The sequence below is a fragment of the Rhinopithecus roxellana genome, chromosome 17 (assembly GCF_007565055.1).
Source record: "Rhinopithecus roxellana isolate Shanxi Qingling chromosome 17, ASM756505v1, whole genome shotgun sequence".
Taxonomy (NCBI): Eukaryota; Metazoa; Chordata; class Mammalia; order Primates; family Cercopithecidae; genus Rhinopithecus; species Rhinopithecus roxellana.
This window is the reverse complement of record NC_044565.1, coordinates 3,824,797-3,965,267: the sequence shown is the minus strand read 5'-3', so window position 1 is coordinate 3,965,267 and position 140,471 is coordinate 3,824,797. Positions and strand designations below refer to the sequence as shown.

General features: G+C 43.9%; 3 protein-coding genes and 1 long non-coding RNA gene across 5 annotated transcripts; 2 read left to right on the top strand and 2 right to left on the bottom strand.

Annotated features, from left to right (window-relative positions):
• Nucleotides 1–8,696: 8,696 nt before the first annotated feature.
• Nucleotides 8,697–62,992, top strand: NT5DC4 (5'-nucleotidase domain containing 4). The gene is given in 25 exon segments (XM_010376356.2): nucleotides 8,697–8,756; nucleotides 10,979–11,075; nucleotides 13,840–13,972; nucleotides 18,156–18,364; nucleotides 38,646–38,727; nucleotides 40,664–40,835; nucleotides 50,176–50,370; nucleotides 53,183–53,271; nucleotides 53,543–53,616; nucleotides 53,711–53,828; nucleotides 53,906–54,001; nucleotides 54,223–54,314; nucleotides 54,438–54,495; nucleotides 54,845–54,938; nucleotides 55,199–55,249; nucleotides 55,500–55,583; nucleotides 55,878–55,916; nucleotides 56,566–56,673; nucleotides 56,958–57,024; nucleotides 57,165–57,274; nucleotides 57,276–57,333; nucleotides 58,019–58,070; nucleotides 58,446–58,506; nucleotides 61,374–61,451; nucleotides 62,834–62,992. Coding segments are annotated over 25 exon segments (2,436 nt in total).
• A 6,412-nt stretch (nucleotides 62,993–69,404) lies between these two features.
• CKAP2L (cytoskeleton associated protein 2 like) lies at nucleotides 69,405–97,746 on the bottom strand. Its single transcript, XM_010376346.2, has 9 exons — nucleotides 97,631–97,746; nucleotides 95,578–95,644; nucleotides 93,770–93,821; nucleotides 89,256–90,445; nucleotides 85,471–85,678; nucleotides 77,807–77,962; nucleotides 74,202–74,265; nucleotides 72,315–72,504; nucleotides 69,405–70,589 (listed from the first exon to the last, which is right to left on the bottom strand). Exons 1-9 carry the CDS (start codon nucleotides 97,665–97,667, stop codon nucleotides 70,364–70,366), a joined length of 2,190 nt encoding a protein of 729 aa, XP_010374648.2. The 5' UTR covers nucleotides 97,668–97,746; the 3' UTR covers nucleotides 69,405–70,363.
• Nucleotides 97,747–97,944: 198 nt separating this feature from the next.
• On the top strand, nucleotides 97,945–107,408 carry LOC115894164. 2 transcript variants are annotated; one of them, XR_004054191.1, is made up of 3 exons: nucleotides 97,945–97,993; nucleotides 103,837–103,933; nucleotides 107,270–107,408. It is a non-coding gene; the product is annotated as an uncharacterized LOC115894164 (long non-coding RNA). The 2 variants fall into 2 exon arrangements; XR_004054190.1 differs by lacking the exon at nucleotides 97,945–97,993 and adding an exon at nucleotides 99,390–99,475.
• On the bottom strand, nucleotides 106,943–117,591 carry IL1A (interleukin 1 alpha). The gene is made up of 7 exons (XM_010376347.2): nucleotides 116,641–117,591; nucleotides 115,919–115,973; nucleotides 114,913–114,961; nucleotides 113,810–114,032; nucleotides 111,996–112,166; nucleotides 110,486–110,610; nucleotides 106,943–108,302 (listed from the first exon to the last, which is right to left on the bottom strand). Exons 2-7 carry the CDS (start codon nucleotides 115,963–115,965, stop codon nucleotides 108,102–108,104), a joined length of 816 nt encoding a protein of 271 aa, XP_010374649.2. The 5' UTR covers nucleotides 115,966–115,973; nucleotides 116,641–117,591; the 3' UTR covers nucleotides 106,943–108,101.
• Between the last annotated feature and the right edge of the window lie 22,880 nt (nucleotides 117,592–140,471).

Genomic DNA, 140,471 nt, shown 5'->3' with positions numbered 1-140,471 from the left:
AGACTCAGTCTCAAAAAACAAAAACAAACCAAAAAAAGAAAGTAGAGAATGAACATATCTTGCTTGCTTTCCTGTTTCTTAGTCTCATCCAAAGGAAACCACTGTCAATAGTTTGCAAACCTTCATAGGCGTTTTGTCTATGCATATGTGTATATATGCACACACACATACTTGCATGATCTTTCTGAGAGATGCAGCTGTTTATTTCTTAGTAAAGCCCCCATGTTGTCTAGAAATAAGTTTATTTCACAGAGTAAATATCAATGTTGAATCATCTGGTTAACCTCCTGTAGTCGCTGAGAACTAGATAGTCAGGTTGGTGCAAAAGTAATTGTGGTTCTTGCCATTGAAAGTCATGGCAAAAAAATTCAAAGTAATGGCAAAGACCACCATAACTTTTGCACCAACCTAAATAGATGTTACGCAATCATGCACGTGTTTACCTGAAAGTTACCATCAGTGTTACAAGCTGGAGCTAAACTTTGGGCCAAGCCAGTGCTTTCAACAAATCATTTCCTGATTGGGGGAAATAAAAGGATTTGTTCTCACTGTATACTGCTTTCACCTTCATGTAATATAAAGCTGCTTAAAGACCAAAGGTACAAAGTTAGACTCACTCATTAAAGCTGAGTTGTAGTGTTCTCTGTAAAAGCTAATGGTATGGGGATGCTTAGTCTGTGAAAACCCTTTCTCCACTGTAATGTTTGTGCGGGGTGTACAAAGCAAGTGTCTTAGTAACCAGTGGTTTTCTCTTGGCTCACACCAAAATCTTAATTTAGTGCTCCAAATTTTGATGAGGTTACTGAACTGATACCCCATGGTGTGAAAGTTGCTTCTATTTTTACGCTGTTCTCTGCCTTTCTCTTCACCTCTGCTTGAGAGAGATCTAAATTCTTCAAGCTTCCATTGTTTCGCCTGACATACAATGAAGTACTGTATTTGAAGAGCCCAGGAAGGCCAGCTAGCTGGAGATTGTGGAGGTGCTCAGACCAAACTTACTTTTGTGACAGAGTCTCACTCTGTTGCTCAGGCTGGAGTGCAGTGGCATGATCTCGGCTCACTGCAACCTCCGCCTCCCGCATTTAAGCGATCCTTATGCCTCAGCCTCCCGAGTAGCTGGGACTACAGGCACGTGCCACCATGCCCAGCTAATTTTTGTATTTTTAGTAGAAATGGGGTTTCGCCATTTTGGCTAGTCTGGTCTCAAACTCTTGACCTCATGATTTGCCTGCCTCGGCCTCCCAAAGTGCTGGGATTACAGACGTGAGCCACTGTGCCTGGCTATTAATAGATTTTTTTTTTTTTTTTTTTTTTTTTTTTGAGGCGGAGTCTCGCTCTGTCGCCCGGACTGGAGTGCAGTGGCCGGATCTCAGCTCACTGCAAGCTCCGCCTCCCGGGTTTACGCCATTCTCCTGCCTCAGCCTCCCGAGGAGCTGGGACTACAGGCGCCCGCCACCTCGCCCGGCTAGTTTTTGTATTTTTTTTAGTAGAGACGGGGTTTCACCGTGTTAGCCAGGATGGTCTCGATCTCCTGACCTCGTGATCCGCCCGTCTCGGCCTCCCAAAGTGCTGGGATTACAGGCTTGAGCCACCGCGCCCGGCCTATTAATAGATTTTTAAAACAACTACTAAAACAAAACATTAGAGCTGCTCATTGGCAGTTGTACTTACCTTTCTAATGATCAGGCTTTTGTGTAAACCCCTTTTGTTGCTGGATTTCTTAGTTTCTTCCTAACACACTGTGGTGCACTGGAGAATGATACTGCACTTATTAAAAGCAGCAAGATGCTTATTTTCTGGGAACTGCTGAAATGGTAGCAAGATCTCCCCTCCCAGGATATTATTGCGGAAGACCTAGATAGCAGGTCTCTACTTCCCATTCATTCTATTTCTAGAAGCAAGCAAATGTTCTCTAATTGCAGGCTTGGGATGAATGCCTCAGCAGTGTTTCCTGCTGTGCTAATTGGAAAAATATAATTTTCAACTGACTGTGTCCTCCTTTGCAAAATAATAGTTGGCATCCCAGTTGCCAGTGTGGTTCCTAATGTGAACTAGGACTTTTTAGCTTAGCACTGAGGATAATAGACCTTTGGAAATCCCGGGGAGAACTATGCTGTATACAAGGACCATTAGAGATCTCATGTCAGCCCATAAGAATAAGTGCCTATTGATCTCTTTTTCTAGGAGCCTTTATTGAATTAAATTTTAATTTAAAAATTTTGGGGGACCTTGTTCTGGGAATAATAATCGATATTGTCCATTAGTTGAACGGTCCTGTGATGGACCTTATGTGTACCTTATTGATTTGGAATGGAGGTTAATTTTCTTTTAGCGAAGATCTTGGCTTCTGGCAAGCTCTTCATCAGCCTAAATGTGGTTGGCCTTGCCAGCTTTTTGGAAAAACTGTCAGCTTGGGAATGGAGATTTGGTCAGAGTAACTTCTGTTTAGAATCTTTTTTTTCAGACTGGTTGTCTTGTTTCATGTAGAATTACTTTCTCACATAGAGAAAGGGTTTACATTTTGTTTTTTTTAAACTGAGATGGGGGTCTCACTCTTACGCAGGCTGGAATGCAGTGGTGCCATCTTGGGTCACCGCAGCCTCCGCCTCCCAGGCTTAAGTGATCCTCCCACCTCAGCCTCCCAAGTAGCTTGGTCCACAGGTGCACGTCACCATGCCCAGCTAATTTTTTGCATTTTTGGTGGAGACAGGGTTTCTCTGTGTTGCCCAGGTTCAGGTTGGTCTTGAACTCCTGAGCTCAAACAATAGGCTGGGATTACAGGTGTGAGCCACTGCACCTGGCAAGGCTTTAAATTCTAAGTTTCCACTGGTAGCAGAGATCCTAATGTCAGTTGATTAAGTTGAGTTGACTAACTCAGCCTACCTGAGTTTTGATTCCATCTCTACTACTTACAAGTTGCATGACATGGGATGTTGTTTAATCCCAGTACTCTTATCTAGGATTGGTGATGATAACAGTGCCTACGTCAGAGGATTTTCATTAGGATTAAATAAAATAATGCATGTAAATGTGTGTAGTGCCTGACTTCTTAAGCACTTCATAATGTTTATTAACTAACTGATCTCATTCTCCATATAAATATTGACATGGTAATATTCCACTTGATATTGATTCTCTAAGGTACCTTTTCCTGACTGTGGTGTGACAAGTAATTTTCCTTAACTGTAACTTCATTTCTTAAGTCTAAAATGAATTTAATTTTGGTGAATTTGCCTTTATACCCTGTGTTAATTAGGATTAGATTGAGTTGTGAGTGACAGAAAACTTCAATAACAAAGAAGAGAAAGTTTCTCTCCTACATAAAAGAAGCCCAGGCCTATCATGGTGGCTCCACGGTCATCAGGTTGGAAAGACAGACTCTTTCTATCTTGTTCCATCCTCAACATGTGGTTGCCACTTCAAGACCCAAGGACCCAGAGATGTCAGTTGTCTCATTGTTGGTGATGTTAAGGTGTTCACATCACTAATAGCAAGGAATTTGTATGCCTTAGTAAGATATATGTCCATGCCAGAGGGTGGCATATAAATCCCACTCTTGATTCCAATTTCTGCATCAGGATCCAGGCGGGAGACAGAAATCGGAGTTATTTTAACAGAGCATTTAATAAGAGTTGTTAGCTAGGTATACAGTGTTAACCAGGTAACTGAAGTGGCAAGAAACCAATGTTAAGGTGTCATGGAGGTAGCAACCACCGAGGCTGTAAGAGCAGAGAAGAGGCTGGAATGATTAAAACGTTAGAGACTTAGAGAGAACCCATGTGACGCTGAAACTCAGGCCCCTGAGGAAGGGTCACTCCCCGGCTGGAGCTGTTGTGTTGGCTTGGAAGGGTCCTATGGGCCTGGGTCCTGGCTGCTGAGGAGGGCAGGCAGGCGGCAGTTGGTGACTTGAAAATGTGCATGAAGGGGTTGGTTCGGTGAGAGCTGAAGAACCACACACAGCACCCACCTGCTGACATAGAAAGAACTGCAGGCCGGGCATGCTGGCTCATGCCTGTAATCCCAACACTTTGGGAGGCCGAGGTAGGAGGATCACTTGAGGTCAGGAGTTGGAGACCAGCCTAGTCAACATGGTGAAACCCTGTCTCTACTAAAAATACAAAATTAGCCGGGCATGGTGGTGGGTGCCTGTAATGCCAGCTACTCAGGAGGCTGAGGCAGGAGAATCGTTTGAACTCAGGAGTCTGAGATTACAGTGAGCCGAGATTGCGCCACTGCATTCCAACCTGGGTGACAGAGCAAGTCTCCATCTCAAACAAAAAAAAAAAAAAAAAAAAAAAAGGAAGGAACTGCTGCTATCAGAGTGAAGAAATGTGAGGTCATCCTTTGCGGGAACAGGAGGCAAGCAGGAGGAAGTTCCTTTTCCTCTCTCCAGCCTCCAGCAGAGCGAAACAGGGGAGCCCCTGGCAAGCAAATGTTGGAAGGTTCCCAGCCCAGCGTCACAGTAGAGCAGAGAGGGCGGGATTTGGAACTGAGATATGATCACTTCACAGCCCACAGAGGCGGTGTCTGCCAGTTTTCTCCATTGTGGAAGTGTCTTTTCCCCTTGGAATGAATGCATTCTCTGTGGGGGCGATGCTTTGGGAGTGTGTGAATGTCACGTGCTGCCACAGTCTTTCTGCCAGTGGCCTTAGTATACCTACTAAGGAATCTCACCTGAATCTATTATTATGAAGGTGATTGTAAAACTATTTTCTATTTTTCTCATTCCTGGTACATCTGTTAGTTGGCATTCTTTGGTAAAGAAGAGCTTTCCCTTCTCCCTCGTCCCCATCCCTGGGAAATGGGTTTTTAAAGTGGGTGGCCACATACCCAGCCAAAGTTGGAGTTCTGTCTATAAGGAGGGAGGGGAGAGCAAATACTGGTGTCCATGGCTAGCACTCTGTCACAGGGCTAAGCCTAGACAGTCTTACTACTGCAGTTGAATCCACGATTGACTTGAACCGTAAAAACTTAAAGTAAAAAGAAGGAATTAGTGCTTCACACATGGAAGGATGGGAAAAGATAACCTGAATTGACAGGTGGTGTCTGGTATTTCAGGACTGTCATGGGGGATTCACTGGGCCAGTGGTTCTCAACCTTGGCTGCTGACATAGTTTGGATGTTTGTCCCCTCCAAATCTCACGTGGAAATGTGATCCCCAAGGTTTGAGGCGGGGCCTAGTGGGAGATGTTTGCGTCATGGGGGCGGATCCCTTGTGAATGGGTGCCCCGCCCTTGGTAATGAGTTAGTTCTTCCTCTATTAGTTCAAGAGTTGGTTGTTAAAAAGGATATGGGGGCTGGGCGTGGTGGCTCATGCCTGTAATCCCAGCACTTTGGGAGGCCGAAGCAGTCGGATCACCTGAGGTCAGGAGTTTGAGACTATCCTGGCCAACATGATGAAACCCCATTTCTACTAAAAATACAAAAATTAACTAGGCATCATGGCCTGTGCCTGTAATCCCAGCTACTTGGGAGGCTGAGGCAGGAGAATTGTTAGAACTCAGGAGATGGAGGTTGCAGTGAGCCGAGATTGCGCCACTGCACTCTAGCTTGGGTGACAGAGCGAGACTCTGTATTAAAAAAAACCAAAACAAGAAAAGGCTGGGCGCAGTGACTGACACCTGTAATCCCAGCACTTTGGGAGGCTGAGGCAAGTGAATCATCTGAGGTCGGGAGTTTGAGACCAGCCTGATCAACATGGAGAAACCCCATCTCTATTAAAAATACAAAATTAGCCTGGCATGGTGGCATGTGCCTTTAATCCCAGCTACTTGGGAGGCTGAGGCAGGAGAATTGCTTGAACCCAGGAGGCAGAGATTGTGGTGAGCTGAGATTGTGCCATTGCTCTCCAGCCTGGGCAACAAGAGGGAAACTCCATCTCAAAAAAAAAAAAAAAAAAAAAAAAAAAAAAAAAAAGAATATGGGGGCTTGGTATGGTGGCTCATACCTGCAATTTCAGCCTTTTAAGAGGCTGAGGCAGGAGGATCGCTCAAGCCCAGGAGTTTGAGACCAGCCTGGGCAATATCATGAGAACTAATCTCTACAAAAATTAAAACAAACAAACAAAAAGGATCTGGGACCCCCTGCTCTCTCTCTTGCTCCCTTTCTCATCGTGTGACATGTCTGTTCCCTTTTGCCTTCCCCTATGAGTGAAAGCTTCCTGCAGCCTCACTAGAAGCCGAGCAGATGCTGGTGCCATGTTTGTACAGCCTGCAGAACTGTGATCCAAATAAACCTCTCTTCTTTATAAATTACCCAGCCTCAGGTATTCCTTTATAGCAATGCAAAGTGGACTAACATAACTGTGCACTGGACTTACCTGCGGGAACTTAGACCCGGGTGCCATCCAAGGGCATTGTGATTTGATTGGTATAGTTGTAGCCTGAGCACTGAGATTTTCGAAAGCTCTCTTGGACATTCCAGTATGCTTGCAGAGTTGAGAAACTTGAAACAGGCAGCCGAAATTGGCCACACGGGGTAAATCAGTGCACCCTGTTTCAATCCATTGGATAGAAATGAAGGGATTGAACCAGGAAGACTGGCATGTCTTGCTTTCAAATCAGCGCTTTCAAAAATCTGTCCATCGTTAGTGTTTGACCACATGACATATTTATAGATTGGATTGCTATTGCTCACCTTCAAAAAAAAAAAAAAGTGACTGTTCTCAAAATCCAATTTAACTCAGCTGGTCCGATCCAGGTAACCAGATTGAGAGTGCTTTTCATGACTTTAGTCACAAGCTCATTTGAGCTGTTTTAAAAATGGAAACGACTTTTTCTATCTTAAGCATGGAATGAAGGAGAGTATTCTGAAGCTGCGGAAGTGACAAGGGATGGTCTGAGTAGAAATGACAACAGTTGCTACTGTGCCTTGAACCTTGGCCACAGTCCCAGCATTGTGCCACATGCTTAATATAAAGTAGGTCTTTAAAACTTGTAAAAGTTGTGGAACATTTCACACATAGAAAAGGCATAAAGAATAATGACCGGGTGTGGTGGCTCACGCCTGTATTCTAGCACTTTGGGAGGCCAAGGCAGGTGGAGCACGAGGTCAGGGGTTCCAGACCAGCCTGGCTAACATGGTGAAACCCCATCTCTACTAAAAAATACAAAAATTAGCTGGGCGTGGTGGCAGGTGCCTGTAATCCCAGCTACTGTGGAGGCTGAGGCGGAAGAATTGCTTGAACCCAGGAGGCGGAGATTGCAGTGAGCCAAGATCACGCCACTGCACTCCAGCCTGGGCAACAAAGCAAAACTCCATCTCAAAAAAAAAAAAAAGAAAAGAAAAAAAAGAATAAAATAATGAACAGTTTGGTTCCCACCACACAGCTTAAGATTCCAGATCTAGGCCAGGCCAGCTGCGGTGGCTTATGTCTGTACTCCCAGCACTTTGGGAGGCTGAGGCAGATGGGTCATTTGAGGTTAGGAGTTCAAGACCAGCCTGGCCAACATGGTGAAACGCTGTCTCTACTAAAAATACAAAAAAATGAGCCAGGCGTGGTGGTGCTTGCCTGTAATCCCAGATACTCGGGAGGCTGAGGCACGAGAATCTCTTGAACCCGGGAAGCAGAGGTTGCGGTGAGCTGGGATCGGGCCATTGTACTTCAACCTGGGCAACAAGAGCGAAATTCTATCTCAAAAAAAAAAAAAAAAATTTCCAGGGCTTAGATTGGTTTTGACTGAATTTGGTGTTTATTATTTCTTTTTATTTTTATCACACACATGTATGTAGCTAAATATATAATATAAATATGTATATTATGTATAGATATATAATATATATATTAGTTATATACATAACTAAATAAAATATGACACTGTTTTGCACGTTTTAAGCCACATGTAAATGATCTCACACTATATGTATTGTTGTACAATTTACTTGTTTTTGCTTAGCATTGTAGTGAGATTCTTTTAATTCCAATTAAAGAGTACTTTCCTTAGCATTCTTATGTGGGGTTCTTTGGACACCTGTGTCAAGGTTTCTCTAAAACCTAAATCTAGGAGTAGAATTGTTGTATTATATTGTAATATAATACAGTAAGGCTGGGCGCAGTGGCTCATGCCTGTAATCCCAGCACTTTGGGAGGCTGTGGCAGGCAGATCACTTCAGCTCACAAGTTCAAGACCAGTCTGAGCAACGTGGCGAAATCCTGTCTCTACAAAAAAATACATAAAATTAGCCAGGTGTGGTGGTGCATGCCTGTAGTCCCAGCTACTTGGGGAGGCTGAGGTGGGAGGATGTCTTGAGCCTGGGAGGCAGAGGTTGCAGTGAGCCGAGATGGCACCACTGCACTCCAGCTTAGATGATAGAGCCAGACCCTGTTAAAAAAAAACAAAAACCCAAAACCTAGTATATATTATATGCGTATATAGTATATACTGTACTATAGTATGTGTTCATTTATAATCTTATCGGATATTGCCAAATAGGTCTGAAAATTGAACCAGTTTAAACTCTCATTAGCGGTGTGTAAGTTTCGGTTCTATGCCTTTACCAACACTTGGTATTGTCAGACTTAAAAGTTTTTGCCAAATACATTATTTCTAAATTCTCCCAACAATCCTGTGAGGTAGCCTCATTTCAGGCAAAGAAACTAAGTGTCAGATACTAAGCAACTTTTCCAGAGACACAGCAAATAATTAAAAGAGTTGGTTCTAACCTAGGTCTGCCAGATTCCAAAGCTTTTGAGCTGCATGAAGTCACTGGAACCTAGTAGAGCTTCTGAACCTGTAGCTGGAGAAGAGTATCACCAGGTATGAGAGAAGAGTCAAGGACCAGGAGTTAGGAAGGAGTAATAGGAACAGGGGAGAAAGCACATAAAGAAGTATGTAAGGCAAGAAATGCTGGCAATGGCCTGTCTGTGGCACCAGCCAGCAAGACTGGCACAAGAAAAGGATAACTGGCCGGGCACGGTGGCTCACGCCTGTAATCCCAGCAATTTGGGAGTCTGAGGTGGGTGGATCCCTTGAGGTCAGGAGTTCGACAACAGCCTGGCCAATATGATGAAACCCCATCTCTACTAAAAATACAAAAATTCACCGGGTGTGGTGGTGGGTGCCTGTAATCCCAGTTACTTGGGAGGCTGAACCCAAGAGGCGGAGGTAGCAGTGAGCTGAGATCACACCATTGCACTCCAGCTTGGGCGACAGAGCCAGACTCCGTCTAAAAAGAAAAGAAAAAAAAGAAAAGAAAAGGATAACTGTGACAACTAAAAAAAAATTTTAAAGAGATGGGGTCTCACTGTGTTGTCCAGGCTGCAGTGCAGTGGTGTAATCACAGCTTACTGCAGACTCCAACTCCTGGGCTCAAGCAACTCACCCATTTCAGCCTCCCAAGTAGCTGAGGCTACACGTGTGCCACGGTGCCTGGCTAACTGTGACAATTTAAGGATGGCCAGTTTCTTTGACACTCTTCCCACAGAGGTAGGGTCTATGTCCCCTCTCCTTAAAACGAGATGGGCTTTAACTGCTGTGATTCATAGAATTTGGTAGAAGCGACTGCCAGTTTCCAGGTTCAGGTCTTAAGAGTCTGGCAGCTTCCACTTCCTGTGTCTTGGAACACTTGCCCTGGGGAAAAGTAGCTTCCATAAAAGAAGCCTGACTACCCTGAGACTGCTGTGTTGTGAGGTAGTCTAAGCAGATTCATGGAGAGGAATCAAGATCTCTTTCCTCTTCTCTCCCCAGCCAACATCCTTGACAGAGCTGTGAGCCAACAGCCAGCCCCAGCCTGCCAGCTGTGTGAGCAAGCAGTCTTGGAAGGTGATTCCACAGCCCCAGCTGAAACAGTCCAGCTCATGCCATGTGAGCCGAGAAGAGCAGCCAAACTGAGCCCTTCTCAAATCCCTGATCCTCCAAATGTAGGCAAAATAAATTGCTGGTTTTAAGCCACTAAGTTTTGAGACAGATTGTTATGTAATGATAGATATCAGAGCTCTAGCTGAGGTAGATGCTGAAGGGAAGATGTTTTTATCATTCATGGATATCACAAAATATGTATATTTAATGCATTTCAAAATTTTAATTCTAACCAATACAATTCTTTGGAGTTTACTTTTCCTGTTATAGAAATAGTACATTATAAATCACCTACCTGCGAATCTCAATCTACTCTTGTTATTTTTCCATGTTCCATTCTAGTCTTTGCTTTAAGTGCATATTTAATTGGTAATTAAATATGTGATTATGGAATAGATATAATTTAGATTTCTTGTGTTATGTCATTTTTAGATGGTATTGGCCAATGGAAATCAGACAGTAATTAGGGTGGCACAAAATTAGTCATAACTTGCCTTAATTAATTTTTTGTTTATTTTTATTTTTTTTGAGACAGAGTTTCACTCTTGTCACCCAGGCTATAGTGCAGTGGTGTGATGTTGGCTCACTGCAACCTCTGCTTCCCAGGTTCAAGCAATTATCCTGCCTCCACCTCCCGAGTGGGTGGGGTGGTGCAAGTGCACCACCATGCCTGGCTACATTTTGTATTTTTAGTAGAGATGGGGTTTCAGCATGTTGGCCAGGCTGGTCTCGAACTCCTGACCTCAGGTGATCCCCCCTCCTCAGCCTCCCAAAGTGCTGGGATTACAGGCATGAGCCACCTCGCCTGGCCTGCCTTAATTTAACACTCATTTGCTGTCACTTATTTAAACTCTTTGCAATAACTCAATCTGGAAGTTTGGTCTTACAGACGAGAGGACTAAGGCATTGTAGAGGTAAAGAAGGCAATTCAAGGTCACACGGCCAGAACATTAGGGACTGTGCCATTACAGTGGTGGGGAAAGTGAAAGCAAAGCGGAGACAGTTTACCAGGTGCCCACACACAGAGAAAACTTCCAACCAGTAAGGTGGGAGCATTTCCAAATCTGAGATAAATGAGACTACTAGATGCCAGTTGGATTGCTCCTCCCAAGGAGAATCTGAGTGCATGGAAAATTATTTAAGGACCATTGAAACCCTTTTGGTGTGTGCTTTGGCAATAGCTCCTCCTGAAAAGCACGCAGCCGGCAGAAGATCTGGATACCAAAGAGACTGAGATTCTACGTGTGCTCAGAGAAGAGAGTCCCTGCCATGGATCCTGTGACCTGTGCTTCTAGGGTCTTCAAAGTCAATAAAAATGAGCAGGTGATTGAAGGAGAAGGAAAATAAAGCACAAGGGAGGTGATTTGGGGCTTTGTAGGAATGCCTCTGTTACACATTTCTAGGGTTTTATTGCTGGAACCTTGTGCTCTTGGTGCGATCTCCTAAGGTGAAGTGTTGGATTTAAAACAGTCTGATAGGCTGGGTGCGGTGATTCACGCCTGTAATCCCAGCACTTTGGGAGGCCGAGGTGGGCGGATCACCTGAGGTCAGGAGTTTGAGACCAGGTCAACGTGATAAACTCCATCTCTCCTGAAAATACAACAATCAGCTGGGCATGGTGGTGGGCACTTGTAATCCCAGGTACTTGGGAGGCTGAGGCAGAATTGCTTGAACCCAGGAGGCGGAGGCTGTGGTGAGCTGAGACTGCGCCACTGCACTCCAGCCTGAACAAAAACTCAGTCTCAAAAAATAAATTAAAATAAATAAAATAAAATAAAATAAAATAAAATAAAATAAAATAAACAAATAAATAAAACAGTCTGATAGTCCAGCCTGGTGGCGCAGGCCTATACTCCTAGTTACTTGGGAAGTGAGGAGGGAGGACTACTTGAGCCCGGGAGTTTGAGGTTGCAGTGAGCCGAGATCACACCACTGCACTCCAGCCTGGGTGACAGGGTGGAACCCTGTCTCAAAAAAAAAACAGACAAAACAAAACAAAACAAAACAAAACAAAACAGTCTGAGTTGCAAGCATCATTAAAATGGCATTGATATTGCTGCCATTTTCTGAGTGCCTGGCGTGCAATGCTGGCTTTCCCAGTGTAACCCATTGCCTGTAGCAGCTTGGTCTACCCTGACTGCTGAGGGAATCTCGAGGCATGCTGGTACCGTAACAGGCCAAGCCTTGGTTTGCCCCCTGCCTCTGTGAAAGAGAGGGCTCATCTTCTATCCTGATGGCTTCCACCCCACCTTGCAGAACTTTATGCCAAGCAGAGCAGATGTCACGGGTAGGAGCCACTGATCTACTTTATGGTGACACAAAACTGCTGGGACATGTGTTGAGAAACATATTCTGGAGAGCAGCAGAGGCTGTTGCAGGCATTGACTTTGCAAAGCCACTGGGCTGGTGCTAGGCGAGGCTAGGGCTTGCTTCATGGCTGGGTTCCTCCTGAGCAGCCCTCCTGTCACCCAGGGGCAACCAAGCATCTCAGGAAGGTAGTGACTATGGCAGACCAGCTTGCTTCATCGGGCCACTTTTTGCTGTAATAGCCACAATTATTTCCCAGAAAAAGCGCTTGTCACAGGAACCCTGTCACTTAGAGCTTTGTGAGTGCACTTCATTGAGGGACTGACCAGCACATGCAGCAAGAACTTGGCTTTGCCTGACAGAGGCAGATGATATTAGGAGCCTATTGATGACGTAGGAAGCAAAGCTTCTCGAATGACACCAGTATTTGGAGACTGCTTCCTTTTGTGTCCCTTTGGGAAGTTTGATGCAGTGGACACTTGTGGATATCCTGGCATCTGTTCCGCTTCCCTTTCCCCTTCCCAGCACGCTTAGACTTCCAGTGAGGGACTTCAGTGATTCCAGCTCTAAGCCCATCAAGGTGTGCCAATTCTATCTTCTGGGATGGGCATGTGAACAACTCTAGTCCATTCAGGGTGAATCTCAATCTCAGGACTTTTGCTGGGATTTTGGAGCAAACAACTTTCTGCTTTTTTTTTTTTTTTTTTTTTTTTTTTTTTTTTTTTTTTTTGAGATGGAGTCTCGCTCTGTCACCCAGGCTGGAGTGCAGTGGCGCAATCTCGGCTCACTGCAAGCTCCACCTCCCAGGTTCACGCCATTCTCCTGCCTTAGCCTCCAGAGTAGCTGGAATTACAGGCACCCACCACCACACCTGGCTAATTTTTTGTATTTTTAGTAGAGACGGGGTTTCACCATGTTAGCCAGGATGGTCTCCATCTCCTGACCTCATGGTCTGCCCGCCTCGTCCTCCCAAAGTGCTGGGATTACAGGCGTGAGCCACCACGCCTGGCTCTGCTGCTTTTAAAAGGAGAGCAGGCAGCCCCGGGTATTCCTCTGGAGAACACAGGAGTCCAGGCCTGTACCCAGGATGCCACTCCCATGGGGAAAACAGCACGGAGCCAAGGAAAGCAATGGGTCCTGGCAACATCACTGAGCTGTTGGATGAAGCCTTCCTGAGGACTTTTCTGTGATGTGGGCCTATACATTTCTTTTATTGTTTAAGCCAACTTGAGTTGTGCTTTTTGTTTCTTGAAACTGCAGCCATCCTAACTGGTACCCCTGGGATACCAGTCACTACTTCTCTCTGAGCTGTTGGATGGGCAGAGACAAAGCTCCAGCCCCTGGCATGGGGGAAACAACTTGGTAACCAAGGCTAGGCCCTTCTGAGAAGACAGAACTGAAATGCTGGCAGCCCTTGCTGTGGGCTCCTTGGAGAGTCCGCCCTGAGCTATACATCCCAGTAGTTGCTGGAAGAGGTCCCTTCCAGATGTGAGGGGGACCTAAATTCCCTGTCCTGAGGGAGTGTACCATCAGTCATGCCCGTTAGACATCACCGAGGCTTGAACAGTTAATTCCCTAGTGGGCTTTATTTAACTACTCTTGAAACAATGGAAGCCTAGATACCCTGTAAATAATCACAAAGATCCTGTCCTCCCATCCCCATTCTTTCTCCATCCTGACTTAGTAATACCAGCAGCTCAAATACTGCCCCACTTCCTGTTTTTGTTTTCTGTAGCTCCTTCCCGCCAGGTTTACCAGATGACCCTGGAGATAGGCTTCCGGGTCCTATCAGGCGCCCTTTCTCCTATCAGCCTCCGGCAGCTATGGACCTGCTGGCTCCACCCAGTGTACAACTGCCTGGCTCCAAGGTGGGGCTCTCCCTTGCCCCAGATTCTGCATGGGTCTGTCTTGTTTCATTGTCACCTGATAGCTCAAAAAGATTAACTGTCCTCTATAGTGGATTAAAAAAGAAAGAGGTGGGGAGAGCAAGAACATAAACTGATTTAAAAGTTAATACAAAACCGCAATAATGCAAATAGTTTGGTGCTACTAGTCCAAGAACAGACGCCAACTCATTGGAACAGAATAGAAAGGCCTGAAATACACCCAAGGATATATGATACATGGGAATTTACTGTGTGGTAAAAGTATATTTTAAATCACTGGGAAAAGGAAAGGTTCTCAACTGTGGGTGGTTTTGTCTCCCTGGGAGCACTTAGCAATGTCTGGAGACGTTTTTGGTTGTCACAACTGAGAGGCTGCAACTGGAATCCAATAGAGGTCAGAGGCGCTGCTAAACATCCGACAGTGCAAGAACAGCCTCCCACAACAAAGAATTATCCAGCCCAAAACGTCACCACAGTGTCACTGTGGTGAGGTCTTGGGATACATGGGATGGTGGAAACAATTGGCTAGCCATTTGGGAGAGGAAAACAAAGTTAGATTCTGAATCATACTACAACTTAAATAATTTCAAGTTAGGTAAAAACTAAATTCTAATAAGTGGAATCATTAATAAGATCCATAATAAGGTTTAGAAGAAAACACAGATAAGTTTATCCTTATAGTGTAAGGACTTTCCTAACCACACAAAGCACAACGTAAAGGAGGTACTCAGGGGTTTAACTCAATAATCACAAGCAAAACTACACAGACAATATAAAAGACTAATAAGAACTGCAGCATGTGAGACAAGGAATATGCAAAGAGCTCATAGAAATAAGAAGACAATAGACTTCAGAAGAAAAAATGGACAAAGAAAAGGTATGACAAGGAAGGTTATTAAAAACTAAGATGTATGGTCAGTAACCCATGAACAAGGTTCAGTTTTCTGCAGTAAGCAGAGAAAGGGAAGTTTCACCTACTAAACTGGCAAAGATGAAGAAAATGATAGAACCCCAACTGTATTAGGGAGGGCTGAAGAAAAGGGTACCCTCATGTATCGTTGGAGGGGTGGAAAGTTACAACATTTTGGAAAGCAGTTATCAAAATCATAAATAGTGCAGTGGCTCAAGCCTGTAATCTCAGCACTTTGGGAGGCCGAGGCGGGCGGATCACGAGGTCAAGAGATCCAGACCATCCTGGCTAACACAGTGAAACCCGTCTCTACTAAAAATACAAAAAATCAGCCAGGCATGGTGGCACATGCCTATAGTCCCAGCTACTCGGGAGGCTGAGGCAGGAGAATGGCGTGAACCTGGGAGGTGGAGCTTGCAGGGAGCCAAGATTGCGCCACTGCACTCCAGCCTGGGGGACAGAGCGAGACTCCGTCTCACAAAAAGAAAAAGAAAAAAGAAAAGAAAATAATCATGAAAGTGTGTAAAAAAAAGAAAAACCCTACAAGAATGCTCACTGTAGCACTGTTATAATAGAGAAAGACTAGAGAAAACCCAAATGCCCAATAACCAGTGGTCAGTTACACATTCATTCAATACAATTCCTTGTAGTCCTTAATGTAATAATAGTATAAAAGGATTACTTGCCTTGGAAAAATGTTTATTATTTATTCAGAGAGGAGAAAACAAATAATAAAATATTGTAGTCATATCATATTTTTGTAAAATAAAAACATACAGCTATGTTCACATAAGTAGAAAAAGGACCAGATGCCAAACAGTTGATAGGGCGATCTCTGGTTGGGGGGATTATGGACTATTTTTTCTGTATTTTCAAAAATTTCTAAAAGATATTGCATTGTGATAAGAAAAGAATGTTATGTGAAAATTTTAAAGCAAAGATGTATGGAGTACTAACGGGGTACAAGCTGCACTCCCTAGGCATCTGCAATCTTGGTTTCTGGTCTTTGGATCAAGCCCTTCCCCTCCTCTTCTGTGGCCTTGGTTTTATCACCTGTAAAATGGGGCTTGGATAATCTCAGACTCTCAAGAGCCTGTCATTCAAAGCTCCTGCTGTCGAAGGTTGGCGAGCCCCTTGAGAATTTTGTGCCAAAACGTTTGCTCATTCTTCTTACCCATGAATCGTCACAAGTGTGTTTCTTTTTGCTGTTGTTGTTTTTAAATTTGAGACGGAGTCTCACTCTGTTGCCCAGACTAGAATGCAATGGCACGATCTTGGCTCACTGCAATCTCCACCTCCTGGATTCAAGTGATTCTCCTGCCTCAGCCTCCCGAGTAGCTGGATTATAGACCCGTGCCACCACGCCCTGCTAATTTTTGTATTTTTAGTAGAGACAGGGTTTCACCATGTTGGCCAGGCTGGTCTTGAACTCCTGACCTCAGGTGATCTGCCCACCTCAGCCTCCCAAAGTGCTGGGATTACAGGCATGAGCCACCGCACCCGGCCAATAGTCACAATTTTCTGAGAAATGATTTACCCACAAAGAACTTACACACATGTCTCTTCTTTCATTGGACCTTTGCCCTAAAGCAAACACAAGATAAGGAGGTAAATGGGCCCATCTTAAGAGTTGAGCCAGCTGAAGCCCAGAAGAGGGACATCCCTTGGTTCTGGTGCTTTCCTGTTCACTTTAACTCAATTCTGCCGACCCCAGGGCCTTTGTATGGACGGGGAACCCAGAACTGCTTTATTATTAGGTCGCTGGAGAAAATGAGGGCAGACCTGAAAGGAGAAAGAACCTGCGAGCGACAGAAGCAAAAGTAGTTTTATCAAAGTAAAAGCTAATTACAAAAAGATATTTGGAGTTGCTGCTTGGACAGAAAAGTTCCCAAACTACTTGGAAAATGATGTTCTTGCTGCTGGTCGATCTTTAAGGGATAGCATTCAATTTACTCCAGGGCTGAGTTTGTTGATCTGCATTGAGGGCTGGGAAGTGGAAGTAGCTGTAGGATCTGACTCTTTCAGATGAAAAATCCAAGACTTTTATTTTGGACAGGGATTTTTCAAACCCTCCTTCTGCCTGTGCCACATTCTGCAAGATTCAAGGGGAAGAGAACAGAAGAAACAGGGTTCTAATAACTCCATCCATTCAAGCAGCTCATTGCTGTACCAGTAGTGTCCAGTAGGAACATAATATGAGCTCATACGTAACTGCAATTTCTCTAGAAGCCACATTTTGAAAAGAAACGGGCAGGCTGGGTGAGGTGGCTCATGCCTGTAATCCTAGCACTTTTGGAGGCTGAGGCGGGAGGATTGCTTGAGCCTAGGAGTTTGAGACCAGCCTGGGCAACATAGAGAGACCCCATCTCTACAGAAAAATTAGCTGGGTACAGTGGCATGCCTTTAGTCCTAGCTACTCAGGAGTTTGAGGTGGGAGGATCGCTTGAGTCCAGGAGGCGGAGGAGGTTGCAGCGAGCTGTGATCATGTCATTGCACTCCAGCCCGGGCGACAGAGTGAGACCCCGTCTCAGAAACAACAACAACAACAACAACAACAAACAGAAGGAATTAATTATTATTATTATTTGAGACGGAGTTTTGCTCTTGTTGCCCAAGCTGGAGTGTAATGGTGCCATCTCGGCTCACCGCAACCTCCGCCTCCCGGGTACAAGCGATTATCTTGCCTCAGCCTCCTGAGTAGCTGGGATCATAGGCATGTGCCACCACGCCCGGCTAATTTTGCATTTTTAGTAGAGATGGGGTTTCACCATGTTGGTCAGGCTGGTCTTTAACTCCTGACCTCAGGTGTTCCGCCTCCCTTGGTCTTCCAAAGTGTTGGGATTACAGGAGTGAGCCACTGTGCCTGGCCAGAATTAATTTTAATAATATGTGCTTTTACCTAATATATCAAAAATATTATTTCAACACATAAGCAACATAAAACTTATTGAGGGACTTGATATCAGTTTTTGATACCAGCCTTGAAATCTGGTGCATATTTTCCACTTAGAGCACATGTGAATTGGGACTAGCCATACCTCCCGGGCTTGTTAGCCACAGTGGTTAGTGCTTACCATAATGGACAGTGCAGCTTTAAGCCCGATGAGGTAGGCAGGGCTTATTTCCCCCTTTTACAGATGGAAAAAGAGGTTCAGAAACCTACAGGTGTTCCTTGGCTGAGCAGCAGGAACCCAGGCCCCAAGCCTTCCTGCTCCCCACAGGCGGCTTCTCCCATTCTCTCACTTCGCTCCACAGCCTGAAGCACAGTCCCGGCCTCCTTGCAGCTCACAGGCAGCTGGAGAGGCAGAACCAGCTTCAGCTCCAGTGTAATGACTACCGTGACTGCAGCAGAGCGGGGCTTCCATGCAGGGAGGGGGCCGTGAAGGCGGGAGGAGACAAGGCCAAGTTATCTCTCAGCGACGGAATGGCTTTGGCTGTGAGCTTCGTGTGGGCAGGGCTCCCCAGTAAGCTGGCAACAGATCCCCTGAGACTTTCCTGAGGAGCCACCTGCTAGCATTTTTTTCTTTTTCGTTTTAAGACAAGGTCTTGCTCTGTTACTAAGGCTGGGCTCAAGTCCACCTACCTCAGCTTCCAAGTAGTTGGGACTACAGGCGCACACCAGCACACCCTACTAATTTTTAATTTTTTTTTTTTTAAAGAGATGGGGTCTTACTATGTTGCCCAGGCTGGTCTCAAACTCCTGAGCTCAAGCAATCCTCCCACCTTGGCCTCCCAAATGGCTGGGATTACAGGTGTGAACCACCATGCCCCGCCTACCTGCCAGCTCTCTGTACCTTTAACTCATGGTGTTCATCTGCACACAGTCTTTCATGTTTCCATGAGCCTTGGCCCCTCCAGAGAGACTGAAAGTGCCTGGCAGAAAGAAGAGAAGGCATCCATTAAAATAACAATGGTAACATTCCTACAAATACGGTAGCAACGCATGTCTACCCAGGGCAAAGTGGTTCTCCCACTGACAATGCAGTATTTCTCCAGCATCCCTGGGAGGCAGATTGGATACGCATTATTTCCCATGTTGGGGGCCATTCTCCACTGCCCCCAGGCCCTGTGCTGGCCTTCTGGAGGAGCACTGACTGCCCTCATGCCAGGGTCCTGCTGTCCACTTGGGGTCTGCAGGCTGGTTTTCCCTTGGACATGGCCAACTCAGAGATTATTTGATGTGATCCATACATTTAGGTGCTTTTTCTAATAAAAGTTTTATTACAATAAAAGTAAATCTAGAAAAAGTTTTTTGAAAAGCAAATACTGGCCAATCACAAACTCTTGGCTCTATAGACAAACAGCTTGGGCATGGGTTATACACGCCCAAGGGACAGCTTGGCATGGGACAGCTTGGGCATGGGTTATACACGGAGCCTGTGCTGCTGAGCAAAGCCAGGGGGAGGGCTGAGAATGAAAAGACAACGTCATTGCCTGGCCCTGCCACTCAACATAGAGACTTCAAAGATGTCTCTATGGATATCACAAAGATCTAAATATGCTTTAGTTAATTTCAATGCTATAGCCAATTCTATCTAACAGTGTCAAACAGTATTAGTCAATGAATTAGATCTTTAAAGTGCTTTTCTGAATTGATGCACAATTTTACAGCATGACCTTGAGCCTGGATAAAATCCGTTCCCTGCCTTGAACGATGCTGTGATGATCAACTGTATTAGTTTAAAGGAAAGTGCTCTGTAAACCAGGAGGTTACAACAAATACATACAGGTTATTACGATTAATCATCCTCATTCATTTTTCTTTAACCCAGCTGCAACTGGTATTAATCTTTGTAGTTTTTGTGAGAATCTTCTCATCAAAAAGCTTCTGTAGTCTTTAAAAAATATATCTTTTCCCCTCAGGCCCTCAGTAACAGTTTTTGAGACAGGGTCTCTCTGTCGCCCAGGCTGGAGTGCAGTGGTACAATCTCAGCTCACTGCAACCTCTGCCTCCCTGGCTCAAGCAATCCTCCTGCCTTAGCCTCCCGGGTAGCTGGGACCACAGGCACGCAACACCATGTCTGGCTAACTTTTGTATTTTTTATAGAGATGGTGACTCACCATGTTGCCCAGGCTGGTCTCAGACTTATGGGCTTAAGTGATCCTGCCAGCTCACCCTCTGAAAGTGCTAGGATTATAAGCATGAGCCACCATGCCTGGCCAGCCTCTGCAGTCTTAAGTTTCCTACATAAAAAATATTTATTTTGCCCTCAGCCCAGAACCCATCTTCTCATTCTGGCACCTAAGAACCAGGAGCAGGCTGGAGCAGGAACTAAGTCACTGTGACCTTTCGCTCTTGACTGCTCCTTTTTTTACAGTCAGGGTATGTTTCCACACACGACTTTCCATGCCCTCTGCTCCCTAGGCCACCCTGCCTTTCACCCCAGGCCCAGTGATCAAGACAGGTGGGGACTGAGTTCATGGCTCCTGTCCTAGAGTGAAGAGGGAGTGAGTTAAGAGCAAAGGCCAGGGTCCCCACCGCCAGAGGAGAGTAGGGTCAGGCCAGAGCTCTCAGATTCTGCTGTGGGTGGGCTCTGACTGCACGGTGGGGGGCACTCGCCGGAGGCATCATCTGGAGGTGGAAAGTGGATCTGCTGACAGCCATCGTGGGTGTTCCGTCCTTGAGTCTGCTTTTCCTGATGTTACTCATCTGTTTGCCTGTCGGGATGAACATCAAATTCCAAAAACAAAATGAAGCCAGTGGCCAGCCCACACCCCTGTGCCTTCCTGATGAAGATGCCCTGAGCTAGGTGGTTGGCCCGCCTCAGTGTGATGAAGGTGAGCATGTTGTCACCCTTCTTTCCTCAGCCTGCCCAGGACCTTCAGGGAGAGCAGGCAGAGGAAGGCTACTTCACCCCCTCACCTGGACCTGGTCTCCTTTGATGCTGGCACAGAGGATGTGAGGAGTCTGATAGAGGCTGTCTGATTTTCTCTGGGGTCCTGAATATAAATGGACAACAATGGTGGTCATACTCTTCCATCATTCATTCATAAATACCCCCAAGCCTACACACACAAGTAATTGTAGCTGGGTGCACTGCTGCATACCTGTAGTCCCAGTTACTCTGGCGTCTGTAGTTTCAGTTACTCCGGAGGTTGAGGCAGGAGGATTGCTTGAGAACAGGAATTCACGTCCTAGATCCTGGGCAACATAGTGAGACCTCATGTGCACACACACACACAAATATAACCGACATATCAACTTTTCACTCAAAACCTCCTCTTCTATTTATGTTTTTCAACCAGGTCAGGCAAGGTGGCTCATGCCTGTAATGCCAGCAACTCAGGAAGCTAAGGCGGGAGGATGGCTTGAGGCTAGGACTTTGAGACCTGCCTAGACAACACAGCAAGATGCTGTTCCTAAAAAAAGTTTTAAAAATTACCCGGATATAGTGGTATGCACCTGTAGTCCCAGCTACTTGGGAGGCTGAGGTAGGAGGATCATTTGAGTCCAGGAGATTGAGGCTGCAGTGAACTTTGACCCTGCCACTGCACTCCAGCCTGGGCAACAGAGTGAGAACCTGTCTCTTAAAAAAAGAAAAGATACGCCAAATAAAAACTTAAAAAAAAGTCTGCAGTACTGACAGCCCACCAAATTAAGATTCTCAGCTGACGTTAGCAGACTACCAGTTCCTCACCACCTGCTTCTTCCAAAGGCTCTGCCTTTTGCCAGAATGCATATATTATTTTATCTTTTCTCTCATGTACACATTGTGATATATTTGTAGACATATTCCTTTTCTTTTAAAAATAATTATTTTAAACTTAAAAAATTTAAAGATAATACATGAATATGGTAAAAAAAAAAAAAAAAAAAAAAAAAAAAATTCAAACCGTAATGGAAAAATGTAAAATGAGAAGAAAAATTCCTCCTCCCCATGGCATTCTCATTTCTCAGGGACAGCCACGGTGAACAGATCAGTGAGTATCTTTCCTAACATTCACAATGTGTGATATGCTCGTTTGATGTCACCCCAATAAAACCGGGTGTCCATGCTCTTGCCTTAGCACAGTGACTGTGCAAAAGAAATACAAATCTGACCTCACGTTCGAACTAGTCTAGTTCTTTACTTAAGATCCCTGGAGGCCGGGCGCAGTGGCTCACACCTGTAATCCCAGCACTTTGGGAGGCTGAGGCGGGCGAATCACAAGGTCAGGAGATCGAGACCATCCTGGCTAACACGGTGAAACCCCGTCTCTACTAAAAAATACAAAAAATACGCTGGACGTGGTGGTGGGCGCCTGTAGTCCCAGCTACTGGGGAGGCTGAGACAGCAGAATTGGCGTGAACCCAGGAGGCGGAACTTGCAGTGAGCCGAGATCGCGCCACTGCGCTCCAGCCTGGGCAACAGAGCAAGACTCCGTCTCAAAAAAAAAAAAAAAAAAAAAAGCCGGGCGCGGTGGCTCAAGCCTGTAATCCCAGCACTTTGGGAGGCTGAGACAGGCGGATCACGAGGTCAGGAGTTCGAGACCATCCTGGCTAACACGGTGAAACCCTGTCTCTACTAAAAAATACAAAAAAAGCTAGCCGGGCGAGGTGGCTGGCGCCTGTAGTCCCAGCTACTTGGAAGGCTGAGGCAGGAGAATGGCTTAAACCCGGGAGGCGGAGCTTGCAGTGAGCTGAGATCCGGCCACTGCACTCCAGCCCAGGCGACAGAGCAAGACTCCATCTCAAAAAAAAAAAAAAAAGAAAGAAAAGGAAAAAAAAAATCCCTAGAGAGTGCTAAGGACAGAGGCGCACAACACACATATATGTGTCTCAGGATTTGCAGCTGTAAGCAACAGAAATCATTGTTTTCTGTTAGACAATACTGGTGCTCATAGAATCTCTGGATAACTCACAGCTAGGAGGCTCTGCAGACGAGACCAACCCCTAGAATCATGCGGCAGAGTTGGTATGGTTAGAATGTGACCACAGACATAGGCACTGGTGGCTGCAGCTTGCAACACCATGACACCCAATCTGCGTCCCGGTTGCTGGCTGCGTGGACTGCTCCAACTGCCACCCAGGAGACTGGAGATATTGCCACCACTGCCACCTCATGGACTGAGTGGGTTTTACAGAGTGCTTCATGTGACTAATTTCTTTTTCTTTCTTTTTTTGAGACAGGGTCTCTGCTCGCTGTAGCCTCAACCTCCCAGGCTCAGGCAATCCTCCCACCTCAGCCTCCCGAGTAGCTGGGTTCACAGGCACACACCACCACGCCCAGCTAATTTTTGTATTTTATTGTAGAGAAGGTTTCTCGCCGTGTTGCCCAGGATTTGATTGGTGGAGTGACGAGTCCCAACCCTCCCTGCAAGGAAAACTGAGGACGTGAGTCTCTGGCATTTTCAGCTTCTACTGTGAAGGGAATTCTGCCTTCTAGAGACGGGGTTCCTTTAACAGACAGAGGATCAGATGCTGGATGGCTCAAAGGAATGAAAATTGCCTTCTACAATACCACCCTGCAAAGCTTCTTAAAAACACTGTTTTTTTCTCTGACCCCCAAGTGTCTTCCTTTCTCTTTCTCTCAGGTACTCCCTCTCTCTTTGACTCTGCATTCTACCGTCTGCTTTTTTTACTGCCTTGTGGAGTTCCTTGATTCCTTAGGGGGTGGTAGGGAAACTGAATGCTTCCGCTTTAATAATTTTGTTCCTGCCACATATACATGTGAGAGGGCCTAAAATATGTGTGCAGTTTTTACACAAGGGATGTTGTACTCTGCCCAATGTCTGGCACCTTGCTTTGAACAGCATAGATCAGGGATCATTCCATTTTCATACAAACAGAGTGCTACCTTATTCTCTTAGATGGCTGAACAGTGAATGAACAGTGATTTATTCTTCTTCTTTTTTTTTTTTCCTGGAAGCATGCTAGACGACTCACCATGATTTATTTAGTACATCTTCCCCTGATTGACGTTAGGTTGTTGTCAGCGTTTAGTGACCAAAACAGTACTGCACCCCGATGCATATGTATTACTTGTCTGTGTTAAGTCGGGACGTTGCTTAGTCCAGCTGGAGGAGAATTCTAGCCTTTAACACTCCTGGGTGTGAAGTCACAGTGGGCTGGGTGGGCCTCCCAGGGCCTGCTTCCAGAGAAGTCTCCGTATGTCTTGTGGGTGGCTGTAGAACCTGGGAGTGAGGCTTGGCAGTAAATCTGCAGTGAGAAATGTCACAACCCAAACAGTAACTCATACACAGATCTTCACATGTCTCATTCCACAAGGATCAGCAGCTAGACCATTACCTGGAGCTACAGACCTGATGAAAGCCCCAGAAATGGCTAAGGCAGAGGAAGTGCCTGGGAGTTGTTTTTGGCAATTTGACACAATATCTTTTAGATATTTTTAAAGCCACTGAGCAATTCAAATCCTCATGTTTAGGGATAGATTCAAAGGCCAGTCTTTTCACTATTGGACTGGAATGATTTTTAGTCATCTCACCTCCCAGCATTTACTCCTTTTCCTGGATGCAGCAGCCCCATCTCCTTCCAGGGTGTCACCTGTTCAGGTCAGGTACCTCCTCAGGGGAAGCATCCCTCACCTACCAGGTTGCCAGGGCATGTGACTCTGTCTGGAACAACCACACCCTCTCTCCTGGACTTCACCTGCTGCGAGGAGTGAGGCTAGAACCAGAGAAACCTCGCTGATGCTGACTCATGCTGGAGGTTCCTGCAGAGTGAGCGTCAGAGCTCATGAGCTCATCTCCTTAGAAACCAGCATGCCTGAACTTGACCTCTGGCTTCTGCAGCCAGGCAGCAACAGTAACAACAGCAACTCCCTCCCCGCTCCTCAGGGCCCATTTCTGCCCAGCTTCTCCTGCCTTGGTCCATCGTAGTCTACACTCCTCCTGGGCCGTCCTCCCAGCCCCTCAACCATCCTGGCTTCCTGTTAGGCAGAGGTCCCCTTGACCCATCCCATACCTCCCTCACTTCCATGCTCACCTGGAAGCTGCAACCAGAGCCAGCTAAAGCTCTGCATCCCCCACCCCAAGTACACCTTCACTCTCCCTCCAAAGCCCTGTCTCACCTCAATGAGATGCCTCACTACGATTCTGGAACCATTTCATCCTAATTGGGATCAGTTTCTCCCCAGTCCTGTGACTTCTGCCTCTCGTCACCCTGAAGGCAGGCAGGAGAGCCCTGGTGTGGCAAAGCTGGGTGGGGAGCAAATGGGCACAGGAGAGAAGGGGGAAGGTGCGGGAGGATGAGTCACTGGCAGAGTGGGCAGGGGTGCTAAGGAAGGGAATGAGTGCATGGACCTGGGCTTGATGACTCAGCTACTGAACACCAAGATACTGCAATTTGAGAGTTCCAGAAAATTCTCCCTACTTAGTGCTAGCTATTTTACCAGCCTGGGTTAATACAGGATCTTTGGATCCCTTGAGAAAATGAAAATATTTAAACTGTGACCCCATTAAAATCCAGGCACTGTTATTTGGATTTGTTCATAACTAAGACCCAACAAAGACCAAGCAGTAAGAGGATGAGACACCGGCCTGTTGGCTCCAGAAGACGAAAAACAAATCAGAAAATCTGAATTTGAGGACTAGTTTCCCACTTACTACTGAGCCACCTTAAGCAAGGTGTTTGATTTTTCTAAACACCAATTCTCTCATTCATACCAGGTCTCTCCTGCTGTCTGGAGAATGGGTCAAAGTGGGTGAGGGAAGGAATGACCCAGAAGTGAGGCTGGAGGCGGCAGGAAAAGAGTGGAGTGCCAGCATCCCTGCTTCTCCCTGCGCTCCCCAGGCAGCCCCTACACACACCTCCCTGTCCCCAAAACCCCCAGCCATGTCTCCATGGAAATGAGGCAGGAGCACAGAGCAGGCTCTGAGGTGTGCATTGCTGTGCATCTGTAGTTGCTGTATAGAGTGAGAGCAAATCTGGCAACAAATTTGATAGTAGGTAAATAAATGAGGTGGTCCCAGGAGAGAACTGCTCATGCTCTGGAAGACTCATGTGACCAAAAAGGGCAAACAGGGTGTCCTAATTTTTTTTATTTTTATTTTTTTTGAGACAGAGTCTCCCTCTGTTGCCCAGGCTGGGGGCAATGGTGCAATCTCGGCTCACTGCAAGCTCTGGCTCTCAGGTTCAAGCAATTCTCCTGCCTCAGCCTCCAGAGTAGCTGGGATTACAGGCACGCGCCACCACGCCCAGCTAATTTTTGTACTTTTAGTAGAGATGGCGTTTCGCTATGTTGGTCACGCTAGTCTCGAACTCCTGACCTCACGTGATCCGCCACCTCGGCCTCCCTAGATGCTGGGATCACAGGCATGAGCCACCACACCCGGCCCACAGTGTTCTATTTAACAAGCAGTCTGGCCCAGCTGTCATTGGAAATCCACCTGGCTTCAGGTCAGCCCCATGCTGGGCCCTTCCTGAACTCTTTAGACCCTAGGCTGTTGCCAGTGGGGGTGGGGTGGTGCGGGAGGTGGGTGCTGGGTTTTGTTCACCTAGAAGTTTTCAAATGAAACCGTGTTCTGGACTCTGGAATGCCCGTGAGGCCTTCAGTAGACCCCACATCATCACCTCTCAGTGCCTGCCCTGACAGGAACTAGGACCCGTTGTGAATGTGAGGGGAGCATGGCCATGGGCTGGGCATGAGCAGCTGTCCCCAGGCTGTCACATTCAGAAGACACCTAAGCTTTGAGGATTTACTGGTTCTTTCCTCCTCCTGGAAGGCCTCCACTGGTTTTAAACAAATGATTGATGCATTTATTTATTTATTTATCTATTTATCTATTTTATTGATTGATTGATTGATTGAGACGGAGTCTTGCTCTGTAGTCGCCCAGGCTGGAGTGCAGTGGCTCCCTCTCAGCTCACTGAAACCTCCACTTTCTGGGTTCAAGCGATTTTCCTGCCTCAGCCTCCCAAGTAGCTGGGATTACAGGCACTTACCACCACGCCAGGATGACTTTTTTGTTTTGTTTTGTTTTTGAGACGGAGTCTCGCTCTGTCACCCAGGCTGGAGTACAGTGGTGCCATCTTGGCTCACTGCAGCCTTTGCCTCCCGGGCTCAAGCGATTCTCTTGCCTCAGCCTCCCCAGTAGCTGGGATTACAGGGTGTGCCACCACGCCCGGCTAAGTTTTGTAATTTTAGTATAGACGAGGTTTCACCATGTTGGCCAGGATGGTCTCAAACTCCTGACCTTAAGTGATCCACCCTTCGAAGATCCCTGCTCTCTCAGAATTTGTAATATAAACATAATGTTAATGAGAGGTACAAATTAGAGAACTTATTGAAGTCAAAAGAGTGAGATTTAAAAAATACAGTGCAGTTTTGGAAGTGGAGAAATTGGAATCCTTGTGCATTGCTGGGGGGAATGCATTTTAATTTTAATTTTTAATGTTTTTTAGAGACAAGGTCTCACCGTGGCCCAGGCTGAGTGCAGCGGAGCTTTCATAGCACACTGAAGCATTGAACTCCTGGGCACATGCGATCCTCTCACCTCATCGTTCCGAAGTGCTGAGATTACAGAGGTGAGCCTGACTGGGAATATACCATGGTATATAGCCTCTGTGGAAGACAGTCTGATAGTTCCCAAAAAGTTAAACATAGAGTCAACATATGATCCAACAATTCCTCGTTTAGGTCTATACCTCAAAGAATTGAAAGCAGGGATTCAAACAGATAGATAGCTATACACCCATGCTCATAGCAGCATTATTCACGAGGATCAAAAAGTGAAAACAACAGGAGAATAAATAAGCAAAATGTGTTGTAGTCATACAATGGAATATTATGCAGCCTTAAAAACAAAGAAAGTTGGCTGGGCGCGGTGGCTCATGCCTGTAATCCCAGCACTTTGGGAGGCTGAGGCGGGTGGATCACCTGAGGTCAAGAGTTCGAGACCAGCCTAGCTAACATGGTGAAACCCAGTCTCTACTAAAAAATACAGAAATTAGCTGGGCATAGTGGCGGGTACCTGTAATCCCAGCTAATCACTGGAACCGGAGAGGCGGAGGTTGTAGTGAGCTGAGATTGCGCCACTGTACTCCAGCCTGGGCAAAAAGAGGGAAACTCTATCTCAAAAAAACAAAACAAAAAAAAAAAAAAAAACAGGAAGGGAATTCTGATACATGCTATAACATGGGTGAACCTTGAAAACAATTACACTAAGTGAAATCAGCCAGACACAAAAGGAAAAATCCTGTATGATTCTATTTACATGAAGTACATAGGAAAATTCATAGAGAAAGAACACAGAATAGTGGCAACCAGAGCCTGAGGGGCAGGGGAAATGAGTTAGTGTCTAATGAGTACAGTTTCAGTATGGGAAGATGAGATGTTCTGGAGATGGATGGTAGTGACGGTTGCACAGCAGTGTGAATGTACTTAATGCCACTGAACCGTACACTTAAAAAGGGGTAAGGCCAGGCGCAGTGGCTCACGCCTGTAATCCCAGCACTTAGGGAGGCTGAGGTGGGTGGATCACGAGGTCAGGAGATGGAGACCATCCTGGCTAACACGGTGAAACCCTGTCTCTCCTAAAAATACAAAAATTAGCTGGACATGGTGGTGGGCACCTGTAGTCCCAGCTACTCAGGAGGCTGAGGCAGGAGAATGGCATGAACCTGGGAGGCGGAGCTTGCAGTGAGCCAAGATCGTGCCACTGCACTCCAGCCTGGGCAACAGAGTGAGACTCCCTCTCACAAAAAAAAAATACATAAATAAAGGGTTAAAAAGTGGCACATTTTATGTTGTGTATATTTCACCACAATAAATGACAAAAAAGTAACGAATGCACATAGTAAACTAATTCATTCAAAAAAGTGAATGTTTTCCAATTGACTTTCCCACCATGTTTCCCAGTCTTGCTTCTCAGAGTTACCCATTGTTAGCAGATGCTGGTGGATCCTCCAAGACATGTTATCTCTACACAAATAGAATCACACTGTCTACAAAACTGCAACTTTTGTTTTCACTTGCTAATATCACAACCATCTTTCCAATTCAGTACAGGAGCATCAACCTCATTCTTCAGAAAATTTCATTTTAGGATATTCCATAATTTAACCAGTTCTCTCTTGATGAACATTTCGGTAACTTCCAGATTTTTGCTCTGCAAACTATGCCACATTACATGTTTTTGTGCTGCATTACTTATCTTTTACATAGCTGTGGGAAGATATCTGTTAGGTAAATTCCCAGAAAAGGGGTTTCTGGATCAAAGGGCATGTGTGCTAAAAATGTTGGTAGATACTGCAAAATTGCCCCACAAAAATAATGTGTTATTTTTCATTCCCACCAATGGGCTAACTTGTTGGCCGTCCCTCTATCCCTCCCTCCCTCTCTTCGTCCCTTCTCTTCCTCCTTTTATTTCCTTCCTTCTACCTAACAAACAGACAAGTAAAAAGTACTTTTTTTGGCTGGGCACGGAGGCTCACGCCTGTAATCCCAGCACTTTGGGAGGCCAAGGTGGGCGGATCACTTGAGGTCAGGAGTTTGAGACCAGCCTGGCCAACATGGTGAAGCCCCATCTCTACTAAAAATGCAAAAAATTAGCCAGATGTGGTGGCAGGTGCCTGTAATCCCAGCTACTCGGGAGGCTGAGGTGGGAGAATTACTTGAACCCAGGAGGCGAAGGTTGCAGTGAGCTGAGATGGCGCCACTGCACTCCAGGCTGGGTGACAGAGTGAGACTCCATCTAAAAACAAACAACAACAAAAAAGTACTTTTTTTCAAGGTACATAACAGGAATAAAAATAAAATTTATACTGTTCTCATAGTTTGGTGATTCAGGTTTGCTGTGTTTATATGACAGATTATTTTGAAATGTTTGGGCCTTAGGCATGCTTTTTGTGTTGTCAATACACATTTTAAAAAATATCTTTTATTTTAAGGAATGACTGTTGTGCTCAGGGTGTAATTTTAGGTTTGGTTGTATCACCCTTTCTTCATATGATTACTTATTTCCCTGAAATTTTAAAGTTTTTTGAATAGGTAATATACTTCCATGGCTCACAATTCAGAAATAAGGAACAATGTACTGTGAACAATTTATCACTTTCTCTTATTTCCTGTCTCAGTTCCTACCACCTTCTCTGTCCTCTGAAATCCTGTTTTTAGTTTCTTATATATTCCTCCGGGTTTCTTTATGCAAATGGAAGAAACTTCAAATATAGATTCTTATTCCTGTTTTTTAAAATAAATACTTTCATCTTTTATTTTAGATTCAGGAGGTATATGTGCATGTTTGTTACCTGGATATATTGTGTGATGATGAGGTTTAGGGTACAATTGATCCGGTCACTCAGGTAGTGAGCTTAGTACCCAGTAGTTAGTTTTTCAACCCTTCTCCTCCTTCCTCCCTTTTTCCCTCCCTCCCCTCTCTAGTAGTCCCCAGTGCCTATGGTTGCCATTTTTGTGTCCATGTATATCCAATGTTTAACTCTCACTTACAAGTGAGGACATGTGGTATTGGTTTTCTGTTCCTGCATTAATTCACTTAGAAGTCCTCCAACTGTATCCATGTTGCTGTAAAGAATGTGTTTTGCTCTTTTTTATGGCTGCATAGCATTCCATAAAGTAGAGGTACCACAGTTTCTTTGTTTAATCCATGGATGAGCACCAATCCATGACTTTGCTATTGTGAATAGCACTGTGATGAACATACAAGTACATGAGTCTTTTGGTAGAACTATTTGTTTTCCTTTGGGTATAAACCCAGTAATGGGACTGCTGGGCTGATTGATAGCTCTGCTTTAAGATCTTTAAGAAATCTCAAAATTACTTTCCACAGTGATTTAACTAATTTACATGCCCACTAACAGTGTCTAAACGTTTTGTTTTCTCCATAGCCTCATCAGCTTTTTTTTGACTTTGTAGTAATAGCTATTCTGACTGGTGTGAGATGGTGTCTCATTATGGTTTTGATTCCCAGTTTTCTGATGGTTAGTGGTGTGGAGCATTTTTCATATGTTTGTTGGCTCCGTGTGTATGTCTTCTTTGGAGAAGTGTTTGTTCATGTCTCTTGCCTACTTTTTAATGGGGTTATTTGTTTTTTTCTTGTTGTTACTCCCTTCTTTTTTTTTTTACACAGAATTTAGATACTATTTGTTCTACAACCTTTTCCCCCCACAGTTGTTGGTAAATCTTGGAGTTCTTTCCTTACGAGTAGATAGAAAGCTTCCTCATTCTTTTTTTTTTTAAATTAAGGTATGATTGACGTGCCAAAAGGCTGTACATATTCAGTTTGTACATCTTGATGAGTTGAAAATAAATATACACCCATGAACCTGTCACCATAACAAAGCCATAAACATAACCATCAAATCTGAAAGTTTTCTCTCTCTTCCTCTTTTTTTGTGAGTGTGATAAGAACATTTAATATGAGCTCTATCCTCTTAACACAATTTTAAGTGTGCAATACAGTATTGTTAACTGTATGTGCCATGCTGTACAGCAGATCTCTAGGATTTGTTCATCTTGAATAGCTGAAACTTTGTAGCCTTGACCAACGTCTCCCTGTTTCCCTCGCCCCCCAGTCCCTGGAACCCTCATTTTTCATAGTTGTATGTGCATAAAGTATTGCATTACTGTGGGGCCTTAACTTTATTTAACCAGCCTTCTATTGATGGATATGTTACTTACTTTACTGTTATAAGTAGTGTTACCATAAACAGCCTTATATATGTGGGCATTTTGGATTTGTACAAATCAATCCTAAGTGTAAAAGTGGAATGGGTCAAAGGATTTATTATTTTTTTTAGAGTCATGATCTTGCTGGAGTGTGGTGATACTATCATGGCTCACTATGGCCTCAAACTCCTGGGCCCAAGCAATCCTCCCACCTCAGCTTCCCAAGTAGTTAGGACTACATCACAGCCAACTAATTTTAAACATGTTTTTTGTAGAGATGGGATATTGCTCTGTTGCCTGGGCTGGTCTCAAACTCTTGAGTTCAAATGATCCTCCTGCCTCTGCCACCCAGAGTGCTGGGATTATAGGCATGAGCCACCACGCCTGGCTAATTTATCTCATTTTGACAGATGCTGTCAGATTGCCTTTCAGAAGTGGTTGTATCCATTTACATTCCCACAAAGAATGTTTGAAAGTTCCTCTTTTTCCACAGACTCACCAACAGAGAATGTTAACAACTAGTTGGATTTTTGCCAATGTGATAGGTGAAAATTATCTGTAGTGTTAATTTGCAGTTATTTAATGAGAGAGTTTGATGATCTTATACGTTTAAGAGTCAGTTGATTTTCTTTTCTTTGAATTATTTGCTCATTTTTCTCTTATTGGGTTATTGATGTTTTTCTAGAAGCTCTTTATGTATTAGGGAGATTCACTCTTGTCTGTGATATGAGTTGTAAGTTCCTCTTCCCACAGAGCCACCTGTTTTTGGTTTTGCTTATGGTATATTTCATCACTGCTTTCTGAATTATAATTGTTTAATTTTTTTAAATTTTGAAATAATTTATGACCCAAAGAGTTACAAAGATAGTACAGACAGTTCCCTTAAATCCTTCTTTCAGCTTCCCCCACTGTCCTCCAGAATCATGATACAATGACTTTTGGTCAGAAAGGTAACATTGACTAAGCAGAGTTAATTAATATGTAGATTTCAGTTGGGTTTCCCTTGTTTTCCACCTAATGTCCTTTTTCTGTCCAGGATCCGATCTAGGATCCTATTTTGATTGAGTTGTGATATCCTCTGAATCTCCCATCTGTCACAGTTTCTCAGTCTTTTCTTGTTTTTCATGACCTGGACAGTTTTTAACAGTAATGGTTGGGTATTTTGTAGAATGTTCCTCACCTTAAGTCCATTTAGTGTTTTCTCATGATTATATGAAGGTTACGGATAATAACCTTCATATATTGGGGAGAATAATGCAGAAGTAATGTGCTTTTCTACCAGTGCACCATGTCAGGGTACATGATATTAACTCTGATTGCTTGGCTAAGACACTGTCTGTCTGGTTACTCCACTGTAAAATTTCTATTTTCCAACTTGTAATTAACAAGTATTTTGGGGGAGGTACTTTGAAACTACTGAAATATCCTGATTTCTCTTAAGCTTCTGATGCAGGGCAAGTGAGCCTCCAAATTGGAGATTAGCCAGAGGGGGTTTTTGGCTTTGCTCAGGAAAGAATTCAAGAGTGAGCCAGTGGTGTTAGACAGCAACTTTTATTGATGCGGTAGCGAAGAGCAGTAGCAGAGGAACTGCTTCTTCTGGAGCAGGGCTACCCATAAGCAATGTGTCCAGAGCAGCAGCTCAGGGGCAGTTCTGCGGTCATACTTATACGTACTTTATTTATTATTATTATTATTATTATTATTATTATTATTATTTTTGAGACAGGGTCTCGCTTTGTTGCCCAGGCTGGAGTGCAGTGGAGTGATCTCGGCTCACTGCAACCTCTGCCTCCCTGGTTCAGGCGATTCTCCTGCCTCAGCCTCCTGAGTAGCTGGGACTACAGGCATGTGCCACCACGCCCGGCTAATTTTTTATGTTTTTAGAGGAGACAGGATTTCACCATGTTGGCCAGGCTGATCTTGAACTCCTGACCTCAAGTGATCCACCTGCCTCGGCCTCCCAAAGTGCTGGGATTACAGGTGTGAGCCACCATGACCGGCCTGTATTTTATATGCAAATTAAGTGATGTGTTATTTAGAAATTTCTAGAAAAGGAGTCATAACTTCCAGATATTGCCATGGCAATGGTAAACTGTCATGGTGCTGGTGGGTGAGTCTGATGGAGAGATATTTTTGGTGCCTCTTCTCTGTTTCAGCCAGTCTTCAATCTCATCTGGAGTCAAGTTCTGCCTCCTACCTCACTTCTACCCACTAATTTTAGCATTTTTATGTGGATCTTGTTACAGACTGGACCAGGTACATAATTTGTAGGTCTTAGCACAAAGCGAAAATTCAGAATCCCTTTTAAATAAATTATTAGGAATTTCTAGATGGAGACAGCAGAGAATTAAACAAAGTGTGGGGTTTTAGTTATTGCTGTGGAATTTTGATGGTGATTTTACCATTTCACTCATTATTTCTACGCTTATTAATTGGAGTTCTTCTGTAAGGAAGAGCTGTCCCTTCTGCCCTATTTATTTATTAAGTCATTTATTTACAACAATATGAATTTGTGGACATTTATTTCATTCCTTGGGTTATAAGTCAATACTATTGTTATTCATTTTTGCTACTCATATTGTTTCAGTTTTGAAAACTTGGAGAGCTCTTTCAAGTGGTTCTTGTGTTCTTTTAATAAGCCCCCATCTTTTCTTATTTTTTTTTTTTCTTTTTGAGATGGAGTCTTGCTCTGTCACCCAGGCTGGAGTGCAATGGTGCGATCTCGGCTCACTGCAACCTTCGCCTCCCAGGTTCAAGTGATTCTCCTGCCTCAGCCTCCTGAGTACCTGGGATTACAGGTGCTCGCCACTGGGCCCAGCGAATTTTTGTGTTTTTAGTAGAGACAGGGTTTTGCCATGTTGGCCAGGCTGGTCTCAAACTCCTGACCTCAGGTGATCCGCCTGCCTTGGCCCCCCAAAGTGCTGGGATTACAGACGTGAGCCACCACACCCAGCCTTTATTTTTTATTTCTTTTAGTACTTCCTTACTTCCTGGTAACACAAGATGCTCCAGGTTTATTTGCATTTTCTCTTTCTTAACCCTGGAATCAACCACTTCTCCAGGGATCCCTGATTCTTCTTATTATTGGAGAATGGTATTTAGACGCTAAGTGTGCTCATAGGTACTGGAGTGTTACTGTTTCTAGCCCCTCTCGGTGAACAGAGCTAGGAAATAGTAACCCATACTTACAAACATATTTTATTTCATCCTATTATTTCACTCACGTTTTTCAAATATCATTGCTTTTTTTTTTTTTTTTTTTTTTTTTTTTCTTTTTTGAGAGGTAGTCTTGTTCCGTCAACCAGGCTGGAGTGCAATGGTGCAATCTCAGCTCACCACAACCCCAACATCCCAAGTTCAAGTGATTCTCCTGCTCCAGCCTCCTGAGTAGCTGGGATTACAGGTGCACACCACCATGCCCAGCTGATTTTTGTCTTTTTAGTAGAGACAGGTTTCACCATGTTGGCCAGGCTGGCCTCCAACTCCTGACTTCATGATCCTCCCACCTCGGCCTCCCAAAATGCTGTGGGATTGCAGGTGTGAGCCTCTGCGCCCTGCCAATCATTGCTGTTTTTAAATTAATAAACTTTATCTTTTAAAGCAGTTTTGGTTTCACAGCAAAACTGAGCAGAAGGTGCAGAGAGTCCCCATCCACCTCTCCCCACACATGTACAACCTCCCACACCATGGACATCCCCCACCAAACTGTTACAATCGATGCACCTGCACTGACTCACCCTCATCACCCAGAGTCCACAGTTTACATTGGAGTTCGCTCTTGGTGCTGTACATTCCATGGGTTTTGACAAATGTGTAATTACATATTTCCACCATTATAGGATCATGCAGAATAGTTTCACTGTCCTCAAAATCCTCTGTGCTCTGCCTGCTCATCCTCTCCCTTCCCCCAACCCTTGGTAACCACTGACCTTTCTGCTGTCTCCATAGTTTTGCCCTTTGAGAATGTCATGTAGGTGGAATCATACCGTATGGACCTTTTTCGGCTGGCTTGTTTCACTTAGTAATATGCATCGAAGTTTCTTCCCTGTCTTCCATGGCTTGATAGCTAATTTCTTTTTATCAGTAATATTCCGTTGTCTCGATGTACCACAGTTTATTTATCCATTCACCTATTGTAGGGCATCCTAGTTGCCTCTAGGTTTTGGCAATTATGACTAAATCTGCTGTAAACTTCTGTGTGCAGGTTTTTTTTTCTTTTAGATAGGGTCTCACTCTGTTGCCCAGGCTGGAGAGCAGAGGCACAGTCATTGTTCACTGCAGCCTTGACCTGCTGGGCTCAAGCGATCCTCTCACCTCAGCGTCCCAAGTAACTGGGACTACAGGCATATGTCACCATGCCTGGTTAATTTAATTTTTTTTTTTTTTTTTAAGATATGTGGTTTCTCTATGTTGCTCAGGCTGGTCTCAAACTCCTGGCCTCAAGCAATCCTCCAGCCTTGGCCTCCCAAAGTGCTGGGATTGCAGGTGTGAGCCACCGTGGCCTCTCTGTGCAGATTTTTCTGTGGACATAAATTTTAAATTCATTTGAGCAAATATCAAGTAGTGTGACTACTGAAACATATGGTAAGAGTATGTTTTGCTTTGCAAGAAACTTCCAATTTGTCTCCCAAAGTGGCTGTACCATTTTGTATTTCCCACTAAAAATGAATGAGAGTTCCTGCTGCTCCACATTTTCACCATTATTTGGTGTTGTCCCTGTTTTGGATTCTGGACATCCTAATAGGCATGTGGTGGTACCTCATTATTGTTTTAATTTACAATTTCCTAATGATATATAATGTTGAACATCTTCTCATATGCTTACTTACCATCTGGGTATCCTGTTTGGTGAGGTGCCTGTTAAGCTTTTTTGCCCATTTAAAAAACGTTATTTTTTACTTTTTTAGAGATAGGATCTTGCTGTGTCACTTACGCTGGAGTGCCGTGGCACAATTGTAGCTCACTGCAACCTTAAACTCCTGGGCTCAAGTGATACTCCTGCCTCAGCCTCTTGAGTAGTTGGGAGTACAAGCACATGCCACTGTTCCTGGATAATAATAGTAGTTATTATTATTAATTGTAGAGAAGGGGGTCTCACTATGTTGCTGGGCCTGGTCTTGAACTCCTGGCCTCAAAGTGATGCTCCCACCTTGGCCTCCCTAAGTGCTGGGATTACAGGTGTGAACCACTGCACCCAGCCTTTTGCCTATTTTTAAATTGAGTTGTTTGTTTTCTAGTTGTTGCATTTTAGGTGTTTTTTTGTGGGGGACTAAGGAGATGGGGTTTCACTTCATTGCCCAGGCTAGAGTGCAGTGGTACAGTCATGGCTCACTGCAGACTCAACCTCCTGGGCTCAAGCGATCCTTCTGCCTCAGCCTCCTGAATAGCTGGAACTTTTTATTTTGTTTTGTGGAGATGGGATCTCACTATGTTGGCCAGGTTGGTATTGAACCCTTAGTCTCAAGCAGTCCACCCACCTCAGCCTCTCAAAGTGCTGGGATTACAGGAATGAGCTATGATGCCTGGCTAAGAGTTCTTTGTATAATCTGGATAACAGTGCTTTGTCAGATATGTCTTTTGCAAATGTTTTCTACTAGTTCGTGGCTTCTCTAATCAGTCTCTTGGCATTGTCTTTCAATATTACTACTTTTAAATTAATCACTTTGAAACTCTATAGAGAATTTTTAAGTTCATTTTATTTATTTATTTTTTCGAGATGGAATCTTGCTATGTCGCCCAGGCTGGAATGCAGTGGTACAATCTCGGCTCACTGCAGCCTCTGCCTGCCGGGTTCATGTGATTCTCCTGCCTCAGCCTCCCCAGTAGTTGGGACTACAGGCATGTGCCACCATGCCCAGCTAAGTTTTGCAGCTTTACCATGTGTGGTTTCACCATGTTGACCAGGCAGGCCTCGAACTCCTGACCTCAGGTGATCAACCCGCCTCTTCCTCCCAAAGTGCTGGGATTACAGGCGTGAGCCACTGCTCCCAGCCTTTAAGTTCATTTTTAAAAGTTGTTTTTTCTTCTTTTTCTTTTTTCTTTTTTTTTTTGAGATGAAGTTTCACTCATGTTGCCCAGGCTGGCATTTAATGGCGTGATCTTGGCTCACTGCAGCCTCCACCTCCTGGGTTCAAGTGATTCTCCTGCCTCAGCCTCCCAAATAGCTGGGATTACAGGCATGCACCACCATGCCCAGCTAATTTTTATTGTTGTTGTTATTGTATTTTTAGTAGAGATGGGGTTTTGCCATGTTGACCAGGCTGGTCTTGAACTCCTGGCCACAGGTAATCCGCCCTCCTCAGTGTCCCAAAGTGCTGGGATTACAGGCCTAAGCCACTGCACTCAGTCTCATTTTTAAAAGTTTGAACTCATTTTTCCCTTGTCCTTTAGTATGTTTTTCAGTCTCTGCCTTCTTCCCTCTTATCCTGTCTTCACCCTTTCACAGCTTGACTCATTCAATAAACGTTGAGAGTGCACCTACTATGTGCCAGTCTCTATGGATACTGTGGGTATGCTATGGAACAAAAAAGATAAGCTCCGTGCTCTCTTGAGTCTTCCTGAAGGGTCACATCTACTACATACATAGAAATTTTAAAAGAAATGCATGCTCGTTATTAAAAAAAAAAAAAAAAATAGGAGTGTATAAAGTAGGATGTGAATGCTTCCCCTCAGTCACCCTAATCCCACTCCTCTGCAGTCTCTACAGTTAATGGGTTGGGGTATAGACTTCCATGGTACCTTTGGATAAACCAAATCTGCATGATGTGGAGGGTCTCGGGTTGGGGCAGGACCTGGCAAAAGTATTTCCAGATGGAAACTGGCACTGGTTGGGATGTAAAACCCAAGTCAGAGTATCCCCATTTTCATTCCCAAAAGGTCTGTTTTCGCTAGGCTTGCCTGGTTGTTGCCTGCTGACCTTGGAATTACTTGAGGCTTCCAAAATGTGTTCCTTGGAACCCTGGCTGGGATGCTGTTCTGAAAGATTCCACCGTCAAAGGAATATGAGATACACTCTCTATTGTATTTCCTTCTTGGGGGCTCATTATGCATATCAAAGCGTCACAGCTCCGAGAATTCCTGTAATCACAACTCCTGTTTATTCCAATGTTCCCTAAGTGTATTTAATCATGTCTTCTGTTTGTTCCATGTAACTCGAGTAACCCCTTGTTGATCCCAGGTTCTGTGGAACTGACTCAGGGAGCCCAGGAGCCCAGTGCTAGTCCATCTGCATGTGGCTCTTGCACCAATAGCTCAAGCAGGTAAGCAAGCAAAGTGTTCCAGATCAGTGACTGACACAGCGTCCTGTGCAAATGTGCAAATGTGCAAATGTTGACTACAGCATTTCTCCAGGGCATTTTGAATCTTTCTAGGGTGAGCCAAAGGCCTCCGAGGATGTGAGCTTCCCCTGAAAAAAATTCACAGCAGATGATGAGTGATGCAGACCAACCTTGCCACCACTCATGCAAGAACATTCTATATTCACTACCTTTGCTTGTGAAACCCAGTGACCACTGTGGGCTCTAGGCTTATTTAGACATAAGCCTGGCTTGCACTCCAAATTCAATGCCTTTTAGAAATCTAAAGTACTCCTCAGAATTTCCACCATTTCCCTAGATACCATGCCCTCATGTTATCTCTGACTTTAGCTCCTGTTCCTACGGGTGCTGTCCTGGTTCCACGCCTCCAGATGGTAAAAATGTCAGCCCTTGAGATTTCTGTGAAGGGAGCTGTTCGCAGCAAGCATGTGCTATATGGGAGGTTTGGAGCAGGAGTGGGCATGTGAAGAAGACAGAGGAGAGGTCTCGGCAGCCGATGGGATAGTAGGCAGCCCCATCTGTAGAGTACTCTGATCTTGGGGGCACCACTGGCCTACATCTCATCCAGTCCTGGCTTCCTTTGCACGTGTTGCTGCTGTATGTCTGTCTCTTCCTTTCCTTCCCCCCTTTCCACCTCCTTCACTGGAGCGAGACTCCTGACTCACGCAAGCGTTCAGCCCTATCTGTAGATCTCACCTTACTCAGAGGGGCTTATCAGGCCGGTGGTGAGGGAGTGTGGTCTGTAACCTCAGGAAGTGGGTTGGCCTGTTGGAGCATGAGCTCTTTTTTGGCTTTGTAGCTCTTGGTATTTGTTCTTCTTGGGTTTTCTAGTGCTTTCTGAAAACTCTGCTTTCTCAGGCTGTAGGACTCGGAATTCAGGGCATTTCCCAACGTGGGGGCAATGAAGGAAGCATAGACAGAGAGATATGTGATGTGCATGAGAAAGGACAATTTTTAAAATTTGTAATGAGAAAAAATTTCTTGGAAAAGATAATCTAAACAAAAGAAAAAAATCCAAGTTATAAGAAGAGTATACCGGGAAAACCAAGCCTCCCTCCCCACGTTCAGTCCCTTAGTTTGTGTTCCTAAAATAGCCACGGTCACCAGCTTGTTATTGATTTTTTGGGAAATGTTTTATGTGTATATAAACAGAAATGTATATGTATTCTCCCCCATTAAAAAGTAAATGACAGGCTGGACGCAGTTGCTCACGCCTATAATCCCAGCACTTTGGGAGGCTGAGGTGGGTGGAACATTTGAGATCAGGAGTTCGAGACCAGCTTGGCCAACATGGTGAAACCCCTTCTCTACTAAAAATACAAAAATTAGTTGTGCATGGTGGCAGGTGCCTGTAATCCCAGCTACTCGGGAGGCTGAGGCAGGAGAATCGCTTGAACCCACGAGGTAGAGGTTGTAGTGAGCCTGAGATTGCATCACTGCACTCCAGCCTGGGCGACAGAGTGAGACTCTGTCTCACAAAAACAAACAAACAGACAAACAAACAACAACAAATAAATAAATAAATGGTAGCCTGTCATACATATAATTTTACGTTTGCCTTTTAAAAATTTAACAGCATACCTTCACTATTTTACATGGAGCTACTTATAAATATATGTTCATAAACAGACACTACGCACATATATTTTATTTTTTTCCTTTTATTGGCACAAAAGTCAAACCTAGGTGATCCTTCTCATCGGCCATTGGAGAAGGCTTCTAGGACATGGGATTTTCCAGTATGAGGTGGGATTCTGGGTGCCAGACATTCCTGATGTCAGATTTAGTGATGATGAACACTAAGCATCGTTTCTGATTGCTCATAGCTGCGGCAGATTGTATCCTTGTTCCCAGTTCTCTTCTGTCCACTCTGTAACAGGATCTGTCTGTATCACCCCAGGCCACGGGACCTGGAGCACCTTCCTGTGGGAGGAGTGTATTCCCTTGCTTCTTCAGCTTTAGGCTTGGAAGAGGGTGGGAGTTGTACACGCCAAATAAGGGCCATTGTGGACTTCTGCTTTGTGTCTTTGTCTGTGACCATGAGGATGGAGGTAGGAGCTGGGCTCTTCCTTCAGCTTGGGTCTCAGACTAAGAAGACATGGAATAAAGCCACAGTTGACCCACATTTTATGAATAATGTGCATGAGAAATAAACCATGCTGGTTGTAATCCCCTAAAATTCCGGAGTTGTTGGTTACAGCAGCCTAACCTGGTGAAAGGTGACTCCTGCCAGGAGACAGTGTTGGCTGTGCTCAGTCACAAAGCACCAGACAGCTCTGAGGACCTGATTCCTTGCTTGCAGTGTCCTCTATTTGATCTGGATCAGCTGTTAGTTGATAAAGAAGCTGAGCTGTAATCACAGTCCTTTGGGAGACCAAGGCAGGTGGATCACCTGAGGTCAGGAGTTTGAGACCAGCCTGACCAACATGGTGAAGCCCCATCTCTACTAAAAATACAAAATTTGCCAGGCGTGGTGGTGCATGCCTGTAATCCCAGCTACTTGGGGAGGCTGAGGCAGGAAAATTGCTTGAACCTAGGAGGTGGGAGTTACAGTGAGCTGAGATCGCACCATTGCACTCCAGCCTGGGCAATGAGAGCAAAACTCTGTCTCAAAAAAAAAAAAAAAAAAGGAACCTCAGGTTGTTATTACAGGAACCAAGATGTCCCATACTTAGTCACTTTTCTATACTTTCTATATTACGTGGAAGTGCCAATGGCTGGGGATTTTCAGGAAGCCATCTGGCAATGCAAAACAAGAGTTTTCGCTTCTAGAAATCTAGCTCAAGATAATAATTAAAGATATACAGGGAGGCTCATAAAAGAGTTATTTGAAAAATTGGAAGCCACTAAATGCCCCATTACAGGGGAAGAATGTATACACTATTCTATATGATGGACATTCTGAAACCATTAAAAATCAAGTTGCTGAATATTTAATGACTTAAAGGAGATGTTGATCTTGAATACTGAATGAAATAAACAGGACACAGAACTGTGTATGTATGACCATCCTAATTTGCAGAACAAATTTGGGATTGTGCAGTTTATAATTTTATATAGTTTTTCACTTACACTTGTGAATAAGCATTTCCCCTCAGTCGTCAAATATGTAAATATGTATAAAAAGAAGACCAGGAAGGAAATAAGCAAAAATAGCGGTTATTTCTAGTAGATAGCATTTCGTATCCTGTACTTTCTATATTTTCTAAACATTCTATGATGACTGTGTACTACTTTTATAATTAAAAAAAAAAAAAGTGGCTGCTACTTAAAAATGAGAATTATTCCGGTCAGCTCTAGGGCTGTGCCTCTGTGCTGTGGTTACCCAGGGGCCTTAACTGGGGCTCCTTGTCTAAGAACAAGCCTGTGTGTTTAATTAGGTCACTCTCCTGCCGACCTAGAATCTCTGCACAGGGCTTAGCTTGTGCTGCCCAGAACCCTCCAGGAGCCGCCCTCCAAGGGAACTCTCAGCTTCTCACAGACAGGCACTGCTTCTGCCTGCTGAGTGTGAATCTGAGACTTCTGTGAACTGTCACTCCGACAGAGCTGCCACTCTCAGGCCTCTCCAACCTATTTTCTTTAAGAATCAATTCAGACGGCCAGACACAGTGGCTTCTGCCTATAATCCCAGCACTTTGGGAGGTTAAGGCGGGTGGATCACTTGAGGTAAGGAGTTCGAGACCAGCCTGGCCAACTTGGTAAAACCCCGTCTCTACTAAAAAATACAAAAATTAGCTGGGTGTGGTGGCATGCACCTGTAATCTCAGCTACTTGGAAGGCTAAGGCAGAAGAATTGCTTGAACCCAGGAGGCAGAGGTGGCAGTGAGCCGAGATCGTGCCACTGCACTACAGTCTGGGCGACAGAGTGAGATTCTGACTCAAAAAAAAAATAAAAAAATAAAAAAATAAAAATAAATAAATAAATAAATTCAGACATATCTTATTGAAGAGAAAATGAAGACTTGGGAACATTTTAACAATTTTGGGATGATGAGAATTCATTAATTCATTAATGAACAATAGCTGTGGTTGCAGGCAGCTACCAGTCATTGTTTCCTATGGCCTTCCCCGTATGTCCTGTGTCACATGCATTCAGGCTCTGGAGTGACTGGTGTGTGGACAGAGGAGAGGGAGAATTCTCAGAAGTCAAGCTGGTGTGACAGCTGTAAGAGCTGCCTGGGAAGGAGCTCATCCCAAGGGGAGAAGGAGCTTGGCATAAGCAGCTTGACTCAATAGGAAAGCCTTCAGTATAGACCTCCTGGTCTGCTTCCCCACGTGCTGTTTCACTCACATCTTTATCCAAGTCTGGCCCTTGTGACGGTGTGCCGTGTGCTGTGTGGGGTGCTGTGCGGTGTGGTGTGCGTGTCTGAGTGTGAGTGAGCGAGTGAAAGTTCAGGGTCCGGTGTCCACGGGGGAAGCTGCAAAGGAGTCAGGGAGCAGAACTGGGGACAGGTGGAGAAGGGGCAGCTGGGACTGGCAGCCTCATAGGACAGAGTCTGTGAAAAAATAGTACAGCATCATCCACGTTCAAAAATGGTCTTCCATAGCTGTTTTACAATAACCCGTGTGAACTGCTGGTGACACCTTGGACCTTGTCATCTCCCAGCCTGCTCCACATCCAAAACCTTACATTTTATCATCTTTAATGGTTTTAAATTCAGGTAGGAGGTACACACAGTGATGTACATGAATTCCTATGCCCGCTATTGGGTCTGTAAGATTCATCCATGTTATTGTGAGTAGCATGGTTGGTTTTTCTTTATTGCTGATTCCACTGGGTCAACACTTCACCATTTATTTACCCATTCTGGAACTGTTGGATATCTGGGTTGTTTTCAGGGTGCAGCAATGATGGATAAAGATGACATGGCATTTTGCATACATCTTTTGGTGGACACACACCATTGTCTTTTTTTGCTTATTTGTTTTGGGATGGTGTCTCACTCTGTCACCCAGGCTGGAGTACAGTGGCAGGATCTCGGCTCAATGCAACCTCCACTGCCTGGGTTCAAACTATTCTTCTGCCTCAGCCTCCCGAATAGCTGGGACTACAGGCGTGTGCCACCACACCCGGCTAATTTTTGTATTTTTGGTAGTCAGGTTTTCACCATGTTGGCCAGGCTGGTCTCAAACTCCTGACCTCAAGTGATCCACCTGCCTCAACCTCCCAAAGTGCTGGGATTATAGGTGTAAGCCACCGCGCCTGTCCCACGCCATTGTCTTTTAACCCACTTTCCTTCCTGTGGCCTATTTGCTGCTCATTGAGACTCCAGTCCTGCAACCCTGCCGGGTTTCTTGCTCATCAGTCTGGCTACTGCCCTGATTCATTTCTTTTTTGGCTAAGACTCATGCATGGGGTGTCTTTCACAGGCTGTTCCCACATCTGCACCCTCCTCTCCCTCCTGATTCCTGCCCTATCTCACCACTGACATCCCACTGGCCGGCCGAGGCCTCCCCTGACCTAATGAATGGTGCAGGGGGCATTTGGGCCTTCTCTCCCTCTGCCTTTCTGCAGCACTGTGCCTGCTCCAAGGGCTTGGGTCAACCTTTCTCCTCCTCCTCTTCCCCTCCTCTGCCTGCTTCCTCTCAGCCTCCTCTGCTGGGTCCTCTCCTGTCTCCATCCCACCTGGTTGTTCCCGGGGCTCTGTTCTTGCCTCTCTTTCTGTCCCTCTCCAAGGGTTCTCATGCTGGATCTTTAGCTGCCATAGATGCTGATGCAACATCTCTCATCCTTGATCCCTAGGTCCAAAAACCTAGGGGATTTTCCAAACTCATTTGGTGGAAAACCTTGATAGGCCCTAATAGGAGGTTATTTGCTGTCCCTATGTAGCCACTTCGTGTGAATGAATATTCATATGTTGGCTGCAGGAATGTCAACGTGTTTGACTATGGGCTGCTGCCCCAGATCCCAGCAAGGGTGTGATCATGCATATATAGAGGGAATTATGTTTTACCTTCTTACCTCCAGAAAATATTAAATCTAGCTAGGCATGGTGGCTTGTGCCTGTAATCCCAGGTAGAGGCTGAGACTAGTGTATTGCTTGAGTCCAGAAGTTCCAGACCAGCCTGAGCAACATAGTGAGACCCCCGTCTCTAAAAAACACTTTTATCTTAAAAGGAAAATATTGAGGTTGAGGATGGTGGTTCATGCCTGTAATCCCAGCACTTTGGAAGGCCAAGGCGGGCAGATGACCTGAGGTCAGGAGTTCAAGACCAGCCTAACCAACACGAGGAAACCCCGTTTCTACTAAAAATACAAAAAAATTAGCCAAGCATGGTGGCGGGCACCTGTAATCCCAGCTACTTGGGAGGTTGAGGCAGGAGAATTGCTTGAACCAGGGAGGCGGAGGATGCAGTGAGCTGTGATCATGCCATTATACTCCAACCTGGGCAACAAGAGCAAAACCCCATCTCAAAAAAAAAAAAAAAAAAAAAAAAGAAAAGAAAATATTGAATCTGAATATATCTGGCCCTAATGGGTTCAGATTAGGAATTGTAGACCTGGAACTCCCAAGTATGCCTCAGCCCAGGCCTCCCCAGCTCATGAATGGGGCCGTTCACCCTCCTGACAAGCCCCCTTCCTTCTGGCATCTCTGGGTGGGTGACTCCATACTCCTCTGGCTCCTTAGAATGTAAGCCTCTTCCTTCACCAAGATCCCCTACGGTTCATCAGTTCTCAAGTCCTGATTAACGTAGTGGGTCTCTGGCCTGTCCTCCCTTCTCTATTTCTGATTAATTCAGGCTCTCAACAGTGCCTTCCTGGGCTACTGCAGTGACTTCTCAGCAGCTCTGCTTTATCTGAGCTTCCAGTGCCTCCTTGAGCTGACACCAGGGGCAGCTTTAGAAACCTGGTGGAGCACACCCTCATCGTGCTCAAGATGCTGCCTGGCTCCCCACCACCTACAGGATCAAGGTCAAGCTCTTTAGTGGAACACAGGAGCCTTCCCGATCTGGCCTTGCTCTCCTCTCCCATCTCCTATGGGTCCCTGACACTGGTTGTGGGCGGGTCACAGCCCTTCTCCCTTTCACACCCACTGTTGCTCTGCTAAGAATTCTTCTTGTGGTCTGCCTAGGGGGCTCCTGTTCATTTTTTCAAAAGAGAGTGGGCATCAGCTTCTCCTGGAACTGCCTTCACCCCGGTCCCCTACAAAGGCCAGGTTTTTGGTGAAATACAACTCTCCTGTTGATGTCCTGCTTCCATATTTTATGCCCAAAGCCCCATGTCTGTAATGGAACATTCTAGTAGGAGCCGAACTTGCCCTCTCAGTGTCACTTCTCTTGAGTCCCACGTGAGTGGCATCTCCTTTCCAGAACTCTGGCTTGATGAATTATTCTCCTTACAACATTGTGACAGTCCCCTCTGGAGGATGATTGCTTGAACTTGAGCTCTGGACAGCTTCCCAGTTTCTGGCACCCCTTCCCATCCAAACTTATAAACCTGATCCCAGCCCAGACTTCATCCACAGACAAATGGGCTTCCTCTCCCTCTCCCTCATCACAAATCACTCTGCAAGCCAAAGGGGATTTTCTCCCAAATTTTCTCCAACCTCTCCCCTCCTAGCATCACACCCACCGAGGTCTGATTCAGGCTCGGCATTCCTTGCCCTACTCACTGCAACAGTCTCCAAACTGGCCTCTGCCCCTCGATCCGGGGCCAGGGAGATGGACCCTTCTTGCACAGGGGACCAGGTCACTCTTCCTCTTGCCGCTTTCCACATATGATCTGTCGCCGACAAGATAAAGTCCCTGGAGAGCCACTGCGGCATGCCCCAGTTCACCCCTCATGCCCTTCTGCTGCATTCCCAGTCATGTGTCCCCCCTCCAGCCAGGCCTGTCTGCTTGCGATTCCTGCCCACTGGCCAGGCTGTCGCTCAGCACCATTCGTGGACACCCTTGCATGAGTGTGGCTCCACCTGTCCTTGCCTGGTGGCTTATCCTTTAAGGCTTCCTTCTCCAGAAAGCTCTCCCTTATCCCCCAGGTGCTCAAGGACATGGGCTCATCTTTTCATTGTTTCCTAGTAACACGTGTTGTCTGTCTCCTCCTGTACTGTGAACTCCCTAAAGGACAATTGACACATCTTACTCATAGTTTTGAACTCAGCTTCCAGCGCGGGCGTGGTGGGAGGCAAATGCGTAATCAATGCATGTTATCTGACTAGGATGATTTATGAATAGGAGATGCCTGGAATACACAGATCTCAGACTCCCACCAGCTTCCCTTTGCCTCTGAACTCTGCCCTGGCCCCTCCTCATCTTGCCCACATCCTGCTGTGTAGATACTCGCCCCTTCCGACTCTGAAGGTTGCAGGGAGGGGGCCGTGGCTCTCTGTGGGAGAGGTGCCCCAGCTTTGGCTCTCAGCCTCCCCTGGCTGAACCTCAGTGGGAGCTGAGCAGGTTTGCCGTGGCCTTGGATGCCTTTCTTTCCACCCCAGATCTTGCCTCGGGGCTCTCCTGCAGCTCCCTGCCCTCTGCTGCTGGACTAGGAGGCCTCCAGCACCCTCCCTGACATGTTCCTCCAGGAGAGGACACAGCTGTCTCCTGAGCCTCCGGCGCCCTCCACCTCCACCATTCTCAGATGCTTCCCTGGGGAGACACAACCTGTCAGGACTGCACAGCTGCTGAGATGAGGACCCCCTTGGTGTTCCAATTTAGGAGTAAATAAGGCTTCACTCCCTCAGGGGTCGGTTTCACGTTAAAGAGGAGTCTCAAGAACCTTGCACTGATGGCACTTGGGGGAACACTTGGCTCCTGGTCTCCCCTGCTTTCTCTGGGCTGTGTAGTGACCTTCCTGTCCCCACCTCCTTTCCACCTATCCCTGAAACTGCAGGCTCCAAGGGCTCCAGCCCGAGCTCAGGGTCAGTGTCTGCCATGCCCTCTGCCCAGCCCTGGTCCCAGCATACCCCCCAGGTCACATAGGTGCACCCTGTTACCCACCCACCCACGCTCACACATGCACGCAGGCAATCACACACGCTGACACCCACACTCATGCATATGCGTGCACCTGCTCACCTGTGCACACACACCCACACTCACACACATCCCCCATTCACAGATGGACTTACACACACATCACAAACTCCTGGCAATGTTCATTGTTTTGATGGAAGGAGAGACAGGTTTTTGGAAATTTCCTAATCTCTCACCCTAAATCTCTCCCTCCATGACCCCGAACAGAAAAAGGGGCCAGCATTTGCCCTGGGTAAGGCAGAATTGAATCTGGACCATGGTGCCCCATGTCTCTGACTCATTCTCAGACCCATCCAGCCAGTGGAGACCACCCTTTGGTCAGAGACTGGTCAAAGTCCTTCCCCAGCCACCCTAGAACATGCCTTTTAGCAGTGTGGCCACATCAGAGGGGAGCAGACACCTGGGAACTCTAGCAGGGCTCCAAGGCCATTGCCCTCAGGGCAAGTCCCATCCTTTGCTGCCCCCTGTGGCTCATTTTCTTTCTGCCTCCCAGCACTTGGCTCCTTGCTGGCTGTGTGAAATTCCTTTCTCTTCTAAACTAATAAAAATCCTACATTTTCTTTAACACCTCGTCCAAGACTCTCCTCTGTTAAAAAGACTCCCTGGCATGGTGGTTGGGTCTCTGCGTCAATCCCCTGTACCAGCTGCACCTGTGTGAGGAAGGCCCTGTATGGAAGGAGGTTTCTGGTCACCTCAAGATGGTTTCTCCAAGCTCAGGAGAATGGAAGTTGCCCCATTCCCTGGTCACAGGTTCCACACCGCTTAAAGCTGTGGTGGATGCACTGTGGGGACCTCTTACAGAAGGTGAGGGGAGACAGCCACGCCCTGCACTTGGTCCCTGCCCCACCATGCACCCCGGTTCTGGTGACCTCTTTGAGTGCAGGCAGTAGTGGTGAACAAAGCCTGCTGGGCCTTGACACTTTTTTTTCTTTTTTAAGGGAGTGGGTCTCACTCTGTTGCCCTGACTGGAGTGCAGTGGTGCGATCATGGCTCACTGCAGCCTCCACCTCCTAGGCATAAGAGATCCTCCCCACTCAGCCTCCTGAATAGCTGGGACTGCAGATGTGTGCCACCATGGCTAATTTTTTGACATTTTTAAAGAAATGGGTCTTATTATGGTGTCCGGGCTGGTCTTGAGCTTCTGGCCTCTACTGATTCTCCTGCCTTGGCCTCCTGACTCACTGGGATTATAGACGTGAGTCACCGTGCCGGGCAACACTTTTTAAATGGATACAGTCTAGGTAGGAGAATCAAGAGGAATGCTGGCTGGGTTGGTCCCGTTTCCACCTCCCTGTAATAAAGGAGAGCTGCCAAGCTGGGGGCTCAGAAGAAGGTGGGAGGAAGGGGAAGAACTCCAGGACAGCAATAAGGAGGCTGGAAAAGGGGTCTTGAAACATAGACCATCTTTTTAAGACATTTTGAAATTTGTAAGTAATTTCAAGTGTATGAAAAATTGTAAAAGTAAAAAAATAGTACAGAGAATATCCTTACAGCCTTTACCAAGATGTACCTGTTGCTAACATTTTACTCTGTTTGCTTTGTTGTCCCTGTTCTATATGAACACACATGGGTATGTATGTACATATGTATGTGTGTGTATGTATATGTATGTACCTGTGTGTATGTATGCATGTATGTGTTTGTCTGTCTGTATGTGTATACAGACAATTATTTTTCCTGAACACTTGAAGGTAAGTGACGCTCATCATGAGCTTTATCCTAAATTCTTTAATGAATATTTCCCAGGAATAGGGATATTTTCTTACATTACCACTGGTATAGTCATCAATGTCACAAGTTTATATTGAGACAGGACTTTCATCTAACCCACCACCCACACTGCAATCTTATTTGTTGACCCCATCACGTCCTTGGCACTCTATGTGCCTGCAGTACAGGATTCTGCGTAGGCTTGAATATTGCGTTCATTCACCGTGGCTCTTTAGCCTTCTGTAATCTGGAACATTTCCTCCGCCCTTCTTTGTCTTTAATGACATTGAAAAGTCAAGGGACTTTTGTGAGGGGCCATGGGCAGAGGCGGTTTTGCCTACTGATTAAGAATACAGATGCTGGCACCCAGCTGCCTGGGCTCAGTCCCACGCTGCCATTTATCAGCCTGGTAAGTGTAGGCGAGTTGCTTAACCCTTCTGTGCCTCAGTTTGATCCTTCATGAATCCAGTGAACAGCTGGCCTGTCACGTGGGGCTGTTAGGAGGCTTGGCACACAGTAAAAACAGGGCAGCCATCTGCTTATTGTTATGGTGGCAAGTCTTTTCTTGAAGAGGTTCCCAGTGCATCAAGCCTCACAGGGGTGCCTTAGCATTGGCTCAGGGATCAGGATCAAGTGGGGACTGTGGCAGCCTTCAGTCCTCTCTGACTGTACATGTGGTTAGCCTAAGGACTCTGTGGTCTGGACAAGCAGCCGTATCCTAAGATGGTAGCAGAGACCATGCCAAAGAAGGTAGCAGAGACCATGCCAGCCAAAGACTCAACAGGGATGCGGCTACCTCAACAGACAGCAATGTGTGGACCTAGGACCCTGCAGGAAGTGAAGCCCTTTCCAATTACCAATGCGGCTGGGGGTAAGTCTCACATTGTTGAGTCAGCCCCAGAAGAGGTACCTGGAGAAGGGACCCGAGAAGCCACTGAAGTGATGAATCGTACCTGAACATTGCTGGATGGCTTCATCACCCTCAGGTGCAGAGACTTCAGGACAGTCTAAGTTCAGCTATAGGAAAGGCAGGTTTTGTACAGCTGCCATGATGCCTCCCAGTGGAAGGGCTGAGCAACTCCTAGAGACTTCTAACCAGATATTACGCCTCCTTCTCTTTTCTGACCTAGAGAGGAACAAGGCAATGTGGAAAAGGGGCTTAAAGGGCTCCCATGAGATGAGCAGAGCGCGTGGAGTAATGGGTGGAAGGAACTCTAGACAGCCTCCTGATTTCTGAAGCTCAGTTCCCCCCGACACCTTCCTGTATAGAGCAGGCTGTATAGAGCCTGCTAACCATCGGTCCGTCTATCCATGAATCTACCCACCCAACTGTCTGTCTGTCCATTCACTGATTCGTACATCCATCCATCCTCCATCCCGCCATCCGATGAGGAAACACATATCCTACAGCCTCCATATCCTTGCCTTACCATCCTAATGCAGTCATGTGGTGCTTGACCACAGGGATATGTTCTGAAAAACGTGTCGTTAGTCGATTTCACCATTGTGCAATGTCATAGAGTGCACTTACACAAACCTAGGTGGTACAGCCTACTACACACCTCGGCTGCAGGGTACAGCCTATTTCTTCTAGCCAGCATCACCACAAACATGTGAGTGATACTTTGCATTATGGTGGCGATGAGGTCACTAGGCCATAGGACTTGTTCAGCTCCTTGTCATCTTATGGGACTAAGTGGCATATGCAGTTTGTTGTTGGGCAAAACATCGCTCTGCAACACACAGCTGTGCATGCTCATCTGGCTCTGTCAAGGAAGGAGTTATTCCTAGATATGTTTTTCTGTTGTTGTTCCAGATAACTTTTATTTTTTCAAGAGTGCCACCTTCATTTAGTTTAGTCATTTTGGAGAGAAAGTGCTGAAACTGACTGTAAACTTGTCTTTTGTTTTTTGAGACGGAGTCTTGCTCTGTCACCCAGGTTGGAGTGCGGTGGCATGGTCTTGGATCATTGCAAGCTCTGCTTCCTGGATTCAAGCGATTCTCCCACCTCAGCCTCCTGAATAGCTGGGATTACAAGCATGTGCCACCATGGCTGGCTAATCTTTGTATTTTTAGTAGAGATGGGGTTTCACTGTGCTGGCCAGGCTGGTCTCAAACTCCCGACCTAGTGATCCGCCTGCCTTGACCTCCCAAAGTGCTGGGATTACAGGTGTGAGCCACTGCACCTGGCCCTTTCTTTCCTTCCTTCCTTCCTTCCTTCCTTCCTTCCTTCCTTCCTTCCTTCCTTCCTTCCTTCCTTCCTTCCTTTTCTCTTTTCTTTTCTTTCTCTCTCTCTTCTTCCTTTCCCTTCCCTTCCCTTCCTTTCCTTTCCTTTCTCCCCCCTCCTCTTTTTTTTGATGGGATCTCACTCTGTTGCCCAGGCTGGAGTGCAGCAATCTCGGCTCACTGCAACCTCCGACCCACGGGTTCAAGCAATTCTCCTGCCTCAGCCTCCTGAGAGACGGGGATTACAGGCATCTGCCACCGCGCCTGGCTAAATTTTTTTTTTTTCATATTTTTAGTAGAGACGGGGTTTCACCATCTTGGCCAGGCTGGTCTTGATCTCCTGATCACGTATCCACCTGCCTTGGCCTCCCAAAGTGCTGGGATTACAGGCGTGAGCTACCGTGCCCTGGCTTGTCTTTCTTTTTAAAAGAGAGCCTGTCACTTCAGTTAAGTCTTTCTGGATGATCCAGGTCACCAGCTCCAAATGGAAGTCAGTGCTTCCTTGTGGAGCCAGTGTATGGGCCCTCAGGGAGTATGTAGAACTCTATACTAAATGACCCCAGTGACTCTGCTTTTTGACACTTTCTTTTGTACTTTCCCCCACTCCCCATTCTGAGATCCCAGTTATTTTCCCAATTCTTATAGCCCTTGGCATGCTTCTAGCAATGTCTTGCCTAAATGACCTTGAGCTGGGAAATTTGATAACCAAATGTGTTAGAATTGTGCATAAAGCGAGAGTACTGAGTTCTTTCTTTTATCATGAGTGCAGTACAGAGCCTCCTGCCTTTGTATCCCCATGTTTGCCTCATTCTGGGTTCTCTGCTACTCTCTAGGCGGTTGAGTTCCATGGATACATAAGCCCTAGGAATGGGGAGGCACAGTGGACATGAATTGCTTTTCCCAGATCCTTGCTGCTTTTGCTCTAGAGAAAAGGATGAGATGCCAGAGCCTGTCCTGACTGACTCCTCCCTTAAAGGGGCTGGCGGGAGATGGGAGCACCGGGTGGGGCCACCTGGGTCAGCAGTGCCTGAAACTTATGAGGGAGAGGAGAGTGGCTGGACCCCACTGATAGTGTGCAGGAGGCTGAGGAAGGGACCTTTGTCTCCTCCTCACTCTAGGTGACAATGGCCAGTGTGGACTGGGGAGAGCCTGAGGGACTGGACTCCCCTCAAGGCCCGAAGCAGAACTGGCACCAGCGGTGAGATGGGCCCCTGGGGTGGGGGCCAGGGGTCTCGGCCCATAAACACCCCACACGCCACAGCAGCACATAGGGACTCCTTTAAATACACAGCGATGGGGATTCCCAAAATGCAGAAGAACACTTGCACTCACTTCCATAGCTGCCGCAACCCATCAGGGAACTGACCACACACACTCCGGCGGGCGGTCCCCTTCACTTCCTTCCCTCCACAAACATCTCTCCCCTTCACCACGGACACAGTGACATGTACTATCCAATTGTGACAAGCACATCATCTCTGAATTTGGACAGTGGAGTCCCATTTCAGAAGGTGACAACCCTCACACCAACAACTGCACATACTTTCTTACAGGGTTGGATACCTATAACACGCCTGCACGGCGGGACAGCAAACTGCTGATTACCCGCATGCACTCAGATGCACGCTTGCCCACATGCTCACACACGCTTACATCGCACACTCACACTTGCCTTCAGACACACATGGGTCCAGGCAGGGTGCTGGCTTGGCCTGACCCACTTCCTCCATCCTTTCTGCAGCTGCAGGGAGTGCTCTGCCCTCCTCTGCTGGGTTTCCACCCACTCCGTCCTTGAGTCTTGGATTCTGAGGGGCTGGTGGGCTGATGCCAACATCCTCCTGTCTCTCCCCAGGATTTTTGTCAACCGCAGCCTGGCACTGGGGAAGATTCGTTGCTTTGGCTTCGACATGGACTACACTCTGGCTGGTAGAGAGGGCTGGAACAGAGCGTGTTGGGAGTGGAGGCAGCAGGGGTTGGGCAGCCAGGCACCAACCCCCTGACTCTGTCCAGGCCTCTGCAGCCTACAAGTCCCCAGCCTATGAGGCCCTGGCCTTCCAGCTGCTGCTGGAGCTCCTAGTGTGCATTGGATACCCACATGAGATCCTGCGCTACACCTACGACCCCACCTTCCCCGCCAAGTGTGTGACTCAGGACAGGTGGGAGGCCACCCGGCCTTGATACTCCCACTCACAGTCCCCCCGACCCCCATCCACAGGGGGCTGTTGTTCAATGCGCTCTATGGGAACCTGCTGAAGGTGGATGCCCACGGGAACGTGCTGCTGGGTGCCCATGGCTTCACCTTCCTCTCAGAGTAAGGGACAAAGGGTGCCGGGAGGGTGACAGGCCAGGAGGGGAGGACTGCTCACCATGGGGGAGGACAGAGGGAGGGAGGGAGGAAGGACACAGGCCCACAGGGGAGGCTCAGCACAGAAGGGATGGGTGGGGGTTGGAAGGGATGGCCAGAGCCTGGACAGCCCTCCAGGAGGCAGTGGGGAGGGGGCATTGGCTGCCCCCAGCCTACCTCCTTCTCAGGGCAGAGATCTGGAGCTTCTACCCCAACAAGTTCATTCAGAGGGATGACCTGCAGCGCTTCCACATCCTCAACACGCTCTTCAGCCTGCCTGGTGGGTGGAGGGTTGGGGGCACGGGAGGTGGTCCCGAGGTCCGGAGCTGAGGGTTCCAGGTCTGGCCTGGTGGGGAACTGCCTGGCTCCCTGGCCTGACGACTGACCGGCCTGTCTGCCCCAGAAACCTACCTCTATGCCTGCCTGGTGGACTTCTTCTCCGGCTGCTCCCATTACACCAAGTGCGTCTCATGCCCTGTCCAGCCCTAGGTTGACCAGTAGGACACAGTCACTGCTCAGGGACCAAATCCCAAAGTGGGCCCCCCCCAAGGGTTCCCCGAGGGGCTGGAAGTGTTCCAGAAGGCTCAGTGGGAAGGCCTTTACTGCAAGGTGGCCCCCAACCCTGTCACCGGTGCTGCCCCCAAGGGATGACCCTTAGCCCTGGGTGATGCCCCTCCCAGGATGGCTGGGACATAAGCCCAGTGAAGGCCTCAGTGTGGCTGGTGGGGTCACTCTGGTGTGGGACTCAGGGTTGGAGGTCGTATCAGGACCCCTTATTGACCTCCCCTCTCCCCTCTTGGCCTGCCCCAGCTGTGACACCAGTTATCAGCATGGGAACCTCTTCATGTCCTTCTGAAGCCTCTTCCAGGATGTGACTGATGCCATGAATAATGTCCACCAGTCGGTGAGTGAGTGGTCCAGGACCCCCTGGACCCCTGACCTGCCTGCTCTTGGTTCTCCTGGGCAGCCTTCGGGCCTCCTGTCCCCGTAGACTTTCCATCCTCTTCCCACCGAGGACTGAGGTCTGGTCTGGGCTTCCCAGAGCCACCCACTCTCCTCATCTTGTACACAGACATGTGGGTGGGTACACACACACACACACACACACACACACACACACACACAGAGAGAGAGACACACACGGCCCTTTGCTCCCTCCTGCAGGGCTGTCTCAAGAAGACCCTGGAGGACTTCGAGAAATATGTGGAGAAGGATGTGAGTGGCCACAGACCCAGGGCCATGGCCATCACCCCTGAAGCAGCAGGGCTGCCCCCCGCAACCCTTCCCTGGCTTTCTTTGATGTTTAGGCTGAGCTCTGCTCCCCAGGTGCTGGGGGTCTTTTTACGGGGCCTGGTGCCTACCTGTCTGGGCTGGGGTGGGCTCCCAGAAGGCTGAGACCTGAGGAGGGGATCCCAGGGCGGCTCTGGGAGTCCCACCCCTGCAAGTCCCTCTATCTCTGCTCCAGCCACGCCTCCCCATCCTGCTGGGGAAGATGAAGGAGGCTGGCAAAGTGTTTCTGGCCACCAACAGCAGCTACAACTACACCGATGTGAGTATGTGTATGGAGGGGTGGGCCCTCGGCCTCCTTCCTGGCCCCAGGAGACACGGAGGCATCGCAAGCAACAGGGGTGTGTGGGGGGGTGGGGAGCAAAGACCCTCCTACCCCCACCACTGGGCTGGTCTCCTGGGCTCCATTTCTTGGCCTTTCAAGGCCTCAGGGGAATGAGCAACTTTCTCACCATCTTGCTCCTGTGGCCACCAGTGTGCCAGGGGGATGGTGGGTGAGGGCAGAGGCAGGTGGTGGCCCAAGTTTGGTGCCCTGACCCTGCTTTGTCCTTGCCAGGCCATCACCACCTACCTGTTCAGCATCAGTGAGGAGAGTGTTGGAGCGTTGCGCGCATGGCTGGGGTGGGCTGTGCAAAGGGCCAGGGCGCCAGGCTGCTCCACAATGCTGAGGGTCTCTCCCACGTCCAGCCTCCCTTTGAGGAAGACCTGAGTGTGTGAGTGGTCATTTCTCATGAGTGGAAGCTCCCCAGTGGGTGGGAGGCTGGTGACCTCAGCCAGGCCATGGGAGGAGCCTTTGGGGGGGATAAGAGGCAGTCAGCTATGTGGGGAGGGGCGGCAGAAAATGGGTGAGATGAGGGCATGGCAGGTCAAAGGGAGGGGTGCTGGGAGTGACAGGGCCTGGTCATTGGGAATGACCAGGTGTCACTGGGCAGGCAGCAGGGCCCTAACTTGGTAGCCATGCTGGTGCCACCTGTCCCTGGGTCTCTGTGCTGTGAGGAGATCTGGAGGCTGGCCTGAGGGTGCACATGATGTTCGACACCCAACTCCATAAGTTCCTTTTGAGCACTTTCTAGTGCCCAGCTTGGCTGGGGACGCTGGGCAGCGAGACCTGGTTCCCAGGGGCTGGAGAGGTCTCATCCAGCTGGGAGGTTGGTGGGGTGAGGGCAGGCTGTGGTGGGTGACCGGCTGTGGCAAGGTCAGATTTACCAGGCTGTGTGTGTGCGGCCCGTGTGCACCCCCAACAGGCTGAAGCCTCGGTCAGGCCCTGGAGGTCCTACTTCGACCTGATAGTGGTGGACATGCAGAAACCCCGCTTCTTTGCAGAGGGGGTGGTCCTGAGGCAGGTCAACATGGTAATGGCAGGTGCAGAGGTCAGTCGACCTGCACCCATGGACCATGGTTGGGGAGGGCAGCCTGCCTGCCCCTTAGACTTGACCTGCTTTTGTGGCTGGCAGCTCTGCTGGCCTGTCTGTCCCTGGAGGCAGGGAACCTGAGGCCTCCTTCAGCGCCCTCTGCTGCCTCCTTTCTCCCACACCCCCATGATTACCTCTGCCACTCCTAGCTCCCTGCGACCCTCTCTAGCTAGAGACCAAAGATGTGGTTCTCCTGGCTCCAGGGCACCCCTCTGCCCCTCCAGGACTCAGGAAAGCTCCGCGTGGGCACCTACACAGGGTCGCACCAGCACTGTGCTGTCTACTCTGGAGGTACCAGCTCCCACCATGCCCCATCACTCCTTGGGAACCCTCCCTCCCTCAACTAAGAATGCAGGCCCCTCACCTGACCCAAGTCACCTGCCCCAAGGCAGGAAGGGCAAACAGGTGTCTGTCCTCCCTTGGTGGGGCAGGCTCATCGGACATGGTGTGCGAGCTGCTTGGGGTTCAGGGGAAGGACATCCTGTATATTGGGGACCACATTTTTGGGGACATTCTGAAGTCCAAGAAGCAGCAGGGCTGGCAGGACTTGCCTGGTGGTTTCTGAATCCTGGGAGCTGGACATCTGGGCCTGGGAGAAGGGTGAGCTGTTGGTGTCGGGAACAGTTAGAGGGGTACTGGCCACCTGTGGAGAGGCCCCAGCACTGCCTTCTCCTTTTTCCCGTGGGAGGTTAGTAGTTGTGACCAGGAATCCTGGCCGCTCTGTTTTTTCTGGGGGAGGAAACAGACAAGGAAACAGAGACCCAGGGAGGCTAAGCGGCCTGCCCCAAGTCACACAGCCAGTAGGGGCAAAGCTGAGAGTCAAATCCACATCTCCTGACCCAAGACTCCTGTGGTGTTTCTGCAGGCGTCACCTTCCTCCTGCACCTGACCCCACCCTCCCCACCCACCCCGAGGAGGTTCAGTGAGTGGAAGGTACACACCCTCCATCCAGGAATGACTTGAAGTCATCCTCCAGGGCAGGGAGTAGTGTGAGCCCACGCAATTTGGGGTTTGTCCTGAGAGCTGAGGCTTTAGGTTTGAGTCATTGCTGTGTGACCTCATTAAAGTCGCCTGACTCCCTCACCTGTCCCATGGGGCCTATGTGGCCTATGCTGTCCTTGCTTCAGTCTGGGCAGAGTCTCACCACATGTAAGGGCCCAGGGATGTTATGTACACAGTTAGGGGAGTGCAAGTCCTCGGCTGGGCCACGGCAGACACAGGCAGGCAGGACCAGTGGGTGACACGGGCCATCACTCACCCCCACTGACCCCTTGCGGCTTTTCAGAGAGGTTGGAGGAGCTGAAGAGGCCGGACACACACCTGGCAGACATATACCAGTGAGACCCTGGCCTTTCTGGGGGTGGGATGGGACGGGGAGAGGGATGGAGGGGCAGTGGCTCACATCCTTTCTGGCAGCGAGGTTGTCAGAACAACAAGATGTGTTTCAGGCTAAGCTTCCCTAGCAAACTGGATGTGGGGACCCCTCTCACCCCCTTGGCACTGCTCACACTCTGTGACGTCTAGGCCCTTCTTCCGAACCCGTCCAGCACTCAGGGACTTGCCCTCGCTCGTGTGCACACACCCAGCCCGGCACCCCCACTGGATGTCCGCACGGTGTCCCCCCACCCAACCCCTGCTGGGGTCTAAGGAGACTGTCCTGGCACTCGGAGGCTCTGTGTCTCCCCTGGGTCACCTGGCTATTTTTGTACCAGGCACATGGATGAGAGCAGTTGTGAGCTGCAAGTCATCAACTTTACCAAGAGAGAGATCCAGGTGCGAGCTGGGTGGTGAGGGAGGAAAGGATAGGCCCAGTGGGGGGTGGAGCTGGGTTCGCTTCCGACTGCTTGCCTGCCTGCTTTGTCCTTGGTGCCAAAGGCCCAGTTACTCGATTCTCCTCAACCGCGCCTGGGCGCCACCTGCCTTGTCAGCCAGCGCCCTCTGCTGGCCCACATTCCAAAGGGCAGTCCCCCAGTCCTCGCCAATCACCCTGCCTAGGAAGTGCCTGCGTGCTGGCTGGGCCCTTATTGACCCACTAGCCAGTTGTGATAGGAAATGCGATTTAGGGCCAGTGAGCCCAGGGTCCTGGGGAAAGAGAAGAAAAGACAGTGTTCCCTCGTGGCATTACTGACCAGCCACCAAAAAGCTGGAGGTGCCCATGGGCCGGCCAGATGGAGGGAATCAGGTCACTCGGTCATCCCAAGCGCAGCTGCAGCCGATCACAAAGGGTCTTTGCAGAGCCTTTTACAAAGCACAGCCGTTTGATCTTCCCCACAGCCTGGGTCCAGCCACAGGTGGACGGAGCCGGCATTGTCACCTTTATGTTACAGAGGAGGAAACTGAGGCTCAGAGAGGGGTCATCCTGGGAGTAAATGTTGGGACCATTCTCTAGGCTCTAAAAGCAGACAAGGAAACAGGGCCTGGTGGCAGGGTGGGGCCTGCCAGGAGAGTAGGAGCAGGGCTGGGGGTGTCGCTATTGCCAAGTCCTCTGTTGGACTCAGAAGGTAAATTAAGCTGTGGGTTTAGTCCTGGGTGGTCCATCTCCAGGACCAGGCAGGGTAACTGTGATGGAAAGCCGGAGTGGGGCCTGTGGCAAAGTGGGGAGCTGCCCCACCTCCAAAAGCCACGTGTGCAGCCTGTGGGTCTACAACATGCTGCTCCTTCCCTACAGAGGGGCATAGGCCTCAATGTCCCCCGGTGAGAGGCCCAGAGAGGCCAGGGTTGCCCAGAAAGGGAGTAGGCGAGGGCAGGCCTAGGTGGGCTGGGATTTCAATTCAGTGTGTTGCCCCTCTGGCCAGAGGGTCACCCGGGAGCTGGACCTGTGCTATAGCACCGTGGGCAGCTTGTTCCGCTGCGGTTTCCGCCAGACACTCTTCTCCAGCCGGCTGATGCGCTACGCTGACCTCTACACTGCCACCTGCCTCAACTTCCTGTACTACCCGCTTAGCTCACTGTTTCGGGTGGCCCCGGAGTTGGTAGGTCCCTGTGGAATCTTCATGGCTGTCTCTGAACGTCTGTCCTAGAAGGACCCACTGGTCCCTAGCCTTGCTAGGAGCTTGCAAGGTCACCAGCCCCAATCTCCCACCTTCAAACTCAGTGGGGTCACAGCCTTGCAGATAACTGTCCATGTCTTAACAGATGCATGGGAAGAGTTAGGTTTATACAGATAAGTTGCCTCAGCAGGGATATTCTTCCTCGTGCCCAACCTTAACTTCTGCTTTAGATTGAGACCACAATATCTCATCATTTCCTTGGTAGAAAAGATACCAGTTGCAAGGAGGAAGGCACAGAACTCCTATCCTCAGTAAACAAACAGTGGCTTCCAAGGGGGTGGAGGAGGCAGCCGATGATACAGTAAATACTCTGGCTGGTTTTCTTCTGGGAGACCGGAGGATGCTTCTGGGTTAAGAAGAGGGTGGTAGAGACAGCTATGATGGCACTGGGCAAGGGTTAGCAGGAGTCATGAGACTGGCCAGTGCAGGGCTTCCCTGGAACCTGCACGTGTCAGTCCTCCCAAGTTGGTATCATTTCCATTTGATAAGATGTAGAGCCTGCAGTTTAGGATCTGGACCTGAAGCTAGACCTTTGAGGCTCCCTGCCGCTTGCTTTCCCTGCTGCCCTTGGCTGCCCTCCAGATGTTTGAGAGGAGAAAAACCATTTATTGAGTGTCTGCTGTGTTTCCTGCACTGGGCTGGGTGCTTTTCATCGATTCTGCTTAATACTCAATATAACTCAGCAAAGTAGGTTTTATCTTCCTCATTTTGTCATTGACGAGGAAGCACAGAGAATCTAAGTGACTTGCTGTCACAAAGCTCATGGACCACACAGCTGGGATGTGAGCCTGTCAAGCTCCAAGGGTCACACTCTGTCCCCTGCACTGTGCTGCCACACGCTTGGGGGAACTGGCTTTCACCGGGCAGCCTCATCTCATCTCTGGGCTCTTAGATGGGCTGGACCGGACTGGAGAGCTCCCGTGGGCAAAGCTGGGGGTCCAGGCATAGCCATCTGTGCTGGGAGATATTATTGTTAGAGACCAGACAGGTGAAGAACACACTGGCTCCCCCTCCCCAAAAGTGACAAGGCAAAACATTTAAAGAAATTTGACCTTGTCAATCTTCCTGGTTTGGGATTTTTTTTTTTTTTTTTTTTTTTTTTTTTTTTTTTTTTGAGACCAAATCTCGCTCTGTTGCCCAGGCTGGAGTACAGTTGTGCAATCTCTGCTCAATGCAACTTCCACCCCCTGGGTTCAAGCAATTATTGTGCCTCAGCCTCCCAAGTAGCTGGGATTACAGGCGTGCACCACCATGCCCAGCTAATTTTTACGTTTTTATAGAGACAGGATTTCATCATGTTGCCCAGGCTGGTCTTGAACCCCTGGGCTCAAGCAATACACTTGCCTTGGTCTCCCAAAGTGCTGGGATTACATGCGTGAGCCACCGCGCCTGGCCTTGGCCTGGGACTTTTGAGGAAGTGAAGTCTGGCTACCAGAACCTTCATGCCCCTGCTGACCTTCCGAGGCGCCTTCCTCCGCAGCAACATTGTTGGGCAGGAAGCTGGCAGCTGTGGGCAGGGGAGCCTGTGCATAGCTGAGGAATCCTGGAAGGCCTGGAGTGCTCCACCTCCACCTGCATTGATCCCTACAGATGCCACATGAGTCAGTCATGGAGCAAGAACGGGCCAGTCTGGACCCTGCCTCCTGCCTCCTCTCCTGCAGCCAAAGGGTGAGTGGCTGTGGCCGAGGAGCTCTGTGGCCACAGAGGGCTTGGGGTCCCATGGGCTAGAGCAGTGGTTCCCAGTGGGGTTGTATCAACCCCAGGGCGCATGAGGCAATTGATGGGGGGGCTTGTGGGCTTGTTTCCGTCTGCAAGCATAGTCGTTCCTGATTATTTATGTAAAAATACATATTATTTTATTGTAAAATGCTTTTCATTTCTCCTTTTTATAGTTAGGGTATTATATTGATATTTTAAATTATAGAGATGATAATTGTATCGATGAATTTCAATTCAGGATGGAAAAGTAGAAGTTAAATATTTGTTTTTAAAATGGGATATTGGGGCCAGGTGTGGTGTTTCACGCCTATAATCCCAGCACTTTGGGAGGCTGAGGCAGGCGGATTGCCTGAGGGGCAGAAGGTCGAGACCAGCCTGGCCAACATGGTGAAAACCTGTCTCTACTAAAAATACAAAAATTAGCTGGGCATGGTGGTGGGAGCTTGTAGTCCTAGCTACCTGGGAGGCTGAGGCAGGAGAATCACCTGAACCTAGGAGGCAGAGGTTGCGGTGAGCTGAGATCACACCACTGCACTCCAGCCTGGGCAACAGGACAAGACTGTCTCAAAAAAAAAAAAAAAAAGCAGCGTTGGATCCAAAAGGGCGACAGGTTCTGCTCAGCAGTGCTTTGTGCACTGTTGGGCCCTGCACCCCTACAGACTGCTGTTGGCCAATCCATACACATCATTCCCTCCAGGGAAGGTTGCAGGACGTGCCCTCTGCCACACCGAGGCTTCCTCCCCAGACACGCTTTGTTAACATCAATGACTAGCAGCTCTAGCTTCAGATCCCTTTGACACTTTATGCGGCCTGACCCGCCTCTGAGCTGGCACAGGAGTGGATGCCTGGGTTCCTCGTTGGGTTCTGTACCCCTAAAACCCTGCATAAAGGTTCCTGTTCCTCCCTTGGCTTTCTGGGGGCTCACATGAAAAGATGTGCATCCCATAGGTCCCCTTTGGCTGTGTTGTACCAGGCACAGCGTTCATTCTTTCAACCAGTGTTTACTGAGCAGCTCCCGTGTGCCGAGCAGTTTAGAAAACAAAGTGTAAGTTACTTCATTCCTGCCCAGGAGAAGCTCAAAATTCATGCGTGTTCACAGGCTTTAATCAGTGGTTGGCAACTATTTTTCTATCCTAGCCCAGCAGAGAGATGGACACACTCCTGTCAGCGACAGTGGCTTGCTGGGGAAGCCTGTGGTTTGATCCCTCTACATCCTCACCCCATCAGGATCCAGCCTAGGGCATTTTGACACATTATCTACCCCTGGTTGGGAGTCACTGTGTGAGCCTGGGAAGAAAACATCCATAGTCACTTTCTGTGTTTCTTATAAGGGTGAGGGCAAAGAGAGAAACGAGGACCAGGAGAGTTACATCGAGGCTGACGGGGTCCCAGACATGGGCCAGCATCACGGGTCATCATTCCACTTGAGATATTTTTCAGATAACAGAAGTATAGAAGAAGGAAAAAGCAACTGTATTGAAATCTCCTAAATGTAGCAGATTTGGAGCCTGCAAACACTTCTTTTAGGGAGGAAGGAGTATTTTTCTTAACCTACAAGCCATCCCTGGCAGTCTTTGAGATGTTTGGAAATGTGTGCACAAGTGAAATTATTTTACCTACTTCTCTTGAACGCATGATGTCTCATATCCAATTTTATTTCTAAACATGTCTTTTAAAAAATAGTTATTTCTGTGCACTTCTGATTCTGTTCCTAGTATGAACAATAAAACCTGATTGGCTCTATACCTCACTGCTTTTTCATCTGGGTCACTACGAAAGATGTTAAATGAGATAGCCCAAATGTCTTTGAGTTTGTGTATACGCATTAAAACACATAAAAAGTCATACTCATGATTTTAAAACTTCACTCTCGAGTGTGTTAGAAGCTTCTCTGTGGTATTAAAGCGCTGAAGCATCATTGTTTTGATGTCACTGATTTCAATTTACTCCTACAGTTCACTTTTTGTCTGTTAGTGGTATCATCTGGCATTCTATGGAGACCTAGGTTGAATCTGTATGTTTGAAATGACAAAGTGAACCCTTGAAGGAACAGGTCTGAGGATACACTTCATTAGCTTCATTTTCTGTGGATAAACAATGGCAACACTTGGATACCTGAGGATAAATAAGGGACAACGGGCCATGGAATCAGAGAGTTTACTTTTTTTTTTTGAGACAGAGTCTCCTTCTGTCGCCCAGGCTGGAGTGCAGTGGCACGATCTCAGCTCCACCTCCTGGGTTCAAGCAATTCTTCTGCCTCAACCTCTGAGTAGCTGCGATTACAGGCACACTCCACCACACCTGGCTAATTTTTGTATTTTTAGTAGAGACGGGGTTTCACCATGTTGGCCAGGCTGGTCTCAAACTCCTGACCCCAAGTGATTCGCCTGCCTTGGCCTCTCAATGTGTAGGATTACAGGCGTGAGCCACCGAGTCCGGCATCTTTTTTTTTTTTTTTTTTTTAAACATCTTCTTTGCATTTTGGAAGCTTCCAGGTTTGACACTGCTAAGGCCTTTTCTTCCTTTCCCTGGATTGACTTTCAGGTCCCAGAGCCTGCAGGGGCAGGTTCTCCAGGTAGATACCATGTCTCATTGGTCTGTATCTTTAAACACTTGATTCTTACTCAAGGGCTAAAGGATAGTATTTATCAGAAAAACTGCTCAGACCCTAGAGCCCATACTTTTCCAGAAAGGTCCTGAAATATAGTGTAGTAGCTAATACTACAAAAATCAAATCTTCGAATTCCTACCCAGGGTAAAGAGGATACAGAAAAGGACTGAGGGATAAACAATCTGGCAGAAATGCCTTAGGGGATCCTAGCGAGGGAGAGGAGAGAGGGAGGGGCAGGGGCAGGAAAGAGTTGGCCAAAGGGCCTCTCCTGTGCTTTTCCTATGCCCGGCCCATTCCCTGCCTCTTCTCCCTGTTACATCTGCTCTCCCCTCAGCTAACCTCCCTGACTAGACCAGTTTCTCTTTAGTCCCTCGCTCATAGGCCTCTATTTCTCAGGCCTTGGAGTCTTGCATTTGTGGTTCTTAGATTAACATGTGTCTCCACTAGACTCTCAGCTTCAAAAGGTAATGTCCTTTTGGCTCACTGTTGTGTCTCTGACATCTACAGTATTTTATTGAATAACACGTCACCCAGTTTATTATTGCTCTTGTAGAACTGCAGGGAAAGGGGCGAGGCAAAGAATATGAGACAAGAGAAAGTGGAGAAAGGACATAAGGCTTTGGATTAGAACACTGCTTCTAAACTCTCAGGAATGTGTCTCGCTAGGAGGTAGAACAGATACTTCTATTTGGGTAGTTTTTTTTTTTTTTTTTTTTTTTTTTAACCTGATGTCACCTCTGCACTCCTGTTTTATCTATACCTTAGAGACAGAAGCACACCATTGCTTCCAAGACTGTGTGCAGACACTGACATTCATCTCCCATTTCTGGAAGAATTTTTAGCTGGGCATGTGGCCATCTGATACACATTTCCCTGCTTCTTTAGACGGGTGGGGACATGTGACCAAGTTCTGGCCCCTAAATTCTGGACAGAAGTAATGGTCCAACTTCCAATCTGTGACCTTAGGAGGGGTGTGCCTTCCCCTTCCTCTCTTCCCCCTTCCAGCTGGCTGGAGAGTGAAGTTGGTTGGGAGCCTTTTTTGGCCACATGGACGAGGCTGCCTCCGAGGGATGGTGGAGTCACAAGACAGACATAGTCTGGACTTGGCATTAGATTAGCATTGGGCTGTCACTTGGATGGCTGATGTGAGAGAGACGCATTTCCATTTGGGACTAGTGACAGCAGCTGAATTGACATCTCATTCTGGCATCGTCTTGAGCAGTCAGGAAATGAAGAGAACAGAAGCAGCATCTCTGGGGTAGTGAACTAGTGGTAAAAATGTGATCATTTATTTGTAGAATAAATGACAGTACTTTGGCTGTCACAGTGATTCCTGCTTGGTAAACTGGGAACAGTTCAATAATTTATCTTGCTCAGATGTGTTGTTTCCTTATCATCACCCTAGTCCTCATTTCCTTACTTTAAATAGAGATAGGAGTTAAAAGTTCTGGACCTGAAGCCAGACAGCCCTGATTTTGAAATTGCAGGACTGACATTTATTAACTACTCTGTTTCCATAACCATGTCATAAAGCTATTGTAAGGGTATAGTGAGATAACGGACACGGAGCTTGGCCAGAGTAAGCACTAAATAAGGGTTTTCTATGCTATTATAAGAGAGAGAGAGAGAGAGAGAGAGAGTGTGTGTGTGTGTGTGTGTGTGTGTGTGTGTAGTCAGGATTTTTTCTTTAGCAACTGAAGGAAACCTAATGAAATTGGTTTGAGAAAAAAGAGAATTTATTGGCTCATATAACTAAAAACTCCAGGGTTAGCCCAGCTCCAGGCATAGCATTAACCAGGGAGTCAAATCAGGCACTGGACATAGCTTACTCTCTCCAACTCTCAAGTTTATTCCGTGTTGGTACTATTCTCTGGCAGGTTTTGTCCATGGGGTTATAAGATGGCTGTCCCCAAACTCCAGATTTCTCTTTTCAGCTACTCTACCAGGAAGTATCTAATGAAAGTCTGGGAAATGATGCCTCACTGGTTGTGAGACACTACCCCATCCTCCAATCAATGCCACTGGCCAGGGAAATGCCCAGTTTGGCTTTGCCAGGCCTGGGTCACATGCTTATACTGGGGTTGAGCCCATTCTTCTTAAACCACGTAGATTGTCAGCAGGAAAGAGGTGGTAGTAGGGAAATTGGGGTGCTTTTTTTGTGAGACAGAGTCTTGTTCTGTCGCCTAGGCTGGTATGCAGTGGTGTGATCTTGGCTCACTGCCCCTTTGTTTCCCGGGTTCAAGTGATTCTGCTGCCTCAGCCTCCCAGATAGCTGGGACTACAGGCGCACCCTACCACACCTGGCTAATTTTTGTATTTTTAGTAAAGACAGGGTTTCACTACGTTGGCCAGGCTGGTCTTGAACTCTTGGCCTCAAGTGATCTGCTCACCTCGGTCTCCCAAAGTGCTAGGTGTGAGCCACCACACCCAGTTTGGGGTGCTTTTATTAGAAGGGGGAGTACATGCCGGCAGGCAAGAACTTTCTTTTTTTTTTTTTTGAGACTGAGTCTTGCTCTGTCGTCCAGGCTGGGATGCAGTGGCACGATCTTGGCTCACTGCAACCTCCGTCTCCCAGGTTCAAGCAGTTCTGCCTCAGCCTCCTGAACAGCTGGGATTACAGGCACGACCACCACACTTGGCTAACGCTTGTATTTTTAGTAGATGGGTTGGCCAGGCTGGTCTCAAACTCCTGATGTCAGATGATTCACCCGCCTCAACTTCCCAAAGTGCTGGGATTACAGGCATGAGGTACCATGCCCAGCCTCAGGAACAGTATTTTATAGTATGTAAAAGACTCAGTTGAGTGCCTGGCATAGTGAGCACTAATAAATGTGAACCATCATGCTTCTCCTCTGTCTTCTGGTTCATGGTCATTCTGCACAGAGCTACCATACATAATCCCCCCACCTTTCTTTCTTTAAAACTTGCTTTACACTCACCTCCTCTAAAAAGCCATCCCTGAACAACGTTAGGCTTATTTCTGCAAAGGCCTGTATTTCCACTACAATTCCCTATCAATCTCCTTCCCAAATTACGGGCCCACCTTCTTTCCTTTCCACTCTCCCTCTTTCTTGCTCCCTATGTCTAGGAGCAGCTATTTACTAAACAAGAGGGTTACTGATTATCTACAAAGAGCCCCAGAATTAGGGTGCAGTTTTCTGCAGCTGCTGTACCATCCACAATCATTTCCACATCCTTTTGTGTCTGGAAGACTCTATAGTCTGACGAGGCTGTTCAAAACCTCCAATTTGCCATTTTGAAACTTATACATTATTCGACACCAACAGTTCAACCTGCACTGTTATTGTTGGTACCCAGGGTAATACTGTGAGACATCCTGCAAGCAACTAGCAATACAGAAAATAAAACTGCTCTTTTGAGAACTAATCTTTAATCTCAAGACAATGGTTTTGAGGAGAGAGACATAAAACCACCATAAAGAGACAACTGACTCCTAGGCCTGGGGTCAGGGGAGGGATTTAGGTGGCAAAGATGGACCATTCTAGAAGCCAGAAAAAAAGTAAGCGCACAAGCAATGGATGGCAGTGCAGGATCAATCATGAGAACCTGGTCAACGGACTTAGGACGGTGTCTGAGATCTGAGGCAAGAATATTCCTAACACAGGACTCGCTTCAGACTCTCTAAGCCTGGTGATTTTCAATATTTGATTCCTCTAAGTCCCATGTTCAGACTCTGTGATCTCTAAGCAGCCCTCTGAGCATTATTTGGCTTCACAGGTAAAGTTAACTCTAATTCCTGCATTTTGGTGACAATTTTATTTTATTAGGTATATTTAAGATTTACATGATGTTATGGGATACACATAGATAATAAAATGGTTGCTATAGTGAAGCAGATTAACATTATCATCTCACAGTTTTTCACGTGATAAGAGCAGCTAAAATCTACTTACTTAACAAAAATCCTAATACAATTGTATTAACTTTAGCCCTATCTCTAGGCTTGTTCGTCTTATCTGCTATTTTGTATCCTTGGCCTACATCTCCCCATTTCCTCTTCTCCAATCTATGGTAAGCACTGTTTGTGTACTTGAGCTCCTTTTTTTAAAAAAATTAAATATTCCACATGTGATATCATGCAGTATTTCTCCTTGTGTCTGGCTTATTTCACTTAGCATGTTCTCCAGGTCCATCTATGTTGTGGCAAACAGCAAGAACTCCCTCTTTTCCAAGGATGAATACCATTCCATGGCATGCATATGCCATATTTTCTTTTATTTATTTGCCCATTGATGGGCATTTAGGTTGTTTCCACATCTTGGCTATTGAGAATAACACTGCCACAAACATGGGAGTGTAGATATCTTTGAGGTGACGATTTAATCTTTTTGTTTTTGAGACGGTGTCTTGCCCTGTAACACAGGCTGGAGTGTAGTGATGTGATTTTGGCTCACTGCAACCTCCACCTCCTGAGTTCAAGTGATTCTCTTGCCTCAGCCTCCTGAGTAGCTGAGATTACAGGTGCCCGTCACCATGCCCGGCTAATTTTTGTATTTTTAGTAGAGACAGGGCTTCACCATGTTGGTCAAGTTGGTCTCGATCTCCTGATCTCAGGTGATTCACCCACCCTAAAGCGCTGGGATTACAGGCACGAGTCACCGCACCCGGCCGGTGATTTCATCTTGTTTGGGTACATACCTACTGGAAGAGGGTCACGTAACAGTTCTATTTTTGATTTCTTTAGGAGCCTCCATACTGTTTTCCATAACGGCTGCACCAATCTACATGCCCACCAACAGTGTACTAGGGTTCTCTTTTCTCCACAATCTCATCAACATTTATCTCATGTCTTGTTAATAAGTCATTCTTATAGAGTGAGGTGATAGGTCACAGTGGTTTTAATTTACATTATTCTTAAAATTAATGATGCTGAACTCCTTTTCGTATCTATACCTATTGGCCATTTTTTATGTCTTCTTTGGAGAAATGTCTGTTCAGGTCCGTTGCCCATTTTTAATTATTTGTTTTTCTACAATTAAGTTGTAAAAGTCTATCTCTTATTGAAAGTCTGCTGGTATTACAGGTTTACAGCTTAGTTTTTTTTAGGTTTATTATAAATCTGACTTTCAGAAATAGATCTGTGTCCCTTAAAAAAATCTAGTTCCTCGATGAGGCTCATAGACCTTTGATCAAAGTCCATTCTCCTTGGTAATGAATGTTCCTTGTGAGGTTTCTTGGGATAGCCAACTGGTGTATCCTTAGACAAACTCCTAATTCTCTATGCAAAGCCATTATCACAGTTTTCTAAAATAAATAAGATAAACAAGCAGGAACTAATAGAAATTTAATGTTGTTTTAAGGTAATACTTAAATATTAAGAAAGCTAAAATTTAAAATGTGTTGACTAGGTTTTTCTACACATTATATTTATATAATGACTAAGGTAAAACCTTTCCACAAATAAGTTGCCCAGGAGGAAGAAAAAGCAACCTACAACAGTCTCTGGGGCTTGCACTGCCTTCTCAGGCCAGCTATCCCCTAGCTGAGCAAAGAACTGAAGTGAAGAAGCCAGTGTCCACTCCCCACCCCTCTCCCCTGCCCCCCTTTTGTTACTTGAAGTGTTTGAGTAACAAATGCAAAACTAGATTTGGATATAAAAGCTAGATGGCCACACCCATTCAGGATTGTGTTTCATCTGAGACCTGGCACAGGAAAAACAAGAATTATCTCTCATTTACAAGGATACTGTGATGGAAGTCAAAGATCACACATAAATTTATGATCTCTGAGCAAAGGCACAGCTAGCATAAGCTCATCTGTAAAATGAGGGGTTTTGACTTGGCCATCTGTCAAGGTCCATTCAGCCTGTCAAGCTAGCGTCAAAGTTCAGATCTTCCACGATGAAAGGACTTGCCCTCTGCTAAGGTGGATGCAGAAAGAAAAGTCCCATTATATTGTGGGACCAACCTTCTGATATAAAAAACTATGTTGGGATTAAAGTAGATCAATAAAGTATAAATTTTTATCATAGTTGTAGGGTATTCAAAAGTTTGAAATTTATGTATACTGTAAGACTGGCACACTACAGTCTTAAACACATAAAGCAAAGATTTTCCCATGGGGAGATAAAATTTGAGACTAAGCCCAGTGAATTACTTAAGTCCTGAGAGTCCATAATCTGCATCCACGATGCCTCTCTATTACACACTTTTTTCCAGGTCACTTGGACAAGAATACTTCTTGTCTTATGGAGGTTCTGAAACACCTTTTTAAAAAAAAAATCAAGAAATTATGATTCAGGGGTTTGAAACCCCAATGTTACAGGCAAAGCCTCATTTCTACGGAATATAAAACATTTTGTTTCTTCCATTTCTAACAGTTCATCAAGAGAAGCCACTACCAAATCGTGTTCCTGCAGCATTTCCGGGTAGCGGGACACTGCTCGCTCAATCCTCGACGAACGCCGTACAGGAGTGATAAGTTTCATGTCTTGCACTTCTGGCATCCCATTTATTCTGAGAGACAGCAAGAGATGCATTAAAAACCTTATCATTTAAAACAAGTCTCTTTATTATTTTTTGTTTCTTATTCTATAACAAAAACAGGGAAGACATTTTAACATAGGGCGATGCAAGAGGTATGTCTAGAGCAGCTTTCATCTGAAGATGGCTTTTTCCAGGAGTTCAAGACCAGCCTGGGCAACCTAGTAAGACACTATCTCTACCAAAAAACATAAAAATTAGCTGGGCATGGTGGCACATGCCTGTAATCCCAGCTACTCAGGAGGGTGAAGTGGGAGGATTGCTTGAGCCCAGAAGGTCAAGATTGCAGTGAGCTATGATCACACCATTGTATTTCGGTCTGGGCAACATGGCAAGACCCCAGTCTCAAAAAAAAAGGCTTTTCCCTGATTTCCAGAATGTATTGGGTGGCGTCCATCTGTTCTTGGATGGTGTAAGCATAAGGATTTATTGAATTAAGTATGAAGTGTGGCTTTTATTTGAATAATAAAATATTTTGCGAATATTTGGCAGTTGGTGTTTATTTATTCTATAAGTTTTCAAAACAGGTGACAGGTTTTAAGGAAATGGGGCTTAATATCAAATTTGGTTGAATTAATGAATTACAAGATTCTTTCTAGCTTTTTTTTTTTTTTTTTTTTTTTAAAGACAGGGTCACTCTGTTGCCCAGGCTAGAGTCCAGTGGTGCAATCACAGCTCATTGCAGCCTCAACCTCCTAGGATCAAGGGATCTGCCCACCTCAGCCTTTCAAGCAAGTGGGAGCACAGACACGTGCCAGCATGCCTGGCTAATTTTTATTTTTCAAAGAGTTGGGGTCTCCCTGTGCTGCTCAGGGCAGTCTTGAACTCCTAGGCTCAAGCAATCCTCCTGCTTGGCCTACCAAAGTGACAGGATTACAGGTGTGAGCCACCATGCCCAGCTCTTTTTCCTGTAGTGGGAAAATGGTGTGTCTCCGAGAGTTTAGGATTGGAAGAGGCTCAGCTGTGCTTTCCAGGAAACTAAAACACAGAACTGTTGTCTTGGTGCCCTTGTCTGGAATTCTTTCCAGATCATGATCAGAGAAGAGTGGTGCTACACTCACATTTTAGAAAATGACACTGACGCCCTGACATGACTCCTTACATTACTATGGATTCTGCCTTAAATTTATACTTGTTACAAAATAAAACGCTTCTGACTTTATGAGCAGTCTCTGACTAGTACATACTCCACTGTTCTCCCTGTTCTTAGAGGGGTATTCACTGTCCCTTTCTTCCCACAGCTACAGAGTTTGCTCCTGCTTGGGACTTTGTGCCCCATCTTATCGCCCCAACCCTACTCAACTGTGTCAGGACTTGCAGGAAAGGCAGATAGGATCTGCAAGTGCAGGACAAATGAGAGTGAAAAGGTAGGAGAGACCTTAGGAGGGCAGGGGTGAATGCGTTCTAATACCCCTCCTGACTCTGGCAGTACTTTCCTCACTGCAGGTCAGGTCTCATTAGGGTGGTGAAAGGGGGATGGTGTGTGCAAAGAAAAGACACAGACCTTCCTGCCAATGGTTCCAACCTCCCCTCATTCTCAGTTCTTTCCTGAATGCCAAAGATGGATTAAGCCATTTGAACCTCATATGAAGCAGAAGTATCTATAAGGTGCTGTTACTCTAGATCTATGAAGGAAAAACTGAGACTTGGACTAGAATTAAGTCTGTGAACACAAAGCCTGCTTTAGAGTCTGCTTACCTAGGGATTGGACCAATCTGTAATTTGATACCAGGATAATTATGCTGTTCTGCCTTGGCTATTTGGGGTGTTGCCATGACTTGTTCCCTCTCTTTTGGAGAAAGACAAGACTTCACAGATTCCATCTTCTTGGCCAGCTCTTCCACTGATGTTATATTAGTTTCAGTAACTAAAGAATCAGAAGTAATTCCTGTGTATGTAAGATCATGAAGGAAGTAAGATTTAGCAAATTAATATTTCAACTAAAAATCAATAATGAAAAACACATACATACAATGATTTCCCAGTGATCTTCATGGGCTCCACATACTGAATAGTGATTGATTTGAGGTGTGACCTATAACTTGTTTTTTCATGTTAAGCCCTGTAGCAATGTCCTGCTACATCAGGCTACCCTCCTAGCCAGCCCTGCAAACAGCTGTAGGTAGATTCCTGACACCCTTTCAAGACTCTGAACACATCCCCAGTCTCCTATTCACTCTCAAGAGAACTCTCTTAGGGACTAATCACTGGCCTTCTACCCTTACACCACACCTTGGATCAATTTTCTTGAGTCATTAAGGTTAACTCACACAACCTCCCAATCCCAGGATGACCACATGGTTACTGCCTTGGACAGTGGGTAAAAACTGTCTTGCATTAAGTTTTCATGGTAGCCCAAACACAATCACGAAAATGAAAGGAAGGAAATCAGACTGTGCCAGGCACACCATGGCTAGAGGCTGACACCCTAAGTGAGGCCAAGAGGGTGCAACAAAGGCATGGATTCCTGTCTTCTCTTTTTATTCCTTTTAAGAACAGTCATGTTTTAACCAAATATCTGAATTGTAGTCTCATTCCCAAAGAATCTACTACTAAGTATATCTATTTTATGTCCTTCTTCCCACATGTAGTGAGTTACTTAGCTACACGACCGGATTGTTCCCCAGTTAAATCTACTCTTTTTTTTTGAGATGGAGTTTTGCTCTTGTTGCCCAGGCTGGAGTGCAGTGGCGCGATCTTGGCTCACTCCAAACTCTTACTTCCTGGGTTCAAGCGATTCTCCTGCCTCAGCCTCCTGAGTAGCTGGGATTACAGGCATGCACCACCACAACCGGCTAATTTTCATATACATACACACACACACACACACACACACACACACACACACACATATATTTTTTAAAGACAAGGTTTCACCATGTTGGTCAGGCTGGTCTCGAACTCCTGACCTAGGTGATCCACCTGCCTTGGTCTCCCAAAGTGCTAGGATTATAGGCGTGAGCTACTGTATACAGCCTAAATCTACTATTAAAGGACAAAGATTTGTCACCTTCTAAGATAACAAGAATCCAATTTATTTTCTAAGGATAGCTTGTTTTTTCTTTCCATTCATACCACAAGTATCATAAGCAATTATAATGTCACTTGTGATTGGCACAATATATTTCTCATAGAAGTCTTCTAAAGGTTATGACCACTGACAGTAACGGTCAACCAATTGACGAGATTCCTGAGATAGCTATTTTTAAAGGGATAACAAATTTAGATGAGTATGTTGGTGGGTTTATTATGATTAAACATGTAACTTAAGGCATTTCTCCTTTCTGCCTCAGTCTCTTCCAGTAAAGAGCTGTTTGTCTTCTCCCATCTAGGATTCCAGGCAAGTAGGACACTGCAGTCTAGGCTGTTCTGGTGGAAACCTTTGTTCAGTGTTGAGCAGTGTATTTACTTGTAATCACACAAATAAATCAGTTGATGACAATGGCTGAAAGGGCCAGGTCATGGAAACCAAGAAGTGAGAAGCATTTCAAGGGGATAATTCTTTTCTTCTTTTTCCTATATGTCCTGGATGACTTTTACTGGTACAGCTAGAGAAGATGAATTTAAATACAAAAATAATAGTACCTTCTGTGGTTTTGTTTGAGTCTTGCAAAATATTAAGAACAACTTCCCGCAACTCTTGTATTGGCTGGAAGGAAGGAAGAAAGGAAACATACAAAACCTTAAAAACATTCATGGAAAAAATTTGCTCAGGAACTTTAACTTCAAACAAATGTTTTATAATAAAAATGTTTCCTTTTAAAATCTCATCTAACTATAAGTCTTTTGTCTAGCTTGACAGTTTTATAGCTTCATGAGAAAAATAAAGGAACACAGAAAATTATGATTAAGTGTTGGCACACTTGACTTAATCAACAGATGTATTTAAAGTTGTCCATAATGTAATTTGTCTACATCGAATTCTATTTTCCTATTGATTTGTATAACGCATCAAATATGTATTCCCACATAAAGATTCTCGCCCAATGATGTAAAGCTAGCCATACAGAAAATGCATAATATATATATTTATTTATTTTCTTGAGACGAGTCTCGCTCTGTCCCAGGCTGGAGTACAGTGGTGTGATCTCAGCTCACTGCAACCTCCGCCTCCCGGGTTCAAGCGATTCTCCTTTTATCATAAAAGTCATATATATATATTATAGAAAAATTGAACAATAGGTTAAGCTTAACAAATGAAATCACCCATAATTCCATCGACCAAATACAATTTTTTCTTTTGAGACGGAGTCTTGCTCTGTCACCCAGGCTGGAGTGCAGTGGCGTGATTTCGGTTCACTGCAAGCTCTGCCTCCTGGGCGCCATTCTCCTGCCTCAGTCTCCTGAGTAGCTGGGACTACAGGTGCCCACCACCACACCCGGCTAATTTTTTGTATTTTTAGTAGAAACGGGGTTTTACCATGTTAGCCAGGATGGTCTTGATCTCCTGACCTCGTGATCCGCCTGCCTCAGCCTCCCAAAGTGCTGGGATTACTTATAGGCGTGAGCCACTGTACCCAGCCCCAAATACAATTTTTTATGAGAGGGAGTCTCTGTCACCCAAGCTGGAGGGCAGTGGTACGGTATCAGCTCACTAGAAACTCCACTTCCAGGGTTCAAGTGATTCTCCTGCCTCAGCCTCCCGAATAGCTGGGATTATAGGCATGCACCACCCCATCTGGCTAATTTTTCTATTTTTAGTAGAGGTGGGGTTTCGCCATGTTGGCCAGGCTGGTCTCGAACTCCTGACCTCAGGTGATCCACCTGCCTCGGCCTCCCAAAGTGCTGAGATTACAGGGATGAGTCACTCTGCCCGGCCAAGATACAATCTTTGTAGGCATTTTAGGTAATTTTCTCCAGCTTTTCCTTTCTTTCTTCTTTTATTTGTTAACATACTTGGAAAAAAAACAAAAAACTTTTATGGAAAAGTAATTTTCTGATAAAATTATCTGAGATAACCTTCATTTTTCAAGTATGTAAACTATGCCATGAAGCAGAAGTTGTACTTTCCCACAAGAACAGTATAGTTGGAGGTTTGTCTTCCTTACCTGTGACTCTGTATCAAATAGATATAAACTGACAATAAAGCATAAAAGCAAAGCTTTCCATAGATTTTTTTCAAAATCCAAAAGAGAATTATGATTTCAGCTAAATGAATGGGAATAAACACATTGAATATATTACAAAGAGTGAATTCCATAAAACATTCATCAAGTGTATTTTACATTTGTATAGCTTTCTGGTTAAAGATGGTGGATTAAATATACCTTTATTTCTAATCGCTCTTGAAAAGCGACTGAAAGGATAATAAATAAAGGGATTAAAAAGAGGCAATAACCACATAACATAGGAGAGAATAAATGGCGATAAGGTTTTGGAAGCTTCAATGCAGAAGGAAGAGAGGTAAAAAATTTGATTGACTTGAGAGAGCCAAATCCCAAGCTGGCAGTGTGGCTGAGAAACAAGTTGGCAGAACGGCTCAGGAATGTGTGGTAGGGCCCAAATTAGGAGGACTCTTTAACATCTGTTCAAAAAGCAGTCAGACTTCCAAATCCACCCTGCACCCTGCCTGGTAACTGTGTCTGACTCCCTTCATCCTAACAGAAAACTGGGGATGTATTCTCCAAGTCTCTGAGGGAAATCATGCAAGATTGGGATAGGGTACTTTCTCAGAAAAGGAGATAAGCAAAAGTTTCCACGTTGAGGGCTGAGACTCCCTGCTCTCTTCTCTCCCACAGCACTGGCAGTCTGGTTTCTAGCTCCCAGGAAGGAGATTGGAACATACTTCTGCAGAGAACTTAAGAGTAAAGACCAGTTTAAGAGTAAAGACCTAAAGATACTGATATTGAGGGTTTTCTAACTAATCAACTCAGCCAGATCACCCTGTGGTGAAGCCCCATCCATGTGTCTAGAGCTTTAAATAAGCTTTTTCAGACCCACTTTATATATGTGCAAAGAGCCCAGTTTCACCAGCATCTGTGTAAAGCGTTTAATGAATAGAGAACAAAACAAAATAGAACAAACAATAACAATGAGAGAGAAAGAAATGAAAAACATTGGAGAAGAAACAGACAATGTAGAAAGAAGAAAACTGATATGGGTCTAAAAAACAAGGGATCCACCCAACTTAAGAAGGATGTAAAGGGAATTTAAAGGTGATGGTAAAGAGATCCCAGAAAGACAGCTGGTGAACATGGCAGTAAAGTGCAACTTGTTCAGTCTGGAATAAGCCAGAAGGGTCTAGGAGAAAGGTCTCTAAGAAAAAGAAATCAGTAGAATATCTGATGTTTTCAAAGTACTGAGGAACTTAGACAATTAGAGAGAGTTTGTGACTTAATTATATATAAATACTCAGAAAACTAAGCAAAGGCAAAACAAGACAATAACTCCAGGAAGAGTAGAAAGTTCTGCTTGAAAGGCAAAGTAATCATAGTATATATTACATGGCTCAACATACTCATATATTTCTTATATATTCATTAACAATGTGAATGCTAAATAGTGACCAGAATTTCCATGACTCTAATGAAAGTATGAAGAATGGCAAAGGTCTATAAGGATGGTAAATAGGGGTATTTGTGCGCGCTGGGCATCTGCGTATGTATGTGTGAAAGAGGGCTAAATCTTCATTCTGCATAGCTGGAATCCCATAAGTCATATCTAAAACGGAAAAATCAAGAAACAGAAACATGTTTTCTGAAACTACAGAGGTTAATATAAAAATAATCAGTTTGCTCTGGGAAGGGGGAAATGGCAGGGAAGGAAGACAGAGGCCTTATTGAACGAAACTTATCAAACTACTTGACTGTTTGAACTATGTGCATGTACAATTCTGATTTTGAACCATTATGGAAAAAGGTACCACAGAATATGGAATATGACATGGAAAATGACATTTTAATGAAAAGCGTTATAAAGCTATTTGATGCGGTTTTTGTAAATAATAATTATATAGTTTTTTTAAATAAATTTTCAAATTAAAAGTTATTTATGCAATGGCTCTGAATTACTGATTTAAGGATGTTGATGTATTGGGTTTAATATATTTTTAGGTTCTTTATGGTAAGGTATTACTTTATAAGTGTTGGATACCAATGTTGCAACCTTTTAACCACCATATTATAAACAACAACAGAGAACTCACATGAAAGAGAATTTTAAGAAGTTACCCACCCAAGACAGATACTCACTGTTGCCCCGTTTTTAATGGCCTCTTCATATAGCCCGATAACATCAAAGGTGCCTTTACTTGCCAACAACTTTGCTTTGCAGATCCAGAATTTAGCGAATTTTTCAGCTTCAGGAATGCTGGACAATATGTTAAGTATTTCATTAGAAGGTACACCCTGAAAAAAAACCAAAATATCCAGAGGTAATTATTCCATTTCACTGTTAGTCTCACATCTTCTAATATTTATTACAGCAGGTATACAGAAATTGGTTTGATCACTAATATTTTTGAACTATAAAAAAATGTCAATTTTACTGAGGTACAATGTACATGTAATAAAATGCACCTGTTTTAATTATCCATTTTAATGATTTGAGACTTTTTTTTTTGAGATGGAGTCTTGCTCTGTCACCAGGCTGGAGTGCAGTGGCATGATCTCAGCTCACTGCAACCTCCACCTCCCGGGTTCAAGCAAGTCTCCGGCCTCAGCCTCCCGAGGAGCTGGGACTACAGGCACGTGCCACCACATGCTCGGCTAATTGTTTGTATTTTTAGTAGAAACGAGGTTTCACTGTGTTAGCCTGGATGGTCTTGATCTCCTGACCTCGTGATCCGCCTGCCTCGGCCTCTCAAAGTTCTAGGATTACAGGCGTGAGCCACCACACCTGGCCTAATTTTTTTTTTTTTTTTTTTTTTTTTTTTTTTTGAGACAAGGTCTCAGTCTGCTGCCCAGGCTGGAGTGCAGTGGTACGATCACAATGCGCTGCAACCTCTACCTCCTGGGATCAAGCAATCCTCCCACCTTAGCCTCTCAAGTAGCTGAGACCACAGGCATGAGCCACTGTGCCCGGCTTCCTCATCGTTAAATTTTAAGAGTTATATAAGACCAAGTAGAAAATGTTTATCATAGCTGAAGGTAAGAAATACGTTCATTTTTACATGGTACAAAAACAAACCATATCATAAACATTTCTTACATAGTCATAATATTCCATATTTATAATAATGAGAACACTGAGTAGTGATCAGAATTTCCATAGGACTAATAGCAATGTAAAGAATGACACAGGCATGCAAAGGTCATAGGGATATATGTGTGTATGTGTTGGGGATTTACGCAGGTGTTTATGAAACAGGGCTAAACCCCACAAAAGGAAACTTTGAAATGGATTCACTAGTTTGGTTCCCTTCTGGCTTGTGCTGCAAGCAGGACAGTGATATGGACCCAGAGGAATGGGGAGCACTACCATGTCCAGAAATCCAGTTACTGGCACACTCAGCCAAGCAGCACTATCTACTGCTATTGAAATGGGGGAAGACACAAAGGTTAAGTTCACAACTGAGAATCACTAACATTTGAGAAAACCAACACTACATGAAAGAAGCATAAAACTCAACAAACAAGAATGAACACTGGAGCAAAGAGGAATATTTTTAAGAGTATCACAGTCAATATCTTCAGAGTGATGAGACTGTATCGCTATCATGAAACTAGAATGGGCTGTTAGGAAAAATAACCAATAGAAGGGTAGAACAATTGCATGGGCACCGCTGAAGAATACATCTGTGAGCTGAAAATTCAGCTGTGAAATCCTCCTAGAAACCAGTGCAACAGAACAACGAACAGTATGAAAACAGTATTTAGAATTCTGAAGGATATATCCATTACTCAATAATTCTAATATCCATCTAAGAGAGTTTCTAGAAGGAACAAAGTTAAACACACAAAGTGGTTGTAGGAGAAAACTTTCAAGAAATGAACAAAGAAACAGTTGTTCAGACTGAAAGGCTCTCAGAGAGCTAAGTAGGATGAATGGGAGAAAAAAATATAAAAACTTAGAAAACCAAAGATAAAAAGAAAATCATAAAAGCTTCCAGAGAGGGGGAAGAAAAGGATTATCTATAAAGGAATGAGAATCAGACTGAAGTGAGACATTAACAAATCAACAACTCCAGATGCAAGAAAGAAAATGAAGCACTCACTTAAATTTTTCCAGGGAAAACAAGCTGAAATTAAGAAACTTCCCCCAGCCAAACTATGATTCCAGCATGAAGGCAAAATAACAGTTTCACGAGAATACAGACTCAAAACATTTGCCATTCAAAAATCATAAATTTACTAGTGAGTAAACTTTAGAACTCACATGAAAGACTAGAAACAAAAGTAACTGCAGACCAGGCGCAGTGGGTGGTTCATACCTGTAATCCCAGCACTTTGGGAGGCTGAGGCAGAGGACTGCTTGAGGCTAGGAGTTTGAGACCAGTTTGGGCAACACAGTGAGACCCTGTATCTACAAAAAAATGTAAACAATAATGGGTGTAGTGGTGTGTACCTGTAGTCCTAGTTGCTCAGGAGGCTGAGGTGGAGGATCGCTTGCGTCCACCCAGGAGTTCAAAGTTGCAGTGAGCTATGATGGCATCACTGCACTCCAATCTAGTCAACAGAGTGAAACCCTGTCTCTTAAAAAAAACAAACCAAAAAAGGAACTTCAAGAAGAATATGATATATATTCTGCAAATCATGTTTGAGCTTACATCTACCACTTTATTTTCATTTCAGTGTATTATTTTTCTTATGAAATAAAACTAGATCAAGCACAGAAATGAGGAAAAAAAGAATTCATGTAAGCTGAATTACAAAACAAAATGGCCGGCATAAGTTTAAACATACAAGTCATCATAATAAATGCGTATGAACTAAATTTGCTTTTTAAAAGCAGAGAGTTTCAGATTTGTTTAAAAAATGTAACTGTGAAGCTGCGAAGATGGTGGAGTAAGGCGTGCTGCTGTAAACTGGCCTTTGGGCCGGGGGCGGGCAGCCCCCGGGAGGCCAAGTGCATCTGTTGGACCGTGCAAGGAGAAGAAAAAAAAGAGATCGGCCAGAGGAAAGGAACTAAGCAAACATTCTTCCTCCCTACCTTACAGAGGGGAGTGGTCATCTACACTAAAGCGAAGTGTCACACGCATCCCCGTGAAGAGACCACCAAACAGGCTTTGTGTTCCTTATCACAGGAAGAAAATTTTCCTTGACCTTTAGGTGCTTTTATATTCATCTCAAAAACAAAATTCTGAACTCAGGACTTGGCAAGCGTCTCTATGTTGTCTCCTAGAGTGGGTAGTCCTGCTTTTACCCAGTTACTTTCCCTATTCTTGAAATGTGGCTATCACTTCTCTACACATTACCTCCATGATTTGGAATGGAAAAGGCCACTTTTCTTTTTGTTCTGCCTCTCAAATTCAACACAGAGGAGCTCCTAGGATTCCAGTTATCCTGCCAACATCTCCAGGAAGAAAGAAGCAACTTGCATGGGTCTTCTGCTGTTTGCGTACTTATAAAGACATCATTTGCAAGCTGAAGGCTGAGTTTCATTTGAAACAGGTGCTTAGGTGGTGGTATTTGTGAATACTTTTCATTTCAAGCAAGAAAACTAAAGAAGTAGCAAGTATGGATGACTTCAGGGTTTTAAAAAAATGTCTTCCAGTTTCAGCCACTACCATGATAAGCACAGTTGAGACTGCAGCAGTAAATTCCAAATATGTCTTTCTAATTTGACATGAAAGATACTAAAAATTTATGTTTGTATATTTAAATCCTGGCTCATCCTGTGACAGATTTACTGAATAAGAACAAAGGCCCAATTTTAAACAAAAACCTAGGCCGGGTTCGGTGGCTCACGCCTGTAATCCCAACACTTTGGGAGGCTGAGGCAGGCGAATCACCTGAGGTTGGGAGTTCAAGACCAGCCTGATCAACATGGAGAAACCCCATCTGTAATAAACATAGAAAATTAGCCGGGTGTGGTGGTGCGTGCCTGTAATCCCAGCTACTCGGGAGGCTGAAACAGGAGAATCACTTGAACCCGGACGGCAGAGTTCGCAGTGAACCGAGATTGCACCACTGCACTCTAGCCTGGGCGACAGAGTGAGACTCCATCTCAGAAAAAAAAACAACTTTGGACATAGAGGAGTCGGGGTCAGAGAGGGGAGGATGAGAGAATTTTCCATATAACTCCTTTTCCTTAAGAAAAACAAGCAAAAATGCCTCATGCAGTGCCATCTGACTTTATGGTGTTTCACATTATATAGTTACATTTTTTTGTAAACGCATAAGATTAACTCTTCCTGCAACCCAAGGTGGATACTTGGATGTTTGATTTTTTTTTTTTTTTTTTTGAGGCGGAGTCTCGCTGTGTTACCAGGCTGGAGTGACTGGCGTGATCTCTGCTCACTGCAGTGTGTCCCACCTGGGTTCAAGCGATTCTCCTGCCTCGGCCTCCCAAGTAGCTGGGATTATAGGCACACACCACCACTCCCAGCCTGATTTCTTACTCTAGATATTAGGTATATTGTTAGGCTGAAAAGGCTGGGACTCAGGTACTTTCCCCAGTTGGGACTGAACTTTCTCATCAGAGAATGGGCCTCAGAGGCAATGTTCCCAAACTTGTGGTTGGTTCATCGTGGAAAAGAAACCTCAAAACAAGAAAAATAATTACAATAAGAAATGGATTTTCTTTTTTTCCCACAACAGTTATATATTATAAAGAACAGACTGTCGTAGAAAACTGTCCTTGTTTCCAAATCAGCAGAGGACCATTGTATGTATTGTCAGGTCTTTATATAAGAGTGAAACCTTTATTTATGCTTCTTTGTAAGTAGAGAATAAATGTTAAAACTAATTAGATGAAATTAAGAAAACAAAAACAAAACAACAACAACAACAACAACAAAATGTAACTGTGTGCATTTATATGAGACATACCTAAAATAAGTCAACACATGAAGGTTTAAAGGAAAGGGATGGAAAAAGAACTACCAGACATATTCTAACAACAAAAAGCAGGTGTGGCAAAATTAATCAGACAAAAGAAATCAAAGCAAATCATGAATCTTTCTGTACCTAACAACATAACTGAAAAATAGAAAGTAAAAATTGACAGACATATGAAGAGAAATTGTCAATGACTAATCACAGTGCCAGGGAGAGACTTTTGCCTATTTCTTTCAGAAAGCAATGGATCAAATAAACAAAATAGGATATATATTCTTTTCAAACACTTTTGGAATATTTATCAAGAATGATCAGATATTAAGACCACAAAGAAAATTTCAAGAAAATCCATCAAGTAGGCCACATTCACCAACTACAATGCAATATAATTAGAAATTAACACCAGAAAAAAAACTACAAATCTGGAAATTAAAAGATATTCTTCTAAGATATTTTTTGGGTTAAAGAACTCAAAATGGGAATCTCAAGCTATTCAGAAATGAACAATGAGAAGATATGTCAGTTAGGAAACTTCTGTGTGTCAGCCCCAAAACCCATCCTCTGCGTTGTGATGCTGGGGTTGAAACTCTTGTAAACCACTTTCTGCTGGGCACCAGCTCCCTGCTCAGCTCTGCCACTAGGGGGCACGAGAGGGAGGCTGTAGGGATGGAGAAGGTTTTCCTCCCATTCCCCCCTCAAAGCCCACCTCCCTGTGCAGCTTCAAAGGCAGGAGCACCAAATGGAGAGTATCTTTTCCTAAAAATCTGAGCCCCAGCCCTGCAGGGCCTCTCCTCCAGCATCTGCTGGGTAGTATGCCTTCCTTACAGTTGGGAGTCCCATTTCTACCACGGTTTGTCTCTCCTGCTTCTTGGTTTTGATACCCTAACCTCTCTTTGTTCCCCTAGACCTGGTGGGTACTAGCTGCTTCCTGCAGTTATCACCACTGTTACCTCAGGTTCCTTTTTGCTGTCAGACCTGTGTATAGCACCTGCACCCCTTCTGATCCCTTCAGCATTTTGAGTGCTTACTGTGTGCTTTCACAGCCAGCATCTGTGCTCCCTTTATGTGACCAGAGAGTGGGAAGTGCCTTGAGAAGTCTTGTCCGCCTGAGGCAGCCATGAATAAATGACAATGGAAGCTTGAACACTGGAGCTCCTGTGCCTCTGATCAGGATGACTCGGAGAGATGTGAGAGTATCACTGTCTCCAGAACATCCCTGTGGGGCTGTGCCAGTCACCCTCCATGGACTCGCTTTTCTGATCCTCCAACTTCACTCCCCTCCCAGTTTTCCCTGGAGTGTCTTCCGAATAAACTACTTTCACAGAGATTCTTCTCTTAGGGTTCACCTCTGGAGAACCCACATAAGATACTGTGTAACCAATTACATTATTTCTGTGGTTTGTTTTTCAGACTTCACCCTGACACATAATATGACCAAAGTAAAATTCAGAGGCAAATCTGCTATAGCATTGAACATATTTATAAAAAAAAAGAAATTCTCACTTTTAAATGATCTAAGGTTTCAATTAAAAAGCTAGGAAAAGAGCAATAAATATAAAAATAGATGCAGACATTGATGCAAGAGAAAAAATAATCAATAAAACTTGGTCTTTTAAAAAGATTAATGAGAAAAAATCTTTGGCAAGTCTAATTTCTAAAAAGTCACAACATTACTCAAGTTGACTCAAGATATATGAACCCTAAATAGAGCAATGACCCCATAATAAATTGAGAGGATATATACAAAATTATCCTCCAAAGAAACACGGTCCAGATGATTTTTATGGGCAAGTTTTTATCAAACCTTCAAAAAATAAAAATAATTCTCATGTCATACAAACTATTTTCAGTGTACAGGACAAAAAGGAAAACACTCAACTCATCCGCGTAAGTCAGCATAACATTGGTACTAGGAAAACACAAGAAAAGACAACCAAAGTACATAAAAAAGTGAATAAAACAATTCCAACTCACAAAAATATACTTCCTTTCTCTCCACACCTATACTGTATGGACATGCATGAAAACAGAAAGAATGGCAATGGTGGTCACCTCCAGAGAGAAGTCTGGGATGCCTAAATAGGCATGTTATAGAGGGAGAGGGCTGATCATTTATCTGTATTGTTTGAAATGATTTTAATAATAAAAAGGTACTCATGTTTTTAAATAATACAACAAAAACAAAAGAGGAAAAGAAAAAGAACTCAAGTTTAATTCCACAAGGAGAAATGTTAATATTTAACTGGCTGTTGTGAAAATGTTGCCTGGGGTAGATTTAAACTGAACTTTTCCTTTTTTTGGCTGATGTTCAACATTACCAGCCAAAGGACTGAATAAGTTTTGCTTTAGGCAAGGATCTTAGTATAGAAGTTTATTCCATCATTTTTTATTAATATATTTTTCCTTTGTCTACCATCATACTCTTTGCCTACCATCTATTTTATCCTTATTTGCAGAATCCAAGATAAAATTTAAATACTACTTATAGCTACCCAGAGTATTTAGAATACTTCAACTTTACATATAAACTTGCCTTCTGACTTCAGTTTCAACATTAAATGTGTACTCTTCAGAACCTGATACCCAAAGAAAGCAACGTTCCTTTTGGAGCCAGTTTATTTGGATTAGTTTTCCAACTTCTTTGTGCCTCAGTTTCGTTTGTAAAGTGATCATAGTAACAGTGGTTATAATTATGTGAGGTAATCTTAGCTAAGTGCTTATAAAAGCGCAGACATACAAAAGCCACTGTTTATGGGCATGTTATTATTATTATTGCTATTATTACTCCATATTTAAAAGAGTAGCTAAGTTTCTGCTTAGCTGAAGGCTATCTCTCCTATACTATATTTAAGAAAAATGTCCAAAAATTCTAAGACTTTAGGCCAAAGCTGGAGGAACTTATCTTCTTCACTCACCCCTTCGATGAGGTTCAGACATTCTGTCAGAGTGTTGTTAATTTTACTGGACAGTTCGAGTTGTGCTTTCTTTTCCTCCTCTTCTTTTTCAATGCTCTTCCAGAATGAAATATTCATTTCCTTTATTACTTTTCTTTTTGTTTTAATTTCCATAGGGGGCCGTTTATAGATTTTTCCCTTAGATTTCTGCCATTCTTCTAGTTGTTTCCTGAAATTCAATTAAAGGGAGAGTGGTTTTATTTATTTTTAAACACAGTCAAGCTGCTAAAGTATATGATATGTATAGATAGAGTATAATTACTTTCAACTACAGACAAAATCAGGAGAATGGAATTAAAAAACAATTAATAAAAATAGATGCAGACATTGATGCAAGAGAAAAAAGTAATGGGTAATGGTAGCACTGGGTTGCGCCCACCCATGAGAAGGCAGACACCAAGATTCCTAGATTACATGTGGCCAGCACTTCAGACTTCAAATAGAATTTGTGATTATTATTATTCTTTGAAAGTTTTCACTTCACTATGTGCTACTTGACACTTGCTTTCCTAAGACATCCCTCTAATTTTGAGATGACTAACTTAGCACTTCATTTCTCTCACCATAAACTGTCACTCAACCCAAACCTACCAAGCCTGCATTCTACCCTCAATAAGGTCTTGGTGTGGGAAGCGACCCACTTAACCTAGTTCCTTAGCCCTCTCTTGACCAGACGTGACTCCTTCATAAGCTAGACCTGTAATTTCAGGGCTCTTAAGTAGCTGGCTCTGATAGTGCCAAGTCCTCAATCTTGCTGTCCGCCACTGTTCACATTTTCCACTCCAGCTTCTAAGCAGGTGACAGACTGCTTTCTGGGGGTAGGGGCACCAGGACATATAGACCTCATGTTTGGATGTAGGCACTCCAGTTTCTTTAAATTACAACTACATATTAATAATGACTTTCAAGTGTACATTTCAGCCCAGATCTCTCCCTGGATCCCCAAACTTTGTAAAACCCACTGCCTAGTTGATATCTTTTGATGTCTGACAGGCATTTCAAGTTTAATACTGTGCATTTCAAATTTAATACTGTCCCAAAGTTCTCGATTTTCATCTCTGCATCTGTTTCAAATTTTTCTTACTTTGGTAAATAGCACCCCAGGCTGTGTCACTGCCAAGGACTTTCCATGGCTCTTGGAATAAAATTCAATATATTTTCCATGGCTGAAAGGCACAGTGTAATCTGGCTTCTGCCTACCTCTCCAACCTGGTATCACACTAGTCTCCCTGTCACTCACCCCCTCTAGGAGCTCAGGTACCCTTGCAGTTCCTTTGTTTTTGAGACACAGTTTTGCTCTGTTGCCCAGGCTAGAGTAGAGTGGCATGATCTCCGGTCACTGCTACCTCCACCTCCTGGGTTGAAGTGATTCTTGTGCCTCAGCCTCCTGAGTAGCTGCAACGACAGGTGCATGCCACCACACCTGGCTAATTTTTGTATTTTTAGTAGAGATGGGGTTTCACAATGTTGGCTAGGCTGGTCTCAAACTCCTGACCTCAAGTGATCCGACCACCTCGGCCTTCCAAAGTGCTGGGATTACAGGCATGAGCCAATGCACCCTGCCTCTTTGAAGTTTCTTGATCCACTTATTCCTGCCTTAAGGTCTTGCATCTTCAGTCCTCCGCTCAAATGACACCTCCATGGAGAGGCAATTACCTGTAATTACCGTGTCTTATTTAGTCAATGTGTTGGTTTTCTGTCTCCTCCACTAGAGTGTGAGCTCTATGAAGGCAGAAACCTTGGCAGTCCAGTTCCTAGCACAGTGCCTAGCACACATAGCTATTTAATAACACACAGTAAAATTCACCTTTCAGTGTGCAATTCTGAGTTTTGACAAATGCCTGAAGTCAAGTAAGTCTATTATCAAGCTCTAAGTCAGTTTTAACACCATCAATAATTCCCTTATGCTCCTTGGTAGTCAGTCTCGCCCCTAATCCCCAGCTCCTGAATATCACTGATCTATTTTTTGTCTTTATAGTTTTGTTTTTTCCAGAATGCCAGTAACTAATTTTTGAATGAATGAATGCTACTAACTCTCATTTCTGACTCCAGAGCAAAATCCATGCAACGTTTATTATTTCAGCCCCAAATACTGCCCCTCGCCTTCACTCCAGCCACCTACTTGATGATAGAAGTTGCGACATCTGGCATGTGCTTCCTCCATGTTCCTAGCATTTTTCCCATCTCCTTAGCCTTCCTTCTAATCATAAATGAAAAGGGAACTTTCCCTTTCTAAAGGCAATTTACTCCTAGGACCTCAATACCACAGTTTTGTTTCTCTAGTACTTTCTATATATATCAATTAGCTCCAGAAGGGTAAAGACTGACTGTGTGCTCATCACTGTGTCTCCTAGCGCCTGGCACATTGCAGGTGCTGAAGAAATACCTGCAGAAAGAGTGAATGAATCTCTTCCTTTCCAGACTCCTTCTCTTTTGTAATCAAACATGTTCAACATGCAACACAGTCTTATGACCAATCCTCTGTTGTCTGACCGAGACTGTGAGCTCCAGGGCTGGGACCCTGACTTCCTTATTCACCACCTCAAGGTCTCTGCACTCACTTCTCTTTCTGCTCAGGATTGTCCTTCTTCTTGTCACCAGCCTCTCCTCAGTTAGGTCTCAGCTCAGACGTTGCTGTTCAAAGTACCTCTACTGATCCTTCTATCTAAAGCAGCCATTCCAGCCCTACTCTCTTGATCACATCACCCTGAATTAAGTTGTTTACTTACTGTCTCTTCAGGAGGGCAAGGGGCTTGGTGGTGGTGTTCAGAGCTGTACGAAGCATATATGCATACCTGCTTGAAGTACAAAATAAGGAAATTTCTGACAAGCAGGTATATGTATATGCTTCTCCTGGGTAGAAAGCGTGAAAAATCCACTGGCTCAGTTTCAATCAATGTATGTTAATATTAACCAACCTGAAATCTTGATTTTTTCTTTTTTTCTGAGACGGAGTTTTGCTCTTGTTGCCCAGGCTGGAGTGCAATGGTGTGATCTTGGCTCACCGCAACCTCCGCCTCCCGGGTTCAAGCAATTCTCCTGCCTCAGCCTCCCGAGTAACTGGGATTACAGGCATGTGCCACCACACCCAGCTAATTTTGTATTTTTAGTAAAAACAGGGGTTCTCCATGTTGGTTAGGCTGGTCTCGAACTCCTGACCTCAGGTGATCTGCTTGCCTCGGCCTCCCAAAGTGCTGGGACTATAGGCGGGAGCCAGCGTGCCCGGCCTGAGATTTGACTTCTACCATCTGAACCCTGTATTTGAACGGACTGCTCCTCTCTGTTTGAGCTTACTTGCCAAAACTTGGCCCACTCAGACTCATGGAAGTTTCTGGTTCTTCCCCGATAACTTTTCTGAACTTAACCATTGGTTTGCTTGACAAGAGACTATCATCTTCTCACTTCCTAGCTATGTGAACTCTTATCTGTTCCATTGCTGTTCAGCCTAGCAGAGCACTTCTTGAACGTGTCTACATCTGCACCCCCTACTTCTTACTCATCCATTCTGTGTATCAATTTCTTAAAAAAAAACTATTTTAAGCATACAACTACAGAAAATGATTTATAACATATGTACCACCTAGCCCTTTCAAGTCTTAATATATTTGCTTCAAATCTTTTTTCAGACTGTAGTTAAAAATTACTTAGGAGCTATTATTTATGGCCTATTTCCTGACCAAGTCTTCATGATGGTCAATTTTCCTAATTATCTTAAGTTGCAAAAGTTTAGAATTAAAGCAAAGTACCTTCGATCCTCTGCTGTTGCCTTGTTTTTAATATTTGGGTTTGTTCGGGTCTCATTTACGGTTGTGACATCAGCTTTTTTGGGAGCGGTCTTGTTCAGAAAATGGTTCTGGGGAACAGCCTTTTTCAAAGTCCGTGCTTTTTGTTGAAAGCCATTACTGTCACGTTTATTACAACTGGTTCCATTTGGTCTTATACTAGGGGTGCTTGGAATGGCTGAATTAAATCTGCCAATTGTCGTATTAGGCCTCTGGCTTATGGCTTTCAGTTTTTGCAGTACACATGATGTCTGAGGTATACAACAAGGTTGGGTGGACTTCTGATCTTGCTTGATGTCTGGATGTCTGTTGTTATATTCACCCTGAAGCAAATTGGGGTATGTTCTGGGTTTGGTATGTTTCATTCTCTGTTCAGTAACAGGGTATGACTGTAACTTAGTTTCATTTGGTCTTTCATATTTACCCCTATTAACCTTTACATCTTTGATGTTCTTGACCACTAGTTTCTTTGATGACTGAACTTTACTAAGGGTCTGAATAAAGTGAGAGGGAACCGTCCTTGAGGGTTTTACTCCTGGTCTTGCAAGATCTGCTCCTCTAGAGAGTTGTTGTGATTTTACTGGGAAAGTCCTGCTTTGTGTTTCTCCAACAAATTGTTTATTAACTCTATCTTTCAGAACAGCACTATTAACTGAACTTTTGCCCAAGGCTTGTTTAGGAACCAAACTGTTCTTGGTTTGATTAGAAGAGTTAGTCTTTGGCTTACTTGTGGTACATAAATTAGGATCTGGCTTCCTCTCAGGTTCTGTTAAGATATGGGGCAAGTTCTCTTTGTTTGTTTCTTTTAGAAAGTTATCCAAAGATTCGTTTTCAACATGGGTATTATTCACAGAGTCTGTACATTTAGCATTTCCTTGATTTGTTAACTGCTGCTTTGTAGTTTTCAATTGCTCTATACTAAGTGACCCCACGGGTTTTCTTGACAGTTCTCCTGTTGTGGATGATCCAGCTTCACGCTGTTGAAAACTCTTTTCTGAAGTCAGCCTTTTGCCCAGAAGTTTTCGTGGCTCCAACTTCGACTTCTGGGACCCTGTAGTATTAGGTGGTCTGGGTTGGAGTTTAATGCTGATGGATCTTTTAGGTTTGACAGGCAAAACAACATGGTTGGTAACATCATTTTTGGGTTTAATAATCTGAAAAAACAAAGAAAATATATATTAAAAAATTCCTAACAGTATCCTACTGTTTTCAAAATAATAAAAATAACTGTTTAACACATGCTAAAAAAAATTAATCATTTTTAGATTTTCACCTAAGAAAGCTGAATTTTCAGAAAGTAAAGAATGACTAATAGGTAGTTTTTGTGTGTTTTTTTTTTTTTTTTTTGAGACAGGGTCTTGCTCTGTCATCCAGGCTGGTGTGCAGTGATGCAATCTTGGCTCACTGCAACCTCTGCCTCCTGTGTTGAAGCAATTCTCCCACCTCAGCCTCACAAGTGGCTGGACTACAGGCGCGTGTCATTACACCCGGCTATTTTTTTGTATTTTTAGTAAAGATGGGGTTTCACCATGTTGGCCAGGTTGGTTGTGAAATCTTGAACTCAAGTCATCCACCCGCCTTGGCCTCCCAAAGTGTTGGGATAACAGGCATGAGCCACCGTACTTGTCCTAATAGGTAGTTTTTATAACTTGAGTTCCTATCAGAAATATATTAGAATCTTTTAGCTTGACAGAATTAAGCAGAGATGCAGTGAATATAAAAAACTTGCTCTTTCAAAAATGAATTTGCCTCAAACAGTAGTTGTTGAATGCCTATTATATCCTAAGTGCCCTCCAAAGGACCCTGAAAAAATATATACATAATGAACTTATGTTAGGGTACCTCCCAACAAATCTCTCCTAGTACTCTATAGTCACACTATATGTTTTTTAAACCACTACCTTTGTAAACATCACAGTATCACTCAAGAACCTCTGTCTCATCCCTGGAGATTGGTGACAAGGAGATAGGTGGCAGATGATGTGAAGTCTGAGATATGCTGCCACAGCTCTCAATAAACATGTAACATCTTAGTAGTCATATGTGTAAAATCAGCCAGGACAGGGTTTTAAGGTTAGAGTCTATGTTAATAATAAACAAATGTTTAGTCATGTGATTTATTTCTGGATGAGAAGGTAGGGCTAGATGACAGAGAACTCTGAAAACTAGGGGAGTTTAGAATTCATATGGTAAGTAATTGGGCAAGCCACTATGAATTCCTGAGCATCTATCATGAAAGCAATTACTCAGAAAGGAGAATTTCACAGATTTATGGAATGTTTCCAGGGTAAGATATGGGAATGCTAGAGTTACTGCTCTATTTTTGATTTGACAAATATTGTGAAGAATCACTATATAAGCCTGGCAAGTATGTAAAGGATATCTAACCAGAACCATTTGGCATTAAGGGCAAAGAGATGTCTACTCTGGATGACAGTGGTGTGTGTGTTGTTGTTAGGGGTGAAACGGGGGAGAGTTGTGAGTGGGAGGCAGAGAGATGGATGGTATACCCATAATGGCTATATCTGGATTAATCTCTGAGCACCAACATTTACATATACCTTGGATCCCTCCATCATTGCTTACTGAAGAGGTGGAGGGATGTTGGCATGAAAGCTTCCAAATGTGTGTTAATTTTAGTTGCTCTTTCTTTTATATTAAAAACAAATTGATACAATCCACAAACCATAAAATTTACCATTTTAGTAAGTGCACAATTCTGTGGATTTTAGTACAGTCACACTATTATACAGCAATCACCACTGTCTAATTCCAGAACATAGTCATCACCCTAGAAAGAAACTTGATTTACTTGTTGGCAGTCACTCCCTATTTTCTGCTCCCTGCAGTCCTTGGCAACTGCTAGTCTACTTTCTGTCTCTGTATGTCTACAGATTTGCCTATTTTAGATGTGTCACACAAATGGAATCATGTAATATGTGGCCTTTTCTGTCTGGCTTCTTTCACTTAGCATGTTTTCAAGATTTACCCATGTTGTAGCATGTATCAGTACTTCCTTACTTTTTAAAATTAACTTTACAGCAGGTTTAGATTCACAGTAAAACTGATAATAATAATAGTATCTATTATCTAGGAAGGATGCCATATATCCTGGTTTTCACAAGATAGTTTTGATTTATGCCTGTTGGTCAAAGAGTACTGCTTTTTACTCTCAAAAATGTCCTGGTTTGGACATTAAAGCATATGGTCTACTTCCTTACAGGGTTGTTCTGAGTGAGGTAATATATATAAAGTGTCTGGGTGTTAGTTGCTGTCATGTATTGAAAGTGTTATATAAATTGTCAAGCATTATGTAACTGTAATGATGACTATTATTTACATCGTGCTTTTAGTTTCTCCTAAATTCTGTAATTCCCTTCCTGAGTTCATTTTTTACTTTTACAACTGTGTAAAGCAGATAAGGTAGGTATCATCTTCATTTAAGAGTTGACATACTGAAATCAGTACTTTCAACTTCCAGAGATGCCTCAGGGAACTCTGACTGAGGGTCCTTTCCAGTAGATTTTTCTTTAAGACTCGCATGCTACACTGGTTCAAGCTACATAAAGTAAAAGTGTAACCCAGTGCTTCCCAAACGTTAAATCATTGTGCATAAATTTTGCCTTATATACATTTTGCTAACCTTCACAGTGTCTCATGATGTCATGTATATACACAACATATATATGTCTATATATGCATATGCATATGACAAATATGACTGAGGTCATTTGGTGAATGAATCATTAAAACTTATTAAAATTCTCACCAATGAGAATGTTTCACTTCAGGAAGCACTATTTGAGGTACATTTCAGAACACAGATAAAAACTATGCTTTTAAAAACTAAAGGTGAGATTTTTATTGCAGATGAAGAATCTGTGTCTCTTTCAGAGGGCTGATTTCTTTCATTTAAACTTTAAGTTAAGGATCCTTTACCATTCTAATGTAGCTAAATTAAATTGACTAGGAAGCATATACTTAAGTGGCTCGGAAGGTTCAACTGCAAATATTCTTTTAATGACTACTGAGCTATTTAACTTCATGGCAGCATACCAAAGTGGTTAAGATCACAGGCTCTCAGCTTTGTCACTTAATAGCTATGCGACCTATTTAACCTTTCTGTAACTTAGTTTGCTCATCTGTAAAGTGGAGCTACTAATAGTAGCCTCATAAGATTGTGAGGACTCAGTGAGGTAACGCAAGTCAGAAAAGTATCAGGCACACAGTAAGTATTCAATAAATGTTAGCTATCAAGAAGACTAAAGTTCACTTGAGACTTTTTTTGGTTAATAAAACTAAACTATAGTATGTCATACTTTTCAGAAAATGATTGTCTCTTATTAAACCAAACTGTTTTTATATCTATAAGAAATATCTTTGAAATACATGTTCTTTAGGTTGCTAACATCTTTATTATTTTTATTACTAATCATACCTATGAACACATATTTTTAAAAAGACTAATTTCTACTTACAGATTTAGAAGGTGGTGGATTCAGGCAATTATTCTTGGATTTCAGATAAGGCCTATAAAAGACAAATCAAAATTAATCCTCAGCACAGAAGGATGCTAAGCTAAGCTTGGGAAGTACAGTGATTAAAAATTATGATTAGAATTTTAAATAATTAGAATTTCTGTAACGGCAAAATAATTCAAAATTATATTCAATAAAGTCTCCTTATCATCATTTCTTTAGTTCTGTATCCTCCCCCTTGGAGACCACCAACTGCTCTTACTTTTTTTTTGCCTTGTGATCCTTACAGAGACTGTCTATGCATAAATCTAGCGTTCTCACAATATTAATGAGATATATGTGTTTCCTTCATATTTGTATAGTCTTACTTATTCAAACATCATTCCTGGAGCACTGCAATGTGCCAGACACTGAAGATACAATGCCAAATGAAACCATTAACTGCTTCTTTAAAAAATTTCTGGCTGGGCCTGGTGGCTCATGCCTGTAATCCCAGCACTTTGAGAGGCCAAGGTAGGCGGATCACGAGATCAGGAGATAGAGACCATCCTGGCTAACACAGTGAAACCCCATCTCTACTAAAAATACAAAAAAATTTAGCTGGGCATGGTGGCGTACACCTGTAGTCCCCAGCAACTCAGGAGGCTGAGGCAGGAGAATGACGTGAACCCTGGGAGGTGGAGCTTGCAGTGAGCCGAGATTGCACTACTACACTCCAGCCTGGGCGACAGAGTGAGACTCCGTCTCAAAAAAAAAAAAAAATTTCCTTGTTTTAAGTATCTTCAAATACTATCTTTTCTAATTTTCAAGGGGAAAAGTGATACCAAAAAGAAAAAAAAAAAAAAACAGCAAGACACACATGAAATCTAGCTAGTGAGATAGGAAATGCAGAAAAAGGATAGGAAAACAGAGAATTTAGAAGGAATCAATCTGCATGGACCAAAAACAATTGCTAGACTAACAAGGACTTTGATTATGACTTGTTTGATGTTTGTCTCTCCCATCTAGAACATAAGCCCTGGGAGGGCAGCAATGTCTGTCTTGTTAAGCACCATATCTCTAGGATCAGAAGTGACTGAGACATTATAGGTACTAAATAAATATTTGTTGAATAAATGAATTAGGTTCATTTAATCAAGGAAATAGAGGTGAGTAAACACCCAAGATAAAATAAAGGGTGAAAGCTAACTTTGTAAAAATTAATTTTCAAATAAATATTTAGCAACTCAAATGGGGAAAAAATTAATTAGTGCTAAGAAAGAAGGACATATAACACCACAAAGATGGTAAGAATCTACAAAGGATAAAAATGAAGTGGTTATGTTCTGTCTACCTCAACAGAAATGCTAAGAGAATGACTCCAGAGCTGGAGGATATCACTCTGCTATGGAGGATTGATTGTAACGGGCTCTCCTGCCTTAGCAAGAAATGCCAGAACCATGGTCATTCAAGTTCTTTTTTTTTTTCTTCATTCAAGTTCTTGACCAAAAACTGCCTTCATGAGAATCAACTTCCCCAAGAAAATAAATGCAGAAACAGACAAAGCTTCCAGCATGGTAGGTAATACTGACCCTTCCCTCCTTCCTTTGGAGATTCACACAGTAACAATGCATAAAGCTTTGCCAATGGACTAAGCACTGCCCAGGGGGTTTGGTCATGCCTGGACTGAAATGCTCTTTTTGCGTTATCATAGATCCCAATGCAGTCTGAGTAGACTCTAAGCAAAAGGGACATGTTTCAAAAAGGCTTTAAATTGCTAGTACAAAGAAGGCAACAAAACTTGCATAACTGTGGACAGATAAACTCACTTGGTGTTTTGGCTCTTCAGTTTTCCCTTGGCTGCAAGGTACTCCTGAAGTTTTCTCTGTCGCTCTTCTGCAACACAGGCAAGCAAACAAACGACATAACTTTAGTTCAAGATTTTAACCAGTTCATTAATATTCTAAAAGATGACACTTTTCTCTAATGATTTTGGCTTTGCGACATAATGTTATAAAATCCCTAGTCCTATAAATTTGCCTTCAAGTTAATATCAACATCAACCATATCACTTATATGCCAGGCCTACACTAAGTTCTTTAAACTTACTACCTTTTTTTTTTGAGACAGGGTCTTCCTCTGTCACTGAGGCTGGAGTGCAGTGGCACAACCACGGGTCACTGTTGCCTTGATCTCCCAGGTTCTAGCAATCCTCCCACCTCAGTCTCCTGAGTAGCTGGGAATACAGGTGTGTACCATCACGCTGGGTCATTTAAAAAATCTTTTTTTGTAGAGACAGGATCTCACTGTATTGCGAGGGGTGGCGTCAAATTCCTGAGCTCAAGTGATCCTCCTGCTTTGGCCTCCCAAAGTGCTAGGATTACAGGCGTGAGTCAAAGCACTCAGGCCTAAATTTACATTATTTCTTTCAATCCACAAAACAATCCAATGAGATTTGCAATCTGAAATCCAGAGAGGGTAAATGTCACGCCCAAAGTTACCCAGCTAATATGTGGCAATTCCAGGACTTGAAAACAGGCTTATCTAACCCTGGAGCTCACAGCCACTGTTCACAGCTATAACAGTCTATGTTTTGAAGAACTTCTGTTACTGGCCTACCTGAGCTGGTGAGCCAGGCCTGGTCTGATGTCTTTTAACAGGGATGATGATTTTTACCCACAAACCCTTACATGGTTTCCTTTGTTGGTATTAAGGATAAAATATGCCAGGTCTGCTCATGGCAGACATCTATACTATGGTGACTTTCTACACAAGCCATTTGTGAGGGGATGACAAGTCAATGATTTCTGCTTTCGAGAACTTTCAAACTAGTAGTGGAGATAAAATAAACACAGCAATAATTACAGTATAAGGTAAAATCTAACGGCCATAAGAGAGAAAAAGAAGTATGCGAGTTCAGAGGTGGGGCACAAATGAGGGGAGTAGGTGGTTGGAAAAGGTTAAAATTAAATAATGATGTGATGGAAGAAAAAAAGACGACAGGATGCCAAACGACTCTTAATCTTATCTCAACGGAGTTGCCCTGTTTTGCTGATGCTCATTGTATCCTTAGAGACAGCTTGCCAGGCAGTGTAGAGCGTAGGGGCTGACATAGGGGGTTGGGAGTCCCACCTCCGTGACTTCTAGCAAATTAGCAAACTTTGCTGCGGCTGAGCCTACAAGGCAGACAGAAATGCCCATCTTTAAAGCTTGTTAGGTAAAGTGCCTAGGACCTCGTAGGCATCAACAGGAATAATGGATGAAACAAAACAACGGTGCGTATCTTGGAGAAGGTGGCATATGTGCAGGAGTATTTTGAAAGGCAGGAAAGGTCTCCAAGCACATCTAAGAGATTAGGGAACACAGAAGCCTTAGCCCTGGGTGCAGACTTAACCAATCAACTTCTAGCCACGGCAGGCTGAGAGGTGTGGAGTGAGAGCTCCACCCAAGGCAGGAACCCGGGCTCAAGCCAGACCCCGCCTCCTGGCACAGAGGACCATGCCCGGCTCTGCCTGGAGCCAAATGTGGATCAAAACAGCGCGCTGCTTCCCGCTGCTGGTGAAGGCCCGACCAAGGGGCCTGTTTCTTTATTCAGAATGTGGCGACAATGACATCTCTTTGCAAGGCTGCTGCAGGGCTTTCTGGAAAGGTGCCCGTGAGGTATCTGGGCCTGCGCACAGCCTCCGCCGCCCCGGGCCCAGACGTCTACCTGGCGGCCGTGGCCGGGGGATGCGCTTCCAGGATGGAAAACGCCCGGGGGAAACTTAGGCAGGCGAGCGGACGGGCACGTTCCGCGGGAAGAACTCACTTGATGGCCTCCTACTACCCCGGCCATGTTCCAACGCCCGAGAATAACGGGAACTCATTCGCGGTCATACTCACCTACAGCTGCAGCTGCGGTAGGCCCCGGCCCCACCATGACTCTTCAGTGACAGTTTTTCTTCAAACGCCGCGCCCGTAGCTAAGACCAGAGTGCCGCGCGTCCGCGCGTCCTCATTGGCTCCTGCGGGTTTGAAATTCGCTAGTCGTCATCACGGGAGGGCGGGACAACAGGCAATAGCCTCTTTGCGGTTGGCTCTGGCCTTGAGAGCCTGACTTGGGGCCCTTTGATTGGAAGAACGTGCAGTGCACCTCGGCATTGAGGGCGGCTTCCTCGGGGCGCGGCACCGCCCGCCTCTGAGTCCGCCTCTGAGTCCGCCTCTGAGTGGGCGTGGAGGCCTCCGAGGGATCTCAGCCGGGCTGGCGGTGAGTGGGGCGGTTAGGTTGCAGCCAGCTGGGGTTGGCGCTGCGAGAGTCCCTGAGCGGAGAGACAGGGCGGTCCTCCCAGGCTGCTGGGATTCTTTCCTCTCAGAGTGTCAGATTCACAGGAGCTATGAAAAAATAATATTATAAAGAGGACATATGGGTCTTATGCATCTAAAGCCTCCTAATTTTAGTACTGCAGGGTGGCTCCTTTAATTGAGGTAAAATATGCATAACATCATATATACCATTTTAACCATTTTAAAGTGTTACATTTTCCGAAAATGTGCAGTTCAGTGGTATTAAGTAACCTCACATTGTAGGACAACCATCACTACTATCCTTTCCAGAACTTTTTCGTCTTCCCCAACTGAAACCCTGTCCACATCGCTTGCTCCGCCCTCCTCCCTCCTCCAGCCCCAGGCAGTCACCGTTCTAGTTTCTGTCTCTGGATTTGACAACTGTAGGTACCATGTAAGTAGAATCATGCAGTATTTGTTCTGTGGCTGACTTGTTTCACTTAGCATAAAGTTTTCAAGGTTCATGCATGGGTAGCATGTGTCAGAATTTCCTTTTAAGGGGGAATAGCATTCCGTTGTGTGGACATGCCACATTTTGCTTCTTGGTCCGTCCCTCTCCGGACACTTGAGTTGCTTCCACTTTTTGGCTTTTGTGAATAATAATATGAACATGAATGTACAAATAATTCTTTGAGACTCTCCTTTTCATTCTTTTGGGTATATACCAAGAAGTGGTATTGGATCAAATGGCAATTCTATTTTAAATTTTTTGAGAAACTGCCTTACTCCTCTCAGGATGATCTCTTGTTCAAGGTATATTTTCGATTTCGCCTCATCAGCTGACTATAAGGCCATAAGGCTAACGGAGAAAGGGACAGTGGATGGGAGGCCTAGTTCCCCTGAGTCCCTAGGCACACTTCATTCCCCTTGTTTTAATCCTAATTTTTTTTTTTTTGTTTTGAAGTTTGTCCTGTTTCATCTATTCTCCAGTTTCTTGAAGAGGGCTGGAAAATGCTCTTGGCTCCTTGTGTGTGAAGGTGCCTCTTTCATGGATGCTGGAGAGGTGGTGGGTAGAGAGGCAGTCGTACGTGGGTACCTGTTGGCCAGGTTCAGCTCACCAGTTGGGTGAGCAGCTGCCACGCAGCAGCCCTTCTCTTTAGCCCTAAATAGGGAGTTCGGAAGAGAGCCAGGGTTTCTGGATTCATGCATTTTGATATTTCCAATAGTGTATAAAATGTTTGAAATAGGAAAACTGATCATTGTTTTTGTTAATGACTGAGAAAGGGACTCCTTCACTGGCAGTTTCAGAAAAGTGAAGACGGTTCTGTTTTGGTCTTTGTAGAATCTAGGTGATTGAATGCATCTCAGTTTTAGAAGTCACCTTGCCTGATCTCCCACCCAGTGCTGGAGTATTCCACGGACTCCATGTAGGTACTGCACCTTTGCAAGAATACTGCTGGTGTTGGTGAGTTGCCTTACCTGTCCTGTTATTGGAGACCCCTGCTTATTAGGAAACTTAAAATGAACTCAAATGAGCTTCCTTGCTTACTAGTCCTAGTCCTTTGGAGCAACATAGGCCAGTTCTGCCTCCTTTTCTCCATCCTTTGGGTATTTGAAGGTCTATCTTGTAGGACACAAAATGTGGGAAAATAGCTAGGCAGGTTTAAAAATTCTCAACTCTACCAAGCATGGTGGTGACTCATGCCTGTACTCAATCCCAGCACTTTGTGAAGGAGGATTGCTTGAGCCCAGGAGTTTGAGACCAGACTGGGCAACATAGCAAGACCCCATTTCTAAAAAAGAAAAATACAAAAATTAACCAGACATTGGTGGCACACACCTGCAGTCCCTTCTACTCAGGAGGCTGAGGTGGGAGGATCACTTGAGCCTAAAAGTTCAAGGCTGCAGTGAACTATGGTCATGCCACTGCACTCCAGTGTGGGAGGCAGAGCAAGACCCTGTCTCCAAATAAATAAATAAATAGATAAATAAAATTCTCAACTCATTCATCAAAGTATCCACTGTAGCTCTCTATGATCCTGGTTTTTTTTTTTTTTTTTTTTTTTTCTTTTTTTCTTTTTAGAGGAGTCTGGCTCCATTGCCCAGCTGGAGTGCAGTGGCATGATCTGAGCTCACTGCAGCCCCCACCTCTCTGGCTTAAGTGATCCTCCCACCTCAGCCAGCCATCGGGGTAATTTTTGTATTTTTTGTAGAGATGGGGTTTTGCCATGTTCCCCCAGGCTGATCTCGAACTCCTGGCTCAAGCGATCCACCTGACTCCATCTCCTAAAGTGTTTAGATTACAGGTGTGAGCCACCACACCAGGACAATCCAGGTGGCTTTAACGGTTTCCCATTGCTCTCAGGCTAATGACCTATAAGCACCTGGAGGGCTTGGGCTTTTACTCCCTCAGCCTTAGCCACTTCCCTTAGCCTTAGCCCACACTTCTCTCCTCTTGCTGTCATCCAGACACATTGTTTTTCCCTTTCCATACTCCTCTCTGTCTAGGAATCCAAATTTTCTTTCTCATTTCTCTTAGTCAATTATTATTTTTACTCTAACAGCCTTATTGAGATATTCACGTGCCATACAATTCTCCCACTTACAGCATACAATTCAGTTTTCTAACGTATTCATCACCCCCTGAAGAAACCCTATACTCATTAACAGTCACTCCCCATTCTCCCCTTCTCTCAGCCTCTAGAAACCACGAATCTACTTTCCATCTCTATAGGTTTGCCTTCTGGACATTTCATATATATTAAATTATGCAATTTGTGGTTTCTGATGGGCTTCTTTTGTTACCGGTATATCATGGGTTTGGTCTAGGTCCTGCTGCTCGCTGCACAGAAAGCCAGTCACTGAGATGACAAGTATTGCCAAGGAAGAAGGCTGTAAGCGGGTGCTGCAGCAGAGGAGATGGGAGCTCAATCTCAAATCCATCTCCCTCACCTAAAACCAGGGATTTAGATAGCAGGGAAGAAATGTAACAATGTATAAGGAAACAGGAACCAGGGAGGGGCAAGGAAGCAATCCTGATGAATGAGGGGTCCTAAGTCTCATTGCCTGGATGTGGTGATCTGGTGAGTTTCAGTTCTTTGATACTTTTTTTGAGAGGCCTGAAGGTCTTTTCCCCAGGAAGGAACTCAAACAAAACTAATATAAGCTTCAAGCTTTAAGACCAGAAGGGTCAATTTCTATGTCTATGCGAAAGAAGAGTCTATGGGACTACTGGGTCAGTTTCACTTTCGCTTAGTATACTGTTCTCAAGGTTAATCCACATAGCATGTGTCAGTACTTCATTCCTTTTTATGACTGGGTATTCCATTGTGCAGATATACAGTATTTTATTTACCATTCATCAGTTGATGGACATCTAGGTTCTTCCACTTTTTGGCTATTATGAATAATGCTACTATGAACTTTCATGTATACATTTTTGTGTAGACATATGTTTTCAATACTCATGGGTATATACCTAATGAGAGGAATTACCGTGTCATACGATAATTCTATCTTTAACCATTTGGGGAACTGCCAAACTGTTTCCCAAAGCACCTATAGCATTTTACATTCCTACCAGCAGTGTATGAAAGTTCCAGTTTCTTCACATCCTCAACAACATTTGTTATTGTCCATTTTTTAAATTATAACCATCCTAGTGGGTGTGAAGTGGTGTCACATTGTGGTTTTTATTTGTATTTCCTTGATGACTAATGATGTTGAGCATCTTTTTATGTGTTTACTGGCCATTTGTATATCTCTATTCAGAGTCTTTACCTATTTTTAAATTGGGCCAGTTATCTTCTTACTTTTTTAAAAATTTTTTTGAGATGGAGCCTCACTCTGTTTCCCAGGCTGGAATGGAGTGGTGTGATCTCGGCTCACTGCAACTTCCATCTCCTGTGGTCAAGTGATTCTGGTGTCTTAGCCTCCCAAGTAGCTGGGATTACAGGCACCTGCCACCATGCCCAGTTAATTTTTTTTTTTTTTTTTTTTTTTGTATTTTTAGTAGGGACGGGGTTTCACCATGTTGGCCAGGCTGGTCTCTTTGTTGACTCTTAATCATCCTTCAGTCTCAGACAAAACATCCCTTTCTCAAGGATTGTGATTAGCTTGATTATGTGCTTATCTTTCTCCCTGCTAGTCTGTAAACTGAGGGTAGGCCACTATATTCATTGTTTTTGGCACCAAATAGAAACTAAATTAATGTCTTTTGAATGAATAGGGCTTTCTCCTTTTAAAGATCCCTTTAATACAGTAACCACACTATGTATAAGTAGCCACAAGCCCGTTCAATAATACTACTAGCTCTTATAGCCCATATGTCTCTGCCTTGTCTACCACAATATCACTGGAGACTTTGCTAAATGCAATGGTAAAAATCAAAATACAGGCTGGGTATGGTGGTTCATGCTTGTAATCCCAGCACTTTGGGAAGCCAAGGTGGGAGGATTGCTTGAAGCCAGGCATTTGAGACCAGTCTGGGAAACAGAGAGAGACCCCATCTCTATAAACCACACCTCCCACCCTCCCAGAAAAGAAATAAGCATGGCTGGGTTGAAGTCACCAAGGATGGCTGACTAACTGATCAAGTGACTTTACCTGATTGTTTGTAGAATATTTACCTTCACCCATGTGGGAGGATTGCTTGAGCCAATCCTCAGTTTGGATTCAGGAACTTGATTTAATTGGTATCCTGATTGTGGATTAGATTCTCAGGGATACCTTCACTAAGTAAAAGCGATAATAGCTACTCTTAAGTAAAATAATGAATGCATCAAACACTCTAAATCCATGGTGTTGTGCTAAGCTCTTTCTGTATTTTATCTCATTTGATATTACAAACCTTTGATGTGTTAATAATTACTACCTCCATTTTTACAAGTAAGGAAACTGACATTGAGAGATTAAGAGACTAGCCCAAATCACAAAGTAAATGAGATTTGAATCCAGTCTTGATTCCAAATTCTACAGTATTCTAGATTCAAAGAGACTAAATTATAAGATGGAGAGCCAATTTTACTTTATAACAGGGTTAGAATGGCAGAAGAGACCTGACATTCACACCTCTAACCAGTGCATCCTCTTCCTGAAGGCAAATATGCAGGAAATCTGTAATAAGAACTTCCTTTGGTGAAAGCCAGGTGCAGGGGCTCACAATTGTAATTCCAGTACTTTGGGAGGCCAAGGTGGGAGTTTGAGAAGAGTCTGGGCAACATATTGAGACCCTGTCTCTACAGACAAAAACAAAAACAAACACAAAACAACTTCAAGAAAACTCTTTTGGTATGGATCAGAACAAGAGGAATTATCTATCTGATCCAAATGCTTAATAACTTTAAGCCACAATCCACTCACTGCCACAATAGAGATATACCTGCCAATGCCACTCAGGTAATCCCATCAAAAGTGGTAATGTGGTCTGCAGCATGAGTTGTTCTTAGTGATCCCAGGCTGAGACCTTGGGATTGCAGCATTTTATTATACGTATGTACAAAACATCCGTTGGATAATCTTCTAAATTGATGCAATACATTCATATCAAGAATACCTGTCTGTAATCTCCATAAACCCTCTCCTTTCTGTTTTTAAAAGAAGTAACAGCATTTCTCCTCACATGACAAAGAAATGACTTCACCATCCATGAAATAGCGAATAGGAGCTCTGTGGAAGGAAATTAGCTCTACTTCTTGGTGGAGATGAGGAGAGTTCCTCTGAAAATCAAGGCTCTTGTCATGCTAGGAGCCAAAGTTGTTTTTTAGAGTACGGAGAGTTGAGAAGATAAGACAGGGAACATCCACTCATGTTTTTCTTATTCCATAGGCCTCTCAATTGGGCAAAGCACTCCAGACCTTTTGGAAGAGTGACTCCAAAGGCAAGCACCTGCTTGGCAGGCCCCTCACTTTCTACGCAAGTATAAGTGAGTATATAAAATGGGAGTACTTGTGCTGTTGAATACCTTATTTCCAAATGAGGTTTGCTGGTGTCCCTGTGGCTGTGAGAAGGCCTCTGCTGAATTGATGGAACTTGTGTGTTCTCATCTCTTCTAACCCTGGATTGACTTGCGCAAAGGGAAGCCATTATTAACACTACAATAAAACCACCCTTAATCTGGGACTCTCTTCATGCAGTGTTTCTTAACCAATGATAAACATGAGAGTTACTTTCAGAGCTTAACAAATTTAAGATGCTCAAGTTCTATCCAAACTGACTGAATCTCCAGAGGTGAGGCCCAGGGCTGTATACTTTTGAGCCAGACCTCAGTTTACCCTCCAGAGCTTAGCCTCTTTGCTTATAAGGTTGCATGACACCTTTTGTTTGTCAGCCACTCTGATAAAAAAAAATTGGTAAGGGATAGGTTTTTGAGAAGAAGGAGCAAAGGTGTTCTTGGCCAGTGAGAGCCAATGACAGGGAAATGCAAACAATGTATCCATAAGAAAGGTAAATTACTCTATAGAGCATTTAGGATAAATGAACATCTCATGCCTAGCATTGAGAGAGGGTACAAAAAAAAAAAAAAAAAAAAAAGACCACTCGATACACAAAGCAATAAATGGAATAAAGATTTTTTTCCTTGTAAATTAAAAAAAATCCCTTGTTACCAAGGTATAATTTATTTTATATGTAGTTCAATGAGGTGTTGTAGATAATAAATTTTTTGTAAATTGTTATATTGTCATATAATCACATTCATTTTTTAAAGTCAGAAATGTATATAACCATTAAACTTATAAATAAGTCATTCAGAGATACAGATACACGAGCATATTTTATATCCACCACAATCATTATTACTATCTCAACAATTCCATCACCCCCCGAATTTCAAGTGTAGGTGTTTTTAAATGTCAGAGGAGTCTCCTCAGTGGGAGGAAGGTTAGGGAAATATCTTTTGGCTTTTGGCTTCTGTGCCTTGGGTTTAAAGGCAGGGATTTGGCTTTACTGTCATTGATTTGGAACCTGATATGTAGGACCGTAAGAAAAGAAATAGACTCTAACAAGTTCTATGCTAAGACTGTTGAGTCTCACCATGGTGACTCTTACTGTTTAGGCAATGAGGGAGGTGGGGCAGACCATATGGATAGCTGGCCTGGGAGAATAACACTCCAAGGCCATTTCTACAATGATTCAATATTTCACTGTTAATCAGAGACTGAGCAGCTATTATACTTTTTAAGATGTCTTGAATTTGTGTTGCTTGCTCAGTGTTTTGTATTTCCTTATTTCTTAAAATATATTAATATTAAAATAATTCTTTAATATTCTTAAAACCAAAGGAGAGTAAGGAATCAAGTCTTACTTAGTCTTGCTCTAGCCAGACTTGGGGTAAGGAAACCCTAGGAAAGCCATGGCTGCTAGAAAGAACAGGGTGAGACAAACGAGAGACCAGGTCTCTGTGGCGCTCTGTATCAGTTAAGCTAGATTTGACTGCATGTCATAGCAAACCCAGTGAAAATGGCTTAATAACAGTAGCATTTCTTGTTTTCTTTAAATCTGGAGGTAGGTTCTTGGTGTAACAATGTTGTCAGAGATGCTGGCTGTTTTTCTCCTTCCACTCTGCATTCTTCATTGTGTCGCTCTGACTTCCCAGTTGTTGCAAGTCGGAGACCACAGTTCTGAGCTTCACTTCCTTATAGAACGTGTCTCATTCAAGGAAGAAGGAAGATACAGGACCATCTATATGGCTCTTTATTTTAGCAAGTAGAAAATCTTTTCCAGAAGTTTCCAGATCGACATCTCATTTGATAGGTTAAGTCAACATGACTTAGTCATGTAAGAATAGAATGAACATAATCTTAAATCAATTGGATTCATCCTTTGGGGAAGGGCATGTTGACTTCTCAATGAAATCAGGGTTCTGTCAGTAAGGAAGAAGGAGAGATGGCAATTGCATGGACAACCAACCGTGTTCACCATATACTTCTCTTCTCCCTTTGACATCACTTTTAGGATTTTATCTACTACATACCTACTAATGTCTTCCATATCTATGTACAGTTATTTTTCTGAGTTCCAGATACGTTATCATCTCCCCATTGTACATCTGCAATTGAGTGTCCTCTAGTAGCTCAAAGTACATGCCTAAAATTTTACTCATCGTTCATCCTGGAATGGAGAAGACCTCTATATTTCTACCAAAATATGGTTAAGACGCTGCCACTCATCCAGTCTCCAGTACCAAGAAACAGGGTCATCTTAGACTACTCCTTACCCAAATCTACCACACCCAATTCCAAGATCCCTTGATATTAACCTTGATTTTCCAACTAAATATATCTTGCATCCATGCTTGGATCTATTAGTTGTTCTTTTAAAATTCTCTTTTATATGTTTTTAACATTTTAAAAAATTTATCTATCTTTTGAGACTGGGTCTCACTCTGTCGCCCAGGTTGGGGTGCAGTGGTGTGAACACAGCTCACTGCAGCCTCCATCTCCCAGGCTCAAGTGATCCTCCCACCTGAAGCCTACCAAGTAGCTGGGACGAGGTGCTCACTACCATGTCCAGCTAATTTTTTTTATTTTTTATTTTTTTTTGTAGAGATGAGGTCTCACTATGTTGCCTAGTCTGGTCTCGAACTCCTGACCTCAAGTGATCCTCCTGCCTTGGCCTCCCAAAGTGCTGGGATTGAGGTCTGAGCCACCGTGCCTGGCCTATTAGTTGTTTTTAATGTATCTCTATATGTGTGAGTTTGTATAAAGATAGGAACACATGTTTTGTGTATGTGTAATGTGAGCTTTAAGTGAACCCGGAAATATTATCATTCTTAATGCCATTTATGCATACTGGCAGCTAGCAAAGAGGAGAAAAAATATAAAATCTTGGTTTGGTTTTATAAAGTAACACTAAATGCAGTTATTTATGTAAACGTTTACCTTTTGTTCCTAATTACCATGCAGTAAAATGATTAAGACAATGAACAACTATGTGTCAGAGAATTTTGTTGCAAGCTTTATTCAGTTATGACTGGTAATAATCTATCAATCACTATTGTTGATAATAATGTAACATATGGTCTGATCACAATTTTTATAACCTAGAAGAAACGTTGATTACATTCCAGAAAAGAAAGTTTTGGTAACAGTGGTCTGATGGTTGTCAAAGTTGAGTTCATCTAATTTTAGCTTGTAGGACTTGATTGCAGGTGGAATTGAATGAAACAAGAACGCCCAGGCAAGTTTAATTGCAAAAGAGTCAAAGATTGGACCAATTATCAGCTCAAAGTAATTAATATACATTTATTATATAATTACAGGTCTCCCAAGTACTAGAATGCAGAGTTTCCTGGCTATGGGATAAGCACAACTTGGATCCAAATGCCCTATATTAATGAAATCAAACTTACTCGTCCCAGAAAACACTGTCTGCTATTCTGGAGGATGCCTGGTCACGCTCAGAGGATGAAGGGGCTCCCATAAATATAATATGTTATAATAATCTTAAATATATTTATAAATACATATATAAATAATAATTTAAAAATAACATTTCGTGCTTTGCCTTAATCTTGAGGCTCAGGTTCAAGAAGTATTTTACCAAAATGACCTCCCTGATTAGCATAAAAAACTGTTGGGGCAGGAAGGCTTAGGTATTATTCACTCCATTTTGAAAATGATAAAACTGAGGTCCCAGAAACTTATGCTATTTGAGTAAGAGTTCATCAGCAACTTAAAAGTAGAAGCAAACAGTTGAAATGAAATACTAGGTCCGTGGCTTCTTATTTCAACTGCTATTGTGCATATTTCTTAGTTTTCTTATGCCTTAATTTGCCCATCTGTAATATGGGTAGAGTCTTTTTGGTAGCCGTAGTCAGTAACTCTGGTCCTCCTAAGATTGTTATGAAGAATAATAATTAAAATGATTGGTACTATGCAAAATATAGGGTGTTCTTTAAATAACAAACAACATTATATGTTAGTGTTGGTTCTACTAGACATTGCTCCTCTCTTACAAAGAGTGTAAACATTCATTTAGAATTACAAGGCTCAGTACACGCTCAGCAAATGACTAACAGTAAAGGATTTAGCTTTTTCATATTCGTGGTACATACGAACTGTCAACACTGCACAAGTGAGCAGACTCCAGACCTAAGCCTGGTTTTCCAGTATCTGAAAGTCAGTGATAGAGGGTGGCCCTCTTGCCAAACACACCCAATAGTCTTGCTTTGTGGCAATAAACAAGTTTGGATGGGCAACTGATGTGAAGTAGTTCTTAGTGCCGTGAGTTTCCCAGAAGAAGAGGAGGTTGGTCTCGCTACCTGTGATGGTTTTGGGTATCTCAGGCATCTCCTATGAAGAAAAGAAGAGAATTCTGTTAGAGAGCAAGACATTAGAAAAAGGACTGAAGCTCAATCCCTTGGCATTTGGCCTTCATGAGAAATAGCACTTTAGGACTATGGCTGTAACATGATGCTATAGGCTCTTCATTCATTTGTTCATTCAACAAGCATTTGTTACATGCCTAGTAGATGTGTGGCCCAGTCTATTAATAAGAGTTGATTTCCTTAGTTGATTAGAGAGAGATCTAAATTAGTTATGAAGATTACCGGGGACACTAGTATCTCACTGTATCCAGGCAGGTAGGAGGGAAACATTGTTTCTGTCCTGCCTTCAACATAGGCCTAAGGCATTTTGCATCAAATCTGAGCACTGGTGATTCTAAGCCCCCTAAACATTTTGATCTCCAAATGAACAAATGATACCTTTGGGAGATCAATTTAGCATTTAGATGACATTTATCTCAGTATTTAAGTCAACAATTGAAGCTTAAACATACACACACACACACACACGCACACACAAAATTCATAAGTATATCAGTAACTAAACTATTTCAATATACTTTCTTCAGAGTGTACTTTTCTTGTGAGTATGAGTAGAATTTAACAATGCTTTTATGGAAAAATAGATTTCAAATTCCAAGTTGAGATGCTTCTTTCCTACTCTTTTAAATTTAAAGCAAGTAAATACACTTTTGAGGCTTCCTTGGGGTTTCCAATGTCAGCAGGATTTATTTCCCAAACCTATGCCTCTCCTACTTTTTCCCTTCTCGTAAATGATATTTCTCCTCTTCCTTCTGTTGGTTCTATCTAAAATATAACCCAATTCTGCCTGTTTCTTTCCACTTCTTTTCCTTACCCCACCCCCATGACTGCCGTTAAACCTCCTCATTGGACTTTCTGCTTTCTCTATTGCCTTCCTTCTGATCTGTTTTCTATTTTAGGAAATATAAGTGAGGTCAGGGCATTGCACTGTCTGAAACCCATTAATGGCTTTTCATTGTATCTCAAATGAAATCCAAATGCAAGCTCTAGTCTCTGCATATGTTTTCTCCTTCTCAAAATGCCCCAGTTCCAAGAGTGCTTCTTCTGATCCTTGGAGCTGTCCTTTACCATCTTGAAATTGTAGGGCTTGGGTGCGTTCACACTTCTCTGAATGTCCTACCCCCAAACCCACAACCATGACCCACCCCCTCCTGTTGGCAGCTGTCATCTCACAAGGGGATTTGTTTTTACCACTTTGTCTAAATAGCACTCTCCCACTTTTCTCTATCTTAGCATCCTATTCATTTTTTTTTTTTTGCAGTGTCTTGCTCTTTTGTTGGTTGTTTGAGTTATCTATTTTCCGTATCCTCCAGAAGACTAAGTTCTATGAGACTAGAGGCTTTGATGCACCACTGTCTACACAGCTGTTGGCACTATGCCTGAAAAATAGAAGGCTCTCAATGAATAATGCTTGTTGAATGAGTTCATGAATGAAGCTGCTACCCTACTCTGTAGACATCACTTGATCCAGAAAAGCACAGGCAGGCACATAAGTTCTAGTTGGGAATAGAAGGTCTTGGATTACACACTTACAAATTGAGTCACCTACTTATCAGTGGAGAAAACATCTAAGGTTATTGTGTGTGTGTGTGTGTGTGTGTGTGTGTTTGAGGGGGGAAGTGGTAGTGGAGATAGGGCTGGGATGAAGGATAATGCTGACATCAATGCAGAGAGAGGGGCACTGGAAGCAGCAGGCCCCATTTTGGGACTTGGTTCCCAGCTTTTTGCTTTGTGCCCATTGGCAGGTGATTAATCCTCTCTGATCTCAGTTGGCTTATTTGAATTTCTTGGAGGCAGGCCACATTGTCCTAAGGTCTAGTATTGTGTAGGTCAGATAATAGATGTCAGTAAAGATCAATGGAATAAATGGATGCCCTGGGATGGGAGGTGAATAAGGTCAGGCAGGGAAAGGAAAAAGAAAGAAGAAGGTAATTTTCTTCTTATTTGCTTTTGCCACCTCTATTATATTTTCTCACAGATCCTGCCTAGGCATGCCTCTGGAATCGATGGGAGTGGGGTGGGCAGGTGGGGGCTGTGGTAGGAAGAAAAGAGGACGGTGTCACCTTGTTAGAGGTGTCTGCCTATCGGGCTTATTTACAAACATATGAGATGTAAATGAGGGTAAGTGGGAGACAAAGGACAACTGACCTTCAGCAGCACCGGTTGGTCTTCATCTTGGGCACTCACATACAATTGAGTTTCTGAGATTCTTAGAATCACAGGAACTTTAGTATCGTCCTTTGATGACGTATAAGCACCCATGTCAAATTTCACTGGTGAAGAGAAGAACCAAAAAGAAAGTAAATTCATTGTATTTGTATAAAATCAAGTGTTGATGTAGATTGTGTGTGCATGGTGTGTGTGTGTGTGTGTGTGTGTATGTATGTGTGTATAGTTAGGTCCCCACCTATGATGTCAATACCTGGAAGTCAGGAATGGAATTCTATACATCTTTGTATCCTTCACAATGTCTTCCACACTCACCAAGCAGGTGAATACTTGGTTAATGTTCTTAGAATTTTCTACATTGAATGAATCCTTGGGGGCTGAATAAGTGTTGAATCTCTCATAATTTCGTTAGTGGGATAGACCCTGTAATTTGTTAGATCATGAGTTCATAATAACCTAACATGGAGGGGTTTAGGAAGCTGATACACTCATATGTTGCTAATGATACTGAAAAGTAGTTCAGTTTTTACTTACAGAATAACGTTTAATAAGAGCTGTCAAATTATTTATGCCCATTGATCTAGGCATTCCACTTTGGGATATGCTCAAAGAGATTACCAGATAGGAGAAAAAACAATAATATATACAAAGATATTTGCAACCAAGCTATTTAGAGTAAACCCAAGGGACCAACATAGCAACATGATTGATTATCTAGTGACATTAAAAATGGCAAATACACATATGATGTCAATATTGGCAAAATTGCAGAAATAATATTAAGTAGGAAAATAGAACACAAAATAATTTGTAAATGCAGAGTTGAAAGCATGTTAGCTGAAGTGCATCCAATCAGAAAAAGTCTTGCTTGTTTATTGCAAAATTGCCTCTCTGGACCTTTGAAAATACGTATACTGTTGAAACTGAAACATGTCCGCCATAAAAATTGGATGTGGGTGATAAAAGTTTTTGGACACTAAACTTCATCCTTTAAGCCATATTTGTAGCTTATTGGTGGTTTTGCCTTACAAATATGTTGTCAGAGATAATAAAGACCTTCCTAGTTTGGTGCTACTTGTGAGTTTCATCAACAGACTTTTTAAAGGAGAGTGATTGTTCTTCATTGGCTTCTGGGTAAATCTGAGTAAGTCATTTAATATGTCTGACAGTGAGTTTTCTCAGTTTTAAAATTGAGAGTAAGAATGTCTGAAAGAACCAAAGAGGTAGTACATCAGCAAGCTTTGTGCACAACCCTTTACTCTCAAATACAGGAAACTTCTCTTTTGTGGAACTTCCAGATTTAGTTGAACCTTCTGCCCTGGCTTGGGATTTTTATGGGAGCACTGTGCTTCAAGCTATTCTAGAAGAATGGTGCAACCCAGAACTCTGAAGAGGTATGTTTTTTTGCAAGCAGAAAGATTGAAATAAATAAATAAGTAAATGAAAGGAGGGGAGGATGACAGAAATGTCTGGTGCCATTTTAATGTACCTGCTTCATCCAGATTATGTAATGCAGCAGCCGTGAGGTACTGATCATTGGCTCGAATTATACTTTGATTGAGGGCGTCATTCAGGATGAATTCGTGTTTGATGATCCTTATAAAGTTGTATTTCATATTGCTTCGGAAGCTAAAAGGTGCTGACCTGGGCTTGATGATTTCTAAAACCATGATCACAGGTGTAGATTAATGTCTATGTACAAACACAGATGATATACACACTCTAGTACAAGCAGGGAAGATAGTTCTGGAGGGGATATTAGGAATATTCTAATCCAAATGAGGAAGCAAAGAGAAGTGAAATCACCCAGTCAGCAGTAGAATTGGTTTTCTAGGATTATCCTTGTTGTTACTTACGTGCTTCTTTTTAAAACTTCAATTCCTCAGGCAATAGTTTCATTGTTTTTAAAAAGACTATTTGCACAACTTTCTCATTGTGTGGGTGTTTCTAACTGATCAGAAAGACTACCAGTATTTCCTATCTATGTTTTCAAATGAATGCACTCTGAGAAAAAGATGAACGCCTTAAAAATAATTATATATGTCACTGAGAGTGCAGATCCACCACATTTCTGCAAAGTGGCACATATCAATAGCATCACAAATCTTCATGGCTCTGGGAAATTCTACTTCTGGGAATATATTCTAAGGAAATAAAGGGTGAGAGAAATGAATATTTATACAGATGTTCATTGTTGCATTGCTTATAATGGTGAAAAATGGGCACTCTAAAATGGCCTCAATATATTATTAAGTAAGAAAAGCTGGATATAAAGTTGTATATAGTGTGGTCTTGATGTTAGACATATTTGTTCACATGTAGGTATGTGTATAGCAAAGACTTTAAGGAAACATACCATAGTGCTGGTAGTAGTCTCACTGGCAATATGAGTGATTTTTATTTTCTTATATATTGTTACATTTTAAAACCTTCTAGGTAAACACATGTTATTGCTTAGGTATTATCCTAAAAACAGGAATACTGGGTTTCTAGTTCGTGTGGAGGCTTGTACAGTAAAGGCATGGAGGAGAAACCATGATTTTTATACTCTGGTAGAACTGGATTAGATTTGAGGCTCTTCCACTTACAGATGTGTGCCATTGGGCAGTTTACCTATCTCAATGAGCTTACTTTCCTTTTATGTAAAATGAGAAGGTAGGATTCTTGTGAGGTTTAGACATAATCAGTCATTAATAAATTAGTATTGCTGGTAGTATTCATATAGGTAGTAGTAGTAGTAGTAATAATAATAATAATAGCTAACATTTATTGGGTTCTTACTATGTACCAGACATTATTCTAGTCCAGAAGTTAGGGAATGTTGACTCATTTAATCTTTATAACAGTCAGGAGGGCCCAGCTATCTCAGTCTGTAAAGCCTGAGACTCTTAATCTTTACAACAATCCAATGAGTGGGGGATTCTGATTATTTCCATTTTACAGTAGAGGAAACTGAATCACCGAAAGATTATGTAACGTGCCCAAGGAGGCGTAGTTAGTATGAGAGGAACATAGCTTGTAAGTGGTCTTGTTACTGCTTTCTCCTGAAAGGCTAAAAGTCACACGACCTTTACAATATGGCCAAGAAATAATGGCTGTGAGCAAGTATTCTCAATTCAGGCCACTGCTCATCTCTCCCTCCTGGAGAAGGATAAACATTAGTTTTCTTTCTGTGTAGTTACCAGACTAATGCTTGGTTGTCTTCTTCTTATTCTGACTCCAGGTTTAATTTTCCCCTAAATTCTATTGTCCCTACTTACTTAAAACTGTGAAACAAAGATATTATTGTGCTTGACCCCTTACCTTCCTCTGAGTCACTGGTGATGGCCTTCAGGTCATCATCAGTGATGGATTGGCTTAAACTCAACCGTCTCTTCTTCAGAACCTTCCCATTGGTTGCTACTACCACCATGCTCTGCTTGAAGGTAAGCTTGGATGTTTTAGAGATTTCAGAGATACTCAGAGACACACACTGATCCATGCAGCCTTCATGGAGTGGGTCATAGCTTACATCATAGAAGGATTTCTATGAGGAAGGAAAACAGAAACTGAGAGGCTGTTCATGGTCAGGGAATGAAAGTCCTTTCAGTAGTGCTATATTCAACAGAAATAGTGAGGAGGATCTCCATTCTGGTCTTAGGTAACTCATGTTTCATTAGGCTTCCCTCCCTCTCTCCCTTTTGTCTCACCTTCCTTTCTCCTTCCAAGGTAAAAAGATGATTTTTTAGGAAGACTTTTTCATTTATTTGCATGCTCAAAAATGAGATGCTGTAACTAAATAGATTAACAATGATTGTAGTGAGTGGTAGCTTTCCAATTAGTTCCCTTTCAGGAGGCTAAAAATCTACTTAACAATGCTCAAAATATTTTAGAAATACTCCTTTGGGGACAGCTTTTAAAGCCAGTACCAAAGACATACCAGGCAGTACTTATACTGTCTATTTGTGGTCTCCAAACGCAATGACACAGCTTGGTGAGTGGCTGTAGATTTCTCACTTTCAATTGGCTTGCTTCCTCTCCCTCAGCTTCATGTTTGGAGACTTTCTCTAACCTCTGATGCTGGTGTCAGAGAGGGCAACCACAACACATCATGTTAGGAGACAGACCCCTGGTGAAGCGGTCTGTGGGGCCTGTCTCAGGATGGCATAACTAACATCCTGATGAAGCCTGCCCCAGGAGACTCCAGTTCTCAGGGATTTGGGATAATTCTGCTCTGTTCTAGGAGAAGCCAATACACATCAACTTTATAAGGCAGCTGGTCTCGCTTACAATGAAAGACAGGTCTCTGGACCTCTAGTGAGGGTAAAACAAAAGCATTTAAGATTCAAGTCGTTGCTGTTCTCTTTTGATGAAGAAACTACTGTGTAAGAATAGCAGTCCCATGAGAATTACAGTCATTTGCTTACCTGATTCAGAGACAGATGGTCAATGGAGGAACTGTCTTCTTCGTTTTCACTGCCAAATAAGACGATGAGAATGTAATTGTTTGTTATTTCACTTTGGTCTCTGGCCAATGTGTTTTAATGACCACGGTAGTTGTGGGTCACACACATACACACGGCCGTTACTGTCATCTTTGAAATTTAAGGACTTCTACACATACACATAGGTAGAGTAATTCATACCTTACTAATATGGAATTAGTAGTCATCAAGACAGGCTTTGAGCTTTACCTGTGCTTTATCTATAAAAATTAGACCTGGCTAACAAATTGAAGAGCTTTAATTGAAGTTCAGGGAAGAATGTTAAGCTCCTTAAGAGAAAAGAAAGGTTTTGAAGCACTTCATTTTTATTTTAACCAAATGGATTATATGTTACACATTGCTTTCATGTATTCACTAAAACAGATTTCATAATTTATACTTAGTAAAATATCCAGGCAAAATTTTGACAGCCTAGTTTGCATTAGTATTGACTACCAATAATGGAAACATCATGTTAGTTTAATATGTTCCATAATTTTATCTTTGTGTTCATTTACCTTTCTTCTACATACGAGCGAGATTTGCCTGTGTATCTGCGTTCACATGCCCAGCTTGCTGTGGAGTCATTTCCTATTCCTGAAGGAGACCAAGTTTTCCTGAGAATGGACCAGTAAAACCCATTCTTATATCAGGGTATGTGATCTCAACAGAGGCTGTGTCTGAGTTGATGCTGAAATTCATGTAGGACTCAGCAGACCTCAAAAATAACTTTTCTAAAATGGCAGTCTCCCTGCCAATGTAATCTCAGTTTAACATGCTGAATGCTTAGTTTTTCTGGGTCTTCTGTGAACCTGCTCTGACTTCAGGACTAGTACACATCTCTACAGCCTCTGCCGGCCTGGCCCCATGCTGGTCACTGTTATGCCTAGCTGGATTCTGGTGAGCCTTGAAACTTTCACTAAATCACGAGATAAATCTTATTCCTTACCTGTAACAGTTCTTCAGGTCTTCAAACATGTCCGGAACTTTGGCCATCTTGACTTCTGCAACAGAGAACACCAGCCACTGTCAGCTCAGCCAGCCTCTAACCCGGATACCTGTGAGGGGAACCCCTCCTCTTTGTGCTTCTTGAAAACTTTGTTGAATGACTTAGTCCACATTCAGCATTTTCTCCATCTTCTAGCTCCTTTGAATTAGTTTGCTATGTACCTGTCTCCTTTATTAGATCGTAAACTTCTTTTAGAATGCTTTATTTATATTGGTATTCCTTATGTGCCCAACCTAATGTATTGCACAGAACAGGCATTCAATCAATGAAAGTTTGAAGAGGTTACAAAAACACCACAAGAATAAGGTGTTTCCCTTACACAGAGGTAAGAGAGAGACAGAGTTGGAAATGTTCAATTTTCTCCTAATAATTTTGGATAGTAGAGATTCCCTCCCATGAGAAGCCTCAGTTGTATTCACCCCATGCCCTCACAGGAAGCTAATTCTGCCGTCTCTCAGTAGAACAAATCGGTCCTTATCAGAAAAAAGAGAGAATAATTTTCTAAAATCTGACTGTAATTCTAGGTCACATACCAAAACCGGGGAGGGACAAGAAAAGAAAGGAGAGGCTGTAGCTTTAGAGAAGGCAATGTGAGAGAAAACAGCCAAAGAGAAAAACAACAACAGAAAATACTTTAATAGCCAGAGATGTGAGGACAATACCTTTGCTGACTCAAACGCCAATGAAATGACTCCCTCTCTGGCTGGCAGCTTAAGCCTGAGTCAGTCTTCTTCGCCTTTTGTAATTGTCTTAAGTAGGCGTGGCTACAAGTATGTCGTCAAAACGGGGAATTTACAGGGAAGAATTCAGTTTTGTATTTTTCTACGTTCATTCAACTTGATACTGGCTAAAATAATGAAAGATGGCATAGCTGATACTATTGTTTGCAGATATTCCAAAAGTTATTGACTTGGTTCCTTTATTCACTGCTTTGCTTTATAAGATGACAAACATGTAGTCTTAGAAAAAGGGAAGTGCAGGAAACTTATCAAGTTTCTAGGAGGAAGGGAGAAATCCTGAAATCAGAACTCAAGGGGCTAGATTTGGAGGGGAATTCATTAATAATAATAGTTCTAATAGTAGCTGGAGTTGTGTTCTGGCTGAATCTGTTGATTGTGCTCCAGGTTGAATGTGAATTGGCAGAATACTTGGCAGCTCCTGGCAACTTTTGAGGGAAAATGAGCCATCTTTTCTGAAGAGGGAAGTTTGCTTGATTAAGGCATAAATCACTTCAGAGTATGGGGTGACAAGCTCCTGGTTAGGTCAGGGTAGAGAAGAGAAAAGTGATATTTGACCACAAAGAAGTCTTGAGCCTCTTACTCCTCTGAATATTGTCAACACATTTCCTACAGAGGGGACAGAGCTTCGGGACAGAACTCTCCACCCTGGCCCTGTTACAGTAAAGTAGCCCTTTACCAAGGACCAGAGAGAAGCCTGGTCTTCTGTAGGATACGCCCAAGGTGTGTCTTCTGTAGAAGAAGGTGTGTGCAAGCCCCGGGAGGTATGCCTAAGGCTTCAGCCAGAAGCCAGTGGCTAAATTTGGGAATGGAGATTGGGGGAAAAGAAGGCATGGATTTTTACATCTGAGACTTCAATGGTGTTGCCTGGTTACTATTATTAAAGAATTTCTCGGCTTTTATAATTCCTGTGGCCAGCCTAGTTCAGGTGGCGGAACACCAGACCCTTAGCAAATGGATGTTCCCAGTTGAAGTTTAAGCCATATATATTTTAAATAAAGGAAATGAACTAGGTGTGGTGGCATGCCCCTGTATTTCCAGCTGTTCAGGAGGCTGAGGCAGGACGATCACCTGAGGCCCAGAGTTCAAGTCCAGTGTGGGCAATGTAGTGAAGCCCCCATCTCTAAAAAATAATAAACAAACAAACAAAGGAAATGGATGGAAGAACAAGGTAGAAGAGAGAGAGAGAGAAAAAAAAGAGACAAGGCACTAAAACGTGGTATAGAAAAGCAAAAAAGTGTGGATCTGAGAGGAAAGCGGCTTGTGTGAGTTGGATAAAGTGTTCCCTCTGTTCCTGTTTAATTATAAATAATAGGATTGGTTAGATGTCATAAGGTCTATTTCAGGTGCAAAATCTCTTATATGCCAGTTTAATTATCCTGGTCATGTACCTGGTGCTATAATAGTTATAACAAGAGCCACAGAAATAACCACACTTGGATGTAAGCAATGTAAGTGTAGCACCAGACTAGGGTAGAAGCTTGGGTGTCTAAGGACAAATCCTGAAGGAACAGTGATGTCAGCCAACTGGCTACATTTCTGCTTACCTTGGTTCCTCCTTAGGCAACACAGAAATGTTAATCCTGATTACCCCCTCTCCTCCTGAGAATCTTGTGAGGGCTATTGCTAAGGAACAATTGCAAAGCACATTGTGAATGTGAGCTGCTATGGAGATGCAACTAAACAAAAATAATAACAATGCTAATGACAGCTTCAATCACTCAAGAACCTGTATAGTCATCATTATAATGCCTTAGTTCACCAAAGAAAATATAGTTCTTATGAAAATATTGGCTTGAAAGCTTCAACAGGGATAACATTTTCAGGTGAAGGCCACCATTGAAAGCCTGAAGATATTTAGCTTCTGGGAGCAATGCATGCCATCTCTTTGGTAATCCAGGAAAAACCCTGGTTCCACCAACATAGGCAATACCCATCCTGGTCCCATCCTCACTCCTCTGTTGTAGAGAATTCCCCAAATGTGGTTGTTGAATTTCTCAAGAACTTGGTTGAGAAGCAGCCAACTTGGGTTAGAATATCACCCAACCTTTTCCTTCACATGATTGTCTTGTCAATTGATTTTTAAAGGAAAACTAGGGTGGGTGAGGTTCAGAGAGAGGTGGGTCCTTGCATTGTTTTGAGGAGCTTGCTTTTCTGGGACTGTGAACAAAAGTTACCTCTTCTAGGGAAGGGATAGTGGAACATACTGGGCAGGGCTCTACTGGTAGATAGTGGAACATACTGGGCAGGCCTGTGGTGTGTGTGTGTTGGGAGCCATCCTGTGACAGGGATGTTGGGTGGCTTCAGGCACTCACCTCTTGACTCTGAGGAGGCCTCAAGAAACCCTTAATGAGTCACTGTCATCTAAATCATTTAGGAAGAAAAAAAAATGGTGCATTTATTCTATGCCATGGGTTTTGCTAGGAATCAGCAGTTTTTTCCCATGATCCACAAAATCAGATATGCAAGGTGAGATGTTCTATGTTGGTAGGTGACTGGGTATGTTTTATAAGATTGGAGCTTGTGAGTCCAAAGAACCATTGTGATGCCTTTCATGTGGCAATTGTTTTCTAGTTTACCTGCACTGTCTCGCTGCCTCCTCACTGCACCTACAAGAGTTAGCTGACACTGTCCTCTTCTCTTCATAGCTGAGGATCCTTGAATACGTTAAGTGACCAACCCAAGACCACAAGACTGATGAAACCAAGTGCTTGAACTCAAGCTTCTGATTCCGAGTCCAGTCTTCTCTTTCCACTGCATAAAGATACTCGAGTCTCTTATCATCACCAACATCAAGTGTTGACTGAAAAAGATCATCCTTAGGGTCTTTCCCCCTCGAACATGCTATCATTCAGTAACTCTAGGATCCTTGTTAAAAAAAAAAACAACAGAAAACAGGGGAGGGAGGAAGGGATTGAAATATCTCCTCTCCCTCTCTTCACCTCCTCTGATGAACTCTGATTTTATTCTGTGATATATAAGACCTGAATGAAGGTGATTGAAGTAATTGGGTACATGGTTAGTGGTGGAATCTGGATGTGAACCTCAGTCATGGTCTTGCCATTGTTCCATGAAGACAGGAAATATCTGTAAACCTATTTGGAAGCAACTTTAAAATTGTTGCATGTGGTTGGGTCTGACAGAATCACTTGAATGAAGAGAAAAATGTAACTTTTTCCTGTGAATTTTCAGGGAAATGCAATTATTTCCTTTCACGTGGTATAAAAGCTTTTCAGAGGAATTAAGCATGCATAAGCCAACACATGCAGAGACAACCTGAGCCTTTAGTCGCAGCTCATGCTCTAGTTATAATATGTTTTTAAATTCCATTATAGCTACAGAGAAGGAGGAAAGGACTTAACATCAGGTTCAAGGGATTATAATACATTATCTCACTTAATCCTCTCATCAGACCTGTGAGGTAGATGTTCTTATCACATCTTACAGAAGAGGAAGTCAAGGTCTAGAGAAATTAAGCAATCTGCCCAAAATTGCAAAGTTACCATGTTTCCTAAATGGGATCCAGACACCAGGGCATACGTTTCTTCAACCATGAGGATGTCTCTTTTCCTTAATGTAGCCGCTTCCTTTCCTGTGTTCTTTTAAATTAAGTTTTAATTATTCTGCTTTATCTTAGTCTATTGAAGGTCCCAGAATATGTTAGAGAAGGATGCATGTCGGAGACCATCTAGTTTAAACTCTTACTTTTATAAAAGAGGAAACAGGGTACAGGGGAAGTATGGCCCAAGGTCACATGGAGAATTCATATGACAGTGGGACGTAAAATTAAAACTCAATTTCTTGAATTCTAGTTCAAAGTATCCTACTACTTAGTGACCCTGGTGTGTCAGTGAAGAGAGAAAAAAAAAGAAGAAATAATCTCTAATGACTTCTCACCCATAAGTGAAAAAGGAGTGGCTGGGCGTGGTGGCTTATACCTGTGATCCCAGCAATTTGGCAGGCCTAGGTGGGTGGATCGCCTGAGGTCAGGAGTTCGAGACCAGCTTAGCTAACATGATGAAACCCCATCTCTACGAAAAATACAAAATATTAGTTGGGTGTGGTGACAGGCACCTGTAATCCCAGCTACTCGGGAGGCTGAAGCAGGAGAATCACTTGAACCCAGGAGGTGGAGGTTACAGTGAGCTGAGATCACGCCATAGCACTCCAGCGTGGGCAAGAGGGAGTCTCCATCTCAAAAAAAAAAAAAAAAAAAAAAAAAAGTTACAAAGAATGAAACCCCGTTAAGTAAAATCAGCTATGATTCCTGCTATACTGAAAGCTGACAGTGAAGACCTTCATCGATACTTTTCTAAATGAGTAGATAATTATAAACTGAGATAAGTACAGTAAGGGTGTGTGACAGAAGCACATGTCTTAGACTGGGAGTGTACAGTTCAGTGGAGAGCGAAGAGGGAAAATTCCAGGCTGAGATAAGTCCCTACGGGTCAAAAAGAGTGGAAGTAGGTACATTGAGTCTGGAGCTCAGAGAGAGGAGGGGGAAGGAGTGAGGGGTACAGGAGTGGAGGGTGAATTGGTGAGATGAGGATGAGGAGGAAAATAAGAGCCAGACAGTCATGGCCTTATGTAGGCTCTGTAAAGCGTTTACTCAAAGTTTAACAGGAAGCCATTAAGAGTGGTATATATTGGTGACACAATCAGCTTTGAGCTTTTAAAGGATCACCTTTGTGTTTGTAAACAATTTCTAGATTTTAAAGCAGTAGACAAAGGACAGAGATTATATAGAGAAATGAGAAAGCTTCCACAAAGTGTACATGGAAACCAGTCTTTCTGCCTTAGCTCAAACTGTGTGATGAAGGCAGCAAGTGCTTGGGAACCCAGAGAGTCAAGGGATGGCCATGGCTTGGAGGATATGGAGCAATTCAAGTGGGCTAAAATCTGAAGTCCGTAGCAGGAAGGGATGGCTTCACGTTCAGTCAGCAAATTGCTATTTAGCTGCAATTACCTCTTCACCTTAGCTCATCTGTTCTCTGATGGATGCTGTTTTTTCTGTTTCTAAATTCCCTTTTCCTTCTCTCTGGAGACGGGTGAATGATGTAGTCTGGGTATTTGTTCCCTCCAAATCTCATGTTGAAATGTAATCCCCAGTGTTGGAGGTAGGGCCTGGTGGGAGGTGTTTGGATCATGGGGGCAGATCCCTCATGAATAGCTTGGTACTGTCCTCTCAATAGTGAATGAGTTCTCCTGAGATATGGTTGTTTAAAAGTGTGTGGCACTCCCCCTTTGCTGTCTTGTTACTGCTTTTGACATGTGATATCCCTGTTCCCCTTCACTCTCTGCCATGATTGGAAGCTTCCTAAGGCCTCGCCAAAAGCTGAGCAGATGTCGGTGCCATGCTTGTACGGCCTGCAGAACTGTGAGCCAAAATAAACTTTATTTCCATATAAATTACCCAGCCTCAGATACTTCTTTATAGCAAGATAAGAATGGCTTAATACAGGCTGGGCGTGGTGGTGGCTCACGCCTGTAAACCCAGCATTTTAGGAGGCCTGAGGCAGGTGGATCACAAGGTCAGGAGATCGAGACCATCCTGGCTAACATGGTGAAACCCCATCTCTACTAAAAATACAAAAAATTAGCCAGGTGTGGTGGTGGGCACCTATAGTCTCAGCTACTCGGGAGGCTGAGGCAGGAGAATGGCGTGAACCCGGGAAGCAGAGCTTGCAGTGAGCCAAGATTGCGCCACTGCACTCCAACCTGGGCAACAGAGTGAGACTCTGTCTCAAAAAAAAAAAAAAAAAAAAAAAAAAAAAAGAATGGCTTAATACAGGAAATTGGTACTGAAGAGTGGGGCATAGCTATAAAGATATCTTAAAATGTGGAGTCAACTTTGGAACTGGGTAATGGGCAAAGACTGGAAGAATTTAAAGGGCTCAGAAGAAAACAAGAAGATGAAGGAAAGTTTGGAACTTCTTAGATTCTGGCTAAATGGTTGTGACCAAAAGGCTGATAGTGATATGGCCAATGAAGTCCAGGGTGATAAAGTCTCAGATGGAAATGGGGAACTTATTGGGAACTGGGGCAAAGGTCACCCTTGCTATAACTCAGTGAAGAAATTGGGTGCATTGTGTTTATGTCCTGGGGATCTGTGGAAGTTTGAACGTAAGAGTGATGACTTAGAGTATCTAGTAGAGGAAACCTCTCAGCAGCAAAGTGTTGCTTAGAAATTTTCTTTTTTTTTTTTTTTTTGAGACGGAGTCTCCCTGTGTCGCCCAGGCTGGAGTGCAGTGGTACCATCTTGGCTCACTACAAGCTCCGCCTCCTGGGTTCACGCCATTCTCCTGCCTCAGCCTCCTGAGCAGTTGGGACCACAGGCATCCACCACCATGCCCGGCTAATTTTTTAGTATTTTAGTAGAGTCGGGGTTTCACCGTGTTAGCCAGGATGGTCTCGATCTCCTGACCTTGTGATCCACCTGCCTCAACCTCCCAAAGTGCTGGGGTTACAGGCGTGAGCCACTGCCCCTGGCCTACTTAGAAATTTCTAAACTAGGATATGGCCTGTCTGCTTCTAACAGCCTATGCTCAGGGGTAAAGAAATGACTTAAAGTTGGAACCTATGTTTAAAATGGAAGTAGAGTCTAAAAATTTGGAAAATTTGCAGCCTGGCCTTGTGGCAGAGAAGGAATCCAAGTAGGCTGCAGAGCAATCATTGCTAGAGAGATTAGCATGACGAAAAAGGAGCCAAGTGCTAATATTCGAGACAATAGGAAAAAGGCCTTGAGGGCATTTCAGAGATCTGTGAAACAGCCCTTCCCATCACAGGTGCAGAAGTTTGGTGCACTAGGCCCAGAGGTTTTATGGGCCAGGCCACAGCCACACTGCTATGTACAGCTTTGGGACACTGCTGCCCGCATCCTGGCCACTCTGCTCTGACTCTAGCCTTGGCTCAAAGGGACCAAGATACAGCTTGGGCCACCACTCCAGAGGGCACAAGCCATAAGCCTTAGTGGTTTCCATGTCATGTTAAGCCTGCAGGCACGCAGAATGCAAGATTGAGGGAGCCTGGGCACTTCCACCTAGATTTCAGAGGATGTGTTAGAAACCCTAGGTTCCCAGGCAGAAGCATGATACAGGGGCAGAGCCCTTGCAGAGAACCTCTACTAGGGCAATGCCAAGGGAAAATGTGGGGTTGGAGTCCTCACACACAGTCCCCACTGGGGCACTGCTGGGTGATGCTGTGGGAGTGGGGCTGCTGCTCTCCAGACCCCAGAATGGTAGATGCACTGGCAGCTGGCACCCTGAGCCTGGAAAAGCTGCAGACACTCAACTCCCCAACCCATGAGATCAGCCACATGGGCTACTCCCAGGGAAGCTGCAGAGGCAGGGCTGTCTGTGGCCTTGGGAGCCTACCTCTTGAACCAGCTTGCAGGACATGGAATCAAAGATTATGTTGCAGCTTTAAGGCGTAATGTCTTCCATGCTCAATTGCAGACTTGTGTGGGACCTGTTGCTTTTTTTTTTGTCAGAGCTGTTTGAACCAGAACAATTCCATCTTGTACAGGGGCTGGGTAACATAAGACTGAGACCTACTGAGCTGCATTCCTAGGAGGTTAGGAATTCTAAGTCATAGGAGGAGATAGGAGTTTGGCACAAGATACAGGTAGCAAAGACCTTGCCGATAAAACAGGTTGCAGTAAAGAAGTTGGCCCAAACCCACAAAGCCAAAATGGTGATATGGTTTGGCTCTGTGTCCCCAACCAAATCTCATCTCAAATTATAATTCCCATAATCCCCGCATGTTGAGGGCAGGACCTGGTGGGAGGTGATTGGATTATGGAGTCAATTTCCCCTATGCTGTTCTCGTGATACTGAGTGAGTTCTCATAAGATCCGATGGTTTTATAAGTGTTTGGAAGTTCCTCCTACACACATGCTCATTCTCTCCTGCAGCCTTACGAAGACGGTACTTGCTTTCCTTTCTGCCATGATTGTAAGTTTCCTGAGGCTTCCCCAGCTATGCAGAACTGTGAGTCAATTAAACCCTTTTTCTTTATAAATTACCCAGTCTTGGGCAGTTCTTTACAGCAGTGTGAGAACAGACTAATACAGATGGCGATGAGAGTGACCTCTGATTGTCCTCACTGCTCATTATATGCTAATTATAATGCATTAGCATGCCAAGAGACACTTCCACCATGACCCAAACAGTCACGTCTGTGCCTGTCTCAGCACCATGACAGTTTACAGATGGCATGGCAACGTCTAAAATGTACCCCATATGGACTAACAAGGGGAGGAACCCTCAGCTCGGGGGATTGCCTACCTCGTTCCCAGAAAACTTGTGAATAATTCACCCCTTGTTTAACATATAATTAAGAAATAACTATTAAGTATCCTTAGTCCAGCAGCCCAAGCTGCTGTTCTGCCTATGGAGTAGGCATTCTTTATTCTGTTACTTTCTTAATACAATTGCTTTTACTTTACTGTATGGACTCGCCTGGAATTCTTTCTTGTACGAGGTCCAGAGCCTTCTCTTGGGTCTGGATTGGGACCCAATCCTGGTAACATTTTGACCAATTTCTCCCTTCTGGAATAGGAATGTTTACACAATGCCTGTATCACTTTTGAATCTTGGAAGTAAATAATTTGTTTTTGACTTTACAGCCTCATAGGTGGAAGGAACTTGACTTGAATCCCAGACGAGACTTTGGACTTTGGGACTTTTGGGTTGGGGCTGGAATGAGTTAAAATTTGGGGGGATTATTGGGAAGACACGATTTTATTTTCAGTGCAATGTGAGAAGCACTGAGATTTGGGGGGCCAAGGGTGGAATAATACAGTTTGGATGTTTGCCCCTCCAAATCTCACATTGAAATGTAATCCCCAGTGTTGAAGGTGAGGCCTGCTGGGAAATGTTTGGATCATGGGGACAGATCCCTTGTGAATAGCTCAGTGCTGTCCTCTCAATAGGGACTGAGTTCTCACAAGACCTTGTTGTTTAGAAGTGTGCGGTACCTCTTCCCTCACTGTCTTGCTCCTGCTCTCACCACATGGCATGCCTGGCCCTCTTTGCCTTCTGCCATTATTGGAAGCTTCGTGAGGCCCTCACCAGACACAGATGGTGGTGTCATACTTTTTGTACAGCCTGCAAAACCATAAACCAAAATAAACTTCTTTTCCTTGTAAATTACTCAGTCTTAGGTATTTCTTTATGGCAGCACAAGTATGGCCTAATACAGTGATGAACAGGACTGCCTCCTCTTTCTCTTCTTTCTTGGAGACCTGTCCTCCTTTCCCTCTTCATGGATGCCCTTTAAAAATCAGAGTTTCTCAGAGAGCTTCCGTGTGGAAGCAGTCATGTCTGTGCCCGTCTGTCACTTTTCTTCTGACTAATTCTGGTTATCTCATCAAAAGCGCATTTTAAAGAAATTCCCTTTCCTTTTGAGTCATTTTCTTTAGTGGAGTCAAGGTTATCTCTGGTCTGAACTTGTTTTTCAACTTCCAAGAATAGCTTGTATTACTTTTTTTCAGATTCTAAAACATGTTCTTTAAATTTTGCTGAGGAAATATAAAAATATAAAGAAGAAAGGAAAATCTGCAATTTAATAACTAGAGATAATCATTCTTATGACTCCATTGTCTTTTCTTTCGGTCTTTCTTTTTTTCAAGGCATATATAGATTTGGTTTTAGACAATTAGGACACTCATACTTTTTTTGATATTTGCTTTCCTGAAATCTAGAGAACATACATGTGGTAGACAGGGCTCACCAAATACCTGCTCATTTGAGAGATTACTCTATTAATGTCTGTCTTCTTTTCCTGGTCTCCCTTGCAGTTTAAGCTGGGGACATGTGTTTTTTTCTGGCCAGTGAACTCTGAGAGGAAGTGATAGATGATGTGTTACCTGTCTTGGCTGATGCAATCAAGGGCCAGTGTATGCCTGTGTCACATAAACTTGCCCTGATGCAGCAACTTTGGAAGTCACGTGTTCTAGAGAATGTGCTACAAATGAATTAGGTGTGGTTGCAAATGCATGAGAATAGAATGACCTGTATTAGATGTAATAAGTCACTGAGATTTTGGAATTTATTTGTTACAGTAATATAACCTAGCCTATTCTGACTAATCCTATGTATGACTCGCCTTCCCTTCTTTATCACAAACTCCAAGATGACATTCACTTTATCTCAAATTCCTCTTTCACAAATCATTTTATTCTTGGACAGAAATATGTTTAGATTAGCATTCCTCTGTCATATTCTCTACTCCCTGAGAGATGAACTTTCCAATAAGACAAACCCAGAAACTAATCAGAAGCTTTAATGTTGGCCAAATTTGGATTCCAGATTAAAGATAAATTAGCTGTGAAAATAAAATAGCCAGTAATAATGTTGGTACAGTTGAATTGATATCCCAGATACAAATCATGTAATAAACATATTACTAATCTAACATCTATATGGTGCTTTATAGTTTTTCAAAGCATTTTTCATAAACATAAATATAAGCATTCAATCTGATACAAGGCTTTTTATCCATTGCAAACAGTCAATAGTGAAGTCCTATGTCAATGCACAGTTCTCTCCTTCCTCCTTTTGGTGTGAACTCCTGGCTGCAGGGAGGAAGGGACCCTGGTTAGGGCAATTGTGGTGTAGGACCGGGAGGGGCAGATGTGGCATACAATGTGGCTGGAGAGGCAAGAGACTTGGATCCTCATCCTGGCTCTGATCCTAATGAGCTATGTGATGTCTGGCAATTCCCATATGTCTCTGGGCCTGCCTTATCTATGAAAGGAGGAGATTGGACTGGCTAACTACTGGGGTTCTTCCAGCCCCTGTTCATTCAGTATTTCATGACTACCCTGAACATGACCATGTTTTACTTCATGGCACCTCTATGCTCATGATAGATTGTGTTCGATTACTCAGGACCCATGCTAGACACATTCTCCTAAATAGATCTTTGTCTCGTGCACAGTCGAGTTACAAATACATATATGCTATACTCTTTCTGCTTTACTTCACTGGCAAATTTAACGTATCACTCTAAGTATAAATAGAGATTTTTCTTTTCTAGTATAGAAATATATAACAGTTGCTGATAAATTAGAAGGAAATGGCCATTTAGCCATGTGTGTTAAGTGATTATGACTTAGCTTTATTTTCTAGGAAGCTTGACATACCTAAACGACCATCGGTGACTTTGATGATCCTCAAGAAAAGGAGGCTTAGGTTTTTGAGTTTGAAAGTCTAGACAAGTTTTGGAGCATTTTGTTAAGAAAATGAACATCTAAAAATATACATGATTATCGCTTTCCCTTTCTGTACTCTTCCCTCCATGGGGTCTTTGTGCTGCCTCTGATAAGCCATTGTATCTCCTGCAAGGTTGCTCAAAGGTACTGTAGCTCCCCAAGAGAGAACAAGCAGGATGAGAGAGTCTGAGCCTGGACTCAGGAACAGGACCCAGGGCCTGGGGGGAGCAGGTATTTCTGTAGAGCACAGTTCCCTGCAAACCTGCCTGGAGCCAGCTTGGTAACCTGTTTTACAGCTCTGTTATGCATGAGGCTTTGTGTTAAAAGCCTTGGGGAAAGAGGTGGCAAAGATTACCACTTGCCCTTAACAAGCTTTTAACTTGTGAGGAAGGCAGGTGGAGATGACTGTGGTGCCAGCAGAATAAAGAAGTGTTAGAGAGGAAGCAGAGGGATGGAGAGGGAGCAAGTGAGGCTAACAGAGTGAACACAGGGATGACTTCTTAGACTTTGCTATGTGTTAATTTGAAGAGTTAGATTTGCATAGTGGAGGGAGAATGGACATTCCAGGCTGAGAAAATAGAATGAGGAAAAGTGTAAGACATACATTTCATATCTGTTTCTCCTACTTAACTTTTTAGAGCTTCCATTGCCTCATCTGCAAAACTGGGATAGTAATTCTTGTTTTTTGTTTTGTTTTGTTTTGCTTTGTTTTTTTTTTTGTTGTTGTTGTTGTTTTTTGAGACGGAGTCTCGCTGTCACCCAGGCTGGAGTGCAGTGGCACGATCTCGGCTCATAGCAACCTCCACCTCCCAGGTTCAAGTGATTCTCCTGCATTAGCCTCCTAAGTAGCTGGGATTACAGGCATGCACCACCACACCCGGCTATTTTTGTATTTTTAGTAGAGATGAGGTTTCACCATGTTGATCAGGTTGGTCTTGAACTCCTGACCTCAGGTGATCCACCCGCCTTGGCCTCCCATAGTGCTGGGATTAAAGGTATGGGCCACTGAGCCTAGCCCTGGGGTAGTAATTCTTACTTCACAGGGTTTTGGAAGGATGAAATAAAATTGTATTTGTGAGACTGTTTGGTTTAGTGTCAGTTTCCTTTTCTTTCTCTCCAAATGTCCAGCCTTCCCCAATCTCTACACCTTTGCTCAATCTATTCTTCCTTTCAGATTTAGTCTCTCTCTCCCACCCATGGAATTTAGACCTTTCTTGGCCCTACTAGTCCATATCCTTCCTTGACATAGGATGGAAAGCATAGACTTACTGCGGGGAATGTCAAATGTGGCTGGCCAAAAATAGAGTTAAAGCCCAATAAATTTGGAGTAGAGTGCAAGCTTGTCAATAGTAGGTATAAAAGGCTGGAATAATTATTGAGGGTTATCAGTTCGTTCATTAATTCATTCACTCACTCCTTCATTCATAAAAGATGAGGCTTTTTGATTCAGTAACATGCTTGGACCTAAGGACTCTGTGGGAAATAAGAAAAGCATGGTTCCTAACCCCATGGTGCATCCCTACTAGCAGAGAAACCATAAATTACACGTATAATCATGGTTGGGTGGCACATTAGTGTGTTTGTGCTGCTATAACAAAATACCATAGACTCGATGGTTTATGAACAATAGAAATTTATTTCTCACAGTTCTAGAGGCTGGGAAGTTCAAGTGCCAGCATATTGGGCACCTGGCAAGGGTCTGCTTTTTGTGTCATAGACCATACCTTCTTGTTGCATCCTTACACGGTGGAGGGGACAAGGGAGCCCTCAGGGGTCTCTTTTATAAGGCTACTAATCCCATTCATGAGGGCTCTGCCTCCCAAAGAGGCTTCCTCCAAATATTACCACATTTGGGACTAGGTTTTTTTTTTTTTTTTTTTTTTTTTTTTTTTTGGTTTGCAGTCTGTACTTGAGTAGTGTTTATTTGGTGGACTTTAGTGAAGCCCTTCATACATATTAATCTCTTCACAGTTGTGTGTGTTTTTTTAACTGCTCTCTCTTGGCACATGGAAAGTAATCAGTAGCTGACTGAATGAATAGAACAGATGCAGGATTTGGCTTAATATCCCTCCATGTTTCTCATTGCACCTAGAATAATATACAAATATCTTAACTCCACATAAGATTTCACTTGTGATCTGTCTCCAATCTTACTCACTAACTGCTCCATTCTCCCTCTCACTAACTGCAGTTCACTTGCACTGTCTTCTTCCATTTCCATGAACTCTTAATTATCTTCCTTATCTCAAGTTCCTGTCCTAAAATCCTCCCCTTTTTCTTTTTTTTTTATTCTTTTTTTTTTATTATTATTATACTTTAAGTTCTAGGGTACATGTGCATAACGTGCAGGTTTGTTACATATGTATATTTGTGCCATGTTGGTGTGCTGCACCCATCAACTCGTCAGCACCCATCAATTCATCATTTATATCATGTATAACTCCCCAATGCAATCCCTCCCCCCCGCCCCATGATAGGCCCCAGTGTGTGATGTTCCCCTTCCCGAGTCCAAGTGATCTCATTGTTCAGTTCCCACCTATGAGTGAGAACATGCGGTGTTTGGTTTTCCGTTCTTGTGATAGTTTGCTAAGAATGATGGTTTCCAGCTGCATCCATGTCCCTACAAAGGACGCAAACTCATCCTTTTTTTATGGCTGCAGAGTATTCCATGGTGTATATGTGCCACATTTTCTTAATCCAGTCTGTCACAGATGGACATTTGGGTTGATTCCAAGTCTTTGCTATTGTGAATAGTGCCGCAATAAACATACGTGTGCATGTGTCTTTGTAGTAGAATAATTTATAATCCTTTGGGTATATACCCAGTAGTGGGATTGCTGGGTCATATGGTACATCTAGTTCTAGATCCTTGAGGAATTGCCATACTGTTTTCCATAATGGTTGAACTAGTTTACAATCCCACCAACAGTGTAAAAGTGTTCCTATTTCTCCACATCCTCTCCAACAACTGTTGTTTCCTGACTTCTTAATGATTGCCATTCTAACTGGTGTGAGATGGTATCTCATTGTGGTTTTGATTTGCATTTCTCTGATGGCGAGTGACGATGAGCATTTTTTCATGTGTCTGTTGGCTGTATGAATGTCTTCTTTTGAGAAATGTCTGTTCATATCCTTTCCCCACTTTTTGATGGGGTTGTTTGTTTTTTTCTTGTATATTTGTTTGAGTTCTTTGTAGATTCTGGATATTAGCCCTTTGTCAGATGAGTAGGTTGCAAAAATTTTCTCCCATTCTGTAGGTTGCCTGTTCACTCTGATGGTAGTTTCTTTTGCTGTGCAGAAGCTCTTTAGTTTAATTAGATCCCATTTGTCAATTTTTGCTTTTGCTGCCGTTGCTTTTGGTGTTTTAGACATGAAGTCCTTGCCCATGCCTATGTCCTGAATGGTACTACCTAGATTTTCTTCTAGGGTTTTTATGGTATTAGGTCTAACATTTAAGTCTCAAATCCATCTTGAATTAATCTTCGTATAAGGAGTAAGGAAAGGATCCAGTTTCAGCTTTCTACTTATGGCTAGCCAATTTTCCCAGCACCATTTATTAAATAGGGAATCCTTTCCCCATTTCTTGTTTCTCTCAGGTTTGTCAAAGATCAGATGGCTGTAGATGTGTGGTATTATTTCTGAGGACTCTGTTCTGTTCCATTGGTCTATAGCTCTGTTTTGGTACCAGTGCCATGCTGTTTTGGTTACTGTAGCCTTGTAGTATAGTTTGAAGTCAGGTAGCGTGACGCCTCCAGCTTTGTCCTTTTGACTTAGGATTGTCTTGGCAATGCGGGCTCTTTTTTGGTTTCACATGAACTTTAAAGCAGTTTTTTCCAATTCTGTGAAGAAACTCCTTGGTAGCTTGATGGGGATGGCATTGAATCTATAAATAACCTTGGGCAGTATGGCCATTTTCACGATATTGATTCTTCCTATCCATGAGCATGGTATGTTCTTCCATTTGTTTGTGTCCTCTTTTATTTCACTGAGCAGTGGTTTGTAGTTCTCCTTGAAGAGGTCCTTTACATCCCTTGTAAGTTGGATTCCTCGGTATTTTATTCTCTTTGAAGCAATTGTGAATGGAAGTTCATTCCTGATTTGGCTCTCTGCTTGTCTGTTACTGGTGTATAAGAATGCTTGTGATTTTTGCACATTAATTTTGTATCCTGAGACTTTGCTGAAGTTGCTTATCAGCTTAAGGAGATTTTGGGCTGAGACGATGGGGTTTTCTAAATATACAATCATGTCATCTGCAAACAGGGACAATTTGACTTCTTCTTTTCCTAACTGAATACCCTTGATTTCTTTCTCTTGCCTGATTGCCCTAGCCAGAACTTCCAACACTATGTTGAATAGGAGTGGTGAGAGAGGGCATCCCTGTCTTGTACCAGTTTTCAAAGGGAATTTTTCTAGTTTTTGCCCATTCAGTATGATATTAGCTGTGGGTTTGTTATAAATAGCTCTTATTATTTTGAGGTACATTCCATCAATACCGAATTTATTGAGCGTTTTTAGCATGAAGGGCTGTTGAATTTTGTCAAAGGCCTTTTCTGCATCTATTGTGATAATCATGTGGTTCTTGTCTTTGGTTCTGTTTATATGCTGGATTACGTTTATTGATTTGCGAATGTTGAACCAGCCTTGCATCCCAGGGATGAAGCCCACTTGATCATGGTGGATAAGCTTTTTGATGTGCTGCTGAATCCGGTTTGCCAGTATTTTATTGAGGATTTTTGCATCGATGTTCATCAGGGATATTGGTCTAAAATTCTCTTTTTTTGTTGTGTCTCTGCCAGGCTTTGGTATCAGGATGATGTTGGCCTCATAAAATGAGTTAGGGAGGATTCCCTCTTTTTCTATTGATTGGAATCGTTTCAGAAGGAATGGTACCAGCTCCTCCTTGTACCTCTGGTAGAATTCAGCTGTGAATCCATCTGGTCCTGGACTTTTTTTGGTGGGTAGGCTATTAATTGTTGCCTCAATTTCAGAGCCTGCTATTGGTCTATTCAGGGATTCAACTTCTTCCTGGTTTAGTCTTGGGAGAGTGTAAGTGTCCAGGAAATTATCCATTTCTTCTAGATTTTCTAGTTGATTCGCGTAGAGGTGTTTATAGTATTCTCTGATGGTAGTTTGTATTTCTGTGGGGTCGGTGGTGATATCCCCTTTATCAAATTTTTATTGCATCTATTTGATTCCTCTCTCTTTTCTTCTTTATTAGTCTTGCTAGCGGTCTGTCAATTTTGTTGATCTTTTCAAAAAACCAACTCCTGGATTCATTGATTTTTTTGGAGGGTTTTTTGTGTCTCTGTCTCCTTCAGTTCTGCTCTGATCTTAGTTATTTCTTGCCTTCTGCTAGCTTTTGAATGTGTTTGCTTTTGCCTCTCTAGTTCTTTTAATTGTGATGTTAGAGTGTCAATTTTAGATACACATGGAAGCACTTAGGGACTAGGTTTTAACATATGAATTTTGGAGGGACACAGACATTCAGTCTATAGCAGGTGGTCATTAAGAAAGAAGTAATACAAGGTGCTATGAAGATATATACCGGGGAGACCCTGATTAGTTTAAAAAGTCAGAGAGAGTCCCTGAGAAAGCAACATCATGGATAGGAAGGGTAGGGATTAATCAGATGAAGGTGCAGGTAGAGATAGGGAGAGGGATTCATGTCTCAGGCAATGGGAACAGCACATGCAGAGGCCCCAACACTAGAAGGACTATGATGTGTTAGAGAACCTGAAGGAGGGCCAGGGAGGCAGAAGCCCAGAGAGCGAGGGGCAAGGGACATGAGATGAGGCTGAAGAGATGGACAAGGCCAGGCCATGGGCAACCTGTGAACATGTTAAGGGCAGTGGTTTATCCTGAAGGCAGTTTTGAGGTGCAGGAGAGCAAGCACATTGGATTTGTTTTTTAAAACAGTTTATATAAATTCCAAAGGAGAGGGCAAATGTGGGAGAAGGCGAATGCAGTCATCCAGGTGAGAGCCACGGGGATGTGCTTAAGAGATGCATCTTCTGGATATGCGTCCTGAGGGGAAAATGCTTGAGAAGTATCATGGGCCTCTGAGGTAACACCGGCAGGATTTCACCTGCATGAATTTAGAGTTCAGAAGAGGCAGATGGGCTGGAGATAGAGATGCGGCTTGTCTGCAGTGCGAGCTGTGGGAGTGGGTAGGGTGGCCAGGGAGGGTGTGCAGAGCGGGAAGGCACACCCAGCAGTTGACTCACCGGTGTTCACCCAGGACGGGGCAGATGAGGGCCCCTGGGAAGCAGAAGCCAGAAGGTGGGAGGGAATGTGGAGAGTGTGATGTCCTGGGGACAAGGGAGCCAACAGCTGTGGTTCATCCATGTAGAGATAAAATCGGTGTGGTACACACCTCCCTGTGAAGCCAAAATCATCACCGGCTCCTTATTGCTGCTGGTGTTCCTCATTGCTCCTTCCAGCAACCTCTGGCCTGATTTCAGAGCATCTTCTTCAATCATTCAGTGCTGTATTCTGCCCCCAGCTCTTTCTCAACTTAGAGGAAAATAGTCTGATAAAGTCTTCTATGAAAAATTCCTAGAACCTAACGTAGTACAACTTACAGGCACTTATGTCTTTCAAAAGATGAGTTTGGAAAAAGCAAGGCCTTACCTTAGGCCTGGGACCTTTGCCAAAGTGAGGGCTGTTGAACCACTGAAAAAAGTAAATGCATGGGTATTAGGTACAATGTAATTAAAAATTTTGAAAATTAAGATTAGGCATTGTAATATTTTATTCCATTAGCCAGATGTGGTGATGTACACCTGCAGTCATAGCTACTCAGGGGGCTGAGGCAGGAGGATGGCTTGAGCCCAGGAATTTGAGGTTACAGTGAGATATGATTGCACCATTGCATTCTGACCCTGGGCAACAGAGTGAGACCCAGTCTCAAATAAATAAATAAATAAAATTCTTTATTCCATACCTGAAAGCAATGTTAAAAAATCCGTAAAGTAGAAGAGTGCAGTAAAAAAATATATAAATGACAGACAGAGAGTCTATCTGTCAGAATAAGGAGAAAAGATTAGAGAGGTAGGTGGTGTAGGAGCAAATTGTGCTGGGCCTTCTACATTTGATATCTAGACTTTCATTAATGAGCAATGATGAACCACTAGAGTGTTTTCAGCAGAGCAGTGAGGGGACGCAGAAGATCCTGACAGTGATGAACACAACAGATTACCACATGAAGTGAGTGAAGGCTAGGAGATCAGTCTGCTCCAAGCACATGAAGGGAGATCCTGGGCCAGGGGAAGCGGTGATGGGCCCACCAAACTGATGGGAGGGAGGGTGGGAGAATGGATCTGGGGAGGGAGGGCCATCTGGGTGTGCAGGAGAAGGGGGACTCTAGGGTAATATCAAGATCTTGAGTCTGGACCACAGAAATAGAGAAGTCTGGAGGAGGAAATGGTTTGGGGTGGAAAATGATGCTTTGGGCTTTAGACGATCTGAGTCACCATATAGGGCAGGCTTAACTGAATAGATAGGTATTTCCCCAATTTCCCCATAAGTGAGTTCTGCTTTGTCTGTGGACCCTGGGAATTTCTATAGACCTGAGCCAGGGGCATGGCTGAGTTTGGAAAGAAGGAGTTCTGAGAAACAGATAGAAAGAGTGGAAGTGACACATTTACCATCTCCTGGGTTTGAGGAAGGAAACTGAGCCTTCAGACTCTTGGTCTCAGATTTCCTCGAATGTAGCCTGAATAAGGCAGTGGGTTAAATTTCAAAGCCAAACTTCCAGTATTTAAAACCTGAGGGGGAAAGCGTGGGTCAGTAAGTGGTATTTTGGAACCAACAAAGCATTTGAAAAATTAAAAAATAAAAAGGCAGCTGGGCACAGAGGCCCACACCTGTAATCCCAGTGCTTTGGGAGGCTGAGGCGGCAGGATTGCTTGAGCTCAGGAGTTTGAGACAATACAGCAAGACTGGGCAACAAGGAAGACTCTGTCTCTACAAAAAATAAACAAAATTAGTTGGGCATGGTGGTACATGCCTGTGGTCCCAGCTACTCCTAGGCTGACGAGGGAGAATCGCTTGAGGCCAGGAGTTCAAGGCTTTACTGAGCTATGCTCATACCACTGCACTCTAGCCTGGGTGACAGAGCAAGACCTTGTCTCTAAAATAATAATCGTAATACATTTTTTTTTAAAGTAAAAGAAAAAATGGTCACATCTTCCTCATACCAAAATAAATTCCAAATAAGTTAAAGTCTTAAATATAATAAAGTTAAACCATAAAATTACTAGAAGAAAATAAAGGCAAATATTTAGATAATCCTGGGGATAAATTTCTTTGGAATGAATTTCCTTAAGATGAATTTCTAAAAGTGAAATTCAGGGTTCAAAGGTCTTTTCTTTGTCCTTTTCTTATTTTCCTTTCCTTTTCCTTTTCTCTTTCTCTTTCTCTCTTTCTCTTTCTTTCTCTCTCTCTCTTTCTTTCTCCCTTTCCTTTCCTTTCCTTTTTCCTTTCCTTTTTCCTTTCCTTTTTCCTTTCCTTTTTCCTTTCCTTTTTCCTTTCCTTTTTCCTTTCCTTTCCTTTCCTTTCCTTTCCTTTCCTTTCCTTTCCTTTTTCTTGTCTCTCTCTCTCTCTCAATCTTTTTTTTTTTTTTGTGAGACAGGGTCTCATTTTGTCACCCAGACTGGAGAACAGTGGCATGAACATGGCTTACAGCAGTCTTGACCTCCCAGGCTCAAGCGATACTCCTGCCTCAGTCTCTCGAGGAGTTGGGACCACAGGCACATGCCACCATGCCCAGCTAACGTTTCATATTTTTCATAGAGTCGAGGTCTTACTGTGTTACCCCAGGCTGGTCTCGAACTTCTGGGCTCAAACAATCCTCCCACCTTGGCCTCTCAAAGTGTTGGCATTACAGGTGTGAGCCACTGCACTCAGCCCAAAGTTCTCTTCAATTGTAAGGTTTTTGGTACTCTATTGCCAAATTGTCCTCCAAAAAGATTATGTCTTTTTACCCTCCTGCCAACATTATATAAAAGTGTCCACTTTTGTAGACTTTTACCAATGCTGACTACCTTTGGTTTCAAAAAAGCTTTCAGTAATTTTCTGTTAATTACTTTTACCCTTTTTTTATTGAGGATGTTCAACTTGTTATTGTTAGCATATTCTCTCTGGGCTCCATTGGACACCTTGGCAGCTCTTTGGGTAGTAGGTGCCTTTAGAAAAGTCCTTCTCATCTGGCCCTTTCTAAGCAAATCTAGTGAACAGAATTGGCTATATGCTCTGCATTGCTTAATACGTTTGATCCAGGGACTAGGACTCATTCCTTCATTACCATCCACTTGCATTGTCTTAAAGCAAGTCTCTGTTAATTTAATTTGGCATTTCCTGTCCTAGCTCTTCAGTTTTGTTAAAAAAGGCTTTAGAAAACTCCCAGTAGATGGTTATGTTGCTTCCTTTTAAAAAATTTTGGAGCTGTTTCCCTAGTCTAACCTTTTCCTCAGGGCAGAAGTTAAGTCCCTTCTACTGCATTCCTATGAAGATGGTGATTCAAGAGGCAGGGCACCGTCGCTTTGTGAAGCAGTCCACTCTGCAGCTCGACAGCTCTGTTACTAGAATGTTCTCCCTTCTGGGGAGCCAATATTTTGAGGTCCTCTGTGAGTCTCATCTGCTTATCTCATCTGTTTATGCCCTTGAAGATGCACAGGTCTGACACCACAAGGGAGCCCTTAGAAATTGGATGGCATTTCTTATGTGTCCCCAAGTCTTCTCCAACCGCTCCTCCCAGAGCTTGTTTCTTAAGCCCCTTGTGGAGCTGATTGCTTTCCTCAAGCAGCTCAGTTTTCCCCAGTCTGCCCCTGGTGGTCCTGAAATATGATTGATTCCTGAATACTCCAGGTGTGAAGGAGAGTGGGGCGTGGCCTTTCTGCTCATCGTGGTCTAGGTTTTAAATTGCTGTCCAGTGGAGCAGAGATGACTTTCTCAGTGAACCACATTTTTTTCCCCTCTAAATCCTTAGCAATTTTGTCTCCAGAGGCAAGACCTGGCCAAACCATTTGTGTTGAGGATTGAATCAAGGATGATTGAGGAGATGACAGTAGTCCCCCCTCATCTGAGGAGGGCATGTTCCAAGCCCCTCAGTGAATGCCTGAAACTGTGGATAGTATCCAACTCTATATATCTATGATTTTCCTATACATTCATACATGTCTATGGCAATGTTTAATTTATAAATTAGGCAAAGAGTCTGGGCGCGGTGGCTCAAGCCTATAATCCCAGCACTTTAGGAGGCCGAGGTGGGTGGATCACCTGAGGTTGGGAGTTCGAGACCAGCCTGACCAACATGGAGAAACCCCACCTCTACTAAAAATACAAAAATAGCTGGGCATGTCCCAGCTACTCGGGAGGCTGAGGCAGGAGAATCGCTTGAACCTGGGAGGCAGAAGTTGCGGTGAGCTGAGATCATGCCATTACACTCCAGCCTGGGCAGGAAAACTCCCACTCAAAAAAAAAAAAAAAAGAAAATTAGGCAAAGAAAGAAATTAACAGCAATAAGTAATAATGAAATAGAACAATTCTAACAATATACTGTAATAAAAGTTTTATGAATGTGGTCTGTTTCTCAAAATTACCTATTTTTTGGAGACAGGGTCTCACTTTATCACCCAGGCTGGAGTGCAGTGGTGTGATCACAGCTTACTGTTGCCGTGACCTCCTGGGACCAAGTGATCCTCCTACGTTAGCCCCCGGAATAGCTGGGACCACAGGCATGCACTACTGTATCTGGATAATTTTGTTTATTTTTTTGTAGAGAGAGGAAGTCTCACTATGTTTTCCAGGCTGGTTTTGAATGCCTGGGCCCAAGCAATCCTCCTGCCTTGGCCTCCCAAAGTGTTGGGATTACAAGTGTGAGCCATCATATCTGCCCCAAAATTATCTTAATTGTTCTATACCCACCCTTCTTCTTGTGTTGATGTGAGTTGATCCATTGTCTTCTTGATGAGATGAAATGAGGTGACTGATGTGGGCATTGTGATGCAGTGTTAGGCTGATATTGGCCTGATGATATGTCAGAAGGAGGATCATCTGCTTTGGTGATCCTGGATCATAGAGTCATGATGATATCAATGGTTGGATGTCAGGAGCAGACGATGTCAATGACTAATGATAAGCTCGACAGGTGGGATGGTGGCACAAGATTTTATCACACTACTCGGAGCACAATTTAAAACTTCTGAATTGTTTATTTTTATAATTTTTCATTAATATTTTCGGATTGCAGTTGACTGCGGGTAACTGAAACTGTGGAATGTGGAACTGTGGGAAAGTGAGGGAGTACTGTATTATGGAACCGTAACTCTATTCGGTAGGGGAACAGAATTCACATTTGTGGGGCCCAGGTCTCTGCATCAGTAGGTTTCCAGTTGTTTCATTTCTCGTTGTAGCAAGAACTTGGCTTTGGAGTCAGACAGATTGATGTTTTCTATCATTCTAAATGGGTGCAGCTACACCTTCCTCAGGAGGTAGTTCTGAAAATTTAACAAAATGTGAATTTCTTGGTAAAAAAAAAAAAAAAACCTCAAAAATACTCAGTTTCATTTCCTTTTTGTCTGATGTACTCCATAAAATGCTTGGAAATATGTTTCTGTCCTAGAAATGTCACTGATCTTTGTAATTCTGATTATCCACAAACCTTGGAAGATTCGCTGTTTCAATGTTCCTATTTTGCAGATAAGGAAATGGATCCCATGGTAAGTTAAGAGAGTTACTCATGGCTACTTAAGTAATATTTTACTAAGTGATAGGCCAGAGCTAGAGCCCAAGTCGCCTCCTTATCAATGCCCTGCCTTGTCTCTGTGCCTTCCTGTCTCTCTGTATGTGTATGTGCCTGTTGACACTAAGGCAAAGTTTAACCCAGTAGAACTACCGGTTTGTAATGAATTCCACTTGTAAATGACTGATCATTCAAGGAACAAGTATTTTCTCTATGGTTGACACCTGTTTTGGAGGCCAAAAATGACACAAATGTAACTTGAGACTCTCTGGGCCTCATTTTGCACTTATTAACATGTCCAAAATTAAAAGGACTGACCACACCAAATATTGGTGAGGATGTGGAAGCATGGGGCTTCCAAACCCATTGGGCTTGCCAGGACATCAGGCAATGACACTCACAGCCAACAAGCCTCACCCATGTATTCAGAGTTTCCAATCAGCTTTCCAGTTGCCCACGCTCAAAAATCTAATATTACTAAACATCTACAGAAAGTTTCTAGCAAGATAGAGATCAAAACAAAACAACCCAAAAAAGCAGAGAGGGGAAAAAAGACTTGGTAAAGAGAAGAAAACTTAAAAAAAAAGTCAGATGCAGTGGTTCACACCTGTAATCCCAACACTTTGGGAGGCTGAGGCAGGAGGATTGCTTGAGCCCAGGAGTTCAAGACCATCCTGGGCAACATAGCAAGACCTCATCTTAAACAATTTAAAAGTTAGTGGCTGGGCACAGTGGCTCATGCCTGTAATCCCAGCACTTTGGGAGGCCAAGGTAGGCAGATCACAAGGTCAGGAGTTC

Bases quoted from the DNA above. Each gene is read 5' to 3' on its own strand.
- CKAP2L (XM_010376346.2), bottom strand. From the start codon at position 97,667: ATGGTGGGGCCGGGGCCTACCGCAGCTGCAGCTGTAG. The intron at 95,645-97,630 runs GTGAGTATGACC...CCTGTGTTGCAG, and splicing joins TACCGCAGCTGCAGCTGTAG to AAGAGCGACAGAGAAAACTT. The intron at 90,446-93,769 runs GTAAGTAGAAAT...TTGTTTTTTCAG, and splicing joins ATCCACCACCTTCTAAATCT to ATTATTAAACCCAAAAATGA.
- IL1A (XM_010376347.2), bottom strand. From the start codon at position 115,965: ATGGCCAAAGTTCCGGACATGTTTGAAGACCTGAAGAACTGTTACAG. The intron at 114,033-114,912 runs GTAAGCAAATGA...CCTTCCTCATAG, and splicing joins ACCATCTGTCTCTGAATCAG to AAATCCTTCTATGATGTAAG. The intron at 108,303-110,485 runs GTCAGTTGTCCT...TTTTCTTCATAG, and splicing joins ACCAACCGGTGCTGCTGAAG to GAGATGCCTGAGATACCCAA.